This window comes from Humulus lupulus, chromosome 1, assembly GCF_963169125.1.
Source record: "Humulus lupulus chromosome 1, drHumLupu1.1, whole genome shotgun sequence".
NCBI classification, from domain to species: Eukaryota; Viridiplantae; Streptophyta; class Magnoliopsida; order Rosales; family Cannabaceae; genus Humulus; species Humulus lupulus.
The window spans coordinates 3,150,804-3,277,905 of record NC_084793.1 but is presented as its reverse complement, the minus strand read 5'-3'; the positions used below and the strand labels follow the sequence as shown (position 1 = coordinate 3,277,905).

Genomic DNA, 127,102 nt, shown 5'->3' with positions numbered 1-127,102 from the left:
AAAAGAAAACAATTAAATCTAAAAAAGAGAATAGAAAAATGACATTTTTCTTGAAACAAAGAGCCCAATTTGCACTAGGCCCAGGCCCGCTTCTCTCCCATGCAGCTCACAGCGCGCCACTTGGTTGCACGCGCCTGCCACGTCTCCAACCCCTGCCTCCTCCAGCAGCCTGGTGACTCGCAAGCGACCCGTGTGCTGCCCTTCTCCTCTCCCAGCCAGTCGTCCATGTGGCGCTTCTCCATTGGCCACGGCTGGGTCAATGGTCTAGCTGCCATAGTTCTTCCAGCCCAATCTTTTATGCACTTTGGGCCTTGAACCTCCCATTTTGAGCTTTAAAGCTCATTTTTATGGTGTTTTAGAAAAAAGACAAATTGACCCTTCACCAAAATAGTTAGGTTAATATTAATAATAAGATTTAATTTTCAAAATCATATTTTATTGTTAATATCTCAGATTTATTGTGTAAACCTCATTTGTTGTTTAATTTATTTTTAGTCATTTTTCTCCCTCTATAAATAGGGACTCTTTCTTTCACATGGATATGTAATTTTTAGGTAGCAAAACTCTACCAAATTTTAGTTTCATTTCTCATATTGTCTCTCTAGAATTTCATGAGAATGTCTAGCATAATAAACTAATCTTCTTAGGAAGGTTAGGATGATTCTATATGCACTATGACTTTGTTTGATATTTTTTATTCACCATGTGCTTAAAGTTTATATATTTGAGTGATTTATTTTATTTCACCTCTATTTCTTCATATTGTTATATTTATTTATGTTTACTAATAGTATATAGATTTTGTCAAGCACTTTCTATGTATTATCAAATTAGTGAAAATAATATAGATAATATATTTATCATTTTCTCCATCTTATTCATATATATTTAGTTTTGCTAAATCTATTTAGAATTAATCATGTTCTTTCTATATATTTTATAATTAGTAAAAGTAATATTTGTGTTAGGTTTTATGTCCAATCTTTTATTGCATTATTGCCAATGGTATAATGTCATCGATGTGGCATTGCAATGCAAATAGCATTATATAGGCATCGATTCATCATTGATTTTACTATATTTTATAACTTTCTTAAGCTTTTTTTTGCAATTTTGCAAGTTCCAAAGTTAATATAATTGTTTCTTATAACAGTGTTTGGGAACGAAAATGAGAGGAATTGAATTTCAAAGGTGGTTTGAACACTATAATACATGTATCAAATGATGTTGGTTACATAGAATTATTAAAGAAGTTGTATTCAAAGTTTAAAGTGGATAGGTCATTTTTTGACTTAAAGTTGAAAGTGTCATTTACATGCAATGATTTTAGCTTAAATCTCATTCAAATCATGGATGATGAAGGAGTGAGTGTTCTTATTCTTGACAATTCGAAGTCCTTAAAACACCGGATTCCTTTCTGCGTCAATTCGATTGCAAAGAACATTGCTCTTCTTGATCCATCTCCTAGAGCAATGGCGGGCAATAAATAACTTATAACTTAACACAATTTAGTCATATGTAAAAATTTGTCGATCAAACAAATGTGCTATTTTATTTTGATTTTATAAATATAGAGTATATGATTATGTTATCCAAAAAATTGGCATTGATGACGTGGCAAGTGATACCTGGACACGTGGCTGACATCTGGAGGGATCCTGCTAGTGTATCGACCAGAAGGCACATTATGGGCAGCAGGCGCCCCAGTTTTTCCTGCGACCAATCTGGTCGATGGTTCCGCATACAGCATGATGTTCCAATAAAGATCTTTGTAAATCCCAAAATTAACTCACACAATCTTCTGAATATCCGATTATTCAGGAGAGAATATCTGTAACAATATTGTGTAATCCCCTTTGAGCCTATAAATAGAGAAAGATAGCTCAAGGTAGGGACTTTTGGCTTTCGAATTATTTGAGACTAGAGTAATTCTACTAGAAACATTGTATTGTTCTTCAGAGGTTAGTGAAACTCATTGAACCCTAGTTTTTTTATCACTCCTTTGATTTTTACATCAATAACAATCTAAGTGGACGTAGGTCATTACCAGATCCTGGGGCCGAACCACTATAAAATATCGTGTTCTTATCATTTTCGCTATTACATTCTTTTCAACGCATTCATTCACATCAAGCATATTCTGACTCCGTGTCAGTTGACTAAAATCTGGGTCAACATTCTGGTGCTTTCATTGAGAGCTTGATTTGTGAGAAAACCAATGGCGAAAACTGCAAGGAAAACTGGACAGGCGACTGCCGCTGCACCGTCAAACCCACCACCTCCTCCTCCTGCAAGCGTGGCTGAGGATGAGCCACATTTAGACTTTGAGGAGGAAGAAATGGATGATGCGACACTGAAAAGTACTCTGGGGGCGTTGCATGAAGAACTGGCCAATCTGAGGGCCAGTCAAGAAAGTGATGCCGAAATCATGGCACGACAGCAGCAAGAGATTGAACGGCAGTGCGCAGAGCTAAGTGAGAGGCAGGCGGAGATGGACCACCGCCAGAGCGAAGCCATGGCAGCCCTCGAGGCAGCCTTGCAATTGACTAGGAATCAGGCTGCACCTGCCTCGCAGCCTGAACATCCTACAAATGGGCCACCCCAAAGAGGTCCTAATCCTAGCCCGCCTATCCAACCCTCGAGCCCGCAAAGGCCCGAGCAGCCTCAGGTGCCCCATGACGATGTCCCGCTAGACCCTGAGGCACAGCCTCCATCCCAGGCTGGTCGCGACAATCCCCCGCAACAGAGGCAGAATAGGACCGAGCATCAGCCTCGCAGTTCTAGATGCCGTAGGGGCGATGAACCAAACCTACTGAACAGAGGTCGGTACCCTTCTGGTAACAGGAGGAACTCAGAGTTAGGCTCTGCGGTCCGGGGTCCCCCACGGCATGATAATGCACGGGGACACAACGACCAGCGCAGGCCACCCTCTAACGCTCGGGACGTTTCAGCCAGGGATGGAAATCGAGGGAACAGTCGATCCCACCATAGCCAATCGAGGTTCAGAGATGGGCATGGGTATAATGAGGCCGACTCAGGCAAGGGAAACGCTGGTCGGAGGAATGAAGAAAGAGATAGAGGCGGGAGCCAGGTACCTCAAGATGACCAACCCAATAGACGGGATGCTGGGGGGCAGCCCAGGCAAAATAATGTCTTCAACTGGCTCGGAGGTAGCGAGCAGCGTAGAAGAGACAAGGATTTGAGAGACGTACTCAACGATCGCCGCGAGCGGCATGGCGAGAACGTCCCCCCAACAACAGAGGCCACATCGATTCCTGTCGCTGTACAAGCCCAGATAGATGCCCTCAACCAGGCAGTGCAATAGCTGGTCGGGGGAAGGACATCTTATATCGACCATAATAGGAGGAAAGACACTCATTTCGTACAAAGGATAGCTAATGCAGAAACTCTAAGCAAGTTCAAAATGCCTACACTTCCAAACTTTGACGGGTACGGAGACCCAGTATCTCATGTCAATAAGTTTGAGATACAAATGGACATTCAGAAAGTGTCCGAAGACGCTCGGTGCAGGATCTTCCCTGCAACACTTTCTAAGGCCGTGCAGGAGTGGTTTTTTAAGTTCCCTCCTGCAAGCATAGTTTCTTGGGAAATGTTCGTAAGGGAGTTTTACGGACAATTCTATGCAGGTCGTGTGCATCCGACTGAAGCAAACCAGCTTGTTGAAATTCGTCAGCAGGATGGAGAATCATTGAAGGACTACATCCAGCGCTTTATGCGAGCAGCAGCTGGAGCAAAAACGGTGGGGGAAGAAGGCAAAATGATGGCCATAACCGCAGGGGTTAGGCGTCGCTCCCCCCTGTGGAAGAGCCTCTGCAAGGATGGAGTTAGAACTACCCAGGAATTCTTGGACCGGGCTGATCGTTACATCAAGCTCGAAGATGCCATTGCCGACGATGGAAAGCCTTCTGGCAAGGATAAGAAAGCAGCCGAGCTCGCCAAAGCCGCCAATGGGTCTAAACCTAACGGCAACGACAAAGTCAATGGGAACGGCAGCGGCAATGGCAAGAATGGTGGAAAACGGCCGCACAATGAGCCTTCCACCTCCGACAATAAACGAGCTAAGGGTAACCGTTATGAACTGCGGTTCACTAACTACACTGCCATCATTGAGTCTCGAGGAGAGGTTTATCAGGCCACAAGTTCTAGTGTGTCTTATAAAAAACCTGGCCCCATTCGAAAGGATATTTCGAAGAGAGACACTACCAAATTCTGTCGTTATCATAACGACTACGAACATGACACCAACGAATGCAACCAGCCGAAAGACGAAATCGAGTTTCTTATTAGACAAGGACACTTGAGAAGATACGTACGGGCCTCAGGAAATTCCCAACGAGAAGCTCCGGGTAGCAACGAGCAGGCGCCCACGCGCCAACGCTCGCCACCCTTACAGCCTGCCCCCGTGACTGGCACACTCTTAACCATTTGTGGAGGCCCGCACCTCGCGGGAAATAGCGGAAAGGCCAGGGAACGATATGCTCGGACCCTGCGCCACGACCAGGACATCGAGATGATGACTGTTGAGGACCGCGCGCCAAAAAAAGCTCGATCAGAAGAGGGCGAAATAACCTTCTCTGATGGCGATGCCCAACACGTCCGGTTCCCACATTCCGATCTGCTTGTCGTGGATATCCAGATGGCTAACATGATGGTAAAAAGAGTGCTAGTCGATACAGGAAGTTCGGTGAATATCCTGTATAAGTCTTCGCTGGAACGCATGAAGTTGTCCGTTAAGGACCTGGAGCCCTGTAACCAAACGATATACGACTTCTCTGGAGAGGGACTCGCCCCCGCCGGATTGATCAGACTACCAGTGACGACAGGTACAGCGCCAGCTACCAGGACATTACTTGCTACTTTTGTAGTAGTCGATTGTCCTTCGGCGTACAATGCCGTCATTGGAAGGCCTATACTAGTTGATCTACGGGCTGTCGTCTCTATGTGGCACTTAGCCATGAAGTTCCCAACGGACGCAGGGGTATGACGCGTGTTGGGGAACCAGAGAGAAGCCAGGGAGTGCTATAACGCCTCAATCACGAAGGCGAAAAAGGGAGCGCCAAAGTGCACTACCTCAGATAGGTTGCAGATGGTGGTTGATACACAAGCCCAATCCGGTGATGAAGTCACTAAATAGCGTGTTGCCCAAAGTGAGGATAGAGACTTAGATCCTCGCTTTGGGGATTTTGAAGAAAACGTTGGACCCGTCAAGGACCTGGAAGAGGTCCAACTCGACGAAAAAGACCCGACCAGAGTTGTGAAGGTCGGGAAGAACCTAGAGCCAACCACGAAGCACACACTGGTGGAATTTTTGCAGAAGAACCAGGAGAATTTTGCCTGGTCGCACAAAGACATGGCTGGGATAGACCCTGCAGTTATCAGCCATGTCCTGAATATAGACAAGACTTTTCCACCCGTGCAACAAAAGAGAAGGCTGCTCGATAAGGATAGATTGAGAGCCTTAAAGGAAGAAGTTGAGAGATTAAAGGAGAATGGGTTCATCAGGGTGGCATTTTATCCATCGTGGGTCTCCAATCCAGTGTTGGTTCCTAAGCCTAACAACAAATGGCGAACCTGCGTGGATTTCACAGACCTCAATAAAGCCTGCCCAAAGGATTGCTTTCCACTCCCAAGTATCGACCAGATGGTCGATGCTACCACAGGACACGGGATCCTCTCGTTCATGGATGCATATTCGGGCTACAATCAGATTAGCATGCATCCCCCTGACGAGGATCACACCAGCTTTCGGACCGATACGGGCTTATACTGTTACAAAGTGATGCCTTTCGGACTGAAAAACGCAGGTGCGACTTACCAACGGCTAGTCAACCACATGTTTAAGGAGCTTATCGGAGTAAACATGGAGGTATACGTGAACGACATGCTGGTAAAGTTTAAGAAAGCAGAAGGACATGTGAAGGATTTACAAGAGTGCTTCGATGTATTGAACAAATACCAGATGAAGTTAAATCCCCTCAAATGTTCCTTCGGAGTTGGATCAAGGAAGTTTTTGGGGTTCATTGTGAATTCAAGAGGAATCGAGGCCAACCCCGACAAGATAAAAGCCCTGATCGACATGAAATCACCAGAAAGGATCAAAGATGTACAAAGTTTAGCCGGGAAAATCGCAGCCCTAAGTAGATTTATTTCGAAGTCAACAGATAAGTGCGTCCCTTTCTTCAATCTACTTAGGAGCAATAAGAAGTTTGAATGGACAGGAGACTGCGAGCAAGCTTTTCAGGCCTTGAAAGCTCATATGGCACAGCCTCCCATCTTGTCAAAGCCAATTGAAGGAGAAACTTTGTTTATTTACCTGGTGATTACCGAAGTTGCTGCTAGCGCGGTACTAATGCGAGAAGAAGAAGGCGTACAAAAAGCGGTCTACTATGTTAGCAAGAGGTTGATCGGAGCAGAACAGAGATATCCCCCAATCGAGAGGTTAGCATACTGCTTAATCCTGGACTCTAGGAAGCTGCGCCCTTACTTTCAAGCCCATCCTATCACGGTTTTAACTGACCAGCCCCTTCGGCAAGTCCTCCAAAAACCAGAGGCGGCTGGACGATTATTAAAATGGGCAGTCGAACTAGGGCAGCTCGATATAACGTATTCACCGCGAGCAGCAGTAAAAGGACAAGTCCTGGCTGATCTTATTGCGGAGTTCACAGAACTCCCAGACAGCGAGCAGTGCGAATCGCCGAATGCATCTGAGCCTCAAGAGAAAGCTCCTTCGTGGAAGTTATTCACGGATGGGTCATCCAACGAATCCCACGCTGGAGCAGGAGTGATATTGATAACGCCGGAAGGGCATCGATTTCACTACGCCATTAGATTCGACTTTACCGCGTCAAACAATGAAGCCGAATACGAAGCACTCCTCGCTGGGTTGCGAATGGCGAAAGACATGAGCATAAAGGCGCTTGATATTTACAGTGACTCACAACTGGTGGTGAATCAAGTTCTAGGAGAATATCAAGCGCGAGGCTTAAAAATGGTGGCCTACTTGAATAAAACAAAAGACCTGCTAGCCCAATTCACTGAGTACACCCTCCAGCAAATTCCGCGGGATCAGAATTCAAACGCAGACACCTTAGCCAAACTCGCGAGCGCGATAGATGCTGACACTTTGAACATTGTGCCAGTAGAAAGACTGAGTGAGCCAAGCACACAAGCGGTTGAGACCAATATGGAGATTCGAATGGAGGATACATGGATGGCACCTTACTTGGAGTATCTGACAAGCGGTGTGCTACCAACAAATAGAAACAAAGCCAGAACTCTACACAGGCAGGCCGCTAGGTACATACTGGTCGATGGTGTTATGTATCGAAGAGGGTATTCAATGCCACTACTCAGATGCGTTACACCAGAAAAAGCTAAGGAACTCATGAAGGAGATGCATGAAGGCTACTGCAGGGATCACGCTGGGGGGCAGAGTTTGGCAAAGAAAATTCTAAGGCAAGGCTACTTCTGGCCAACCATGAACGAGGATTCGATGGAGTTTGTACGAAAATGCGATAAATGTCAAAGGTTCTCCAAGATTCCACGAGCAGCTCCAAATGAATTGAAATAGATGCAAAGTCCGTGGCCTTTTGCGATGTGGGGGATAGATTTGATTGGGTCCCTACCAACGGGAAAAGGCAGAGTAAAGTACGCAGTCGTGGCAGTCGATTACTTCACTAAATGGGCCGAAGCTGAACCACTCGCCACCATAACGACCAAGAAAGTTCTTGACTTTGTCATCAAGAACATTGTTTGCCGCTATGTGAACCCAATTTGACAGCGACTTATTCACCGACTTCTGTGAAAGGCACGGAGTTATTAAAAGCTTTTCTTCAGTTGCGCATCCCCAAGCAAACGGGCAGGTTGAGGCCGTGAATAAAACCCTTAAGGACACCCTGAAGAAGCGGCTTGAAGACGCTAAAGGAGCATGGCCAGAGCAGCTGCCTGAAGTCCTCTGGTCGTATAGAACGTCTCACCGAACAGCGACAGGTCATACCCCATTTTCCTTAGCTTATGGATATGAGGCTATGTTACCTGTCGAGATAGAACCCCCCTCGCATCGACGCGTAACATATGACCATGACCAGAATAGCCAACTAATGATGGAGTCCCTAGACTCAATTGACGAGATACGGGAAAAGGCCCAGCTCCGAGTTGCTGCGTACCAGCAAAAGGTCGCCCGGTAGTTTAGCTCCAAAGTTAAAGAAAGGAAATTCAACGTTGGTGACTTGGTGCTACGACGAGTTTTCTTAAATACCCGCGACCCCACTGATGGAGTACTCGGACCTAATTGGGAAGGACCTTACCAGATTGAAGAAGTCCTTCATCCGGGCACCTACAAACTTGCACGCCTGAACGGAGATCTCGTTCCACGATATTGGAATGGAGAACACCTGCGCAAGTATTATCAGTGAACAGTCATTTTTAAAGAGGGTTAGCCACGTTGTAATACTAATCGCTCGTATATGTAAGATTCTATTTTAGAATCACTCGTAAAGACATGTTTAGTCCATTTTTAATACGAGATTATAAGGGACTTTGCGCAGCCAGTCATTCTTGCCAACCTTTGTAAATTTATATTTACAAGTATTTGTTCATTACGTGTGTTGTTTTGCTGTATTACAAATATTACTTTTCCACCCGAGCAGAAATGTTCGAACAGGTCATGGTCAAGGCAAGTGACCAAGGACCTAAAGCTCCTCGATCACTTGGGGGGCATATAAGGCACATCGATAGCAAAGCGTACCATGAGGTATGTAAACACATGAACAAGATGAGTGAAAGCATGATAAGGTACTTAGAGTATTTTTCAAATTTTATACTTTGTTAAATCAAGCCAAAGTGTTATGCTAAGTTCGGCCATACAGACAGATGTTATAGTAGATGAAAATATTATAACATTATAAAGCAATCTTTTACACCGCAAGCATCACTGCTTGGATGTAACTGTTCAAATAAAAGGAAAAGTTTGCTGCCCATGCAGCAAATTCAAAAAAGATATTGTCTTTACATCACGACCCGTGGGTCGTGTAATCAAAAGAAAGAAAAAATAAAGATAAAAGCTCAAGAGGCATTAGGAGCAGGAGGGTCTTTATCAGCATTCTGATTGGTCGCATCCTCAACGACTCATTTTTCCTCTGCACCAGCGATGCTTGGGGAAGCAGGGATCCTTGCTCTTGCCTCCTCTTCAGCTAGTTGAGTAGTGCAGCGGGCCAGCTCAGCATTTCTAACATCTTTTGAAAGATAACCGAAGTTGGCGCCCTGATTGTTTTTCCAGAAGTTATAAAAACACCGGAGCGTCGCATTCTTGTACCTTTCCAGATCTTTGGTGTTGGAAAGCTTCAGCTGCTCTACTTGGCTCTCAAGAGTAGTGATAGCCTCGTTCTTGGACTTGAGCTCCTCGCCCAGTCTCTTGCATTCGCGATACTGGACTCGGCTGGCCTCCTGATACTCCTCCCTCTGCTTCCTCATAGCTGCCTTCGAAGCTTCAACCTCCGATAGCTTTGTCACCGCAGCATCCCTCTGCTGAACGACCGCCTCCAACTCCTTCGCATGTCTGGCCTCTGCAGTCGAAAGTTCCTCGGCTGCTTTCACCTGGTACCTCTCAATGGCCTTTGCCTGAACCTGTTCGATGGTGGCTTGGGCGCGGGTATGAGCAGCAGTTGCAGACAGCAAAGCCTGAGGACAGAAGATAAAGTTAGAACCTGTTGCAAAGAATAAAAGACTAAGGCCAAAGAGATAAAAAGCACTTATGCTGGCTATTTCATTTAGGGCCCTGTTCAGAATTTGGTCGACCCCCATGGTCTCTGCCTCAGCCATCACGTCCTTGCAACGGTCGTACTTCACGATGTGTGCAAGGCGGTCCTTGGCCGCTCGCAGAGCGCGGTTCGAGAGTTTAGCCCCGAGGGCTTCGTCCCACTAAGTCTGTTCCTTGGCAGCCGCAGGTTGAGGAGTTGTCGTCGCAGGCGGAGTTTCCTTTTCAGCAGGAGCCGAAGGCTGAGCAGAAGTTTGCCCCGTTGGCACGTCCTTGGAAGGATCTTCTGTTTGACCCTTCTTGACAGGTCCCTAGCTTGTTTCGCCGTTGTGTCTCCTAGACGACTTTCGCCGAACCAGAGGAACTTCTACTTCCTCCTCAGCCTGGTATAAGTAAAAAAAAGTTGGGAGTAGCCATACCTGCATACAAGTAAACACAGGCAAATGATAAGATAAAGGCAGATAAAAACTCTCGATAAAACATAAAAGAGGTCACAAAGTTAATACCCGAGCTACAACTACTGGTCGCTACACTATTGACTCTATTAGTCATACACTCATTATTTGGCATGAAGAAGTCTGGCCCTAGATTTGGAGTATATGTAAAGTTGCCCTCCCCGTCAAACAAGTGACAGAGAATTGGCAAGCTATTTAAAAGCGAAATAACTTTACCGTTCTCATCAGAGGATTCCCCCAAGTCCACAACCGACTCTTTTGCCTTTTGTTTCCCCTTGCCTTGGGGAGCAGAAGGCCTTTCTGTAGAAGGATTGCCCGTGGGCTCCCTGATTGTAACCCCCGTCGGCCTCCTACGTGGAGGGGACGCAGGGGGTTGCTACTCGGGAACCCCCTTGGCAGTGGCATCGGCTACCACGAGTCCTCTTGTTTCATGGCGAGGAGCCAGGAGGCCAGCTAGCCTCAGATTATCATCAGTGACCAGGGACTTGACGCTTTTTTCTGCGTCCGTCATCCTGGCCAGTGCATTGGACCTCAACACCATGTTTGGTGTTGGGGTCGGACGTAACCATGGGCCTGAAAGACAAAACGCACTTTAAGAAAAATGAAGGGAAATTCGTTGATGAAAAGTACGGACTAGTAAAAGCAGCGCTTACCTCCTCGAGCGAAGGCCAAGTTGTTGCTGGTTATGTCCGGAGTAAGGAAGTACTCCTTGCTGTACTGTCCCACGTTGGATATGTGCGTGGTGGCACTCAGGAACGTCCGGTTTGTCTCTTGGTGACAAAGATGGAAGAAGCCCGTCCCATACTGTTGAGGGTTGGACTTGAGGTCAAAGAGATAATTGACCTCATGGGGGGTAGGTTCTGGCCATTTTTTAAGTTTGTACAGGATATAGAGTGCGGCCAGCATTCTATATCCATTTGGAGTAATCTGGAAGGGGGCGACATCGAAATAGTTAGCCACCCCCTGATAAAAAGGATGTAGCGGGAGCACAGCCCCCGCCTCTATGTGGTACCGAGACCAAGCACTATATACACCTCCGGGGAGGTTAGCCCTTTGGTCTGCAGCAGGAATTTTTAGAGTGACCCCTGTGAGAGGATACTTCCTAAGATAGTTAGCAAGCATCCGAGGAGTCAATAGGCTGGTCGGGGAGAAATACCACTCGACATCAGGCAGATTCTGATGGCGAAGGCGGGCTCTAGTTTGGATGTTAGGGTCAGGAGCAGGATTTTCTCGGCCACTGGTCGAAGGAACCCTGGCCTGTGAATCAGGCTGGGCAGGAGGGTTTGGACTATCGTTGGATTCAGGTCTTTTCTTGCCTAGGGATTTAGAGCGTGCCATTTGAGGAGGAGAAGGACGAGGTCTGGAGGAAGATCGTGAAAAAGGAATCTCGTGAATTCGGTCGGCCGGTTGTTCTTCGCCTTCGAGCAGCTGGGCGAGAAGATCGTCGTCGATGGGTCGTTCACCTCCCCACAAATCTGGCATCAAAGTCTGCAAACAGAAGAATGGAGAGGTGAGGATAGAGAATTTTTAAAGGCTTTTTAGAATAGCGCTGGTCGAGTATAAAAGCCAAGCTTTTATACAGCAGCCTAACAAAAAGCTAAATTTTTCCACACGAACAGTTTGAGAAACGGATCAAAAGGGTGAAAGCAAAAAGTTTTTCATAAAAGCTTTTTCAACTCCCCTTAGGGCGGGAAAAACTTATTTTTCGACTGGCCTAAAAATCGAATTTTTACTTCGATTTTACGTCCTAAAAGTACGATCCCAACTATCAAACTAACTCGTAACTTTTTTCACCCACAAGACATCCTATTGACAAACATCTCAACCCAGAAGATAAACTCAACAGTCAACATACAGGAGCAAGCATTACAAAAATACAAAACATAAAGATTCGAAGACTTACCAGAAAGAAGATCGTGGAGAATGATAGAGAGTCTTCGGAAATCGAGGAGCTCTCAGGCTGAACCTTGAGAGTGCAGAAGAACGGTCTCTGGGAGAAGACGAAAGCTCTGGTTTTAGGGTTTTTGGAATGAGTAATGGCGTGCGTAAAAAGAGAAAAGGAAGAACTTCGGAGATGTTATATAAGTTTGTCTGTGGCATTAAAAAGGTGTAATCATCAGTTTCCACTTTTTCGAAGTATGGGGAAGCGAGATAGCCGTCGAATTATTACTGGGGAACCAAAAAGTCATGATTAGACAAGAGTAGGTTGCTTTTTCCAAGAACACACGAAGGGTTCTGACACGTATGGCGGGGTCACCGAAGGGTCGTTCATTCAAAAGTTTATTTATTGCTCGTAATAAATAAACTTGGGGGGCAAATGTTATCCAAAAAACTGGCATTAATGACGTGGCAAGTGATACTTGGACACGTGGCTGACATCTGGAGGGATCCTGCTAGTGTATCGACCAGAAGGCACATTATGGGCAGCAGGCGCCCCAGTTTTTCCTGCGACCAGTTTGGTCGATGGTTCCGCATACAGCATGATGTTCCAATAAAGATCTTTGTAAATCCCGAAATTAACTCACACAATCTCCTGAATATCCGATTATACAGGAGAGAATATCTGTAACAATCTTGTGTAATCCCCTTTGAGCCTATAAATAGAGAAAGATAGCTCAAGGAAGGGACTTTTGACTTTCGAATTATTTGAGACTAAAGTAATTCTACTAGAAACATTGTATTGTTCTTCAGAGGTTAGTGAAATTCATTGAACCCTAGATCTTTGATCACTCATTTGATTTTTACATCAATAACAATCTAAGTGGACGTAGGTCATTACCAGATCCTGGGGCCGAACCACTATAAAATATCGTGTTCTTATCATTTTCGCTATTACATTCTTTTCAACACATTCATTCACATCAAGCATATTTTGACTCCGTGTCAGTTGACTAAAATCTGGGTCAACAAATTAGTATTATCGAGATCAAAAAGTACTAAAGCTATAATGGGTTAATACACAAAAAAACTAAAGGACAATAAATATGATTAATGACGGTTAAAATACTTAATATTTTTAAAAAGTTACACTTTTATGCCTAATTTTTTTTTTTGCGTTAAATATACTAAATGTCTTTAAAATGTTGTACTTTTATACCCAAATTTCTTTTTTGGCAATAAATATACTCAATATTTTTAAAATGTTATGCTTTTATAGCTATTTTTTATTATTTTGATAAATGATAAAAAAGTGAAGAAAAAATATAGAATTTCAATTATTTTTTAAAATTTAAATTATTTTCTCTTTCTTATTATTTCTCAAAATAACTATTTTAAATTAAACATTAATAAATGTTTTATTAAAATTAATAAAAATGGTTTAAAATAATTAAAAACTATATATTTTTATCAATTTAAAATATAAGTTTTTTTTAAAGTAAAGGAAAAATATAAGTTTAATAATTTTGATTGATTTTAATAATCTTAATTTTTTTTATTATTTTGAAAATGTAAATAATTTAAAATTTTAAAAATATCTAAAATCCTATAATTTTCCTTTCACTTTCTTATTATTTCTAAAAATAATTTTAAAAAATAAGTATAAAAGTGCAATATTTTAAAAACATTAGGTATATTTACAACCAAAGAAAATTTGATATAAAAGTATAATATTTTGAAAACATTGATTATATTTAAAATTAAAATAAAATAACTATAAAATTGCAACAATATTGAGTATTTCATTTACTCTTAATTTTTTTTGTGGGGGCAAGCACAAAATTTATGCTATCAAATTATGTGCCAAACATAAGATTAAGACTACCTATCCCATTCCTAGTCGTAATCACTGTCCAAACACCTTTCCTATTGGGCTATTCCCCTCACTTCTCGTCTCGCCTCACTGTCACACACGGAGCCGCAGCCGCCCTCGGTTTTTCACCTTTTTCTCGCCAGAGTCTCCCTCCGCGTCCTAAGTCTCGTAGTCGCTCCTCCTCCTCCTCCTCACGGCGGTGGACTGAAGCTCTCTGCTCCGACGGCAGTTCCCTCTGCTTTTCCAAAACAGCTTTTGGTAATGGTCGACCTCCATCTCAATTTGAATATACTTTTATCTTTTGAGCTTGATGTCATTTATGAACTATGGAGGGCAGTTCTCTGGTTTGGCTTTGGGCTTTTAGTTCCTTAGACTTAAACAGTAAATTACTATGATATAATGATAATGCTCTTTGTTTGTTTTAGATGATTCGTGTGAATCCCTTACGCTTATCAACTTCTTTCTATTGCTTATATTTTCTCTTCTCTTCTCTTCTTCGTCTATGTTTGTTCTTGTATTTTTTTTGTTTTTTGAAGCGGGGGACTTTGGATTGATAGTGGCCTGCATACTGTTCGACGAAATGCTTCACCGAGACTTGTGTAATTGCTTTGTGAATTGTTCATATGACTTGTAGAGTCTGTAAACGTGAGATTTTAAAGTTGCCTGCCTAATGTTTGATGAAATGCGTTTGTCGGAGACTCTTTCTTCCCTAGACTGCTTTGTGAATTGGTTTCTTTCGTGATTACTTGTCTATTTTGAAATTCGAGATGTAGTAGTAGAAAGAATGTTTAAGGTCCTCTGAGAACACTTTGAAATATATATAATCCCACCTTCATCCAATGTGTAGGAAAGTCTCTTTGGAATATATATATATACGGTAGTAACTCTGAAAATATGTACTTTTTCTATTTTCTGTACAATGATAAGTTGTAATTTCTTTTTTTTATTTGACTTATAAAATACTTAACATAATATTTTAGAAAATTTTCAATGATTTAGGGTGCCGAAATTAGAATTCGAATAACTTTTTTCATGCGCGCATAAAAACAAAATAGAGACGCTTACAACAAACTATTTAAATCTTTATTTCAGCACCTTCTTTGTAGATGGTGCCCTATAACTATAGTGTATAGCGCTATATAAAAAAGTTTAGATTTACAACTTATCTAAGTGCCGAAAACAAAATAATTTCCTACCAATAGGTACAAAATAAAGTCCCTACAAAATGTGTTATATAGCTCCTTTGTCAATTGGTAGGTTGAATCATCCTGTTTAATTAAACAAAGCAAACGTTTTGACTGTATGATTCTTCATTTATTAATTATGATCTTGCCAGTTTTTTCCTGCAGTTATTTTTACATGTTACCATTTACAATTTTTTTTTTTGTTCTAGGCTGAATAACCAATTTAGCTGTTCTATTGTATTAGGAAATAAGGCACTTAGTTGGGCATGGTTTGATATTACTCAGCTGATGATTTACTGGCTACATTGGGACACTAATTTCTTTTGGGACATTACAGATTTGAAGCAAAATGGATGATAGTCTCTATGATGAGTTTGGAAACTATATAGGACCTGAGATTGAATCTGACCAAGAGAGTGATGGGGATGGTGATGAAGATCTTCCGGATAGGCCTGGGGAAGATGCAGCAGTGTCAGATGGTGAAGATGCAGCTGCTGCTTCCAATGGGTGGTTAACTGCCTCCAATGATATTGATATGGATAATCAAATTGTCCTTGCTGAGGACAAGAAGTACTATCCTACAGCAGAAGAGGTTTATGGTGAAGATGTTGAGACATTGGTTATGGATGAGGACGACCAACCCCTTGAACAACCAATTATCAAACCTGTTAGGAATATCAAATTTGAAGTTGGGGTGAAGGATTCTTCAACTTATGTGTCAACGCAATTCCTTGTTGGTCTAATGTCGAACCCCACTCTTGTACGGAATGTAGCACTTGTGGGGCATTTGCAGCATGGGAAGACTGTCTTCATGGATATGTTGATCGAGCAAACTCACCATATGTCGACATTTGATTCACATAGTGAGAAACATACAAGATACACGGATACAAGAATTGATGAGCAAGAGAGAAGGATATCAATCAAAGCAGTTCCAATGACTCTTGTTCTTGAGGATAGCAATTCCAAATCGTACCTCTGCAATATCATGGATACTCCTGGTCACGTGAATTTCTCTGATGAAATGACTGCTGCCTTGAGGCTTGCCGATAGTGCTGTCTTGATTGTGGATGCTGCAGAAGGAGTCATGGTAAGTCACTCTGTTTCTCTTCTTTGTTCTCATACAAAAATATTAAAAGTTAAAAAAATGATATTCTTTTACAATCCAATTGTTGTATTCTTTCTGTCTCTCTACTCTTCTATTTGTTTTATCTAAATTTAAATTTGACTCAAGTGATCAACATGAGATGTTCATATGTTAAAGGCCCACACAATAGCTTTGTGAAGGGAAACCAGAATTTTAATTTCGCAGTGAACTTTTGAACCTATTTGAGGAGTTGGTAATTATTGTGCTTTAACCACTAAATGTTTTGGGGAAGAAAAAGCCACTGTAATAGTCTTTTCCATTGTAGAAACAATGAAAACATCATAATTTTTTCAAATTTTGTTCCTAACATTTCTTTATGCACAGGTAAATACAGAGAGGGCTATACGTCATGCAATCCAAGATCGCCTGCCTATTGTAGTTGTAATTAACAAGGTGAAATTTTTATTTATTTAATGTTTGGGCTTCTTATACTCGTATTTTTAGCATATTGAGTTGTGGTTGATCTTATGTAAGAAGTTGCGTACATACACAGTACCCTTGCATTGTTGTTCTTTTTTGTTATTTGGGAGAGGATTGCTTGTACTTCTCCCGATATTCATAAACTTTTTAATTCAAGGTTGACAGGTTGATTACAGAACTTAAACTGCCACCAAGGGATGCTTATTTTAAGTTAAGGCATACTCTAGAAGTAATCAATAATCTCATATCTTCTGCGTCGTCCACCGCTGGTGATGTCCAAATCATTGATCCAACTGCTGGAAATGTTTGCTTTGCAAGTGCTACTGCTGGATGGTCATTCACTCTACAATCGTTTGCTAAATTATATGTGAAACTCCATGGAATCCCTTTTGATGCTGATAAGTTTGCTTCTCGCCTTTGGGGTGATTTTTACTATCATCCAGATTCAAGGGCTTTCAAGAGAAAACCTCCAAGTGGGGGAGAAAGATCTTTTGTCCAGTTTGTGCTCGAACCCCTTTACAAGATATACAGCCAAGTGATTGGAGAACATAAAAAGAGTGTTGAGGCAACTCTTGCCGAGCTTGGTGTCACTCTTAGCAATGCAGCTTACAAATTAAATGTTAGACCTTTGCTGAGGCTGGCATGTAGCTCGGTTTTTGGTTCAGCCTCAGGCTTCACTGACATGCTGGTTCGCCATACTCCTTCACCTAGGGAGGCTGCAACTAGAAAGGTTGATCATGTATACACTGGACCTAAAGATTCTTTAATCTACAAGGCTATGACAGAGTGTGATCCTCTTGGTCCATTAATGGTAAATGTGACAAAACTATATCCCAAGTCCGACTGTAGTGTATTTGATGCTTTTGGTAGGGTTTATAGTGGCACAGTTCAGACTGGACAGACTGTTCGTGTATTAGGTGAAGGCTATTCACCAGATGACGAAGAAGACATGACAGTTAAAGAGGTGACAAAATTATGGGTTTATCAAGCTCGAGATAGGATACCTATAGCTGAGGCTCCTCCTGGTTCTTGGGTTCTCATTGAAGGAGTGGATGCTTCAATCATGAAAACTGCCACTCTCTGTAGTGAGTATTATGATGAAGATGTTTACATCTTTCGACCTTTGCAATTCAATACCCTTCCGGTAGTGAAAACGGCAACTGAGCCATTGAACCCTAGTGAATTGCCAAAGATGGTTGAGGGTCTAAGAAAAATCAGCAAGAGCTATCCTCTTGCCATTACTAAAGTTGAGGAATCTGGAGAGCACACAATTTTGGGTACAGGTGAACTGTACTTGGATTCTATTATGAAGGATCTAAGAGAACTCTATTCAGAAGTTGAAGTCAAGGTATATATTTTCTCATGCCTTTGTCACAATTTTTTTGTGTGCTATAAAACTTATAATTTTACTTGCTCTGAGTGACTTTTCTTTTTTTATTTTCTAAGGGTTTCTGTTCATTATGCTTTCTCACTTATGGTCACTTACTAAACGTGTAGGTGGCAGATCCTGTTGTATCATTCTGTGAAACAGTGGTGGAATCTTCGTCTATGAAATGTTTTGCTGAAACACCCAACAAAAAGAATAAAATAACCATGGTAGGGAAATAATCTGATCTCTATTTCACTTAAGCACTACTGAGAATCATTTAATTTATTTTATACAATCTTTAAGTTACTCTTGTATGATTTTAGATTGCAGAGCCACTGGAGAGGGGACTCGCAGAGGACATAGAGAACAGTGTTGTAAGCCTTGATTGGCCTCGGAAGGATATTGGTAACTTTTTTCAAACAAGATACGAATGGGATGTGCTTGCTGCACGGTCCATCTGGGCATTTGGTCCTGATAAGCAGGTAAGAAATAAATCTCTGATAAAAAAACACATGCTTGCATGTACTATGGACGAAATCTAAATTGTATTTATTACATTGAGTTTTGTCATCCCCAAGTCTTGTCTCACACCTTGCTTTAAAATGCCACACATTTAGGGGCCTAATATCCTGTTGGACGACACACTTTCAACTGAAGTCGACAAGGGTTTGCTAAATGCGGTCAAGGATTCCATTGTCCAAGGGTAAACAAAAATAGTATCTTAGCCTTTTTTTTTGTTTCCTGTTCCCATTTTTGTGGATCTTATTCCTTGCCTACCAACTACAATTTTATGATGTTCTGGACAGATTTCAGTGGGGTGCTCGAGAAGGACCTCTCTGTGATGAGCCTATTAGAAATGTAAAGTTCAAGATTGTTGATGCAAAAATTGCCCCTGAGCCATTGCATCGGGGATCTGGTCAGGTCATTCCCACAGCTAGACGTGTTGCTTATTCATCGTTTCTTATGGCGACCCCACGACTTATGGAACCTGTATATTATGTGGAGGTAAATGGTTGCTGTGTTGCTGTCACTTTTTTTTTTTAAAGAAATTGTAGTTTTCTATTTTGTTGGCTGATTTGGTATTCATGAAAACAATAATTGTGAAGTATTAGTTTGAAATTCTACAATTTTAAAATACTGTTTTGAAACTAAAATGGAATGTTTTTGAAAAAATTATTAGTTAGTTGTTTACAGCTAGATGAATTAGAGAAAATAACAAAATGTTATTTTCAATTGTTACGGGGGATTTAGTGTGTTTTTTCGTTGGAGATTTTAGCATTTATCAACACAACCAATCAAGTAATTTAATGTTTTCCAAATGTTAAATGTTTTTTTTAAATTTGTAAAGTTATTTTCAAATCCTAAATCAATCAACCATTATAATTCCAACTAAGATGAAAGTCAAAACCAATATGACAGTCAATGTGAGATTTGTCATGAATATCCTAACACATGAAACTTAGTACTCATTCTTTGTTTTGTAATTAACTTATGTTGCATTGTTTCAGATTCAAACACCAATTGACTGTGTCTCTGCAATTTACACGGTTTTATCTCGAAGACGTGGACATGTTACATCTGATGTTCCTCAACCAGGGACCCCATCTTATATTGTCAAGGTTGGTTACCAAGTTTTGTCATAGAGTTACAACTAGTAATTTCATGCTCCTACTTCAGGTATTAGCATGAGGGTGGAAGCTGTTTATTGACGTTTGTTTCAGCAATAACCAAATAATTGTCTAAATACACTGAAATTGAAAATTTAGGGTTCTGTAGTAGCTCCAAGTTTTTTGTATAGTATGTGTTGACCTTTTTTCACGCCGAAAGACTTCATCGTGGTCCTGTGAGAGTTATGATTAATGAGTTCTGTTGATTTTTCCCCCGTATTCTTATATTCTTCTGGATTTCAGGCATTTTTACCTGTGATAGAATCGTTTGGTTTTGAGACGGACTTGAGATATCATACCCAAGGACAAGCATTCTCTCTATCGGCTTTTGATCACTGGGCTATAGTTCCTGGGGATCCCCTTGACAAGAGTATTGTCCTGCGGCCACTTGAACCTGCTCCTATCCAGCACCTTGCTCGTGAGTTTATGGTGAAGACAAGGCGTCGAAAGGTATAATCATACTTCCCTCACCACTTTTCTCTTCCTTTTCATGGAGCCATGATTTTCCTGTTCTTTGGGCTTTAAATTTAGGGGGACAGCTTACCCGAGAGGGGTTTTTCTCAAACAGTCAGGTCTCTGGTTTGCTCCCATAATGCCTGAAGTTTGAGTCTCTTTAGGATGATACCTATATAGATAGTTTTCAGTTACTCAATTATTATATTTCGAAAAAATAAAAATATAAAGAAATTTAGGGGACAGATTTCTGTATGCATTTTGACATTAAACTAAGACTTTTGAAAAATTTATCCAAGAAAATGCTGTTACATATCGAGGAGGGGTAGCTCAGATGAAATGTCTTACTTTCAAGTCTCTTTTAGGTACTGGGCAATTGTTATAGTTTGTTAGTTCCCAAATATTGTAAGGTTTGGCTGTGAGCCCAGTTTCAAAGGAAAAAAAACACGCCGTTAAGTCTACAATTTATAGAACTTTATCTTACATGTCAGTTGATAGCAATTTGTTTTACCTTCTAAAAACCATCCTGGGTTGGTCTACACTTCCTCATTTGTAATGGGGGCTTATGCCCATAACTTTCAGCAGTCCAAAAGGAAAACGTTTTGCGAAATTCTTGATAAATTAGTGAAAATGAGGAATGATGTCCAAAATCTAACAGACTGCATGTTGTGATTCAAAAAAAAAAAAATCTATTAGGGAATGAGCGAGGACGTGAGCATCAACAAATTCTTCGACGAGGCGATGATGGTGGAACTGGCCCAGCAGGCAGCTGATCTACACCTTCAAATGATATGATAAGTTAATATTTTTGGAGTTTCCTTTGCTTATAGCTGAGTAGCTGAGGATGGAGGAGGTTGGAGACAAAATTGACCTCACTATAAATTCTAGTGTTGAGATTGTAGTTTTGACATCTTTGCTATTTGCTCTCTTTTTGATTTCGAGTCATTACCCTTTGTCATATGCTATTTTTGTAAGTTGTAACCCAAAGAAAATTTGCTTTAAAAATCTGTAGCTCCTAGTTTTGTAGCTTTTTGTATTCCATTCCCATTATATCATATGATGTTTGAAATTATCTTTATCAATATTTATGACTACCACTACTGAGAACAATGATATTGTTGATATTTCAATTACACATAAATATGGAATATAGGTCAAATTTTACAAAATAGTTTTATACAAAATTGAAAATTTCTCCCCTCAAACAAGTGTTAGAGGGTTTTACCATTTATCCGTCCCATGTTTGTAAAATTTACATTTAAATAATTCATTAGGCCCTTAGTTATGATCTTATATATACTTAAGCAATAATACATAATAAAAAATATATTCATTTAATAAATCCTAAAAAAATTAGCCAGACATGGCTTTTATTTTTTGTTTTAATAATGTATGTCAACTTCATAAGTACTTATAAATTTAACACAAACAAACACAATAGTTAACATGTATTATTTCATCCTTGTACTATCATAACACAAATTTTCTAGATTCTACTAATTATCAAATTTAATTTCCACTAAATTTAACATAATTTAATTATAATTTTATATATAAATGTGTTGGTATAATAATAAATAAAATTGAAATTCTTGGTCACCTTTCAAATTAATTTTCAAGATAGTCACCACCAAAAACCTCATTAAAAATTGATTTAAAATATATAAATTTCTCTATTTTACCATGGAAATCAATAGGAATTTTAAGTAATTAATTTTTTAAAATACTTAAAAAATCTCATGAATATATATATATACTAAGTGAAAGCAACGTACACGTTTGCTTAATTTTAAAGTTATAAACATTCTCTATCACTTTAATAAAAACTAGTTCACTATTTTAAATATATATATAATATAATGAATTATAGTTCTATAGTATATGTATATTTATATCAATAATATCTACATATATGACATCTAAACACAACGTTGACATATATATTTACATGACTATATCATTTATATATTAAAATACAATAATATTTAAAAGAAAATTAATAATAGAAATAAAATAAGAATAGAAAAAGTCATAGTGTAGACAGTAGTATATATGCATCAACTATTTTTAGTTTATAATATATCTCGCAATGTCATTTGGTGAATTTGATGAAGCAAAAGAGCGTCAATCACTTGATAAAAAAAGAAACTATAACACAAATTTATAAGATAAAAAAAATGATATATATGCTTTTATTATGTTTGAATAAATATGATTTGATTATTTAAATTATCATAAAATATCTTAAAAATATCCTATTTAATTAATTAATTAATTTTTGTTTAAGTTTATGTTTGTTCTAGTTTTTGAATTTGGCAGCGACAACAAAATATTATATATTATATGTTTAATATAATATTAAGCTTAATTGAATTTTATTTAATTTAACATGCGTATGGTTTTATTATTTTTAAATAATTATTATTGTAAAATATATAAAAAATATCATATTTATTATTATGAATGTGAGAAAGCCGGTAGTTTGGTAAGTTTTATATATATATGAGAATTTTCTTATAGGGGTTTTACTTTAAGCCCTATCGGTAGGGCTCTCAGTGTTTCTCGACCCTTGAATAGTTTTCGGGGCGATTTTTTTTTATGACCGTGTATATTGTAACTATTTAGAGCATCCTGTAGATTTTCAGAAAATTCCGAATAGTTTACAGTACCGAAAACTTGGTTCAAACATGTTGATTTCCACTCACATAAAAAAAATTAGTCACGCGTGCAACAACATGTTTGAACCAAGTTTTCAGTACCGTAAACTATTCGGAAATTTCTAAAAATCGCGTTGATGCTCTAAATAGCTATAATATACACGGTCATAAAAAAATTTCGCGCTGAAAACTGTTTAAAAGTCTAGAACACTGAGAGCCCTACCGGTAGGGCTTAAAGTGAAGCATCTGTAGGAAAATTCCCCAATATATAAATTAATAAAATAAATGTAGTTAATTCAATTCAATTGTAAATTGTGTATTTAGTAAGTTTCGAAAATAAAGCTTTTCAAAAAAAAAAAAAAAAAGAGAAGAGTTTCGAAAATAAACATAGGATAAATGAGTTGTATGATTTTAATGAGTCGAGGCTAATTAAGACTAAAATATTATTGACATGAGTTACGAATACTACTAGGTTGACCATAATTTTTTTAATAAGAAAAGAACAAAAGTCAAAAGGGAAATGTGATAATATAATCATTAATTAGCTAAAAAGATATTAGAGTAACCTTGGCATAGCATAATGCAAAAGACAAGAAATTAAAAGTACTTATTATTTGGCTATCCATAAACAAGATAATTAGGCTATCCTACAAAGTGCACCATGAGTTTTTTTTTTTTTTTTTGTGAAAAAAAAAATACAAAAGCCAAATAACAAAAGGGAAATGATAATATAATCATTAATCAACTAAAAAGATGTTAAAAGTAGTCTTGGCATAGCATAATGCAAAAGAAAAGAAATTAAATACACTTATTATCCATAAATAAACAAGATAATTAGCTAAGGTTAATTACTTTTGAAGATGAAGAATTGCTCCACTGAAAGCAATAAGCTTTGAAAACTCTTCAACAATGGTAAACACGAATGGAGGGTCAACCACAACCACAAAAGCATGAAGAGAAGGAGGACGCTTCCTCGATCGAGCACCGTCGGTAACCATAGCAACAACGGTGGCTGCAAGAACTTTTGTTCCTTTCTCATTCACTTCTATACAAGATTTATGAACCATCAAACTAATATAAACATTGTCATCATTAACTATGACATTGTCATAATCAACCATGTTTGACAAATCTCCATCCATATTACTAAAGGGTAGTGTTAGTCCTCTTTCTTCAAGTAACTTCTTAGCATCAACATCATATGAGAATTTTAGCTTGGGAATTGACATGCGAGAAGGTTTCACTACCCTCATATGAGGATTAACACACTCGAGTGATAACAACTTTGTATTCGAATTGAACTTTTCCACCATATCTTGTAATCCACATTTCTCATAAGGAAGAAACATGTACATAGAAAATTGTTTATCACGAGTGTTGTCACCTCTTTGGTATCCAAGATTGAGAACTTTGAAATCATCATTGGATGCATAAGAGTGGTAAACATGGTAACATTTGGTTCAACTCACACTTAACTTATGCCACATGTTCTTGCACGTGTTATAATGTTTAGCCTATTAAGTTAGTTTATTACCGTTGTTTCTTGGTTATCTTTATTTTTCTATTCTTCGCTTTGTTGTAGGGGTGAGAGACTAATGAGATTATTGTAACACAAAGTGAGAGAGTGAGAAAATGAGTGAATAGAATTGTATTCTTCTATGTTGTACAAAGCTGTGTTTGAGGGACTTAGTTCAAGTTACATCGATCTATGTTGTAACTTCAGACTTCAAGATTGATAGTGCAAGAACTGAATTCAATTCCAAGGAATTCGGGAAAGAGGATTAGACTCTTCATTGGAGAGTTGAATCTCTATATTTTTGGTGTTGTTTTAATTATTGTTTGATTTCGTTTAAGTGTATTTATTCTTGTGAGTTCTGCATTGTTGCTTGTGTGCAAGAAGTTGAGATTGGTGTTGGTAGGAAAACCAACATTGATATCAGAGCTAGGTTAGAGCTTGGATCAATTTCAAAGAAAGTGACATCAAGAACAAGATTCAAATAAGAAAGGAGATCAAAATTTGAAGAAGCACCTTGTCAAAGATTCAAAAGATGACTACTGTCAAAGTTGATATCGAAATTAGTGGCAAGAACGACTTCTGTGTATGGGAGAAAAGATGAAAGCACATCTAAGAAATCTTGGCTTGGATGATGCTCTATCGGAGAATTCAGAGAAACCAAAATGAACTGAGCAAAAGGATTGGGACAACACACTCAAGAAAGCTCAGAACACCATAATTTTGTGCCTACAAGATGAGGTTCTAAGGAATGTTGTTAAAGAAACTTTTGCATCTGCAATGCAGACTAGACTCGAGCAAATGTTCATGACCAAAATCCTCCCTAGTCGTGTATATCTTAAACAGAAGTTCAATGGCTTTAAGATGGATGATGGCAAGTCTTTAGATGACAATTTAAATGAGTTTTACATACTGGTTTTTGATCTTAGCAGCTTAGAAGTGAAGATCGAAGAAGAGGACAAGGCTATCTACTTGTTGAATTCACTACCTCCTCAGTATGATCAATTCAAAGACAATCATTTACTCGAAGGACACTTCAAGATGGTGGCGATTTTTCGCTCACCAATCTTGAATCACCTTATCACACGTGGCCCATTTTTTTTCTTCAGCTCGCTTATCTTTTTGGATCTCAAGTGCCTTTTCGCACCTCGCTTATTTTTTTTGGATCTCAAGTGTCTTTTCGCACTATGCGGATCTCGTGCGGATTATTGACTCACTCTTTTGGATCGGTGTGGATCGAATGCCCGCTAGGAAATTGGTTCTTGATACAATGACAAGAATCATGAGGTACCATCTAAAAACCAATTGGTGATTAGTGGAGTTACATATATTTTTATTAATGATTCAATATTCTTACACTTATTTTATGTGAGACAAAATAATCTAATATAGAGTGTTCACATCGACATGCGTTTTGGAAGTTGACATGGTTGTTTGGTTTGTGGTTTTATACATTTTTTTTTTTAATTTATGCATTTGCTATGCGGAAAACACACTCAAAAGAGCCGTTGTTTGGCATACTTTTCCTTTTCACTTTTTTCTTTTTTGGAAATCAAACGTTTCTTTTGGGTACTATAATTCCCTATATTAGTATTATTAGTACAAGTTCGACGTTTGTGTAAAGAATCTAAACAAGGCCAACCACAAACAACTTTGCAGATAAATGGTTTGGACCTATTCCGGTGATTTATGCGAAATTACCGTATATTGGATCTTTTTCGATGCTAAAAACTATGACTTGGTTTATCTCTATTAACAAACATAAGAAGAAGAAAAAACAATAAGCCCCACCTTTTCTGTACCATTTCATTTCATTGACACAACTAATAATAATAATATCAAATCTCAAACAACATAACAATATTGTTCATTTTTGTGCTTAACACGTTGCACTTCACAAAACCCTTCAAAACAACCTCGTTACCACTATAGCAGTGCTACTTTTATAACCTCGTCATTTCTTTCCAATTTCAAAAAGATATTTATTGATGATAACTTCTAATCAATGAAAGAGTGGAAAGGTCTAATGCTTCCACGATTAGAATCACAATAAACATATTAGAAAAAATACTAATCATAAAGTTGAAAAAAAGTGTAAGTAGCCAAATCTATGAAAGCAATATATTAATTAAGCTGAACCACCACTCCCAACGGCTAATTTCACTTTATACAAAGGACCCATTTCTCTCTTTTCCTTCCCTTCCAGGAAGCCAATGTTATAATAGTGTTATTATAACACTGAAAAGAAAGGGACCCATTTTTGTGTGTGTGTGGTCTGTTCTCTCAGTCTCAGATCTCACCTTCTCTTTCTTTCTTTCTCTCTCTTTTGTTCTTTTCTTTATTATCTTTTCACAAAGGGAAAAAAGAGAGAAAACAAGAAGCGAATATAAAAAAAGTGATATTCCCATCACTTGGTTCTATTGAAAAAGTCCTCCAAACCCTCGATTACAACCCATATTAATATTATTCATTGGTAAGTGCTCTACTTCAACTCCCTCCTTAATTAGTATCAATTTCTGCTCTGAGCCCATTAATTGCAGTGTTGAAAAGTTTTGATCTTTGCATTTGTTTTCAGGGTTTGAGCTCGGTTGCTCAGAACTTCGAGCTCGAGCTGCCATGGAAGTCGCTCTTGTTCCTTTGTTCATACTCTGTTTCTTAGCTTCATCTTCCTGTAAGTTTGCTATGTACTCAGTCAATCCTCGAAATCGTTTTGGGTTTTATTAAAGTTCAAATTTTTATTATTATTTTCCTTGATGAACAGGTGCAGAGATCTCAGGCAAAGTAGGTGTCAACTATGGTCAACTGGGGAACAATCTACCATCTCCATCTCGATCAGTCGAGCTAATCAAATCCCTGAAAGCGAAACGAGTCAAAATCTACGATGCCAACCCAGAAATCCTCACGGCGCTTAAGAACACTGGTCTGCAAGTGTCGATAATGGTGCCAAACGAAATGGTCAAAAACATGTCCACCAACCAAACACTCGCCGATCAATGGGTTCACGCCAACCTCGTCCCTCACTACCCAGAAACTCTGATCCGTTATCTCATGGTCGGAAACGAAATGCTCAGCGGTTCTGATAACTCAACCTGGTTCAGTATCGTCCCAGCCATGCGAAAAATCAAGAAAGCCCTTAAAACCCACGGAGCCCACAAAGTCAAGGTGGGCACAACTCTCGCCATGGATGTTCTCCAATCTTCGTTTCCACCCTCGAACGGAACTTTCAGGTCTGATATTTCGAGTTCGGTGATGAAACCCATGTTACAGTTCTTGAACCGAACCAAGTCCTTCCTCTTCCTCGATGTGTACCCGTACTTTCCTTGGTCTTCTGAACCCAACAACATTAACCTAGACTACGCTCTGTTCGAGTCCAGGAATATCACCTACACCGACCCAAAATCTGGATTGACCTACACCAACCTCTTTGACCAGATGGTTGACTCGGTCATCTTCGCCATGAAACGAGTCGGGTACCCGGATGTTCGGATATGGATCGCCGAGACTGGTTGGCCCAATGGCGGCGATATAGACCAGATTGGAGCTAACATTTACAACGCCGCCACTTACAACCGAAACGTGGTGAAGAAGTTCACGGCCAACCCGCCGGTCGGAACTCCCGCGCGACCCGGTTCGGTGCTGCCGTCGTTCATATTCGCATTGTACAATGAGAACCAGAAAGGTGGTCCGGGTACGGAGCGGCATTTCGGGTTGTTACACCCGCATGGAAAGCCTGTGTATGAGATCGACCTGAGCGGAGAGACACCTTTGTCGGACTACGAGCCGTTGCCGGCGCCGGAAAACAACACGCCGTATAAAGGGAAGATTTGGTGCGTGGTGGCGAAGGGAGCCAATAAGACGGCTTTGGGATCAGCGTTATCGTACGCTTGCTCGCAGGGGAATAAAACTTGTGACCCGATCCAACCCCGCGGGTATTGCCGTCACCCGAACTCGTTGATACGACACGCAAGCTTTGCGTTTAGCTCTTATTGGGCTCAGTTCAAAAAGAGCGGAGGGAGCTGTTACTTTAATGGGCTCGCTACTCAAACTGCCAAAGATCCAAGTAAGCCCAATTTCTGGCCCATTTAGAAAAATAAATTAAAAATTAATGGTTACACATAAATTAATTATTGTATATAATTTTTCTAATTTAATTTTATATTTGTTATTTTCAGGTTATGGATACTGCAAGTTCCCTAGTGTGACACTATGAGAAATATAGAACTTAGAATTTTGATTGGGTCATTCACTTCATCAATTATATTTTTTTTATTATTAACTCTTTATTTTTATTTACATTAAGGTAATTTATTATTAGCAAAGAAAACCCCATTTTGGGGTGATTTATTTTATTTTATTTTATATTTAAAGTTTTTACTATGGTTGTTGTGTTGATAAATTTGATGATCACTAAACAAAATCTCTCTAGTCAATGCCTTATGATTTTTTGTGTGTGTACGAATGGTGCTTGCAACGGCTATAATATTGTGGTTATTGGTGTACTTTGGTGGGCTCAACTTGTTGGATGCTTTGAGAAATATGCCAACTTTTTTTCATTTCTCTTTTATTTTATTCAAGTCAATATTAACTTTCTAATTTCTAGAACCCTACTCTATTATGAAATCAATGCACTGGCCCCCACTCCCTATTCTTAGCAACTCATTGGTGATATTTTGTATTAAAAGAAAAATAGATATAAAATGGGTAGTCATAAGGGTACTTAACTTATGAAAAGGATAAGTACTGAACCATATATTTTATTGAAATACATCTAATAATGTTTATTTAGTATCTTATTTAAATAACTTATTTTGGTCAATATAACCATACTGTTATAAGTTAAGTTATATATAATTAAGTAATTAAAAGTATATATATATAAAATGGGTAGTCACAAGATAAGGACTAGGGATGGCAAAAAAACTCGGTGGATCAAGGCGGGTCGAAGCCCCGACCTAATGGAGCGACCTATGATCTGGAAATAAGAGGGGCAAAACTGGGTCGGGTTGAGATCCAACCCGACCCGCTAACAATTGAAGCGGGCTGGATCACAACCCGACCCGGTTGTTGTTTTTTTTTATAATAAAGATTTTTTAAAAAAAAACTAACTACTACAACTATTTATGGTGATCTACAATCCAAATATGTATATATATATATATATAAGTAATATATTTAAGAATAATAGATAAGAAAATTGATGTTTTGCTTTGAAGTATATGAAATTTTATTTTATTTTCGTATGTAAGACAATATATAAAAAAAATTAGGCAATTCATTTATGTTTAGTATGATAGATTTTCTTGTCATTTGTTTTTATATTGTAACATTTTAAAGAAAAAATAGTATTTCTTTTATTAAAGAAAAAAAAAAAACCTTACCGGGTCGGGGCGGATCTTTAATGGGACGACCCATTTACATCCCTAATAAGGACACTCTATAACTTTCAAGCTTATAAAAATGAAATGAAAATGATAAGTACTGCTTGATATGTTTTGTCGAAATACATACTTGATACTTTATGTTTTCAATAATACTCGTCTGTTATCCTCTAATTTGAAATCGTACAAATTTAGTACCATAAACTCAATTTTGAATGAATTTTTTTTATCAATATAACCAAACTGCTATAAGTTATAAGTAATTAAATTTGAATTTGAAATTTATATAATTGAAGACAGTTTGGTCATATTGATAAAATTTTATTGATGAAAATTGAGTTCAATGTACCAAATATGTATGAATTCAAATTACATGGTACTAGATAAGCATTATTGAAAGAGTAATGATATGTGTACCTAAAATATACACCAAAACATTATAAATAATGATATGACAGTTTAGGCTAACCAATCACATTTATTAAAATTGAGACTTACTATTTCAAAAAACTATACGTAATATTTGGATGCATATTTTTTTTTCACGTCTCATTACTCTTATTGAAAATATAGAATAGCAATTATGTATTTCAATTAGGGTTGTCAATTCGTGTTATTGTGTCAACCCATTTATAACCGTGTTCGTGTCGTGTTACCTGTTTAATGAAAATCGTTATTCTAATTGGTATGTCAAAAATTAATTAATTAATATAATGATTAATTTGGTTGAATTTTATGAAATAGTTCTCACAAAAAAGCTAAATTAGCTCGTGAAGTTTATGCTTGTCATTTTATTTATATGAAAATGTACAAATATTTATTTTATATATTTTATTAAATTTTGTAGTTAATCGTGTCAATTTGTGTTGATTCGTGTCAATTAATTGTACCGTGTTCATGTCGTGTTATCCTATCGTGATCTGTTTTGCCAGCCCTAATTTCAATAAAACACGTAATTACAAAATAAGTATTTACCTTAATTAAAGAGTTTATACTTTTTTGGACCCTGTGTTTTGACAAATTACTTTTTGGATCCTATGTTTTGTTAAATGATTAAAATAGAACTCTAAACTTAATTTTGATAAAAAAAATGAATGTAACAACACTGTTTTTAAGCAGAATGATTTTATTTTTGTTCCGAACGGTTAGTATTATAAATTATTTGTGATTTTAGTTGAGAAAATATTGATCAAAATCAAATTTATAGTTAAAAGTAATTTGTGAAAACACATAATCTAAACAGAAAATAAGATAAAACTCATATAAAAAAAAAGTATAAATAATTAATTAAATGAATCAATAAATGGCATTGTCTTGTGTTGCCTTTTGCTCATTTAAAGGATTTTATAATAAATGTGATAGGGAGGAAGGGCCAACTGGCATCATTAAGGAAAGAAAAAGAAAGTGGTAACCAGCTAAGCTAAGCTAAGCTATCACGTAGGTACGTACGTAAGGTGGCTATGTCATCTTCTTATCACAAACAAAGTGAAAGTATGGAAATGACACTATTGCCCCCTCGAGGCAACAACTCTCTCTAACCAAGCATGGCAGTTTCACCATTTTCATTTATTCACTAAATTATACTCATATTTATATTAAGCAGGTACACTTAGTTAGTGACCACAAATATTATAGGGAAATTACTTATTTGGTAGCTTTTATTTTTATAAAATATTATTTTATTACTTTTTGTTTTTAATAATTTTTATTAGGTACCTTATATTTTGAAAATATAGATATTTAGTATTCTAATTGATAAAATTTTGTCAATATGACCAAATTATCAGTAGTTATATATAATTTGTAGCTCATATAATTGATAGTAATTTGATTAAATTGGTAAAAATTTATTAATTAAATTTGAGTTTATGGTACCAAATATGTACAATTTTAAAATACAGGGTACCAAATATGTATGATTTTAGAATACAAGGTACCAAATATGTACGATTTCAAAATACAGGATACCAAATGAGCATTATTTTTAAATACAGGGTACCAAAATAATACTTTGTAAAAATATAGAGTACCAAATAATTACATACCCAATATTATTTTATAAATATAAATGTTGCCACTAATTATATTTTATCAAATTTCAAAAAAAAAATAATCAATACAATCCTCCAAAATTATACATAAAAAAATGTAAATGTAAGTATGGTGCAATTTTTAACTCATTGTCGGCCTGCAAAAGTTGTCGACAAAAAAAAACAAATGCTACATCAACTTGTGCTTGCATTTCAATAGGGATGTTTTACTTTTTACTATAAAAATATAAGGAAATTCGTTTCACTTTAAGTTTTTTTTGGTAGGATTTTTTAGTATTTTTGATTCATAAATAGTTTTCGGCACGATTATTTTTATGATTGTGTATGTTGTACTTATTTAGAGCATCCTACAAATTTTTAGAAAATTCTAAACAATTTACAGTATCGAAAACTAGGTTCAAACTTGTTGTTGCACGCGTGACTTTTTTTTTATGCGTGTGGAAAGCAACATGTTTGAACTTAGTTTTCGGTACTGTAAACAATTCGAAATTTTCTGAAAATTTACAGGATGCTCTAAATAAATATAATATATACGGTCATAAAAAAAATCACACTGAAAACTGTTCACGGGTCGAAAACACTGATAACCTCACTAATAGAACTTAAAAGTGAAGCTCCTATAAAAGAATTCTCCTCAAAATATCTATTTTGTATAGTAATAATAAAATGAGACATGTTATTAGATCCAATATCGCTTCATACGGTAAGTTCTATTTTATACGATTTGATATTAAATTGCAATAAGTGATGTTAGGCACAATGGTACTCCCTTTAACATTATTCTAATAAGATACAATAGTTTATTTTGGTAGATTCATGATCAAGAATGGAGTGTCAACTTTAATATTTGGTTCATGGCCCCACGTAAATTTTTGTTTTCTATCAATGTATTTTTGATAAAAATTTTTTATTATAAATATAAGTATAATTTTATATTGGCCCTTCTAAAATATATAAAAAAAAAAAAAATTTATATATTTTGTATATGGTAGGTAATTATTTGGTACTTTGTGTTTTTGCAAAGTATCATTTTGATACCATTTGTTTTTAATAATACTCATATAATACTCTGTTTTTTAAAATCGTTTCATATTTGGTACCCTAAACTCAAATTTAATTAACAAAATTTTACTAATTTAATCAAACGGCTGTCAAATGAGTAAATTTCCTTTTGTATATATATATATATGTATTAGTATAATTTTTATTGAATTTTTTTAGCCACTTCTATATATATAATTTTAGTATAATTTGACCACTTCTATATATAATTTTTTTGAAAATAATATGTAATTTATTCCCATTACACACTTCAAAATAATGTGGTCCCTAAAAATAGTAATAGCTAAAACTAATTATAACTGTTAAGTTGGATCAGATTAGTTTTGGCATCTCGAACGTATGCAAACTTCGTATTATTAATAATATTATTTTCACTAAAAAAATGCATTGTGTCCTTTGGTAGTCTTAATTAATTATGTAATGTCCCCTTCAAAAAATAATTATTTAATGAAAATCATTATATTTTTAAATACTCTTTGCTCAAATAATTAGCAAAATTAATAATAAAGAAAAGAAGAAAAAGTCATAATAATAATAATAATCATAAGTCTGTCTTTTTCGACGTATTAAGAGACTCTGATCAACGTTGAAGTTCTATCACAATATTAAAAAAATAATGAAGATAAGAAGATATAATCACTCATATTTTAATTCAATTAAATAAATACAAACATTAAATTACACCCAAAATTATCCCAAAAGGTTACAAGTCATACTTTACATTTTTTTCTCTCATTACAAGTGGTCTAATCTTTTTGTACCACTAATTTTACTATATAACAACTAATTAATAAAAATATTATTGAGTAATAATAATAGTAGAGAAACATTTAATAATCATCCATAGCACGGAATATTATTATTGTTATTTTATTTTTATGAAAAAAATTGTATAATAAGAAAAATAGAAGAGGGGCTTGAGTGAAACATTGAATTCATCAAGGGTGATCGCGGCATCTTGCATTTTTCAAACAACTACGTTGATATGGATTTGCAGACTCACCATGCCCAACAATCCGAAAACGAGCATGGCAACCAGGGTGAGGTCCGCCGGGTTTCTTGCATGGGTCGTCGACCCGACCCCCAAATCCAACCCGAGATGCCTCAGCCTGGTTGGACGTTACAACTAGTACTATCACCATCACCACCACGAGACTCAAACACATGAGCCTAATCGACAATGCCTTCATTTTCATAATAATTTTTTTTCTTTTTGCAAGAAAGATTATGATTTGATTGGATTAGATCAGAGAAAGTCTTTTATAAAAGAAGAAATTTAATTTAATTATGAAAAAAAATTGATTTATTAGGAATGGATTAAAGTAGGATCACATATTTACTTGTGGTACTAAATTAATTTGACTTTAATCTTAGTTGTATATGAACGGTCAATGTGCCTAATTGAGCTATAAGCCATAATTAGAACAGTTAATTTGTGGTTTGGTTCTCACTTTCAAGATTAATCACGGTATCAATATTAATGATCACTTTTGATTTTATATAAAGTAAATAAAACTCTTTTAATTAATTTTTAGTATTATTTTTATGTTAATTACTTAATTTTCATAATAAACGAAAATTAAAATCCAAACGTTAGCTAGAAAAGATGAATAAGTAGGTTTTTTTTAGGGAAAACATAAATAATTATAAGCGTACTTAATGGATCAAAATCAGAATATAAAGTAGTGATCCGATAAATTAAATTAATTTAAAGGAGAAAATAAATCAAACATTTCAAAATAAAATAGAAAAACCTATTAAGATGCCATCCATTTTCCAAAAATAGAAATTGACTCCATAAATGCATAATATATATATAGGGAACGACTACAACGTATTCCATTTTTTTGCAATACCGGTACATCATTTTTCTATTTCGGCACCTGAATAGTTATAATCTCAATTTTTTTTTATACGATGATGTACATTATAACTATCTAGAACATCCTATAAATTTTCAAGAAATTCTAAATGAATTATGGTACTGAAACAGAGTCTAAACTGTCTGTTGCACGCGTGCCTATTTTTTTGTGTACGCGTGTAAAATTTGACAGTTTGAATTTTGTTTTCGGCTTCGTAAACTATTCAGAATTTTTTGAAAATTTGCAGGATATTCTAAATACCTACAATGTATACCGTCATATAAATTTTTTTGGGATTATATCTATTCAGGTACCGAAAATAGAAAATGATGCACCAGTGGTAAAAAAAAAGATGCGTTGTAGTCGTTCCCTATATATATATTTATATAAACTTAATTGAAAAAATCACACTAATGAAAATCCAAATAAGAAAAATTAAGAAAAAATAAGAAGATGAAGGACAGTGGTGTGTTTGGTGGTGGTTGTAAGCCACGTGGCGGCAGAGGTAGGAGCAGTGGATTCATGCAAAAAAAAAAAATAATAATGAAAATGTTGTTATATAAATATAATTTTCTCATTACCATTTATTCTGTCAACAACATGTAAGATGATTTATTTTGTATATTTTTTTTAATACAAATAAAGAAGTTATGCTTGTTTATTAAAGAAAACAAAAATTATAATATATATTTTGTAACGACCCAAATTCGCTAATAAGGCTTAATGGCCTTGATTAGTGTGCCAGGAGGGCAGGTTGGGGTTTATGTGTGATTTTATGAATTAAATGCGTGATTATGATTTAAAGCATGTTATTTGGCTATTTGTTTAACTGAGATGTATGACTATGTTTACTAGTATGCATGTAGGCCCGGATCGTGTTAGAAGGGCATAATTGTAATTGTGGCCATGATTGGCATAACGGTATTGGTATGTGATAATTGTATTCTGTGAATTGTACCACGTGAGTGTGGTTTTATTATTGTGATGCACGTGCCGAGACGGTCCTAGAGAGCTAGTTAACTTCAGAGTCACAACGGGATTTCTATACCCGGCTCGGGAGGAGCCTAGGGGTACCTCGGGAATTTTAAGGTTAAATTGAGATTTAGCGGGTAATGGTTATTGGAGATTTAGTAACCTGGGTAACCATTAGTTACTGCTGAGAGTAACAAGTTCTAGGTAGAAAATGGTAGAAATGAAATAGAAGTAAAAGGACTTAAGTGCCCTTGAGGTTTAGTTGGGAAATGATAGGCAAGGAGGGGTAAAATGGTCATTTGGCTGGGAAATTAGATAAATGGCAGCTGGTTTTATGGGGTACACGGTTTGGGGCTTAACCATTTTGGTCTTGAAAGAGTTTGAAGAGAAGAGAAAAGAGAGGGAAAAGCTAGGGCATGAGGAAGAAGAAGAAGAAGAAGAGAAGGAGAAGTTGGAGACCTAGGAGATGAAGGAAGCTTAGGGATGGATTCCCCATATGAGGTAAGGAATTTTATACTCATTTAAGGCTTGATTATGTTATGGGTTAAGAATTTGAGCATGGGTTGAGTTTGATGTTTGAGTTTTTATTTTTCTGAAATTGAAATCAAGGATGTGGATTTTGGGGATTTGATTGGGTGTTTAGATGTCTTTGGTAATGTTATGGGTTGTTGGATGGTTTATTTGGAGTCTTGAGTTGGTTTTGGGGCTTGGGTGTGAGTTTGGGTTGATTTGGGAGTGTTTTGGCTTGAGGAAATGCAGGGGAAAAACCCAGTTTTTCTGGGTTCGCGAAGGAGCGCCGCGGCCCTGTTCTTGGGCGCCGCGGCGCGAGGCTGTTTGCAGCCAAGGAGCTCCCTGACTTCGCTGGGCGCCGCGGCCCTTGCGGGTAGCGCCGCGGCGCTACGCCTTTTTCAGGATGGGAAAATTTGCATTTTTCAGCTTTTGCTCCGGGGGTTCGGGGGATGTTTCCGATGAACTGTTTTAGGAATTTGGGAGTCCCGAGAGTGTGGGATTGGTCCCGGGAAGTGGTTTTGGGTTGGTTAGTAATGAGGGATGTTTCTTGTGTGTTGTGACTAGGTTCTTTGAGAGGCTCGTGCTAGAGGACCGTGCTCGCGGCTTTGGTGCATCAGGAGGCTCGGAATGCAGGTAAGAAAACTATAACACCCGAGGTTAGGGCATGGCCCCAGATTGTATTATGTGCAAATGTTTAACCTTAAATGAATCATGATGTGTGTGAATGATTATTTCGAATGTACTATATGTGTGATTATGATGAAATGAGCGGCAAGGGCCGAGTACGGCGTAGGCCGGGGCGGCCGTGGGCCGAGTACGGCGTAGGCCGGGGCGGCCGTGGGCCGAGTACGGCGTAGGGCGGGGCGGCCGTGGGCCGAGTACGGCGTAGGGCGGGGCGGCCGTGGGCCGAAAGTAACACCTAGCACATGGGATGCTATATTCAGGGTGGGACCCAAGGGATACATGAGTTATCCTCACGGTGAGAACCGATACCCCAGGGCTTTCGTAAGGGTCCTGGGGCGGCATGGCCGTGTTTGCTTAGTCTAATGGTTGACTTGTTTATTTGTGGATTATCTGTTATGATAAACTGTATACATTGCATATGTTATGTTCTGCATGAGTTTTCTTGCTGGGCTTCGGCTCACGGGTGCTCTGTGTTGCAGGTAAGGGCAATGACTGAGTCAACCAACCATGAGTACGGAGAGCGTGAAGCGACGCGTACATGTTTGGCCTGCCCGACTGCTTTGGTTGGGGGTTTATTCGTAAATGGCTGTAATAATCTATGATTTCTCAAACTGTAACCTTATTTCAAGATGTGATTAGTTTTCAAACCTTATTTTGGGATCCCAAATGTTTAATAATAGAAGTTTTAATGAAACGACGCATTTTCTAAGATTACAGCCTTAACTTTTAATTAGTCACACTTTTGTTTCAAAACCTTGGTTAGCGAGTTCTTTGCACAATGTTTTGTCTTAAAAACTCACTCAGTAACGGCTCTAAGGAAGTAGGGCGTTACATATTTTTTGAGAAAAATTATATAAAATATGTTTCGCAATAGAAAGTCAAGTTAATTGCATTTAGCTTGAAAAACAAAAACTTGGATATTTTATTTTAGAAGAATTGAAAAGAGCATCTCCAATCACATTAGTTCTCTATATTAGCTAAAGTTGACAAATTAATTTAATAATTTTTACAAAATTAGATTACCATCTTCACACTTGCTAATAAAAAAATAATTATGCATGCACTATTTGTGCTCTATTTTTGGCATTATAAATCATTAATTTTTTTAAAAAAAAAAAATTGTAGAAGGTTAACTACGACAACAATAAATATTAGCTTAAAAGAAATTAGGGTTAAGACACCCACATGTATGAAAAATTGTGTGATGTACCAATACAGCATTTTATTTTATCAATTATAATTTTTTTTCTATTAAAATACATGCAAATATAGATACAACAAGTGGTTACCAAGAAGGTGTTCATACACAAAAAAGACTTCATGTCCAAGCTTATCAATGAAGGTTAATCTCGAGCACTGGTGATTAGTTATTAGATAATGTTTGGAAAACATTTAGGGCGTATTTATAAAACCACCCTGTAATTATAATTGAGTGTAATTAAGAGTAATTACTCGATTTGATGTGTTTGTCTGACTATGTAATTATGCAATAACTATGTAATTGAAAGTAATTGAGGGGTTCCAATTACACTCTCCAATTATCATAGAATTTCATGAGAATTGAATATAATTACACAAAAGTATTAATTTTAAATAATATTATTGCATGATATTATTTTTTTGTATAATTACTAATTTTTACTAAATATGACAATAGAAATTCATAAGTAACTTAATATCCAAACACATTTTATATTTTAAAAATATAGAGTAATTAGTAGAATATGTAATTAATACTTAATAATTACCTAGCTTAATAATTACACAGCGTCTTCCAAACATGTCTTAAGTAAAAAAAATCTCGAAAAAAAGTAGGAAATGCTATTAGTCAAAACCTACAAATAGTACGAGTGAACAATAAATGTGAAGAATATCTTTGTTTTGTAAAAAATCATATGAGAGTTGTTCTTTTTTGTTTTTTTTGAAATTTATCATATAAGGGCCCGTTTGGACCATTGGACTAGATTAAGTGATGGGACAAATTTGTCCAATTCCACGTTCGCACAATTTCTAAGGTAATGTTGGATTGGACAATTATGTCCCACACTTTTACTTAGTCCCTTATATAAGAGACTATATTAACCCATATTTCTAAGGTAATTTGTGACTATATTAGCCACACCATAAAATTGTTTTTTTTATAACTAGAAAAATTTAATCTTAAAAATAATAATTTTTGTTTAAAAAAATTAATAATAATAAATTTTGTCTGCCATCAAATTATATTGAAATATTTTTTTAAAAAAATTCTTATCTATTATAATTGTTTTTTTATAACATTTAAATTTAAAATGTGAAAATTAAATTATATACACCATTAATATTTTTCTTAAATATTATTTGATTTTAAGAATTATTATTTTTATTGAAAATTATATAATTTATTAAATATTTTATACTATTTATTTTAATAAAATTATAAATTTATTAAAAAAATTATTTTATTTTTATTTAGTCCTGCTTTGCACCAAACAAAGTATAGTACTAAGATATTTTAGTCCAATCTAACTAATAATCCAATCCAACCTTCCAAACGAGCTCTAAGAGTTTTAAATTACAAAAAAAAAAAAAAAGAGTTATCTTTAGTTATCAAATTCAAATACGGCATTTCCCCAAACCAACCAAAAAACAAGAAAATAATAATAAAAAAACAAATATTAATATTAAAATAATAATAATTGGACATAGTGATGCTTTGGTGGAAGACCCACAAAGGAAAGGAGCCACCCAATCCCGTCAATTCGTGCTAATCCATATCTGGTAGGCGTGGATACCCTGTTATCGTGTGCTAACTACACCGTACCATTCTCTTTGCCAGCTCATCAATTTAAGCCTTATCCAATTAAACATTAAATTAAAATAAATCTCCACCGTCGATAGTGCTGACTTTATCAAGTCAACAACCGATTGCACAGTTATTATTGTAGTCCGCGATGTACGTTAACTCATTCCATTCAATTACTAAAGAACAAGGAGAAGAGACACCTTAAAAATCTAAACCCTATCCAATTAAGGCTAGTGTGTATCATGTAATGTAACATATAAAAGGCTCTTTCTTCCCAAAAACACTGTCATATCTCCTCTTCTTCATTTCCCAATCATAATTCTGCTTTTTCAGATTTTTCTTTGAGGACTTTTCACAAACATTTGATGGACGCTTGTCTCTCGCACCACAAAATCCCCAATTTCTCCATCTCTCCGAAGCCCTCGATTGGCCATTCTTTGTTACGACAGTCCACTCTCAATTTCCGTACCTCTGGTTTCAGAATCAGACCCTTGACGGTCATCGCCAGCGCTGGCCCGAGCCACTGCCAGTTCAGCAACCTGAACTCGCCCCTGGAGCCGCGGACCCCGGCAGGGAAGGATCTCATCGGCGTTTTGCAGAATCATCCGCAGCTGTTTCACCTTGCCGTTGCCGATGAACTCAAGCAGTTGTCTGATGATCGAGATCACGCTCTCAATCGGATGGTCCTCACCGCAGGATCCCCTGACGCCTGCCTTCACAGGTGAGAAAACACTTTGAATCTCTTAAATATGTGATTTTTCAATTTTAATTTTCGTTAATATTTGTGATGTGAAACTCAAGTTTAGTGTTTGGAATTCATATGTGACTACTGTGATTTTGATTGAATTTGGGCATGATGTTGAGATTTTTTTTTCTTTTTCTTTTTTGTGGTACGATTCTGACTCATACTCATATGACTATGATTCAATGAACCTTTAAAAGCTTTAACTATTTCTAAGTAGTGCAATAGAATGCATTGAGTCTGACCCCTCACTTTTATTTGAATATTTTACAACCCAAAAAGATATTAATATTTCATATTTATTCATATAATACACGTTAGAAGAATAATATATTAGTAAAATTGAATCCCAAAATTCAAAGTTGGCTTTTGGGATCTTCAAATGCCACTCTACAATACAAGAGAATGATGTGAACTTTGCAGCCTTGGATGGCTTTGATTTTTACCTCCCAAGTTCGTATAAATGTTGTGTAGGTGTAGCGATGGAAATCAATTGAACATTTATTACATGATTCAAGTTTGTTGTTTTTTGTCCAGTATTCTAGATGAAAATGACTTGTGTACTTAATCTACAAAAAATATTATTTTTCGGAGTAGTAGAATATCTAAATTTAAGATTCAGAGGACGCGGTAGGAAAAAGTATAACTTTTGGGAATAAAGAGGGTAAAAGTATTTTACTTGGGGCCAAAGATAGACTTTTACAGTTTTCAACCATGTTCATGCTCAGCTTCTTATGAATATTTTCGTTAAAAATTACAAATCTACCTTTGTGATGCTGCTGAATTACTGGAGTTTTCTTTACTTCGGTTTGACTTTTGCCTAGAGTGATTATTATCCTCTCTTTAATGATGAGGGACTTTTTTAATGACTCCCTTGATTTTTGAGATTCTTCTTTGGCGAGTTAAGAGAATCGAATTGCATTCTTACCAACAACCAAGTAGAGAATATCAGGTGGTCACTCCAGATGCATATCCTTTTTACCTATAAGGCCCGTTGACTAGTCAAAATGGCCAGTCTGGGCCAGCTCACCCCTTCCGAAAAGTAGTCCTATAGGACTGTGGTCACCCATCCCTGCACAGTTTATGCCCCTTGTCCTGCAGGGTCGGGCCCATATGTTGCTAGGATGGCTTTCTAAAACAAGCGTTTCCTTTTTATTAATAACACCCAATTCATTATGACTAATATAAATTCTTTTGACGTTATTGGCTCAGTCTTGACTCCATCATTGATCAGCTCCGTCTGTGTACAATGCATGGTCCGGGGCACCTGATATCTCTATGTACCGTATTTACAGATGCATGTTATATTGAAAGAAGATAAGATTTTGATCTATATGATACTATGGTTTTCATTCTACATGTCCTTATAGTTTGACGAGTGCATAACATAATGGTGATCTTCAGCAGGGTTTAACGCTTAAGCCATGCTGACTAACGTTTTTGTGGACAGTCAATCCCTGACAAGGATATTGTCCAGGAATGTGAAGTGTTGCGTAGTGATGCTTTAGCATCTTAAGCAGGTTTGAGGCAGATGAATCAATGATGGAATTACTTGGTGGGCTGAGTAATTGTGTGTTTTAACTTACAATGTAGACATGTAATTCTTATTCTAACAGTACTTATAAATTTCAGGAGGATCGCTCAAATGAAGGAGAAGGAATGCCAGTTTGCAGTTGAGGATATCATGTATCTGTTAGTCTTCTACAAATTTTCTGAGATCAAAGTTCCTTTGGTTCCAAAACTTTCCCAATGCATATACAATGGAAGACTGGAGATAAGGCCTTCAAAAGACTGGGAGCTTGAATCAATCTACAGCTTTGATGTTTTGCAGATTATAAGGGATCATGTTGCTGCAGTCATTGGATTGAGAGCAAACTCTAGTGTCACAGACAACTGGGCAATCACAACAATTGCTAGATCTGCACTTCGCCGAAAATATGTGTCCTCCATCTTATATGGCTACTTCTTGAAGTCTGCTCTATTGAGGCTCCAATTAGAGCAATGTGTGGCTTTAGACAGCCAAGATCTTCCCCCAAGGCAGAGGGCCTCTATTCAGCACCATGGAATAAAAAGTCTTCTGTTTTATCGCATCAGCAGCATGAGATCCGAGTCACAGAGTCTAGGGTTAACCAGTCAGGAGAAGCAGCCTGTTGATGATTTGAAGTGTTACGTGATGGGTTTCGATCCTGAGACATTACAGAGATGTGCAAAATTGAAGTCTAAGGAGGCCACAAATTTGATTGAAAATCACAGTCGTGCTCTTTTTGGGGATGAGAAAACTGGCTCACTCGAGGCTGACGAGGTTATCTTGACCTCATTTTCGAGCCTGAAGAGGCTGGTGTTAGAGGCTGTTGCTTTTGGATCGTTTCTTTGGGACACAGAGGAATGCATCAACACTGTCTATAAGCTAAACGAGAACTGACTGGTGGAAAGAAGAGCCTTTTTTGTACAAAACCCGAGCCATGACCGTGAGATGCTTTGAGGAGCTCACTTGTGTAAATAGAACGATCCTCGCCATGCTTGGACTCTGCGTTGAAGGAGAGCTTTCGCAGATTTACCCTTGTACAGAGTATTTTAGTATATAGTTTTTAAAGCATAATGTGCCCAAGACTAAGAGTAAGAGGCACCAGCTCAGTGTGTGGTTCTAAACTCATTATCCTGCCAATGTGAATTCTATTCTCTTCACCACTTTGCTTGTATGGCTAATTACAAAGGGTTCTTAGTAGGAGCTGGTGATGTGTTTAATTAAGATCCTTGACTGAGGGTTGGCTTAAGCTTTTTTCCCTAATCAATAAGAGAAATCAGATCTGTGTTTTTGGTGCATTGGCTAGGTTTTTGTTTTTTTGTTTGTTTGTTTGGGAAAGTACTAAACTTTATTGTCTAAATGCATAAATAAACTTATGATTAATGAATGGTTTAAAACAAAATAATAGAGACAGGGGTATGTAACCATTCGGTACTCATTGTTTTTGCAAAGTATTATTTTGGTATATTATATTTACAAATAATGCTTATTTGGTAACTTGTATTTTGAAATCGTATATATTTAGTACCCTAAACTCATATTTAATTAATAAAATTTTATTAATTTATTCAAATTACTCTCAATTGTACGAGGTACAAATTATATATAACTACTGACAGTTTGGTCATATTGACAAAATTTTATCAATTATGATACAAAATATTTATGTTTTCAAAATACGAGGTATCATATGAGTATTATTGAAAATAGAGAGTACCAAAACGATACTTTACAAAAATAAAGAATACCAAATAAGTAAATTTCCTAAAAATAAAAAAATACAGAAAAATGCTTTTTTTTTTTTTTTTAAAGAAGAAAAAAAATCACAAAATCTGTTATGTTAATAGACAAATTGCTTGTTTTGCAATCTAAAGTACCCTTTCGTACAAGTTTATTGTTGGTTTCCCTTGCAAGATTGGGATTTACAAGACGCGTAGTCAATAATTCCTGATTAAGACAGGTTAAGTTCCAGTCCCCAAATAGGGGTCTAATTCTACACTCCAAAAGTAAAATACACTGACCAACAAACTTCTTAAAAATGCAATAATCTAGCAAATCCCAAAAAGACCCAAGACTTGGAAATTTGGTAATCAGATCCTGATTACTTTAACTCAGCTTTTGGTTACATGTGTATTTTCATGGTAAGTTCGAGATAGACATAAAATAATATCAATATACAAAATTATAGTGTACAGACCAGAGAGTAGACTACTAGACTAGACTTTGTAAGTATTTCTTTTTCCATAATTTTTAAATATTATATTCCACAGAAATGTTTGTATAGGAAAAACAATATTAAGGGTCTTCCAATTGTTTTAAATTTAAGTGCTTGGCCGGTTACAAGTCAAGACCTCCACCAAATGTAGTCCATTTAAAAATAAATTAAATATAAATTTTTGTTGCAATTAGTCTTATTAAAAAGACCACCATTGTAGATGGTAAATCATAGTGTGAGTTTCTATGAAGATGAAGCATACGACAACTACTCCTTTTATAATAATACTATACACACAAACTATTTAAATACACAGTTTCAACGGTTTCATTACGTAATCCCCCCAAAAAAAAACAAATAAAAGACCAACGACTTTGAGGCCCTCAAATCAATCCCTTCAAAAGTTTGTACACTCATTCACATATATTCTTATATATATATATATACTATTCACATCTTATTATTTGCCGTTCTTGCCAAGTTTTCTTCATCCGATCCTTGAAAATCCAAAAAAAAAAAAAAAAGAAAGAAAAAAATGGCTGTTTTACTTCTCAAAACCATCTTCTTTTTGGTGAGCACTGTCTCATATTTTGTAACACGTATTTTATTTACCACCATAGCTTATGTTCTGGTGTTCGTGATCCAGACACTGAAAGTGCCAGGTGAAAACGCCAAAGGGTTGTTGGAACAAGTGGCAGAGAGTCTCAAGGGGTTCATTCAGTACTTCGTGGAGCTGGGTTGGGAAGCAATTACGACAGGAATTTCTATGTCGTTTGATCTTGCTAAAGAAGGTGTTATTGGGTCAGCTTCAGGTGCTGTCTCCAGTGTTATGGGGCTCATGGACCAAACCAGAAGCTCCTTGGAAGGGTTGGTCAAAGATGTGCCTGAATTGGTCCAAGTTTTCTCTGAGATGGCTTCTACTATTGTCTCAGATTTGTGGAGCAATTACTTGGATGCTTTAGGATATGTTAAGGAGCAGTTTGCTTCTTGAGATTTAATTCTTCTTCTTCTTTTTCTAACGGGTTTTTTTTTTCTGATTTTTCTACTTTATATATATATATATATATTTATGGCATCAAAGAGATTTTTGTATATGATTTTGTTATAATTATGCATGTTTCACTGTTAACTTATCTCCACTATGAATTGAATAGTTTTTTATTATGCATGGTGTTGAGTTTTTATGATTTAATTGGCTATTGCACTAAAGTCTACAAAGGAGAAAATATTGGTATGTTAGTATATCGTATTCAATTTTATGATTTAAAAGAAAAATGTTCAACTCACAAATATACATAAGTATGGTTGTTTATTTTTTAAAAGATTATTAGAAACATAAGCGCATTTTGTTATTAACACCATATTAATAACTAACAGATTTTTAGAAATGATAATCTCTTGAATCTTATAATGCACAACAAAATACTAATGTAAATTTCTAAACTAAAAGATTACTATTTTAATTTTGACAGTAATATGAAAACTGTTGACTTTTCTTACCCAATAGGCTTCTAATATTGTGTTGTCGTTACAATAAACAAAATTAAAGAAATGTTGGATAATTTATATAAACAAATCACCAAATTGCATCTATCAAAACATTAGAGCTTTTTTAAAAAAGAAAGTCAACTGCATGGTATTTAGCTATATTTATGTGATATAATTTTTCATAAATTGTTTGGATGTTAAAAGTTTGTGTCACAATCTTTATTCTAAATTGGTATTCATGATTCAAAACTTTTCTTTAAAATTAAAAAGATTTTTAACAAATATTGCACTACTAAAAGGGCATTATATTTGCACCCAAAATTTGATTAAAACACCTTATTTTTATTAAAAATTAATATATAATATATAATATATATTTTTATCAACTTATGGTCACATTTTTCTATTTTTTTCTTTTTTATATTCTAAAAAATACATAATAAAAATAATATATATTTAATATTTAAATTAAAACAAAAAAAATATAACAACTTGTTAAAGAAAGAATTTTTTTTTATACAATATTCAAACAAAATTATGAAAACAAGATAAAATAAAATTATTGAAATTAACCAAAAAAAAGTCAAAAAATAAATATATTGAGAAAAATTGTTAAAATTAATTTTAAAAATGATTTTTTTTAATTAATGGTTATTTATATATAATTGTAGGGTGCAAATATAATGCAATGGTTTTTTTTTTCTTCGTCATATTCAAATCTAAGGAGAAAAACTGGAACACCCTATATGTAAGTATTTATTGTGTTGGAGACTTGGAGAACACGAAGATGACGTTAAGGAAGATGGAATATTCATAGAAGACTTTTATTTTAAAAATAAAAACAATAAAATACTTACCTATAATTAACTATACAATTATATAAATATATTTATATATATAAAGGACCTTGTTTCCTCCTAAAACAATCACAGCTTCTTAAGTGGACTCAGTCCTCCTTAGCCTAGCTATACTCAAAACTCAATTAGTATTTAATTAATCTTCATGATTTGATTTACCTTAATTATTGTTGTGGTCTACAGACTACTCATCTCTAAATTAATAAATGTAATTATAAATAATTAATATAGGAATATCTTGGACCATGCCATGGTTATCAATACCATTTACCAGACCACAACTCTTTCTTAGTTTCTCTTGCTCTTATGGCATCTTTGGCAGGGAAGCTTATGCATGCGCTTCACTATGATCACTGTGGCACAGCTTCTGCTACTGCTTTAAAGGTTTTTTTTCTCTTTTTTCAATAGAGATTGGTGAAAAATGCCCTCTTCTTTTAGATCAATTTTGAATTTTTTTTTCGTAAAATAGTCTCTATCTAAAATTTCGACCCGAACATTTGCCAAAAAATTATCAAAACTAACCAGATTACAAAATAAATCTAAAAAATAGGCCATTTTGCCGAGTACCCTTTTCAATATTGGTTTCTAAAAGGATATAATTTTGGTAATATATTGGTTTCAGGATGTTGAGGTTGTGGTGCCTATTCCAAAGAAGAATGAGGTTTTGGTTAAAGTGGAAGCATTGGCTCTGAATCCAGTTGATTGGAAAATTCAGACAGGCATGTTGCGCCCCATTTTCCCTCGCAAATTCCCCCACATTCCTGGTATATATATCTCTTTCTTTCTTTATACATAATTCAATATTTGTATATATATTTATGTATATATTATTATTATCACAGGTACTGATGTGGCTGGAGAAATAGTAGAGGTTGGACATGGTGTCACTAAATTCAAAGCTGGTGACAAAGTTGTAGCTACTCTAAGCCATGCTGTGAGTTAACCTTTTCTTTTGATATATAAAACATAGATGAAATTGATAATTTTTCATCAACAAGTGTCATCATTGGACATTGTGTGATATGATGAGATTGTGTTATGACAGAATGGAGGTGGACTAGCTGAATTTGTTGTGGCTGGCGAGAGCTGGACAGTTGCTCGGCCATCTCAAGTTTCGGCAGCCGAAGCTGCAAGCTTGCCTATTTCTGGCCTCACGGCGCACCAGGCACTCACTCAAATTGCTGGGATTGACCTTGATGGAACTGGCCAGGCGCAGAGGAACGTTTTGGTCACTGCAGCCTCCGGTGGTGTCGGCCACTATGCTGTCCAATTGGCAAAGCTTGGGCACACACATGTCACAGCCACTTGTGGTGCCCGGAACATCGAGTTTGTGAAGAGCTTAGGTGCTGATGAGGTTCTTGACTACAAGACCCCTGAAGGGTCAGCTCTGAAAAGCCCTTCGGGTCGAAAATATGATGCTGTGATCAACTGTGTGACGGGTATTCCTTGGTCCACTTTTGAGCCTAATCTTAGTAGGAATGGGATTGTTATTGATATCACTCCAGGGCCAGCTTCCTTGTGGACTTTTTCTCTCAAGAAACTTACCTTCTCTTCGAAGCGGTTAGTGCCAATTATATTCGTGAATACAAAGAGTGAGAATTTAGAATATCTTGTGAATTTGGTGAAGGAAGGAAAACTCAAGACAGTGATTGACTCGAAGTATCCACTGAGCAAGGCTGAAGATGCTTGGGCCAAGAGTATTGATGGCCATGCTACTGGGAAAATCATTGTGGAGCCTTAGGTAGTAGTGGACTCAGATTATTTATCTTAGCATTGTAACTGTTATGTATTTGAATGGCTTTTGAATGTGAGGACCATGGTTGTCCTGCTTGGTAGTAAGTATTTATAGTAATAATAAGGTATAGAAGATTTTAAGAGCTTGGTGGTGGGGGCTCATTTTCTTAAGGCACTTCTTCAAATTTCTGATATTTTATTGCTGAAAAAATATTTTCAATAAGAAATTCTGTGTTACCAAACAGATGGAAATGGAAGGGAAAATTGAAATTTTTAGACTAGTAGACCATTGGAACTTTGTAGGGGAGCCAAATATTTGGAGAAGTATTATTGTGCAACTTAAGGTGTGTGGCACCATAAGTAATGTACGAAGCTAAGTTGAAATAGATGTGTGCTTCTCTGGCAGCACTAAAGAATTCCTTGCCCAAAGCAGAAAATAGAGAAGCTATGGTTTGAACAAAATGGTCAAATTGCATGGCAAAAAGCAAAAAAACCCTTCACCTCTTCTCCTTTGTTTTTCAAGTCGATATGTTCTACCAAACAATGCTCCAATACTCCTCATGCTGAGGGGAATCAAATTAAATGTTGATGCTGCAATTGAAAAAAAGGAACAAAGCTTTGTTCTTATAAATACTAGTTAGAATTCCATTTACAGGGGTGATTAAGAGAGTGCAGTTTTGATAAAATCGATTATATAAGAAGAGTAATTAAGCTGATGTTGGACCACCTATTAATTGTTGTATGTTTAGTTACTTTGCCATTAGGCTAGCTGATGTGACAAACCCTTAATCTGATTGGTCACTAAGTAAGATTAGTCAAAAAGGTTGTTAGTAGAATTGAACCTATAAATAGCTAGCTAGATCACTGTTTAGGCAAGATTACTCGGGGAGTTTTGCCAAGTTTCTCGAATACTTGGGTTTGTAACTATTCTTTGGCTCTCATCAATAAGATTTCTTATTCATAGTTCTTTCAAGAACTGAAAATTTAACGGGTCACTATAAAATTTGAGTTAATATGATGTATATATATCCCTTTCGCCTTTTCCACCTAAATGTACTCACTAATATTGGTTCAAATTTATTTTTTGTAACAGTACTGCGCATACCTTTTCTGATTTTTCATATCAACTAAAATTTCATCTAGCTAAGATTAACACATTAATTTTCAGCCTCAAAGAAAGACTTTTCTTTTAAAGTGTTTGTATAAAATTGAAAAGAAAACTTTTCTTGCTTGTGACAAGTTAAAGAATAGTCTTGGCTGAAATCTGTAATGAGAAACTTCAAATATTTTGAAAAAGACTATTCTTCTTGTCATGTGTCGACCAACACAGGTTTTGGTACTTTTCTCGAAACTCTAGTTAGAGAGAGTTTCCATATAAATAAACTAATCGAAGCAGAGATTTCTCTCACATCAGTTTTGGCTAGGAATGGCATCCTTGACAAAAAAGCTTATGCATGCACTTCAGTATGATAGATATGGCGGAGGAGCTGCTGCTTTAAAGGTATTATTTTTCTTTTTCTTATTTAATGTATATTTATTATATCAAGTGAGATTAAGTTGGATATTAGTTTAGTTATATTTGGTTCAAAATTATAGGATATAACATGATGAGAATTGATTTGCAGCATGTTGAAGTTGCAGTGCCCACTCCAAATAAGAATGAGGTTTTGGTTAAATCGGAAGCTATAACTCTTAATCCATTTGATATGAGAATTCAGAAAGGAGTCGCTCGGCCTATTTTTTTGCCTCGCAAATTTCCTCACATTCCTGGTATTTATTTCTCTTTCTTTATCAAAGTTTGATTTGTTACTTATTTTTTGCATTGGGAAATTTCATGCTCTATGCATCAGAATATATGACAACATACCCAAGTAAACGTTAGAACATGACCAAGTCAAAGTTAATATTTAGTTGGGCTTTGGGGATCACAGGAACTGATGTGGCTGGAGAAATAGTAGAGATTGGACATGGTGTCACTAAGTTCAAAGCCGGTGACAAAGTTGTAGCCACTGTACCATACACTGTGAGATATCCTCTTATGCTTTCTGTGTATTTTATTTGGTATTTTACAAGTAGTTATGTGACGCTGTGTTATATATCAGATTGGAGGTGCACTAGCTGAATTTGTTGTAGTTAATGAGAGCTTGACAGTAGCTCGACCACCTCAAGTGTCAGCTGCCGAGGCTGCAGGGTTGCCTATTGCTGGCCTAACAGCGCACGCAGCTCTCACTCAAGCTGCTGGGATCAAGCTCGATGATCACGGCACCGGGAATAAGCAACCAATAAACATTCTGATCACTGCAGCCTCCGGTGGCGTAGGTCACTATGCTGTTCAACTGGCAAAGCTTAGAGAAAACACACATGTTACAGCTACTTGTGGTGCTCGTAACATTGAGTTTGTGAGGAGCTTAGGTGCTGATGAGGTTCTTGACTACGCCACCCCAGAAGGGTCAGCTCTGAAAAGCCCATCTGGTCGAAAATACGATGCTGTGATTCACTGCGCCACCGGCATTCCTTGGTCAACTTTCGAGCCTAATCTGAATAAGAACGGGAAGGTTATCAACCTTACTCCTGGGCCAGCTGCGTTTTTTACTTTTGCTCTGAAGAAACTGACCTTCTCTTCGAAGCAATTGGTGCCATTTTTTTTGACTGCCAAGGGTGAGAACCTGGAGTATCTTGTTGAGTTGGTGAAGGAAGGGAAACTCAAGACAGTGATTGACTCAAAACACCCGCTGAGCAAGGCTGACGATGGTTGGGCCAAGAGTATTGATGGTCACGCTACTGGGAAAATCATTGTGGAGCCGTAGGCAGTGGACGCAGATTATTTATCTTAGCATTGCAACTGATATGTATTAGAATTAGAATGGCTTTTGAGTGTGAGGACCATGGTTGTCCTGATTTGTATTTATAGTAATTACAGAGCTTGGTATTTTTTTCATGTAAATTTGTGCTATATTTACACAGCTATTCTTCATGTATTTATTATCATTTTTAATAAGAAATTCTATTTTACCAAGCAGATGGAAATTGAAGAGAAAATTAAAATTTGATAGACTGCAATTGGAACTTTAAGAGGAACCAAATATTTGGAAAGTGTTATTGTTGAACTTATGGTGTGTGGTTCCATAAGTAATTAATGTATGAAGCTATTTCAGGAATAAGTTGAAGTAAATGTGTGCTTCTCTGGCAGGACTAAAGACTTGTTGCTCAAAGTAGAAAAAATAGAATTTTGTTATATTTGCAACATAATTATGAGCATAACAACTATTAATAACTCATCTATCATCTTAACTTGAGCCTCATTTGAACTTGAAACATACCAATCTAGTATATAGGAGAGGTACCAACTTTTTAACCATGGAGATGATGATTGACTCTTGCTCCTGAAGAAAATCCGCCAAGAGAAGAAAGAAAACAAAAAAATGGTGCAAGGAGTGACTATGGACACTACTCTTCTCATTCTCTCTAATAGGCATGGCAAGATGGGAAGGTGAGGCGGGGCGGGGTGGGCCCCAACCCGACGGAACATCTTTGCCCTGGTAAAAACGGGGCCCCGCCCCGCCTCAAAACTTTTTTTTTTCTATACTCTAACCCAATTCTCTTATGCTACTTATATATTGTTTACCGAGTTTTTCGGCAACTAGAATTATGTAAGATAAGAGAGCTTAAGAAGAAAGGATTTAGAATTTGCAAGCACGATTTTTATGTGGTTGGGGCGTTAATGAGCCTTAGTCCACGAGTCAGTTGTATTAGAGCTTAGAGAGCTTTTGACAATGGTGTTTTCTACAAGTTTGAGCAGAGTAATTGCTTACGAGAGAAAATTTCGATCCGTCTCTCCAGTGCACCATTGTTCATATTTATAGGCAAATGAGTGCACTGGGCTTGGGCTGGACTAATCTAGGCCCAATAAAGGTATAAATAGTATTTGCTCTCTAATGGAGGCTTAATACAAAAGATTGTAATATATAAAGTACATTAACCAAGGCCCATTGGGCCAGCCCAAGCGTAACCACACTTTAAGACTCCTGACCGAATGTTGCTCCAGTCTGGGTGTCGTGGGCCTCGAGGGAGATCCGGGGGACAGGATCTGTCAGAGCAGTGGCAGCACTGTTTCCTAGGAACAATGTACGTTCCATGCGTAACTTCTTGTTCATAGTTGAGGAGACCAACTTCCGTGTCTCTCGGGGACCTGTCAGTGTCAGGGAAGATCAAACTCTCCTTATCTGGACGTCTGGTCCGGGTTCATTTACTAGTGTCCCGATTCATTCTCGACAAGGTCTGTTCCCAGACTAGTGAACCTGCCACCTATTGGCATCCCAGAGGATATGGGTAGGTCGGGACAGGGATGTCGGGCCCGGGTTCATTTACTAGTGTCTCGGTTTACTGACGATTGGGCTATCAGGACTTTCTTCTTCCCTGTTCATTGGGCTCAGGATGGGCCTGGATCTTTTTGAGGGAGCCCATGTACCCATCGTGTCATACCATGTGTCCCGGGGGAAAACAGGGATAACATTTACCCCCCAAGTCTTCATTCGTGTGTGCATGGTGGAGACTTGCCTTACTCTCCTGGACCAAATCCAAATATCCCGGGTATGGATCTGGGTATCCGGGACCACGTTAGATCTGGACCAATTTTTAGGTGTTGGGTTCCGAACTGTTGAACCATATGGATCCGGCCTACGACTGAGCTTTGAGCCTTACACACTACTGGGTTTTGAACCCCCCAGACCATTCATGTCCAGAATGGAACTAGGCTCTGTGCCTTGCGTCCCATTTGGGTTTGAACCTCCTGGACCATTTTGTGTCCAGAATGGGACTGGGCTTTGAGCCTTGCGTCCCATTTGGTTTTGAACCTCCTGGACCATTTTGTGTCCGGGATGGGACTGGGCTTTGAGCCTTGCGTCCCATTTGGTTTTGAACCTCCCGGACCATTTTTGTGTCCGGGATGGGACTGGGCTTTGGAGCCTTGCGTCTCATTTGGGTTTGAACCTCAAGGACCATGTATGTCCGGGATGGGACTGGGCTTTGAGCCTTGCGTCCCATTTGGTTTTGAACCTCTCGGACCATTTTTGTGTCCGGGATGGGACCGGACTTTGTGCCTTGCGTCCCATTTGGTTTTGAACCTCTCGGACCATGTATGTCTGGGATGGGACTGGGCTTTGAGCCTTGCGTCCCATTTGGTTTTGAACCTCCCGGACCATTTTTGTGTCCGGGATGGGACTGGGCTTTGGAGCCTTGCGTCCCATTTGGTTTTGAACCTCCCGGACCATTTTTGTGTCCGGGATGGGACTGGGTTTTGTGCTTTGTGTCCCATTTGGTTTTGAACCTCCCGGACCATGTATGTCCGGGATGGGACTGGGCTTTGAGCCTTGCGTCCCATTTGGGTTTGAACCTCACGGACCATGTATGTTCGGGATGGGACTGGGCTTTGAGCCTTGCGTCCCATTTGCTTTTGAACCTCCCGGACCATTTTTATGTCCGGGATGGGACTGGGCTTTGTGCCTCACGGACCATGTATGTCCGGGATGGGACTGGGCTTTGAGCCTTGCGTCCCATTTGGTTTTGAACCTCCCGAACCATTTTTGTGTCCAGGATGGGACTGGGCATTGTGCCTTTGCGTCCCATTTGATTTTGAACCTCCCGGACCATTTTTGTGTCCGGGATGGGACTGGGCTTTAAGCCTTGCGTCCCATTTGGTTTTGAACCTCCCGGACCATTTTTGTGTCTGGGATGGGACTGAGCTTTGTGCCTTGCGTCCCATTTGGTTTTGAACCTCCCGGACCATTTTTGTCCGGCATGGGACGAGGCTTTGTGCCTTGCGTCCCATTTGAGTTTGAACCTCCCGGACCATGTATGTCCGGGATGGGACTAGGCTTTGAGCCTTGCGTCCCATTTGGTTTTGAACCTCCCGGACTATTTTTGTGTCCGGGATGGGACTGGGCTTTGAGCCTTGCGTCCCATTTGGTTTTGAACCTCCCGGACCATTTTTGTGTCCGGGATGGGACTGGGCTTTGTGCCTTGCGTCCCATTTCCGAAGTTCTGGGAATCGTCGGGCAGATGGCCCTAATAAAGGTGCATCCTCAAGTTGGTCTTGAAGGAAATGGTTGATTGGGCAATGGCGCTTCACCGCCTCGTTGTTGCTGGTGAGCAGAATCAAATACAGCATGCCTGGTGTTCACCATTGTTGCAGATGTTCAAGATCAACTCAAGCTTTCTTCAGCTCTCAATGAAAGCATCAAAATGTTTATCGAGTTTTTCGGCAACTAGAATTATGAAAGATAAGAGAGCTTAAGAAGAAAGGATTTAGAATTTGCAAGCACGATTTTTACGTGGTTGGGGCGTTAATGAGCCTTAGTCCATGAGTCAGTTGTATTAGAGCTTAGAGAGTTTTTGACAATGGTGTTTTCTACAAGTTTGAGCAGAGTAATTGCTTACAAGAGAAAATTTCGATCCCTCTCCCCAGTGCACCATTGTTCATATTTATAAGCAAATGAGTGCACTGGGCTTGGGCCGGACTAATCCAGGCCAATAAAGGTATAAATAGTATTTGCTCTCTAATGGAGGCTTAATACAAAATATTGTAATATATAAAGTACATTAACCAAGGCCCATTGGGCTAGCCCAAGCGTAACCACACTTTAAGACTCCCGACAGAATGCTGCTCCAGTCTGGGTGTCGTGGGCCTCGAGGGAGATCCGGGGGACAGGATCTGTCAGAGTAGTGACAGCACTGTTTTCTAGGAACAGTGTACGTTCCATGCGTAACTTCTTGTTCATAGTTGAGGAGACCAACTTCCGTGTCTCTCGGGGACCTGTCAGTGTCAGGGAAGATCAAACTCTCCTTATCTGGACGTCTGGTCCGAGTTCATTTACTAGTGTCCCAGTTCATTCTTGACAAGGTATGTTCCCAGACTAGTGAACCTGCCACCTATTGGCATCCCGGAGGATATGGGTAGGTCGGGACAGGGATGTCGGGTCCGGGTTCATTTACTAGTGTCCCGGTTCACTGACGATTGGGCTATCATGACTTTCTTCTTCCCTGTTCATTGGGCTCAGGACGGGCCTAGATCTTTTTGAGGGAGCCCATGTACCCATCGTGTCATACCATGTGTCCCGGGGGAAAACATGGATAACATATACATAGTACGTAAAATTGACATTTTATATGTAGTTTAGAATATCATTAATTCTATATAGACTAGTGTTATCCCCATTTCCTGCATGAGCTTTGGGCCTTCGCCTTGGCCCGCTGTCAGAGGGCCAGCTCAGCAAGTGGGCCCAGCCCAAGGTCTCTTGGTATGAAGAGGACGGGTATGGACCAGGGACTCAAGATTGGGCCCATTGGAGGGGTCCGGGATGTCCCTCCGGGTTCGTCCTCAGCCAGGATGGTCCGGGCGATGCCCAGAGCGCTCGGATCATCACGGCCTACGCGTCCCTGTCCCGGACCTTGGTACGGTCCGGGCCTATGGTAAATGGAGCGGGCCAACGGTAAATGGACCTGGATCTCCTCATCCCCAGTCGAAGGGCCGAGCGTCCAGGACCCTGAAGCCGCCTCATTCCGCGTGGGCGTTGTCCCCACTTTTCGCCTGCAGAAAAGGTCACCTCGAGATTGCACACTGACGTGTCAGAACGGCGCAGCCAAGTACTCTGACTGGTCTTGTCTCCTGGATCATCCTCGTGACTCGGAGTGATCAGAACCAAAGCGCCGTTTTGTCGGGCGAGACGTAGTTCTAAGGTCAACCCATTGGGCCTTAGTTGGTTTGAATTTCGTGTATTTTGTATCTCTTTGCATTGGGCCTCCACTGGAGAGGCCGCTTGTATCCGTATCCTCGATGGGCCTGGGTCTGATCCGGCCCAGATCCGGTATTCCCATCAGCTTATAAATATAAGCTACAGAGCTTTGTAGACTCTCTCTGGAATAGACAGGAAAAGGACAAGAAATCTGTCAAGAGACTAAGAGAAAACTCCATTGTAAAAGCTTCTTCAAGCTCTAATAATATAGACTCGTGGATTAAGGCTAGTTAACGCTCCAACCACGTAAAAAATCCCGTGTCAATCTTCTACTTTCATTATTATTACCATTAAATCCCACTTATTGAGACAGTCGCCAAAAATCTCGGTTAACAACTAGAAAGAATTATAAATATTGAAAAATATGTTTTATATAATTCATCATTATTTTTGTATTTATTTTGTAAATTTTAAAATATAAAAAAACAAAATATAATATAATATTTGATTACAATAAAAAATAATATTTAGATTTAGGGAAAATTCTAAAATTATAATTTAATATTTCTAAAAAAAAATTAAATGGGGCAAATGTAGCGGGGCGATTCGTCCCGCTCCAAGAAACTAATCGGGGCGGGACAGGGCAAAGTATTTGTAGGGCGGGGCGAAAGCGGGGCGTGACAGACCCGCCCCATTTACATGCCTACCCTCTAAACACCCATGTATCTTCATCTACCCACAATGAAAACATTTTATGAGTCAAATTGGGTCTAGAAACACAATGTACGAGAATTAGTTCTCTTTGCCTAATAGGCTGACAATGACATTTTAGAGCGTATCCACTAGTCAATACAACTAATTTATCTTTATTTATAATTGACCAAATAATAATTAAAAAAAATAGGAGTCGAAGAGATTATTGACAATAAACAACAAAGTGAGATTATATTACATAGGAGGAAAACAATTCAGAATATTAATGATAACACAAATTTATTTATTGTCTGAAAAAGAAAAGTTTCACACAAAGATTTGAATAAGTGGTGTGAATGGAAAAAAGTTTAGGATTATTTGTAGGGTTTATACTTTTTTTTGGACTTGTGTTTTTTTTTATTACCTGTTTCGATCCTATGTTTTGATAAATTATTTTTTTGACTTTATATTTTGTAAAATAGTTAAAATAGAACCCTAAATCCGATTTTGGTCAATATTTTCTCAACTAAAATCACAAATAATTTACCAAACTAACAATTCAGAACAAAAATAAAATCATTCTGCTTAAAAACTGTATTGTTATATTCAATTTTTTCTTCATCAAAATTGAGTTTAGGGTTCTATTTTAACCATTTTACAAAACATAAGGTCCAAACAAATAATGGAAAAAACACATAGTACATAAATGTATAAACTCTTATTTTAATTTTAGAAAATAACTACGCAGGGTATTTTCGTCATTTAATTTTATTTGGAAAAATCTAGTCTGTACCCAAATCCAAGCGTGTTACCAATACCAATAACAATATCAGATCCTGCTCTGCACATTTGTCTCTGAGCATCGAATCAGTTTTGCGTATTATCAAATGGCATCTTCGGCAGCCAAGCTCATGCAAGCTCTTCAGTATGATAGCTATGGCGGTGGAGCTGCTGCTTTGAAGGTTTGCCATCTTTTTCTTCTTCTTCTAATTGTTACATATGATTTTAGATTGCAATTGTGTGATATGGTGGATTTGGTTGGTTTGGTTTCAGCATGTTGAGGTTCCGGTGCCTTCTCCCAAGAAGAATGAGATTTTGGTTAAAATGGAAGCATTGGCTCTAAATCCATTGGATTTGAAAATTCAGAAAGGCATGATACGCCCCATTTACCCTCGCAAATTCCCCCATATTCCTGGTATTCCTTTCTTTCTTTCTTTTTTCTACTAATCAATCTGAAAGAAAGGGTCTTGAGTTGGATGAGGGTCATGAGATTTAGTAGTGAAACAGGTACTGATGTGGCTGGAGAAGTAGTAGAGATTGGACATGGTGTCACTAAGTTCAAAGCCGGTGACAAAGTTGTAGCTACTGTACCATACACTGTGAGATATCCTCTTATGTTTTATTTGGTATTTTACAAGTGGTTGTGTGCGATGTGTTGTTATGTGACGCTGTGTTATATATCAGATTGGAGGTGCACTAGCTGAATTTGTTGTAGTTAATGAGAGCTTGACAGTAGCTCGGCCACCTCAAGTGTCAGCTGCCGAGGCTGCAGGGTTGCCTATTGCTGGCCTAACAGCGCACGCAGCTCTCACTCAAGCTGCTGGGATCAAGCTCGATGATCACGGCACCGGGAATAAGCAACCAATAAACATTCTGATCACTGCAGCCTCCGGTGGCGTAGGTCACTATGCTGTTCAACTGGCAAAGCTTAGAGAAAACACACATGTTACAGCTACTTGTGGTGCTCGTAACATTGAGTTCGTGAGGAGCTTAGGTGCTGATGAGGTTCTTGACTACGCCACCCCAGAAGGGTCAGCTCTGAAAAGCCCATCTGGTCGAAAATATGATGCTGTGATTCACTGCACCACCGGCATTCCTTGGTCAACTTTCGAGCCTAATCTGAATAAGAACGGGAAGGTTATCAACCTTACTCCTGGGCCAGCTGCGTTTTTTACTTTTGCTCTGAAGAAACTGACCTTCTCTTCCAAGCAATTGGTGCCATTTTTTTTGACTCCCAAGGGTGAGAACCTGGAGTATCTTGTTGAGTTGGTGAAGGAAAGGAAACTCAAGACAGTGATTGACTCAAAGCACCCGCTGAGCAAGGCTGAAGATGGTTGGGCCAAGAGTATTGATGGTCACGCTACTGGGAAAATCATTGTGGAGCCGTAGGCAGTGGACGCAGATTATTTATCTTAGCATTGCAACTGATATGTATTAGAATTAGAATGGCTTTTGAGTGTGAGGACCATGGTTGTCCTGATTTGTATTTATAGTAATTACAGAGCTTGGTATTTTTTTCATGTAAATTTGTGCTATATTTACACAGCTATTCTTCATGTATTTATTATTATTTTTAATAAGAAATTCTATTTTACCAAACAGATGGAAATTGAAGAGAAAATTCAAATTTGATAGACTATAATTTGAACTTTGAAGAGGAACCAAATATTTGGAAAGTGTTATTGTTCAACTTATGGTGTGGGTTCCATAAGTAATGTATGAAGCTATTTCAGGAATAAGTTGAAATAGATGTGTGCTTCTCTAGCAGCACTAAACTAATGACTTGTTGGTCATAGTAGAAAAAAGAGAATTTTGTTAGATTTGCAACATAATTATGAGCATAACAACTATTAATAACTCATCTATCATCTTAACTTGAGCCTCATTTGAACTTGAAACATACCAATCTAGTATATAGGAGAGCTACCAATTTTTTAACCATGGAGATAATGATTGACTCTTGCTCCTCAAGAAAATCCGACAAGAGAAGAAAGAAAACAAAAAAATGGTGCAATGACTATGTACACTACTCTTCTCATTCTCTCTAATAGGCATGACAAAATGGGACGGTGAGGCGGGACGGGGCGGGGCCCCGACACAACGGGGCATTTTTGCTCTGGTAAAAACATGACAGAATTCACCCTACCTACCTTGAAAACTTTTTTTTTTCTATACTCTATCACAATTCTCTCATGTACTATATTTTATACATGGTTTAGAATATCATTAATTCTATATAGACTAAAAAGAATTATAAATATTAAAAAATATGTTTTATATAATTATCTTTATTTTTGTATTTATTTTCTAAATTTTAAAATAAAAAATATATATAATATAATATTTGATGGTGTAGTTGTACTAAGGGTAAAATATAAAGATTACAATAAAAAAATAATATTTGAGCATAGAAAAAATTCTAAAATTTTAATTTAATGTTTCTAAAAAAAAAGATAAATAAGATAAATGGGATGGGGCAGACCCGCCCCGATTAAGCCGGGACGGGGCTACTTGCTCCGCTCCAAGAAACTAATCGAGACATAACAAAGTATATGCACGACAAAACGGAACGTGACAGAGCTGCCCCATTTACATGCCTACCCTCTAAACACCCATGTATCATCATCTAACCACAATGAAAACATTTTACGAGTCAAATTAGGTCTTGGCCAATAGGCTCACAATGACATTTTAGAGCGTATACAAGACAACTAATTTATCTTTATTTATAATTGACCAAATAATAATTTTAAAAAATAGAAGTCCAAGAGATTATTGACAACAAACAACACAGTGTGATTATATTACATAGGAGGAATGGTGGAACAATTCAGAATATTAATGATAACACAAATTTATTGTCTGAAAAAGAAAAGTTTCACATAATTTTTTTATTAATTGGTGTGAATGGAAAAAAGTTTAGGCAAGAAGAACGTTTTCTCTATTCCCGTCCACGTTCTTCAATCTAATTATTTTAATTTTAGACAATAACTACGCGGGGTATTTTCGTCATTTAATTTTATTTCGAAAAATCTAGTCAGTACCGAAATCCAAGCGTGGTTACCAATATCTATACCAATACCAATACCAATATCAGATCCTGCTCTGCACATTTCTCTCTGCTCTGAGCCTCTGAGCATCGAATCAGTTTTGGGTATTATCAAATGGCATCTTCGGCAGCCAAGCTCATGCAAGCTCTTCAGTATGATAGCTATGGCGGTGGAGCTGCTGCTTTGAAGGTATGCCATCTTTTTCTTCTTCTTCTTCTTCTTCTTCTTCTAATTGTTAGGTATGATTTTAGATTGTAATTGTGTGATATGGTGGATTTGGTTGGTTTGGTTTCAGCATGTTGAGGTTCCAGTGCCTTCTCCCAAGAAGAATGAGATTTTGGTTAAAATGGAAGCATTGGCTCTAAATCCAGTGGATTGGAAAATTCAGAAAGGGATGATACGCCCCATTTTCCCTCGCAAATTCCCCCACATTCCTGGTATGCCTTTCTTTCTACTAATCAATCTGAAAGAAAGGGTTTTGAGTTGGATGAGGGTAATGAGATTTGGTAGTGAAACAGGTACTGATGTGGCTGGAGAAGTAGTAGAAGTTGGACAAGGAGTCAACAAATTCAAACCTGGTGACAAAGTCTTAACATTTCTTAGCCATACAGTCAGTCACCTCTCTCATATATATAATTTTTTTAATTAGTTCCTTCTTTTACTGTTTTCTTTTTGCCTATTTAAATTTTCCCACTTACAATTATTTTATTCTCTGAAGCATGATGATTCTGATAATTTAATATTAATTGTAGATAAGAAATGAATTTCTGCTTAGAGGTAATGTGGTTTTAAGTCAAATTGATGATATTTGCACCTACTTTATGTGTGATATGTGATGTTGTGTGATGACAGAATGGAGGTGGGCTTGCTGAGTATGTTGTAGGTGTTGAGAACTTGACAGTGTCTCGGCCACCTGAAGTTTCAGCAGCTGAAGCTGCAGGCTTGCTTGTTGCTGGCCTCACAGCTCACCAGGCCCTCACTCAATCAGCCGGGATCAAGCTTGACGGGACCGGTGACCAGAAGAACATTCTGGTCACTGCAGCCTCTGGTGGCGTAGGTCAGTATGCAGTTCAATTGGCAAAGCTTGGGAACACACATGTTACAGCCACTTGTGGTGCCCGCAACTTTGACTTTGTGAAGAGCTTAGGTGCTGATGAGGTTCTTGACTACAAGACCCCAGAAGGGTCAGCTCTGAAAAGCCCCTCCGGTAGGAAATATGATGCGGTGGTCCACTGTTCGACTGGAATTCCTTGGTCAACTTTTGAGCCTAATCTGAGTAAGAACGGGAAGGTTATCGATATTACTCCTGGACCAGCAGCTTTGTTGACTTTTGCTCTCAAAAAAGTTACCTTCTCTTCAAAGCAATTAGTGCCGCTTCTCATGAGTGCCAAGACTGAGAATATGGAATATCTGCTGAATTTGGTGAAGGAAGGAAAGCTCAAGACAGTGATTGACTCGAAGCATCCACTGAGCAAGGCTGAAGATGCTTGGGCCAAGAGTATTGATAGCCACGCTACTGGGAAGATCATTGTGGAGCCTTAGGTAGAGGTCTTCATACCCAACCACTGTCACCATTATGTATTTGAATGTCTTTTGTGTGTGAGGACCGTACTAATACTATGTACAGTGAAATAAGGCACAGAACATATTATTTATGAAGTATTTTACAGAGTGCATTTCTTAATACAGTTTTTCAAGTTTCTGATATATAAACATTCAATAAGAATATCTCTGTAACCAATCAGAGACAAATGTGTAGAGTTGTTATCTTAAGGTTATTTTAGTCTATTAGTTTTTTATGTTATTTTATTTTGCCTTGTAAGGTTTGGCTGATTATTTTAGCTCCTTCCTTTCTCTTTTCATCTCTTTGACTTTTTCTTTCTGATTATTGTGTAATCTTTGCATAATTATCAAAATGCATGCAAAAGAGAAATGAGGTAGTTTATACCATTTGAACTTTGCAGGGAGAAAACCTTATATTTCGAGAAATGTTTTGTTTTGGCTGAACAAAAAAGTGTCAGACTTAACAGTACGAGGTCAAGTGTTAGCCAAGGGGGGTTATTATCGTAATTTTAATGAGCGACATATGATGCATCTTTGTCCACGTAATGCACGAACGGTTTCATAAAATCTCAAGAGGGTATGTCAAGCTCTGCCACATGGCATCTTTTACTCTTTAAGAGGTCTTCTCTCTAATCTTCTATGGCCTCTAGACTGGTAGATATGGCGGAGAAGCTTATGCAAGCTGTTCAATACAATAGTTATGGCGGAGGACCTTCTAGCTTAAAGGTCATATGCCCTTCACTTTTCGTTTTTGCTTTTTTTTTTTTATGGTCAAGTTTCTTTCTTTCTGTTGTTACGTTAAAATCCCATGTAGTTTCTGGTTTTTTTAGTAAGATTTTGTTTTGTTTTTTTTCCTTGATTTTCTCTCGTGATAAAACGACATGGTAGAGGAACTGAACTTCTAACAACTAGGCTTGATGTTTTACAACAGGAGTTCTAAAACTACTACATTAACCAATGTTTTGTCTTTTGAATTAACTCGGCTAATTATATCAGACCAGCATGGTCTTAACACTCCTCTCTTTCTTATATTGCTTCATATAGTAATGAGCAAGTGGCTATTTGCTCTGTATTAACTGATTATGCATACATTGTACTAGTGTAGCATGTTGAAGTTCCAATTCCTAATCCAAACAAAGATGAGATATTGATGAAAGTTGAAGCAGCAAGTATTAACCCATTTGATTGGAAAGTACAAAAAGGCATGCTCAGGCCTTTTTTGCCTCGCAAGTTCCCCTATACACCTTGTAAGTTCTCTCATACAAAGTTACTTCTATAAATATATATATATATATGTGTGTGTGTGTGTGTGTGGGTGTGTTATTAACATTGGTGAACGTTAGTAAATATGGCAAATTCCTTCTGGGACAGGTAATGATGTCGCAGGAGAAGTTGTTGATGTTGGAGCAGGTGTTAAAAATTTCAAAGCTGGTGACAAAGTTGTAGCTATGCTTAACCCTCTTGTAAGTTTTCCCTGTTTACTAAATTGTTTGTTTTTGTTCACTTCAGCTCTAGAATATTAGAATTCTACCACCTTGCTTGTGGCCATAAGTAAAAGCAATAGGCTTCTTAATAAAAGTTTACGCTGCTATGGTAAAGATCCAATCTTTTTCTGAAACTACTCAAGTTTGGAATATGAATGAGGGCTCTTGTTCTCTGCTTGGATTATGATACAAAATGCAGACGGGAGGTGGACTGGCTCAGTTTGCTGCAGCCAAGGAAAGCTTGACGGTCGCTAGGCCACGAGAAGTGTCAGCAGCTGATGCTGCAAGTTTGCCTGTAGCCGGTCTAACAGCTCTCCAGGCCCTCTCTCAGTCTGCTGGGGTCAAGCTCGATGGAAGTGGCCAACCGGTGAACATTTTGGTCACTGCTGCCTCAGGTGGTGTCGGTCATTATGCAGTTCAACTGGCTAAGCTCGGAAACACACACGTGACAGCTACATGTGGTGCTCGAAATGTCAAGCTCGTGAAGAGCTTAGGTGCCGACGAGGTTCTTGATTACAAGACTCCAGGAGGGGAAGCTCTGATTAGCCCCTCGGGTCGGAAATATGATGCAGTAATCCACTGTGCAACAGGCATTCCATGGTCAACTTTCGAGCCTAATTTGAGCACCAATGGCAAGGTAATAGATATCACACCTAGCCTTGGTTCCATGGCAACTTTTGCTCTGAAAAAGCTTACCTTTTCAAAGAAGCAATTGGTACCATTATTTTTGAACCCCAAGGGCGAGAACTTGAATTATCTTGTTAAGTTAGTCACAGAAAAGAAGCTCAAGACAGTGATCGACTCAAAATATCCCCTGAGCAAGGCTGAAGATGCTTGGGCTAAGAGTATCGATGGCCATGCGACGGGGAAGATTATTGTGGAGCATAAGTGACCTTTCCTTGTGTTTGGACCAGCTCAAATTTAAGTGCTTAAAAGAAGAGAATGTAAATACAACAGAACAATATACTGCTTGTCTGGTTTTATATTTTACACTCTTGAATAATCGATTCGGTAAAACCATTTGTTTTTTCTTGGTTTCCAAATACCCATTAGCTATAATGGCCGGGTTCTAATTTGGGTAATCATAATCATTAAAATTGAATACCAAAATTTAGTTCAAAATTAAACAAATGACTATGTTGAATCGGCCAGTTCAGGATATATTTATTTGGTTAAACAAATGTATGGAAGATCTTCTAAACAATTCCAACTTTGGATTTTTCATAAAATTATGAAACAAATCAAAGTTTACCAATTTAATTGTACGTAAAAGCAATTTATTTAAATACTGCATAATATATAATTAATAAAAATGATAATGATAATACTTATTAAGAGTCAGAAGAAAGAACCGAGTTGAGCCAAACAAACTAAAAAAAAAAATGCAGAGCATCATCAGCAGCACTTCACTCATCAACTCCCGCCTCCCAATTCCGACGCCCAAACAGTCCAAAACCTCCTTCGCCACCGCCAGCCGAACACGACGTCGTTTAGCCATTCGAATGTCCCTGAACGAGACTCCCAAACCCCCAGACCTCCCTTCTTCTCTCGTCTCCTCCGTCACCAACCTCCTCTGGGGGCCATCCCTCCCACCGGGTCTCCTCATCTCCACCGTCCGTACAGCCTGGCACTCCACGTGGCGCCTCATGATGTCCCAGCTCGCTCCCCCCGATCCATCCGGCGGTTACTCCCGACCCGCCTCCAGATTCCGGGCCGACAAACTAACCCGCCAAAACCCAACAACCCTCCATCTCTACGTGGGCCTCCCTTGCCCCTGGGCCCACCGCACCCTCATAGTCCGGGTCCTCAAGGGCCTCGAGGACGCCGTGCCCGTCTCGGTTGCAGCTCCCGGAACAGACGGTTCGTGGGAATTCAAGGATATCCAAGGTAGGGACGAGGATACCCTTATCCCGACTAAGGATAAGGCCAGTGGGTGTAGAACGTTAAAAGAAGTATATGGACTCAGAAGAGGAGGGTACAGTGGGCGGTGTACGGTTCCAATGCTATGGGATACGGCGGCGAAAGAGGTTGTTTGCAACGAGAGCTACGATATCATCCGATTGCTCAATTCGGAGTTCAACGGGTTGGCCCGAAACCCGGATTTGGATCTTTATCCGCCGTATTTGAAGGAGGAGATTGAGAAATGGAATGGAGTTATCTACCCGAATGTGAATAATGGGGTTTACAGGTATTTGAGTGTGAAGCTATAAATGTGTTTTTTCTTTCGTTTCTTTTAAGGATTAACTTGGTTTGAGCTTACGTTGTACAGATGTGGATTTGCTCAGAGTCAAGAGGCGTACGATGAAGCAGTGAAGGGGTTGTTTAGTACGTTGGACATGTTAGATAATCATCTAAGTAGTTCGAGATACTTATGTGGAGATAAGCTTACTCTTGCTGATGTTTGCTTGTTCACTACTTTGATTCGATTTGACCTTGTTTACAATGGTTTGTTTAAGTGCACAAAAAAGAAGCTGGTCGAGTACCCAAATCTACATGGCTATATGTGTGAGCTTTATCAGGTAAGTAATAATAACACTACTCTTATTATAATCATTGTATGTATGTTACTATAGTTTGTACTGTGAGAAAAACTAAGGCAAAGTTGTTTGATTTGATTGTACTGGAACAGTTTCCGAAGGTTGCTGAAACTTGTAATTTTGGGGCGATTATGGATGGTTACTATGGAACACTTTTTCCACTGAATCCAGGTAGCATTAGACCTGTTATCCCTTTGGGTTGTGAGCATGAAGTTCTCTGTAGACCTCATAACAGGGAATCATTATCCTTTGCAAATGAAAGTAGTGAGATCTTTGTATCATAATATACTTCCAACAAGTTATGACATAATCTTCTTTTTGTTTTTTGGTAGAGAAAATTCTTGTATATGTACTTGAATAATTGTAATGATCATGCACAGCATAGACATTGGTCACTGTACGTTCCAAATCCCTATACAATGTAATGTAGCAAAAATGCCCATTTTAATCTCTAATTCTATGCCAAATAACATTCTCCATCTATCCTAGACTCTTTATTTTTTCTACTTTCCCACACTCTTGACAAACAAACATAGAATTAGAGTCTAGAGTGTTTTTATAAAAATACCACTCCAAATTTTAGATATATGATTTCAAATTTAACAACAATATCAAATTTTGTTTGAAAAATTCAATGTTAAATGAAAAAAAAATTCAATTTCCTCCTAGATAATCATTTAAACTAATGAAGATAATGAAATGAAAACAAGAAGCCATTTAAGCATGTTATGCAAATATCTGTTTTGCTCCATTAAAACCCATAATGCTCAATTGTTTCTTATATTAGTGTCATGACATTGAACTCGAACCCTTTATGTTAATTAGTATTTAATGTTCAACAACACAACACGAAAACGTAATTATTTTATTATTACAAAAGTAATTATACCAAGACTTAAATATAATATTTTATCACAACACACTCTAAACACTTACACATTTTGTTTTGAAGCACTCACTTAATAATTTCTCTCACACTCTTTTTAGACACACTTATATAACACTTACTTAGACTCACACTTTTGGGACACTCACTTTGCTACTAACTTGGACACACATTACATTTGTATTTATAGGCTACAAACGAAACATCTAAATCTTTCTAGAATATTCTAACTTTATAATTTATTTAACTACTTTCTACATTTTTCTAAATGATTCTAGAACTCTCTATATATTGTCTAATTAGTTTCAAGTTTCTTCAAGAACTTTCTAGAATGTTCTATGTTATTCTTAGTATATTATAGAACATTCTAGAACTCTAGAACATTCTTGATACATGTTATCCCAGTTTCCTGCCAAGGGCTCGGTGTAACGTCCCTAAGGTAGGGTACGTCTGCCACATACTCGTAATTCTAGGGTTTACGAGTATGTAAGGCACTTGACCAAAAGAATTAAATAAAATGATACGAAGAAATACAGAAAAATTAAAAACTTTTATATAAACTTATTAGTAGAAATTATTACACGTATGAATACTTTAAATTTAAGGCAGCCATATGAAAACTCTAAACCATTATTGCATTGCTACTGAGTCCGTGCTCCACAAGTTGCTCAACAGCTAAAGCCACACCTGGAAAAATGTTGGAAAATAACATAATGAGCTAACGCTCAGTAAGCAAATCTCATGCATACACATACACATGAATGTCGTGAGTTTGTAGTGCACATATACTAATATGCTGACTTATATACTTATGAATTTCATTTATTGCTCATGCACTTTCAAACTTTACTTTTATGCTCTTTCTTTTAGTTTCACATTTTTATGGGCCCAATATCACTTGTGCACACTGTTTGATTCAGCCAATGCCTGCAGGGCTTGTTACACATATCATATAGAATCCCATGGGTTCTCCTCCGGCTAGCCATCATCTCAGCTAGGCTCATCATAACACTCATTTCATCGTTGCCATAGCTGCCATACTTATTACACATATGGAGGAGAAAGACGGAAACATGGCAAACATATCTGAATGGTCAACTCTGACCTAGCCCACACTAGTGGGCAGCCACTATAAGTCTTATAGACTTCCGTCTTCTTTACTGAACTTACTTGATTGCTTCATCAAAACAGTGGCACCCGTTTTAAACATCTTATTATCACTTTGCTTAAGCCTTGTGTCATTAAAATGTTTAACTTTACATAATACTTTTCAAGACATTTCATAACTTTTCTTATATTCATATGCATGGTCTTATATCACATAATAATGTATCACATAACTGTACATGCCATGCATACATGCTGATGCTGAAATGCCAATGTTCGTGTTCATGACTCATGTTGATGGTATTCAATCAAGGCATTGTATCACATCTCATATAACTCAAAACATCTTTAGTCATAATACATGAAGCTTTGGGTTGGTGGCGTTGTTATACCTTAACGTAGAGCTATGGCTCAGGTCTAAGGTTTCCAGCCTAAAAACTTAAACGCTTCATATATCATAACATATAACAAATCATGAACATAGAGTAATCCACATATCCATCAACATAAGAACACATACTTGCACATAATTCATATCATTCTTAACCAAATAAGACATCTTTCACATATCACAGAATTCATCAATTACATATCACACAACACCCTTATGGTGTTCATATAACCATTCTTCACATACTTATCATATGCATCATCATCATACCATACTTAACTCATCAGATGTACACAATCAATGTAGTCATGCATCTTACACTTAAGCACAAAAGGTGAGATTTACTTACCTTAGGTCCTTAGCTTATTTTAAAATTCCTCACCAAGAGTCAATCAATCAAATCCATACAAATCCTATTCAAGGCACATCATTTATTAAATTCTATCAAAATCATAAATATACACTATTGATAGTGTATATTAATAATACCAGAAACTATATAAATGATAATAATAAATTATTATCAACGTAATGCAAATAACTCTTCATATAAAACCATGCTTTAAACCTTGCTCATAAGATAATGTACCCTTATGATAATAATAATAATAATCCCAACAAAAATAATAATTATCGTCTATAATTAAACTTATTTCGATATTAATAACAAAATACTTCAATAGCAATACGTATATGGATGTATATATTCAAATAGTCATTTTATAAAAGAAATCATATTTTTAACATAAAGTTGTAATAATCAATATAATGATAATAATATAAATATAAATATTTATATTATTATTAATTAGTCATAATATCAATTCCAGTGATATAATAAATATACTTTCTCCAAACTTCATTGGTCTTACAAATATCAATAACTGTAAGAAACTAATATTTGATATTATTTTAGTATTCAAATATTAATATACAATAATAATAGTTAGATAATAGGTTTACTATAAATCATACTTTTCATATATATATATATATATATGAATCTGTATTCTTGATTTACTTAACAAAATAATAACAATAATAATTAAAATTACTTAATCATAATAATTTCCATATTAATATAAAATCAATTAAATATGTATTTTTATACTTTATTTAATATCTAATATTTTCTAGAAAATTAGACAGCACAACGGCTATAAAGTGGACAATTCCAAAATCAAAACCTGTATCAAAATATATATAATCCCAGACAGCCAGTAAATTACAGAAAATATTCCATATATCAATAATATATAATTATATACTATAAATACACATAATAACAATTACTCTAATCAATCACAATTAAATCACAATATATAGGTTAAAGAAATTATACCAAAATGATCGGGTTCCACAATAAGTCAAACGATGATTTTCTGAGACTCAAAACGTACTTCGGAACCTCGAACACTAAGTTTCGATCGTCGGTCTACGGTGGATCGCGGTGGCTCGTGGTGGGCCCACCACCCAACTATGGTAGATGTAGGAACAAGTTATTGGGTTTTGAAGCCCACAACACGAGGAGCACGATGGTGGTGACGGATCGGCAAACGGATGCCCGAGGTGGCCGAATCGCAACTTTGAAGTCGCGGGGTGGCCGAACTTAAATCGAGTGGTTGAGGCGTTTAATCGGCGAGTGAGCTCTAGATTCCCGCGTGGGTCGATAGTTCGGAGGCCTCTGAATCCAACGGTCCGGCGCGTGGCTAAAAATGGTGGCCGGAAAGTACTCCTGCGTCGTCGGCAACAGTAATACGCAGAGGAGAGAGAGAGAGAGAGAGAGAGAGAGAGAGAGGTTTTCTGAAGAGAGAGAGAGAGACTCGGGTAAAAAAAGAAAGGCTGAAGCCTTTTCTTTTCTTTTCTTTTTTTTTTTTTTTTTTAAATTATTTTTAAAATTACACTTGGACCCAAAATATTAAAATTCTTTTCAAATAAGCCCTTTAGCAAAACTTTCTTAATTTTATAAAAATCCTCAATTAAAATTATATGACATTTGGGTCCAATACTTGACTACTCAAGTTTCTCTCTCTTTAATCTCATTAAAAACATAAAATCATATTTTAAACACTATTTTTCCATTACTATTTCTTAAATTTGTAAACTTGTACATTTTATGTATTAAAACTCTGATTTATTATAAATAAATGTATTATGAAAATGTTGGATATTACACTCGGGACTGCATTCCAGGCCCACTAACTGCCCAATTGAGGTTGGGCCCGATTGGCAAGGAGCAGGATGGATATCGACAGCCCAATTCTGGGCGAGGCCCGGAAGGCATCCGGGAAGTATTGTCCGGGACGGTCTTCTGGGAGACAGTTCAACTGGCTGGGAGTAACAGTCAGGATCGGTGCGAACGGTCCCGAAGCCTGGTAAATGATCCGGGCTCCTGGTGGATGATCCGGGCTTATGGTAAACGGAGAGGGACAGAGGTAAACGGGCCCGGATCGAGTCCCCAAGGTCGGTAGGATAAAGCATCCATGACCCTGGCTCCACTCTATGAAGCGTAGGAGTTGTCCCCACGTTTCACCTACGGAAAATGCCACCTCGGGATTGTACGCCGCTGGTTCAAACCTGTGCCACCACTGCTCTGACCGATCTTGTCCTCTGAATCTGTCTCGTAATTCGAGATGCCCAGACCAAAAGTTCCAATTTGTCGAATGATAGTTACGGTTTGGGCTGGCCCAATGGGCTCAAGTTAGCATTTTTCTTTGATGTTTTAATTCTTCTATATTGAGCTTCTGATAGGGAAGCCAACAGTATTTATACATTTATTGGGCCCGGGTCAGCTCGGCCCACGCCTAGTGCTCCTGTGAACCTATAAATATATGTAACAGAGCACTGGAGAAAGGACTTTGGGCAAGGTGCATACTGTTACTCTGTTAAAACTGAGAGAAAACTCTATTGCTGTAAACTCTCTAAGCTCCAATACAACTGTCTCGTGGACTAAGGCTCGTTAACGCCCCAATCATATAAAAATCTTGTTTATAACATCTAAACCCTTTCTCTTAATATCTCTTATTTTTTATTATTATAGCTTTCGAAAATCTCGGTAAATAATACAGTAATAACTTTTAACATTTAATAGTTAAAGAAAAATTAACCAAAGTCTATCAAGCATAGTACCACAGATATCAATATTTTTTTCCCTTGACAAATTAGTCTTGGAAATTAATGAGTGGGTAGGTTGTGAATGGTTTTGTTTTTGCAAGTTCATAAAGTTTGCTAAAATCTTTTGAGCTGTTGTTCATAAAAAAGTAAACAAGCCATATCTTGTTTTTTAAGAATTAGACTTTGGTAGCCAAATTCCCATTAGCTGTATTTTTGTACATATGCTGTACCAACCAACTAAAAAAAATATAATACTTGTAGTATTGTTGCTTCTTGGCATATTTCAGATTCAGCTTCTGAATTTTTTACCAATTTTTATTTATTTATCTATTTAAATTTATTGGTATTTGGATGATTACGAAGATGGTTGGCTTGGCTTGGCTTGCATATTAAAATAATAAATTAAACTCAAGTAAGGATGAGCCGGGATGGGGAAGATGGAAACTCTATTAATCTATATTTTGCAAAACAAATTTTATAGGGTATATACTCATTTGGTACTTTATATTTTTGCAAAGTATCATTTTGGTACCCTCTGTTTTTAATAATGCTTATATAGTACCCTATATTTTAAAATCGCACATATTTGGTACCCTAAACTCAGATTTAATATATAAAATTTTGTCAATATGATCAAACTGTCATCAGTTATATGTAATTATGTAATTAAATTTAAATTTGTAATTTACATAATTAACAACAATTTGATTAAATTGACAAAATTTTATCTATCAAATCTGAGTTTAGGGTACCAAATATGTACGATTTTAAAATACAGGGTACCATATGAGCATTATTGAAAACAGAGGGTACCAAAATGATACTTTCCAAAAACATAAGGTATCAAATGAGTATATTCCCAATTTTATACATCAACACAGATAAGAAAATAGATTAGATTTATTTCAATTATTGCATATATTTGACATATGATATGTAAATATAAAGTAAAAGTAATAGTAGTTTATATAAAAGAAATAACATAAATTTATTTTAAAGTAAAAAATAAAACAAAAATTAATACTAAAACAATCAATGTGAAAATTATATTATATTGAAAAAAACATGTCAGTCTAAAAATTTAAGTACAAGACTTAGAACAAACATCACAATCCAACACAAGAAATCAAAATAATCAATAATAATAATAATAATCAAAGAGATGAAAATTTACACAAAACAAATCAATGAGACCAACTTGTGAAACACTAAGATCCACATCTAAGCCATTGAATTCCAAATCTTAAATCTACAACAATACCAAATCATCCAAAATATTCATGGGAAAAAAATCTATCAGGACGGTTTGTTTTGAGTAGTTGAGACTTAAAATAAAAATAATATTAAATTTTTGTACAAAAATATTTACTTTATTTTTATAGTATATTTGAAATTCACATAAATTATTAACTTTACATTTTAAAATTTAAACTAAAAGGTATTTAAATTTTCATTCTCACATTTACTTTTTCCCATAACAATAACAAACACCGTCAAAATATTTTACAAATTATTCAATCCATTTTTACTAACACCAAAACAATGGATGATATAAACTAGGGGTGAGCATCTAAACCGACAAACCGCGGTGACCAACCGCACCGCACCATACTACACCGCAAACCGCGGTGTTAAAAGTGTAATGGTTCGATATGGTTTGTATTTGAGCTAAACCGTGCGGTGCGGTGCGTGGTTTGGAGGTGTGAAATTTTGGTTTGCACCGCACCGCACCGCATACTTATAAATATATTAAAAATAAATAAATTTTACATATATACCATTTTTTATAGTTACCCAATATGGGAGACTTGTATATTTTTTTTGTGTTTCACTGAACTTAATTGATAACTTGTGATGTTGTTTAGAACTTACTAAGGATTTGTTATGAACTAAGAATTTAGTATTTTTTTAAAAATTTAAATTTTGTTAGGACATTTTTTAACACAAATCGTGGAAAACCGCCCAAACCACACCGTAAAAAATGGTTTGGTTTGGTTGGTTTGGTGCAACCAAATCACACCGCATGGTGTGTTCTAATTACTAAACCGTACTTGTGGCGTGGTGTATTAAAAAATGTTCAAACTGCCCAAACCACACCGTGCTCACCCCTAATATAAACCCGAATTTCTCAAGTCGATGACCACCGCCTCCGAAGCCACACACAAATCCATGCTCGTGGCCACACCACACACAATCGCCAAAGCTACCCTTGTCTGACCGAGCCCAACCCAAGAGCCTAATTGTGTCCACCTTGCCCAAGTTAGAACTAAATGCAATCCACATCATATGCATTTTTGACCTTATCTTTAATATATTTGTTTCCAACGCGAGACTATTAATAATATTACTTACAAAAAAAAATAAAAATAAATCATTTATCTCAAAAGTATGAGATAATTAATCTCGTACTCAAAATTGGTATATCCTACTTTTACTCAAATATTATACATAATGACGTGTCGCTGTTTTTTAAAACAGTGAGTCCCAATTTTAATAAATGTGATTGACTAGACCAAATTGTCACATCACTGTATGTAATGTTTTGGTATATATTTTAAGTGCACATATCATTACTTTTTCAATAATAATGGATCGTACTGTAACTACATTCTATTTCAATAGAACATTGTTACATGGCAACATACTGTAGAACATCACCTTACATTAATCGGTGGAATTATGTGAGACCCTATATTAAATGACACATATAACGTGCCCTTTAGCAAAACAATACTCATTTCAATACTAGTAGACCCTACATATATATTTTAATTCTTTGTTAAATTAAATTAAATGAATAGTAATCTAAAATATTAATATTCAAATAATTTTATACTTAAAAACTAATATAATATATCATACTTAAATTAGTATTGTTGTCTGTGTTTTCTTTATACGACAGCGTGGTCTCGATGGATGATGTCGTTTAGTCATCTTCGGGACTTGAAGGCCCGATACACTGGAGAGTAGGTTTATTATGACCGAAGAACATACTCGAGGGTTCGTTTACATAATCTTTTCCCGAGTATCACTAACAATAAGTAATCTTACAAGTAGCTACCTTGGTCGAGTAAAGCTCTTCAGAATGTGATGAGTCCATCAAGCACCAAGGACTTCCCTCCACTGAAGGGAAACTCTCCTGCCAGGTGTTTGTTAGAGAGGCATTTGAGACCACAGACACGTACTTGACACTTTTGGTGGCCACAAAGATCGTAGTGTCGGTTCCGTACAGATGACAAGGTGGATGTCCCACGATGTCGCCTAAGCGTGAGAATACATGCAGCTACCCCTTTAACAATATTAGAAATCACATTTTTCCATAAGGCCGTGGGCTTGATAACCAACTAGTGGGCATGTAGAATGATAAATGGGGCCCAAAAGCCTATCTTATGGGAAAAGAACCTTGATTTATGTGTAATCTGGTCTCATTAAGGGAATTTCATTGTAATCAATTATCATTAATGAGTTTAATCCTCTCAACTGCCTATAAATAGAGCTAGAGTATCCCTTGTAAAATGATATTAATTTTTAGTACATGCAAAATCGAAACCTAAATCTATAGAGAACTTGAGTTTTGCAAGTTTTTATTTCTCAATACAATTGACTTGTGAACTATGACTAATTAATAACTTAAATTACATAAATATCTTGTGTTTGATTTTTTTTAAGCTTTATTGGTTTATTTGTAATTGACAAAAAAATCATCAAGTATTAAATTTATCTCAATCCTATAATGAAGAGTTACTATCTCAATACATGAGTAGTTTCAACGAAAAAAAATATTGAATACTTAACTAATAAAAAAATATTGGGTAATTTTGGTGCCAATTTTGCTTATAAAAACTTGAAGATCAAATTCCAACTTTAATTAAAAAAATTGATTCAAAAAGAAAAGAAAAATGAATAGAATGTGTGTAAAGTTGACAAAGTTTGCACCCAATATAAAATACTTTTTAGAAAAATTAATAATAAATAAGCTCATTCCACGGAAGAAATGTACCACCACATAATTAATATTGAAATTTTACGAATTCAAAGTGGGTATTTCTGTCAATAAAAAATAAAGCGTGTTATGTTGACTGGGGCAAAGAAGTAATTTCATTAAATTAATATTAAATAAGTATGGGACCACTTTCCTTTCTCTTCCCCACCACAGCCAAGTATTTTGTTTTTGTTTTTAATTTGATTTTTAAATTAAAATAATTGAGAAGATAAAATCATTACCAACAATATTTTAAAATTATTGTATATTTTTTTGTAGCAATATTTTAAAATTTAAATAGTTTCAGTATTTTCCCTTAAAAAATTTAATTAATATTTTAATTTAATACTATTTCTTTGGTTTCTTCTTCTGCGGAATCCCTCTCTCTCACCCTTTCTCATGGCTTCAATAGCAATCCAAATCTTTCTCCTTTCTCTCTCTAAAAACTTTCTCTAGAATTTCCTCTCTCTTCAGAAAAAATTTCTCTGAGAAAATTTCGTATACTTGTTTACATTGCTCTCTATTTTCTCCTTCTGGATGTGGATTTAATCAATTTAGAATCATTGGTGAGTTCAGCTTCAATTTAAAATCTTTAAAGATTTTGAATATAATCTTTAATTGCTCTAAGATTCTAGGTTACATTGTTGCTTTCTTTTAGCTGTAATCTATAATGCATTTCAAATTAATATATCTGTCTGTTTGGTTTGCCTGAAAAGAAAAAGGAAAAAAAGAGAAAAAAAAAGATATTTTTTTTTGGATTTTTTTTTCTTCTTTCTCATATTGGTGCTTTATCAGCCATGTATGTAGTTGAAATGGGCGTGTTTTGAGTGAAGATATTTGTTGAGTATTAAGCAATAAGAAATGGAAAATGGTTTTTTTTTTTTAGAAAAGATTTTTCTGTTTTCTTTTCGGATTTTCAGTTAAAAGTCTTCCTTTTTTTTTTCTTAGCTTTAACTATGTCGGGTCGAATTCTCTCTTCTGATTTAGTTTATTTCTTAAAAGTTTATGATTTTAATTAATGAACTAGGTGTTAAGCGATTATTTAGGCCATCTCTGTAGTTTTTTTTTTCTTATTCATTCTTCCAATTTTGCCAAATAAAACATGTATTGGTAATAAATTTCTTGGTTCTATGTGTGTGTATACCTATGATATTATAGGATGGAGAAAAACTTGCCTTACTAGTTTATTGAGAAGACTTATAAGAGAAAATGGAAAAGAGTTCTATAGTATTTGCCTCAGGCTTTCGTGGTTTTTTTTTTTGCCATATCTGATTTTTTTTTTTTTTTTATTACCTACTGCAGCTCAAGCCTCCCAATTATTTTTATGAGGGTTTTATGCAAGTATATGTGAAGAAAATGAAACCAAAATTCATGCCCATGAAGTTTCATGCTTGATCACTGGAATTTAAGTGGAGGGCTACAAAATGCTGATAAATCTCTCCCTGATATTCAATTGCTCCTACAACGAAAAGTCCAATTTTAACGACATCAAATGCTGTGTGCTAGATTGTAGCGCTAAGCCTTGTCTACAAGCTAATGGTCAATACTGTGTTGACAGCTTAGACACCTCTAACTGGAGATTGTTTAAATTCAACTGAAAGATTGTTGGTTATAATAATTTGCAATTTTAATAATGGAAAGGTAAGTCCCTGTCCAATGCCTAGAATTAGTTTTTTGATTTTAGTTTCTTAAAAACCTTTATATATGTATATGTTTATATTTTCAGATATACAATTTTGGAAGAGCTTGGAGATGGCACTTGTGGCACTGTATATAAGGCCATTGATTCTAGGACACATGAGATTGTAAGCTGCATCATAATTTCCTTGTATTATAAATTTAGATTCATTTTTTCGTTCTCAGTTGGAAGTTTAAATTGATTTTGCCAAGTTCTTTCTTGATCATGAACATTCTTTATAATCCGGTGATTCCAGGTTGCTGTTAAGAAGATGAAGAGAAAGTTCTATTTTTGGGAAGAATACTGGAGATTACGAGAAATAAAGGTATGTTCCATGGAAATTTATATTTTGTTGTTGCACGCTACATGTAATCCTCAAAGCATTTAAGTCTCATAAATTGATACTTTCTCTATGATGTGTGCATGTATCATCATGTATGCATCTACTTTATAAATTTGCGGCCTTCTTGTCTTGATTGCTACAAATGAAAGTACCTTCTACAGGTCCTTCGTAGACTGAGTCATCCCAATATCATAAAATTGAACGAGGTTGTCAGGGAAAACGATGAGGTGTTCCTCATTTTTGAGTACATGGTGAGGAAGCATTTCCTCTGAATTATACCTTTGATTCATCTACTAGTTTTTTTTGTTTACATATGTCTGTTTCGTGGTATTTTTTTCACTTCTAATGGTGAGTTTTCCTCCTATGTTTCCATATAATAAGAAAGAAACAACTTTTTTATCCTGAAGCATCTCATTATGATTGTTGACTTTTTACCCCTCCTTGAAGGGAAATATTCAAATAAGATTCCTGTTCTAGTTAGTTCAACAAATTATTAAAAGGTTGAAATTGAATATCTTTTAATCATGGGTTAGTGGTGAATAGAACTATGATTACTTTCTTGCACTAGACACATCCTCACTTATTCTTTACACAACAGCATAATACAATTAAATGGTGGTAATAGAAAATTATATAGCTTCTTTAATCTCTTTCATATAAATCGACAACTCTTCTAGTATGAGCTATGAATAACAGTTAATTGAATTTTATTATTTATTATATTATCTGCTTGATTTCCCAGAGATTGAATCTCTACCAAATGATGAGAGATCGGCAAAGGCCTTTTTCTGAAGATGAGATCCGTAGCTTCATGGCTCAAGTACTTCATGGACTTGATCACATACATAAAAATGGATATTTTCATAGAGATCTGAAACCTGGTAAAATCTACAGTGTAATTGTCAGTTAATCCATCCTTGTGTGTCTGTGACGTTTTCATTGAGTTGATATTAATTGAAGAAGTTACTAACTATATATTCTCTCGTGTTTGTGAAAAGAGAATTTGCTGGTGACAAATGATGTTCTTAAAATTGCTGATTTTGGGCTGGCTAGAGAAGTGTCATCGATGCCCCCTTATACTGAATATGTTTCCACACGATGGTAAGTCATTTTTAACTGATGCTTGTGCAACTGCACATCACTTATTTGTTGTACTTATTTAAACTCAAGATTTCAAATGCTTATCTTATGTATTTTTTTAAGCTTTTCTTTTACATTTAAGGTGTTAGTGTATGTATGCACCTTGGTTTCTACTGGGTCACTGCACAGTGAGCTGATAATTTTTGACTAATTATAATCGGTTGTACTAGGTACCGTGCACCAGAAGTCTTGCTGCAGTCGAAGACATACACTCCTGCAGTTGGTAAGTGTTAAACTTCAGTTGAATTACACTAAGAGCCATGTACTTTGGTGTTGTACATTTGTTGGAGATTAAGAAAGGTATAAATTATGTATGAGCCTAGTATTTCTTGCTTGTGATTAACAAATTAAAATATATCCAGACATGTGGGCAGTCGGTGCAATCCTAGCTGAGCTATTCACTTTTTCTCCCATTTTCCCTGGTGAAAGGTGATATTATCATCCAAAGTTTGTAAAGAACTATTCATGTTCACTTATTAGTAGTCAATGTTCACATATACATACCTACATGATTTCTCATTTGATGTGCTGAGAACATGGCAAAATTTCTACCATGTTTGGTGATTGTGTAGAATTGCTGTCTAGCAGTTTTTGATAATTCTTCATACACCGTCTAATTTCAAATTATTAGTCAGTGTCATCTCATAGAACGAATTTCTACTTGGCAGTGAAATAGATCAATTGTTCAAGATATGCTGTGTTCTTGGTACACCAGACATTGCTTCTTTTCCTGAAGGGACAAATACATCTCGATTATTTGGAATTATGAACTATGAGAAGGTAAACTATCATAATATTATTTAGGTTTTGGATTCGTTATGTGCTCCTAACTTTATTTTTTTATTTTTTGTTTGATTAGATATCACCAGCAAACCTTTCTGATGTCATTCCAAATGCAAGCCCGGAAGCCATTGATTTAATATTGGTGGGTTGTCATTATGCAATGCCTTTCTGTTACTACTTGTACCAACATTTTTATATGTACCTTTTGTAACTTTGTAATATTTCTTGCTTTTCTTTGGATGATGGTCTGCAGCAACTATGCTCATGGGACCCATCAAGGAGGCCAGCTGCAGATGAGTCATTACAGCATCCGTTTTTCAAGGTATTATGCGTTTCCTACCCTTGTTACTCCTTATTTATAAAATTAGAATAACTTACATTTGTTTGCTTGATAGGTGACTTGGGTTCCTCGTTTACTACGTGATCCACTTGAGCTAAAGCTGAGTAACATGGGTAAGGGCTTTTTGACACTTGATTCTAGCCCAATATTGAAATTCATCTTATTCATCTGGATGTATCATATTGTTCTCCCCCCTTTGACCGACAGGGGCACAGCCAAATCTTGAGCTGAAATTATCGGACTTTGGTTCTGAACCCGAGGACTGCTTTCTTGGCTTGACGTTGGCTGTGAAACCCAGTGTTTCAAACTTGGGTAAATAGAGTTTTTTCTTTGGTGTTTTTTTTGGTTTAGTGATATGATCCTTGTACTTATTTTAAAGATGACATCGAAACAAGGTGAAATGAACATAATCCTTTTTTCTTTTTTTCCCTCAGATGTGGTTCATGATGTATCGCAGGGTGACAAGGTTAGGAGGCTTTATTCAATGTTGTTATGACATACATGTATGCATAGTTTTAGATCATAAAATGTAATAGACTTGTTAACTCTGTTATGCAGAATGCACTATTTTGCTCTGATTTGGAAGATCGTGGGGAACAGTCAGGTAATCGCTGGGTTTCTTTCTCTGTACCTTTCTTAAGAATGTCCTCTGCATTCATAAGCTCCAACTACCCTCTGCAATTTTTCACTCTGATGCTGGGAGAATTTGCATTTGTTTGGACTTTATTTAATAATAAACTACAATAGAATTTGAATGGAAATTAAATAGATAGATCTAGAAAGGGTAGGCAGCTTGTGAATAAAATTTCATTTTACATCACGGTTGAACAAGTTCATTAGATTTTCATCATTAGAAACATTTCTTCAATCGCGATTGATTTGTTCTTTTAACTTTATGTTCCAGTTTTTTGGTCACTGATTTCACCCGAGAGAAACGGAATTCGAGCCCCAGTAGAAACATCCTTTTCTCTATCTTTCAGGTAGGTGGTAGTTTATCTTCGATTCAGCAGTAGTTTTTCTTCCTACTCATCCATGTGATTGAAATAGAAGTGTTTTATAATTTTTCTCATCCATTTAACAGTTCAGTTCAACACTCCACAATCATGGGCTCGCAGTCCGGTGGGTTCTCCATTCCAGCTTTGCAGCCTAACATCTTGGACGGCCCCTTTTTGGGCATGTCCTCTACCTTCCCTCGAAGGTCATTGCCTTTGAGTGATTGATTGACTTAATCTTCTAATGTCCATCTGATAACCGGGGCTGTTTTTTTGTTTTGTTTTGTTTTTTCTCCTCTGTACAGCCTTAGGCTTTAGCTCAGTTATCTCATGTATAAGGAAATTATAAGTTCTAATTTTGTTGGGGGGAAAAGGCATATACCACAACCCTTTTTAAGTTATCTTATTGAAATTCACTTCACCCTTGAATTTCAAGGTACTATTACTATTATGCTTATACAAGCTGTGTTTTTTCTCTAGTGCTCTCTCTCCCCCCTTGGGGATGGTGAAGTGTAATATAGGTTCATTTGTGCTTTTTGTAAGATGTACATTTCAAATGGAACAAGGGCAGCAACCTCATATGGTAAAGTGCAAGTTATATTTTTCTGGTCTCTCATATATGTATTATATATGATAAATATAATAGTGTATACTTTCATAACTCAACTTTGTATACTTATATGGTATTCTTTTAAAAATGGTTTATAGCTTTTTGGAATCTGTGTTTTGTTTCATTATTTGTTTGGATTTTGTATTTTAACAAATTATTTCTTGGATCCTGTTATTTGTAAAATGGTTAAATAGATTCGTAAACCCAAGTTTGATGAAAAAAAAGTTAAATGTAACAGTTCTTAGGTAAAATTATTTTATTTTTGTTTTAAATTATTAGTTTAGTGAATTATTTATAATTTTAGTTTGGAAAATTTTGAATAAAATTGAGTTTAGAGTTCTATTTGAATCATTTATAAAATACAGGGTTCATAAAGTTATTTGTTAAAATATAGTCTAAATAAGTAATTTCTAAATGAATAATGGAACTAATCTATGGTTAGATTATTTAAGGAAAGTTTTCACTATTACTAATTCACATCAAATGTCAAACGATCTATATAGTTAGTTGCTTTTGTGGGCTACATTTTTTGATACTTGGATTGCTTTGAAATTAATTCATTAATGCTATGCTTTTCATTTTTCAAACTACAATAATGGTACCATACCAATTAAGGAAAGAAGAAAAAGAAGAGAAAAGGATTTTTGGTTACTAGAGTGATGTGTCACTATATATTCTCATGTAATTTAAGTCACACCCAATACATAGTACTGAACTTTGTGTTATTACAAATAAATGAAAGTGTTATGTCTATAATTGTACCTATGATTACTCGGTTACTTTTTTTTTGTTTACCTAAATTGCTTTGCTTGTACAATAAAGGGATTATTCCACATTAAGGCCATCTCCAACCACAACATTATATTTGGCGTTGCACCATCACCAAATATGATAAAATTTCATCATCTTATTTTTCCCTATTCCAACCACAACACCAAAAGTTACACAAAAAAATATATTCTTCATTATTATATTATTATTCTTTTACATAATTGAATATTTTTTATTATTATATTATTTTACTAAAACCATCACAATTATTAAATAATATATATATAAGATTATTAAAAAAAAAAAAATTGCCGTAGCTACAGTACCCTAGCATATATGCTGGGGTACTGTAGCAATTCAGCATATATGCAGTGATCTTTGCCGTGGGCTGGAGGAGTAAAAAACAGCAAATATGATCTTTGCTGTGGTATATGGCGTTGGTTGGAGATGACCTAAGTGGGCAAGGTTCAACTATTTTATTTTTACGGCCATTTAATGGAATGAGCAACTCAAAATAATTTATAATCCGAACCAAATATTTTGGGTGTAGATTATTTTCTTTTATGAATATTTAAATATTAGAAGATAAAATGTATCATTTTATTAAACGACATCAAAGCTTGAACAAATTTTCCCTGCAAACAATGAAATATAGCACAGTAACAATGCCATGAATACACAGCAGGCACTACATACAAATTAAAATAATTTTTTTTGACTTGGGCATTGAAAGTTTTTTTTGACATATACCTAAAGAGTTTTTACTCTTTTTTAATCAAGAACTCATTAAATTGGCAAATTAATACAAAGTTATACCTTTCCATAAATAGATCACAACAATTATATAAATGAACATTAAAGTGGAATTTTTGGATTCAACGCGCAGTATTTGGATAGATTTACATTTTATTTATTTAACCGTATAAAGACCATGTAGAGCTCTTTTATAACACTCGTCAATGACTTTATTTGCTAGTTGATGTTAAAATCAAGAATTACTAATAAATATTGTGGTTTTTACTACAAACATTCTTTAAGTTTTTAATTGTTTGTCAATCTAATTTACGATTTTTTTTTTTTTTTTGAAAAATTGACAGTAATTCCTTATTGATTACAAATTCTTAATAATTATTGTACAGAAAAAAATTTGACTTAAAAATTAAAATTAAAAGTTGAATTACTATTATTTTTAAAACTCATAAACAACTTCTCCTCAAATAAGTTGTCCCATAGTTAAAAACTGAATATTTATACCAAAAAAGTTTAAATATTGCATGTTTAAAAAAAATTAAGAGAATTGCCAATCAATATTAGTGGTGCTATTTGGTATATTATTATTAGTGTAATTTAAAATTAATAGACACACATTTTAATTTAATAAAAATTATGAAATATAAATTTTGATAACTTATACAAGGTGCTTGGTACGAGATAAAATAAATGTAAAAATATTAATCTAAATTATTTTTTATGTTTTGTTCAACGGTTCAAATTTAAAAGGATAAAGTTAATAATTTATGTAATTTCACATGTATTTTAAAAATAAAATAAATTATTTTGACACAAATATTTAATATTTCATTCATTTTAATTCCATCTACATTTTCCAAAATAACTTAATAACAATACACTTTATTTAAACCAACTTAGTTTTAGAGAAATGATAATTGGCACCCCAAGAATGTGAGATTTGCAATCTAACATCGGCTTAGTTTTATTTAAGTTGTGATGAAAGTAGGGCTTACATTGAATTGAAACCCACTTGTTTTATTACGTACAAGTAGTAGGCGTAGTAGCCATGGCCATGGCCTTCATCTCCATCGCCATATCTGATATGAACTTATCTTGAATGTTCTTCTCCAACAAAAAACTACGCCATTTTTGATGATTCACTCTCACTGTCTTCCCAGGTTCCTCCTCAACCTCCACCATTATCTTCTTCAGCGCTTCATAGATATCCTCCTTCGCAAAATGCCCATCTTCGTCTCTCCTTTTCACCTCCACACCAGCTTTCAGGTCCAACCCAATGAGCTTCGAGTTCATGAACTGGTCCCCTTTGAATGGCAGCAAAGCCAACTGACAGTCGTTGACCCAGGCCTCAATAATGGAGCTAAACCCAGAGTGACAAAGGTAGCATCCAACGCTTGCATGGGCCAGGATCTGCTGCTGCTGCACCCACCCAGAGTACACTACGCCTCTGTCTTTCACTCTTTCCTTGAACCCTTCGGGCAGAGCTCGTTCCAGTTCGGTTGCGGCGTCGACGTTGGCCGGGAAGTTCAGGACCAAGAAAAATGGTAATTTTGTTAGTTCCAACCCGAGAGTTAGCTCTCTGATTTCATCATCGTTGAGAAACGTTTCGCTCCCGAATGAGCAAAAAACGACAGTCTTTGGCTGGAAACGACTGAGCCAAGTTGCCCATTTTTCGTCGAGCTCGCCGGATGTTGGCTCCGGGACGAGGGGACCAGTCAGCATGACAGGTTTTCTGAACTGGGATTTCATGAAAGCTAGATATGGACCTTCGATTTCTTCGCAGGTCTTCATTATGATGGCGGAGCAACCAGTTAGGCCAGAGATGACTCTGTCGAAAACGCTTGGGCCTCCGTCGAAGCTCCGAAACAGGAACAAGAAGTCTCTGGCTTCGAAGGTTTTCAGGCGAATTTCAGAGGTTTGAGGGAAACCCATTGGAGGTTTCTTCAGGTCATTGACGGTGAGGTCTCCTTCGACGCCGGAAAGTCTGGCCGGGACGGTGTTGTAAGCACCGGAAACAGCAGAGAAGACAGAGAAAAACAAAGTCTTGATGCCCAATTCTGAAGCGAGAGAGGGAAGCCAGTACTGAGCGAAATCAAAGACGATGAAATGGGGTTTGAGATCTGAAAGAAGGGACTTGATCTGGGGTTGCATTAGATCAACAGCTTCGATGAGGCTTCCGGCTTCGGAGGGTGGGAGATCTGAAGTTCCAGCAGTTGAATCAGTGAGACTACCGTTGGTGGATGGGATTTGGAGGGGAATGATTTGGGTGGTGGGAGAGGGAATGAGTAAGGATTTGATTCTGGAAACGTAGCCGGGAATGGAGAAGAAAGAGATTCGAACTCCATGAGAGGAGGAGAGCTTGTTGGAGAGCTGAACAAATGGACTGATATGCCCAAATGCGAAGAATGGAAACATTACTACGTGAAGCTCATCATTGGTACTACTCAACTCTTTCCCCATGTTTAATGATCTCTTTCGAGTATATCTATTGCCAAAGTAAAAGAGTATATATATATATGTACTTAATCATATATTTCTATATGTACTTAATCATATATATATATATAGCTACACTACAGAAGATCTGAAGAGCTGAGGAGGAGAGTAGGTTTACATTAGTGAAGCCTTAACAACCACGTGCGCGACTGGCAAGCTCTACGGCAGGCGTATGCCACCCTTGTGTTATTTCGAACTCCCATAACCACCACTTGTCTTTTCAGTGAATGGCCGTAATATTTATTAAATTATTAAAATGTGTAGTACCAATATTAAATTGCATTATATTTATATGTAAACTCATGTTAGGCACTTCTCGTGTCATTTAATAATATTCTTCTTTTTTCTTTTTATTATCGAGGAGGGAGGATAAGACCCTCTCTACACATAATCACGAGAGCTCCAACCCTGATTTGGAATGTCTACGCCAAAACCCTACAAACAGGTCGCCCTACCTACAATTAGGTGCGTCACTAGAGCCCATCCGAGTACTAGTAGTAGAGTTGAACATTGGTCGGTTTAAGCGATTTTTTTATATTATTAAATTCAAATTTCAATTTTTGGTCTGGATGGGTGCGATTCAAAAACCGACCGACCAAACTAATTAAAAAAAATAATTATTTTAGAGCGCGGTTTGGTCGGTTTAACGGACTAAACTGAAGTTCATTTTTTTTTAAAAAAAATTCCATAATTTTTGAGAAAATTTTAGTTTAAAAAAATTTAGATTGTTGGAATCCATTTTTGTAATTTTTTTAAAACACAAATACATATAACATAGTTACATTTACAAATTTAAAAGTTTGAAAATATAATTAAAAGTCCATAAACATAACATAACCTACATACATTTATAATTTCAGTTGGTTTCGGTTCAAACCGGTCGATGCACACAGATTTTTCAAACTGACCGAAAAATGACAGTTTACGTCGTTAACAGATTTTGGTTTAATTAGTTTTAGTTTTTTCGGTGTTTAAAAAATCATTATACTTGATTTTTTTTAATTTTTTGAATTTTATACTAAGCCCTACCTAGTAACAGTATGGCCCTTGGGTGCACCTCAAACCCAAGCAAACCGACAGGGAGTAACCACATTGCTAACCACCACTAGTTAGTGTACGTAATAAATGAATAGAAATCGATGCTACCTTTCACGTGTGACTCACCATTCCATTTCAAGTTTGTTAATTGCTTTCCGATTCGAGATTTTAAGACATGTGAATATAAAAAAGTTATGTCATACAATCTAATAACTATTTAAATATGTTATTTTATTAAAATTTGTTTATTATTTACTTGTAATAATATATCGTAGCTGTCAAAATGCTACAAATTAATAGCCATATAATGTTAAAAAATATTTGCGTGTATATTATGTATTTTGGGGAAATAAGTTTTGATATTTTTTTTTTTTTTTTTCTTCAGAATTGGGTATTGGATCATCATCCCGAGTCTTTATCTTTGGATAATCCCCTAACTCAAGCTTTAGATAATTTTTTTTAAAAATATTTTGTGATTGATTAATGGTTAAATTATGTTTTTAATTGTGTAATTGGTTATTTTAGATAGTATTGAATTTTATTTTTCATTTTAGGAATTTGTATTGTTAATTTAATTATATTTATGATTTTTCAATTTTGTTTTATGTTAATTTAATTTAAAGTTAAATAAAATTAAATAAATGAATAATTAAACAAATTAAAATATGATATTTTTGAGATATTTTACAATGATAATTATTTAAAAATAATAAAATTATATATTTTATAACTTAAATAAAATTTAATTAAACTTAAACTTAATATTATATTAAACATATAATATATATAATCTTTTGTTGTCACTGTCAAATTTAAAAACTAGAACAAATATAAACTTAAACAAAAAAAATTAATTAAAGGGGTATTTGCGGCATAAATACTCAATGTTTTACAGTTGTTACAGTTAAATGCCGAATATTTAACCTGTAGTAGTAGACAATACCCTGGCCTTTAGGTCGACCTTTTTTTAGGAGTACGAGACCAACCTTAGGTCGTGGCCCTCCCTTCTGGAGGGTATAGTAGCTCCGGGGCTTACGTGGTATGTAGAGGAGTCCAGTCCTGAGGCGAATCCGGACCCAGAGCCCCCTCTCATTCGTGAAGTTATAATCTTAGACTCCCCCGTAGAAGCTCCGCGGCGAGAGGTCGTGACAATAGATTCCTCCTCTAGCTCGGAGGGTAGGACCTTTTTCAATACATTCTTTAGATTTTTTGCGATCAAATATTTTTACATGCATACTGATGCTTCGTTGTCTTTGTTTCAGGCGAGGAGATGTCACAGCCCGGGGACAACGTTCTGCGATCCATGTTCCAAGGGGGAAATCCTTCCTTCAGGTTGTCTGGACCCTTAGTGAAGAGGCTCCGACTGACCAAGAAAACTCCCCCCCTCGGGACCAGCTCCAAGTCTCATGCCAAGGGGAAGGGCCAGGGTCCTTCCGCCACAGAGAAGGTGCCTCCAGCCCCTCCTGCCACAGAGAAGATGGCTCCACCTCCCCCGCGAACTCCTGTCTCTACCCGGGAACCAGAGGTACCAACCGGAACCTTGCCAGCTCCGGCTCCCACCGTCCACGTCCTGATTAACACTCAGGCCTTGGAGAAAATCCCCGAGGCCTTTCGGGGGACGATTTACGAAATCGCGACCTATATGGTGGATCATTGCTACAACGCCACCTCGAGGGACTTGCGGGAGATTGAGACGAGGACCCCCGAGAATGTTTTGGAGTCTTCATTGGGGATGACCCACGCGGTAAGTTTGCTTTACCAATGGTTCTCTTTGCTTCTTCTAAAGCACTTGCCTTATTATCTTTCTATCTTACAGGCGGCTTTGGCTCTCCATCGAAGCATATCTCGGTCCAGGGCCAGGATTGACGAGATCAGGGGCGAGCACCAGGCTGCCCTCGCGTCTGCTCAACAACAAGAGTAGGATGCCAAAGCCGCCCTAGCGGCTGCCAGGGAAAACGAGAAGGTTGCGCAGGCCGCCTTGGTTGCTGCGCAGGGCGACCTGGAGGCATCCCGGGCCAAGTTGCTAGAGGCCGAGGCTACCAAGGTCGCCTTGGATGCCGCGAAGGTCGAACTTGAAGAGGCCAAGGCCGCCCTTGTGGCGGAGAGGGCATCTTCCAGCTCCTCCATGGAGGCCATGTTGTATCATTGCTGGGCCTTCAACCAGGATGGTGACTTTTTCTTCCTGGGGCCGGAGGTGTGGGAGTCCTTCCTAGAGAAGTTCAAGGTTCACCTTCAACAAGAGGCACCTTCTGAGACTAGGGAGACTTCCGCTGCTACCGAGCAGGACGCCGAAAGGGTGACTTCGTCGGAGCGGCCTAGTGGGGCTTAGGACTTCTGCTCCTTTTTCTCTTATTATAATTTTTTTTTATAATTTTATATCACAAGGTTTTTATCCTTGAGACAATTTGTTTCCTCGGATTTAATTTAATCTATTTATATATATTTTTGTGGTTTAACTTTATTGTTACTCCTCTTTAATGCATTTGGTGAGAACTTAGTTTCTGTTGGTGTTATGATTGACATCTCATGCTTTTTAGGAACAAACATCTATTAATCAATTTGAACCAACTTCTAAGTTTTAGGACTTGGTTGTATCTAGGACATTTGTAATGCCCCGGATTCCCTATGATGGTTAATGGCAAGATTAGTAGGCCGGGAGGGCCATAATTGTTTAATTACGCCATTAAATGTGTTTATGCATGTTTATGAGAATTATATTATAATATAATGTTAATTGTATGCATGTCGGTGATATATGTTGAGACCACATTATGATGTAGGTTTGTTCGAGCTATTCGACATGAGACGATTGTAGAATATTGATTAGCGGTTTAGTCACAACAGGTTTAAGTGTCGGGACTTGGGTTGAGTCTCGGGGTGATTTTGATGGTTAGAGCGTTACCGGGAGATAAAGGGTAACGAGATGTGAATTATTGGTGTTTATGATTATTGGGAATAGCGGGAATTGGAGAGCGTTAATTACGATTAACGAGATAGGAGGGAAGTACCAAATATGCCCCTGGGAGCCTTTAGAAAGTATTAATTGACCTAGGGGTAAAATGGACATTTAACCCCTATGATAGATATAACTCTTGATGGCTGAAGAAAGTAGTGGAAAAAAACAGAGTATGCAAAGAGTTCTCCCGTACCTTCTTCTCTTCACCTTTCTTTGTGGTTTTTGAACCAATTTTGAGGATTAAAGCTTGAGGAGCAAGCCTTGAGAGTTTGGGAGTGTGTTCCACCATTGAAGAGCATCCTAGGCCAAGCTTTAGGTAAGATTCTAACCATGGTTTTCTCTGGTTTGCCCTGTTCTGGTTTTATTTTGCAGCTGAGATTTCTAGGGTGAATTCATGGTTTTGTTGGGAGTTTTGGCTAGGGTTCCCATGCTTGTTATGTTTGGGGTGTGTTGGGATGGTTTTTGGGTTCATTTGGCATCAAGAATAGGATTTGGAAGCTTGGAAATCGAGTTAGAATCGAAGGAGTTAAAGAAGGTCGGTTCAGGGGAGTTTGGGCCTGGAGGTAGCGCTACAGCGCCCACCCTAGGGCGCTATAGTGCTCCTCAGGAGGCTTTCTGGCACTTGGGCGGTTCTGAGTATAGCGCTGTGGCGCTAGGGGTTGAGCGCTGTAGCGCTACCCTGTTCCTTCCAAACCCCGTTTTGAGTGTTTTTAAGGGTTTTTGACTTGGGGTTTCAATCCTTAAGGCCCGGGATCGAATCTACTCACCGTGTGGGCATGCTTCGAGGTCCCGAGGGTGGTGCTTAGGTTAAGACCCTATTATTGTGGATTCTCATTAATGGAGGTTATAACTGGTTGTGATTAGGTAACCGCTAAGGAACTAAAAGATCGATCGTTCTCAGGGGTCGTCTTTATCATACTTCTCGCTCGAACTTGAGGTAAGAAAACAGTGTATGAATACAGTTGCACCCTGTACAGGTATATGACATGCATGGTTTGATATTGAAGCATGTTGGTTGATATATGTGACGTGGAGTGCATATTAAATGCTAATGAACGCTGATTACCTGTTTATGGCACTGACTAGTCAGGGACCGACTCTAAAGTCGATGATCACGCATTGAATGGCTCTATAGCATTAATGCGGGACCGACCCTAAGGTCGAAGAACTTATAAGCGCTTGCCTGGTCTACGAACAGATAACTACAGCCAAGGTACATGACCCCGGTGACTGTTTGTCACATGGCTAAGGGACGTTGTCCATAGCTTCGACTCTAGAGTCGTGAGGAAGGTTATGTTGGTGACTATTCACCTTGCACCTGTCCTGATCAAACTTATGAAAGAATCATTTATCAGTTAAGCCCTGGTGACCCTATCGTCACATGGCTAGAGGGAGCGATACTTATTATTGTGACTTTTGGCTATTGTCACCTATTTACTGGACTGATAGTCCTGAATGGTTATTATGATCGCTGTTGATATTATAACATGTTTTATTGTGTTTTCTTGCTGGGCCTTGGCTCATGGGTGCTACGTGGTGCAGGTAAAGGGAAGGAAAAGCTTAACCAACCTTGAGTGGAGAGCTTGGGCGATGTGGTGTACATACAGGGCCGCTTGACCGCCATGGTCAAGGAGTTCTCAGAGGGACTAGGGGTTTACCCTATTTTTGCCGCTTAGGCCGGCGGGGATTGTAAATCTGAAACTGTAGCGACTCTTTTGTATTACGAACTACTTGTAAACATTTTGAAAGGCTCATGAGCAGTTTATTTACTTAATGAAAAGTACCCTTTCCTTTTTACTGGTTTTCACCTTAACTTGATAGTAACACTTAGATCACGTTTTTAACCAAAGGACTCGGGTAGCGGGTCAAATTTCCGGTTCACCGTAACTGTTTTGGGGTAACCAGGGCGTTACAACATTGATTTTAAAAACTTAGTTCGCGTTAATCATTTATTGATATCTCGCGCCTTTTAAGAAAAACATCGATCAATCAATTTGAATCAACTTCTAAGTTTTAGAACCTGGTTATATCCAGGACATTGATTTTAAAAACTTAGTTCGCGTTATTCCTTTATTGATATCTCGCGCTTTTTAAGAAAAACATCGATTAATCAATTTGAATCAACTTATAAGTTTTAGGACCTGGTTGTATCCATGATATATGCCCCCCAAGTAATCAGGAAAGGGTCTTTCGTGGTTACTTGATGTTACATCCACAAACATATACGACAATGCGAAAAGATTATCTCTTATTACTTAATAAACAAAGGTGGCTTTTCTAACTAAGCCTCACAAAGATATTACTGATAATACTTCTTTAGGTGTATAGCGTTCCAAGTCCGTGGGACTGCTTCTCCATTAAGCCGAGCTAGCTTGAAGGTTCCTTCTTTCACGACCTCTGTTATTTGATAGGGCCCTTCCTAGTTTGGTCCCAACACTCCGTCCTTGGGATCCTTACTGGCTAGGAAGACTCTTCTGAGTACCAGGTCGCCAACGCTAAAGACAAGTTTCTTGACCTTTGAGTTGAAATAACGAGTGATCTTTTGTTGATAATGTGCGAGCTGCAGCTGTGAAGCTTCTCGTTTTTTGTCAATTAGGTCAAGGGATGCGTAGAGCAATTCGTCGTTCCGGTCTTGCTCAAATGTTTGGACTCTATGCAAGGCTACCTTTACTTCCACAGGAAGGACTGCCTCACTCCTGAAAGCCGGGGAGAAAGGAGTATGCCCCGTCGAAGTTTGGTGCGAGGTCCGGTATGCCCACAGTACCTGGGGGAGCTGTTCGGGCCAAACTCCCTTGGCTTCATCCAGTCTCTTCTTAAGGCTTGCTTTTAGCGTCTTGTTGACAGCTTCGACCTGCCCATTGGCCTGGGGATAGGCCACAGAGGAGAAGCTTTTAACAATGTCGTGCCTCTCGCAGAATTCGGTGAAGAGATCGCTATCGAACTGCGTTCCATTATCCGACACGATCTTCTTTGGCAGCCCGAATCGACAAACAATATTCTTGACCACAAAGTCGAGGACTCTCTTTGAAGTGATCATCGATAGGGGCTCTGCTTCTGCCCACTTTGTGAAATAGTCGATGGCCACCACCACGTAGCGTACTCCTCCCTTTCCAGTAGGGAGGGCACCAACCAGGTCAATCCCCCAGACCGCGAACGACCATGGGGACGAGATCATCTTCAGCTCGACCGGAGGAGCCCGGACAACTGTGGCAAATCGCTGGCACTTGTTACATTTTTGGACGTAGGAGATCGAGTCCTTTGACAGAGTAGGCCAATAATACCCTTGCCTTAATATCTTCAGGGCCAGGTTTTTCCCCCCAGCGTGATCTCCGCAAAAGCCTTTGTGCACCTCCTACAAAATGGTCTTCGCCTCGCTTGGCAGAACGCACCGTAGGAGAGGTAAAGAGAGGCCACACCGGTATAATATCCCATTTATCACTGTATACCTTGGAGCTTGGTAAAGTACCCTCCTTGCGTCATTTCGCCCCTCGGGTAACTTTCCTGCTGTGAGATACTCAAGGATGGGAGTCATCCAAGTCGGTCTGGCGTCAGTCATCTCGACTTCCGCCCCGATTTCCTCTATGCTTGGTCTTTCCAAGAACTCTACCAGCACCAGCCCCAAAGTCTCCGCCTCCCCAGAGGTAGCAAGCTTTGCCAGGGCGTCCGCGTTGGCATTCTGCTCGATTGAGCCGCACTCAAATGCGGATAGCTCTTTCTTTACCCTGCCCAGGTAAGTAGCCATCTTGGTTCCCCGTGCTTGGTATTCTCCCAACACTTGGTTTACCACGAGCTGGGAATCGCTGTAACACTGGACGGAGCTGGCCCTCAGCTCCTGGGCCACCCTTAGCCCAACCAATAAAGCTTCGTATTTGGCCTCATTGTTGGACGCTTTGAATCTGAATCGTAACGCCGAGTGGAATCGATGTCCCTCTGGGGATATCAATATGATTCTAGCCCCAGAGCCGTTCTCGTTAGACGAGCCATCTACAAAGACCTTCCATGAGGCTTGAGTTGACTCTTCTACCGGATCTTCTCGGAATCCTGTGCATTCTGCCATAAAATCAGCCAGGGCCTGGCTTTTTATAGCAGTTCGCGGTATGTACAGTATCTCAAATTGGCTGAGCTCGATAGCCCACTTCAACAGACTCCCTGATGCTTCTGGTTTCTGCAAAACCTGCCTTAAAGGCAGATCGGTTATGACATGTATTGAGTGGGACTGGAAATACGGCCTGAGCTTTCGAGAGGCCGTAATAAGGCAGAAAGCCATCTTTTCCATCAACGGATACCGGGATTCAGCTCCGAGAAGCCTCTTGCTGATGTAATAGACTGACTTTTGAGATCGGTCTTCTTCTCGGACTAATACGGCTCTAGCCGCATCTTCCGTGATAGCTAGGTAAAGGAAAAGAGGTTCTGCCGTTGGTTTGGATAACACGGGCGGCTCGGCTAAATGTGCTTTCAGGTCGAGGAAGGCACGTTCGCATTCCTCGGTCCACTCGAATTTTTTATTTCCTCGGAGCAGGTTGTAGAATGGCAAACACTTATCGGTAGATTTATAAATAAACCGATTAAGGGGCGCCACCCTTCCAATAGATTTCTAGCCCTCAGAACATATATCATAGGTATACGTCCATGCACAGTGCCAAAAAATACAAAAGGATCATCACCTTCAAGCTCAAAGGTTATCATCTTCCTTCTGCAATCTATGGTTGCCCTATACTTCACTAACCAATCCATACCCAAAATCATGTCAAAGTCAGTCATATCCAACTCTATCAAATCAAGTCGTCTCTCGGAACCTTGTGGGGTTAGGAGTAAAGCATCCCGAGGTTGGCGTATCTATTCTTTGCCCTGTACTATCATTGACAAAGATCTGACCAATCTCCAGGATACTACTAGCTCCCCAGTGGGTAATAAGGTTCCAAATCCCACAGCATAATAATCACATGGTCTACACAGTATCAATAATTATACTAGCAACAAAAGAATGTGTAGCACCAGAATCAATTAAAACAATATAAGAGGTTCCAACACTAAAAAGCTGACCTGTAACAACTGTGGGTGAAGTCTCAGCATCTGCCTGAGTCAATGCGAACACTCGGGTTAGGGACGAGCTGTCCACCTTCCTGGGTTCTTCCTTCCTTGCTTTTGGGCAGTCTTTCTTGAAATGTCCCACTACCCCACATAAGAAGCAAGCTTTTGCCCTCACTACCCCATATGACGTCTCTTGCACCTAGGGCACTCAGGATAAGTCCTCCAGGCCTCACTGCCGCCCTGGCGGCCCATTGAAATACCACGTGGCTGCCTGTCAGGGCCTGGAGCTGGGAAGGCATCAGGAACCTTCCTCTTCTGATCACTGGAGCCTCTGCCCCTACCTGAACCCATAAATGGAGGTCCTGTCCTCCTAAACTCTCGTCTGGCTGCATTGTCCCGCCAAGTCTTATTCTCTGCGCGCTCAGTTGTGAGCGGCTTCTCAAAAAAATTATTATGATAATAATATATAATCCTAATTTTTTACTAATTATATTAATATGAATTCAAATATTATTATAATATTTAATACAAGACTAAATATTTAATTCTTTTATTAATATACATTTAAATATTATAAAATATCATTATAATAATATAAAATACATAATTTTAATTTTTATTAAAAAAATTATCATTTATGTTTAAAAAGGTCATCATACTATGTATATATTTATTAAAAAATCATAAATAATATTTTGGTTTAATTTTTCATTTCTGATGGACCCAAAACAGGTATGTTTAAAAATTTATATATCGCAAGCGCACGAATCGTCCATATAGAATAGTGATCGTAAGCAAGGATGTCGAACCCAAAGGAGTTGTCTAAAATCGAAAATGAAACTATTTTAAATCAAAAGTAATAAATTCTAACCTAGTTCCAAAGATTGATAAGTTTTAATATTATGAACATAAAATAAAAGATTGAAAAATAAAGCTATTTAAGATAATGAAAATAAACCAATAATGAGTTGAAAATAAGTGTTAAAAGAAAAGATTATTAAGATACTAGAATCTACAAAATGTAAGTTTAATAATATTTATTAGTATATTGATTCCCAAGTGTTAGTGATAGTTAAAATAATTTAAACTATCCTTTTTAAAAAAGATTTATAATTTTAAACACAAATTTCTTATAAAAAGATAGGATTTTTCTTCACTTTTCAAAATTATAATTTCAAAGCATTTAGTGTAAATCAATCTAATGAAATAACAAATAAATCAATGAACATTATTTATAAGGCAAAACATAATATTTTTGTTCTAAGCATGGATGTGTACAATTTAATGACACATCTTACACAAAGAATATTATGTTTATGCACTAATGAAGTACAAAGTGTAAATATGTTCTAACAATCTAAAATACAAGATATTTAAGATGAAAGAAATATATGAAGAAGAAAAATCCATAGACTTTGTTGCATTACAAGGGAAATCAACATACAACATAAATATTACTTAGTTACAAGTTGCTTCATCATGATCTTAATAATCTTATGAAAAAGATTAGAAGCACATAACTAGAGTAGAAATACAAACTAAAAATTACAAACATAAATAGGAAAATTTGGAGGAGAAACCCCCAAAATTTCCTCTAAAAATACATAGAAAATAACCAAAAAGAAGAAGAAGAAGAAGAGAATAGAGAGGTTTTGAAATGTGTAGAATTTGGTATAGTAACCTCCCTTAAAAATGGACACCAAACTCCCTTATTTATAGCCAAAAAGTGGTATTAAAATAATCAATTCAAATTAATTAAATTGATTAAATTAATTGAATTAATTATAATATGGCAAATAGGGATAAATTATAAGGTGTAATAATTATGTTTTGGGGTAAAAAGTGTAGAAAGTGGAGTAAAAATGTGGTATTTTTGGAGAAAATGAGACAAGGGAACATTGATATTTATGGGCTCAATGCAAAATAAAGAGGTTTGGGGCTGCTTTATGGCAGGTGGGTGCTGGGGCGTGTTGGAGGCATGCGGCTGGGACTTGGGCCGAATGCTGGGCACTGGCATTTGTTGGTCATGCTGGGAAGCTTCATTGATGTTGAGGTGTGATATGCTGAACGTGGTCATGAGGCAATTGGCTGCATGTGATGGTGGAGAGGATTGTTGGGAATGAGAAATTGGGCTTGGGCCCAATTGAAGATAAATGCCAACTTTTTCTTATCTTTTATTTCTTTTCAAAACTACCATTTTTCTTGCTTTCAAGAGCTAAAAAATCACATCATTCCTATAAAATAAATATAAATTAAGTCATGATAAAATATTTTCACTTATAAAATAAATCATATTAATTCATTGAAAATATTAATTAAAACTCAATTTAATTTAACATTTAGTTTCAATAAAACACATTTTTTTACCACAAATTAAACTACAATATATTACAACAAAATAACTATAAAAACACACAAAAATATATAAAATTAAAAGAAGACTAATAAATTCAAAATTACTTAAAAACTTAATAAATCAATTAAAAACTCAAGAATTAAGCAACAATTAGCACATAAAAAGTGGTAAAATAACTCTATTTTGTAGAGTTATCAATTTCATATATTTATAGAATTCTTATATATATTGTTTATTTATATGATAATTATACAAATTTAATAATAATAATTAATAAATTCTAAAAATAAAATTAAGCAAATATTATTTGTATCTAGTATATATATATATAAATATAAAATCATAAATAACAATATTTTGGTTTAATCTTTCATTTAATATGATTATGTCATCCTTTTATATATAATATTGTTTAGTTTTTTGAAATATATATGACAATGATAGCAATTTAATAATTATAATTAATAGTCTATAAATAAAATTAAAAAATTAAGCAAATGTGTATTGTAACTTGTTTGTATTAATAATGTTAAATATGTGTGCTTATTAAAATATATGTTTGTTTTTTTTTTGTTTGTAAAAGTTGAATTTTTTTTGTACCTTATGTATATTTTTGTGTTTTTTAAACATAATTAACCGATAGGGAGTTTTAAAAAATAAACTTGATTTTGATAATTTAATAAGGGATCTAAATTTAAAAAAATTATTATTTTTTTAAAATAAGTTAAAAAAAAAAAAATCAAGGATGCTCATATTAATGTTTTTAAATCTGTAAACTAATTATTATATTCTAAATCAATTAACCCTTCAAAACACATATATTTAGTTTTTTAAATTCAGAACATAAAATTTCAAATTAATATTTCCAATATAAATACAATTGATTCCGAAATTTACTATCTCTTCCACGTAGCATCGATCGTTCTCTCTTTTTCCAGCAATAGAGATCACCCACAAGGCCAAGTGAAAGAAAATCCCTCTCAACTCTCTACTTTTCGCCTCAGAATTTTGATTTTTGTGTTATTCAAGGTATCAACTTTTGTATATATAATATAATATATATATATATATATATATAGTGAGCTGTTTGTGAAAATTGAACATGGGTCTGGTTTTGAATGAGCCAGGGATAGTTTAAGCATGAAGGTTGGGAGTTATGAAATGGATGAATCAGAATCAGATGAAGAAGATGAGATGTGTTTTGAGTATGACAAATTCTGTTATGAAGGTTTATCTTTTTCGGATTTTCGAACTAGTCGTATGATGAGAGTAAATACTGATGAAGAAATAACGAAGAGCTACGAAGAATTGGGGAATCGCACTCAGGGATTGGAAGAAGCAAAGAGAAAAATCTCGAGGTATTAATTTTACAAGTTTCTTTACTGAAACTCTGTTTTTGATGATCAAAAACTATTATGTGATGATCTATTATTGTAAATGGTTTCTAATTTAAGCACCGAACATCTGTCTACTTAAATCTTGATGACTTTTTAGTTAGGATATTTAGAGATCAATTGTTCCTATAGCTGGTGATATTTTGAAACTTTAACAGTTACACGCCTGGATCATGGATTGAAAAGGTTGATAGCATGAAATTAAGTGACTATGATGTGCCTCGAACCACATCTCTCATGTTGGTTGGTCCAAAGGGATCTGGAAAAACTAGCCTTATCAATAGAATTTCAAAGGTGTTTGAAGATGACAAGTTTGCACCCGAAAGAGCCCAAGTATCATGTATATGTTATTATATTAGCTTCATTGAACTTCAATTATGATATATTTTAATTTTTATTACGACCCATTATTATTTTACTTTGAATTTTTGGGAGTACCAGATAAGGATACTGTTGAAGAACCAAATCATTCTTATGTTGGAGATGGAACTCTCTTCCTTCACAAGTATATGATTCCAAGAGAATCATCGTCTTTTTGTTTATACGACACTCGTAGTTTATCTGATTATTCACATGAAAACATTATAACGCTAGAGCATTGGATGACTAAGGGTGTTCGTCATGGGGAGCTTGTTATGAGGTCAATTGTTAGTCCTTATAGTTCTCTTTTTTTCTTCTCTGAGTTATAGATTTTGTCTATTTTCACTTACTTGGCTTTGAAAGTTGCTTAACAGGGAATCAGATAGCCAAAATTTGAGAACCAGAATGAAGCTTAAAGCTTTCAAGAAAGGCTGCATGTCCAGTGAGAAGAACAAGGTTAATTTTGTTATATTTGTTGTTAATGGGCATTCGGTTCTGAAAGCAATGCGTTCCAAAGGTGAAGATACACATTATGTCAAACTGATTGCATCTGCATTCAATTGCCCATTTGTGTCATTCAGAGGTATTAAGGTTTGCTTGAGTTTTTACTCTTATTATGGTTCTTTTTGGACTTTCTTATCTGGATTGGCTTTCCTTCAATGCCTGAATCAAATTGGTATCCCAATTTCCATTCTTTTAAAAGATGACAGACCACTTCTTGTTGTCACTCATGGTGATCTGCTTGGAATCTTTGAACGTGTTTATATTCGCTTGTATTTGGGAAAGATACTAGGTATTTCACCTACAAAACAAATATTTGATATCCCAGCAGCAGGTGATCCTTTTATTGATTATCTTTCCCTACTGTTCATTATGGTTTCAACTATATTGAAATTCTATAATAGAATCATAACCAATCCTCATGTGCCAACACCACAGATACACCTGATCCGGAAACTGATGTGCTGATAGTGGACATGTTACGCTCGGCGCTTGAGCAGGCTGACAAAAATCTTCCTCCAAAGACGTTTATGAACAAGGTATTTTATGAATAATTTTACATGCACAAAATGCCATTGCAGTGTCATGGTGTTTACTGTGTGGTGGTATGAAACTATATACTTAAACAATGTCACTCCATCTTGGGAGAAGTTAACTCTGATATTTGTTTCTGAACATCATTCTTTGATGTAATTACTATGCCAAATCACATGCAGGTTCTTTCTCCATTTCAATCATCAACCATGCGCTTGCTAATGGTGGTACTTGTTGTAATTGCTATCCTTTTCGCAATGGTGTTTCGTGGGCATATTCTTCAGATCTTTGGGCTTCGACCAAATTTTCATGAAGTTTGGCCGAAACAGGACATACAATGGCATAAGATTCGACACTTGTGGCTAGATGATCTTCATTAGAAAAGTCTATATATCTGTATATAAATATGGGATCTAGATGTATATATCTAGAACAATTAGTCAGCATCTTACTTTTTTTTTTCTAGTAATATGTTTGTGCCCCCTCAGTCTTGACATTGTCTTCAAATGTCATTAAATGGCAAAATTAGTCTTCTTTTAACTCTTTCGCTCTCACACTTTTATTTATTGTCATTTATTACATAAACTGATAAAATTGTTTCATTTTTAACTTTAAATTTGACTTATTTTAACTTCTATAATTATAGGTAAAAGATGAGGGTCATATTCGTATGGAGAGAATTAGTTAGAATGTAAAAGAAAACTAATGAGAGACAAAAGCATAATAATTGACTAATTGTTCATACATCTAATTTATTTGTTCAAATTTTGAGAATGGTTTCCTTGTTATATAACATATATCTCTTAGCTTCCATATCGTCATGGACTACATTTTATCCAAGTTAAAAGACAGATCAAGACTAAAGTAAAGAGGTTCTCACGCACCAAAAAAGCTCACTCAAATACGATTCCAAGAAAGGTATAGCAGAGGTGAAGAAACACAAAACCACGAAAAGTGAATAAAAAAATGTAACACGTCTAATACATTGATCCATCAGGGAATTTTCTTTTTATATTATTACACTGTAAATTGGTGTGAAATAATATATGTTCGACAAAGAAACTTTGGTAGTAGTCTCCGAAGCAAATACATTTTCCTCCGGATATTTATGCTGCAAGGCAAAAACTTATCAATAACAACAAAAAATTAGATTTCAGGAATGAAGATGAACCAAAATTTCAGATCCTCATCGTTCCAAATGGAGCACCGAATGGTCTCCATCTTTTCTTCAGAAAGTTCTGCACAAGACCAAGAATTATATGAAAAAGTAGACTGTCAAGACAATCATCGTCCTTCATCAACGGTAGCATTAGGTATGCCCTGCAAAAACAGAGCCCTTGCAGCAGAGTCGGTGGAGTATCGACCCAGCACAGCAATTGTAGCTGTACTACTTCCAAACTTCTCTATCCCTCTAGATATCATACAAGTGTGGTTAGCCTCCACAACCACAATCACATCGCCTCCTAAAAACGACGATACTGTCTCCGCTATCTGTCGAGTGAGTCTTTCTTGTACTTGCAGCTTGAAGCCATAAAAATGAACTACTGACTGTATAAGGGATTTCCCAACGGGATTGAGACCTTCGGAGCACATGTATCCGACATGCACAACACCGTGAAAGGGAAGCAAGTGATGCTCACACTGAGACCAGAATGGCAAGTTCAGTTCGGACTGCATTTGTCTTTCCTCCTCACAGCTGACTTCTCCATTAGGATTTGGGCTATCTGTCTTCCCGAAAACCAAGCTATTCAGCTCCATGTCCAAGTTAGTGTTCTGAAAGTTCATTAACCATTTCACAAAACGGGCAGGAGTTCCTATAAGTTCCTTCCTTGAAGGATCTTCACCTAGCGACCTAAGAATTGAAGCTACAGCGGTGACCATTGGTTGACTGTCTGGTTCTAACTTGGAGGTAGCAGAATGGGATGGGCACCAAGATTCAACACTTGAGCGCCTAATGGAAGATTCATCAACACTTATTCCTCTGAATTTGAGAAGACTGAAAAAATCACCCCAAGCATTTGCATTTTCGTCTTCAAAATCTCCTGACCCTGAGCAAACCGGTAACTCCACCCACCCTTTGTGGTTTGAGTCAAGAAAGACCGATTCTAGATTTGGGAAATGAATGTGTAAACACTGGAGCATAACAGCCACACCTGCTGGCTTGATGCTACGATGCAGAGCCAAACAGACTTCATCTGCCAGACGCTTCGGGTCTTGAAGACGTTTTGCAAAAACATCAGCAACTCTAGAAAGCTTGCTTAGCCCAACAACCCGTCTACCAGATGGGACATAGCCCACATGACACTTGACCTGGAATGGAAGCAAGCATGACTCACAATATGAAAAGAGATCAAGATCTCGAACAACCACAAGCCCACCAACACCTCCTGCTTGACCAACTGCATTGTCCACACCAACTTCAGGAAATAAAGCACCTTGCACGATATCTTTAGTCTTAAGTCTGTAACCTTGACAAGGAGAAAATATATGATTACTCAGTATGTAATACAGTATATCAAGAGCTCCATATTCTGGTCAGACATGAGAAGATTTCAAACCAATCATGAATTCTTCTAACAAAAATATATTCACTTACAAGCTCACTCACCCAACCACACGATCATATTTGTAATTGATTCATTCGTTAAATGAATTGTTTTAGTCACTTGGAAAAGCTTCTTCCACATACTGATTTAAGGCACAACTAACCAAACTAATCTACCTACGCAAAGAAGCCCGTTTGGATACTGGTCTGGGCATCGACGGAAAAAAGACAAGGCCCTTTGAAATAAGAATCTCAACGTAGTTGTTTCAGTTCAGGGCCAACAGACAATTTTTTAACAAATAAGATAAAATATTACCATGTTATAAAATCTTTGATGAACAAGTACAAAAGCTTAAGGATCACCTTATACTATGCAAGTTCTCTCGATAGAAATGGTAAATGAAGATAACTAGTAATAACCTGTCGAAATAGAAAAAAACTACGAAGAAAATGAAAAGGAAACATATAAAGGAATCGACTGTAAGCAAAAATCACCATATCAGTATCAGAATCAGCATATATTTGAGAAAAAAGACTAAGTTAAAGATTATTAACAAACAAATTACCTTTGGTTCCCTCCCGAAGAGCCTTGGCGACCCGAAGCGGGGTCTTTCGGAGACCTTCTCTGTTAACATCTTCCCCAAGACCCTGCAGCAGAACTTTCACGGCATCTTCAATAGCCATCGCCTCCGGCTCTCCCTCAAAACCCATCTCGCAGCAACTCAATGGAACTCCTTTTTCAAGCTCCTCATGGAAATGTCCCTCATCCAAAGCACCCATTGAAAGAATACCAAAAACAACAAAGAACGACGAACCAAACCCAGAAATGGATCAAGCGAATCTCAAGATTCCCACTCGAAGGGCAAGGGCAAAAGACAATGGTCATAACCCAGAAGAGATTCGATTCGAATACTCAACACGAAACGAGTTAAACAATAGCAGATCCAATATCAAAATGAGAACAAAAAAAAAAAAAGACAAATTTAGCGGGAAGAGAAGTAAGAACCGGAAGTATCAAAGATTGACCAAATTGAAATCGAGCCAAAATAATTACGAAAATGATACTAAAAATAATAATTTGAATGGTCAGCAAAAAGGGTAAGAAAAGAGAGGCTATAGGTTATGCGAGAAAATGAACCAAGGGTTGGAGCTGATAGAAATTTATATATCATATGAGATCTGTCATGGGAAACCAGGACCCACGACCAGAAAAGCCACAAGGTATCGAGTGGCCACGACCACAATATATATCTGTATATATATATTTATATATTTATATATATATAGAGAGAGAGAGAGAGAGAGAGATCAATCAAGGCAGTGGTGGTAGGGGTGGTGCGGGTGGGGATGGAGACCTGAGCTGGGAGGGATTGGAATGGGATGATATGACTCTGACCGACTGTTCAACCAGTGTTGGGTAAGATGGTGGGAACTTTTTGGGGTTGGGGAGTGAATAGGAATAGAATAGAATAGGATAGAGATAGTTTAGTACCACCAACTCTACCCACTACCAATGTCCTTTGACCTGGATTAAGTAAGTACTTTGTAAATTTACCAGCAACACGTTTTAAAGATTCGATTCTTCCTTTCGATTAGTGATAAAATAATCACGAGTTTAATAGAAATGTGTGTAATGATAAACAAATGGGGATAAGTTGATAGTTGCCCATTTTTTGTATTAATTAACCATAACTATCCATAAAACATATTTAGTTAGTTTTTACCCATCTTTGTGATGTGATTTCTTAAACTACCCTTATAGATAAGAGCTGTTGCTGATGTCTATGCCAAAGCTGACAAAGGGTAAACTGGGTAGTTTGATTATAAAAATAGGTACAAATTTAAATATTTTAAAATTTGGGTAAAAACTGAATTTCCATTCTAATAATGAGTTTAGGGTATAATTTTCACTAAAACAAATGTCTAGTTTAATGGAAGTATGTGTATGGAGAAAAAAATAATATTATGAATAAAAGTATTTTTAATAAATTAAATACTTATAAAAATTAATTTGATTAAAATTAAATAGGTATTACATTTTTTTTTTGGTTAAAAATCTTATTTTTCTTTATAAAGTAGGTTTTATTTAATAAAATATATCATTTAGAACTTATTTAAGCAAAAATATAAAAATTGGGATCTAATTGCTAAAACAAATTTAGAAACCTGAGTAATTCAAATAGTAAAACTTAGAAACCAAGTACTGTTTTAAAACTATGGAATCAACCTCCATAATAATTAGTGTAAATGATCATAGATTTGAAACAAACAAATGTTTATAATGATTAGTGTATATGATCAGAGATTTGAAACAAACAAATGTTTGATTAAGAATTAATTGACAAATTTTGTTAAGATCTAAAACATAAATATATATATAAAAATGGTTTTATTTGACAAAAAGAAACGGCATCTAGTTTTTCCGAATATTCACAAAAACAGCATATATTTTTTCCTCCATGTGTTTTTTATATATAAATATTAATATTATCTACATTAAATCAATCAAAATATTATTTTTCTTTGCGAGGTGAGATATAGATGCTTATATAATTATACATTTAATTTATGACGTGGAAAACAATTTGTCAAAAAAAAAAAAATTATGATGTGGAATAAACAAAATTGACGTCGAACACGAGCCCAGAGCAGAGCCCAGGTTCAGCTAGCCGCGTCCATGGATCCCAAATGCGAAATCAAACCATGCCCTAATCCCCACCACCACCATCACCACCACCATCTCCACAATAATCATCACCATTGTCAATCATTCTTTTTCCCCCATCATCATCATCATCATCATCATCATCATCATCATCATCATCACCACCACCACCACCACCACCACTGCCACCGTCGTGTAATCCCAAATTTTGCATCTTTACCCCAAACCCTAGAACCTTTTGGTTCCCCTGCTTTCCCCAATAATCATACATTGGAAGCTTCTGAAAATGGAGGACCCGTCGATTCTGCTCCTCGGTAAGAACTCTCCATAGGTTTAGTATTGTTGCATTCTCGAATTGTAGGAATATGAACTCACTTGAGATTGAGTTATTACCATTTTGGATTATGAACAGGGTATTACAGGAGCAAGAGGATTATGGGTTAGAAGAGGAAGAGGAAGAGGAAGAGGATGATGAGCCTATTTTTGTGCTAACTGATGAGTGGAGGGACTTCTTTGCAAAATCAGAAGCTAAGAGAAAACTGGGTAACCTTCTTCTTAACACCACTTTCCATTGTTTTGGCTTTTCTTAAATAGTTTGATGTACTAAAGTTTTGCTCTGTTGTTGGTGGTGTTTGTGACAGAGAAGAAACAAGCTAAGAAGGGGAAAAAGTGAGGAATGATATCTTATCCAAGTTGAAAGAAGAAGAAGAGTTCTTTTGGGAGTTTTTTTGAATAATTTTCCAGGAGCTCATTCTAGATTCTCCCTGTATCCTAATTTTTTTTTTACTTTGTTAAGATCACTGCCATATTCCTTTGAATTTGCAAAATTGACCCCCATGATGGGATTTCTAAGATATGTAACAATCTTTCATTGAGAAATCATTGTGGTTCAATTTTCATACTAACATCAAAATTACTAAATAGGACAACCAGCAACTGAAATAAGGTTTAATTAAATACAACATATTAAATATATTATAGTGACACTTGATAAAATTATTAGGGGAAATGTTGCAATACTGACTCCCCCAATAACCAGTGACTGTCACAATGTGGAGGTACATTTGATTTGAAGCTAAATGATTTGGGACTAATAGGCTTGCTCTAATAGGAATAAGCCTAGAGAAAGAGCAGATTTACACAATATAGCTTGGCTTGGCTTATACTTATCATTTTTCTTCATGATCACGATTTTACTTCGTATCCAATAATGACTCAGAAAGCGACCTTGGTGGTTGCAAATAACACAAGTACTTTACTTCTTGGCAAGAGGCAGTAGTGGCCAGCATCTATGGTTTCGAAGCAAGTTTGGCTAGGGATGCACCAACCCTCCTCTCCTCAGCAATAGTTTTGTAGTTTTCATAGAAATCTAATATCTCCATAGATATATTTTTCACCTGCAAAATCATACACATAATTACTTTCAAGGTTAACAAGATTGCATATGCAATTAGCATAATGATGGGTTCTGATGAAGTAACTGATGTTGTTCCATGGTTTCCTTCTTTTTTTTTTGGCACGATAAAGACTTCATTAAAATATGTATAAAAAAAACATTAGAGAAATAAACTTGGTCTAACCACATTCATATCCACGCGAAGCTCTTCAAACCATGAAGTTGTATCCTTGTCTCTGTACACACTAGCAATATATATGCAAGCTAAAGCAATAAGATGTGGGGGATGAACGAGTATAAGGTCCATCTTGTATGTGTCATTGACAAGTCCCCTGCTCTTATTAAAAAGTAAAGACCCATATTAAGTTTCTGCTGTATAAACACAAGAATAAGATGATAATAGAAAATTCAACTCCTCTAAAACACACAATTTAAAAGAAAACAAATCAGTAGATTGGATTTTACCAAGTTAACTGAGTCATGTTTATATCATTCAGTCCTGCATCTTGAAGAAGCCTGCCAATGAAAAGGTTAAATCCCTCGTTAGATTTTATGCCTTGTAGAGAATGTAAGATCTGGTCTAGTCTATAACAACATATGGTCTTGAAAATTCATAAATTAAAGATTAATGGACAATCTGTTCCCACTTGAAACTTGTGGGACCACAATTGCAATTTAAGTTTAAAACAAAAATTGTGCACGAGTAAAGTGAAAAATGTATGTATATCTGTGTCCATCTTAGTTGGGTTAACAATGAACATATTATATATTTGATAAACAACAATGAAAAATAATTGAGATTTTGATATAACTGATATCTACAGAAAAAATTATTGCAAGTTAAAATAAAGACATTTTATGGTCTACAGCAAAAAATCATTGAAGGAAACGAAAGACATTTTAACTATGCCACTGTTTGATCAAAATAAAGTTGAAAGAACATGCTAATGCAAGTCATCTAAGTTAAATAAGACACCATACTTACTGAGACAATGAACGATAAGGATGAAATACAACCAGATAGTAGTTAATAGCTTCTAAAATCTTCATTTCCATTTCAAGTATATCCTTGATTTCATATCTGTACTTTTCATCTGAGGCTATAAGATTAAAGAGGTATTTTCAGCACTTCAGAGTTTAAACTGAATGTCAACAATAACTATACGAAAAAATTAAATCACATGATCAGTAACAAGAGTTTACATTGCTTTTTGATGTAAAATACAAGAAGTCGGGCCTGCACTATACTTTCTTCTACTTTTGACGCGAGGTACAAACAGGTTGGAGCTACAAGACGTGGATCATATTCAATCATACTCTTTCTGAAATCAAAAAACAGAAGTATCTGGAGTTAGATGTGATACATTTCCAAGTGTTAGATTTACTAAGCTTCTTATGGCTATTGTACATTTGGGGGATCCGATCAAATAACTAACTATGTCATATTATGTATTTCAGGCTCATCTTTGTAATAGTAGTAGGGATAACTTAGTAATCTAAGCATGGAAAGTGAAAAGTTTATGTAGAAAACTCCTTCCTATCATATTATTCTTCTGCAATCAAAGAAAAATCAACAAAGATTCATAACACAAAGCATTTTTTCATCCAAAGTACCTGATATACACACGTCTCATATATGTAACAGCAGTAGCTACAATCCTGGAAAAATTAAAGACAGTAAATTTGGAAGTCAGATAAATTGGTGAAAGAAAAAATGAAATTTTTAACAACACCAATAAAGTTAAGGTGAAGAAAAGACTTCAAATTATCCTGCTTTGAGGAAGCTCTATAGAATAATAAAAGTCCTAACGCATTAGATATGATTGTTGCACTTTGATTTAACCAAGCCTGTATAAACATACTAATGTCCATAGCTCAAACTTGCAACTTTAAAGTGGTGTTTTTTTTAATAAAAACCATTAACATGGTTATTTTGTCAGATTATGAAGCAAAAAAACTACAAATCACAGATTTAATTCCAAACCTCTGTCTCACTTTCACTTGCGTAGCCAATCTCCATATATCTGGAAAAGAAAAAAATTTTAAGATAACAAAACAAAATTAAGTCTACCAACTAAAACTGTATGTCTATTCTTATAAAGTTGAGGGTTTAAATTTGAAGATTTCCTTCATGCGGGGTAGTTACGAAGCTTGAATTTTTAACACTTTCCCATTAGTTAGAAACTTTCACATGATCAGGGCAATAAATAAACATTGCCATGTGATTCTAGGTTAAACTAGAGAAATAGAACAGTGTCTTTACTCAAAGAACAAAGAAAATTTACAATAAACTTAAAATTCAGCACCATATATTGTAATTAAGAAGAAAAAACCCCCAAAGTTAAAAAAAGAAAAAGCTCAACATAAACTGCAAAAAAGTTGTAAGAAAAAATTAGTGAATGTTTCATACAATTGGCCATTTCCATTTTGATGAGCTTCAAGTCTTCAACAGTGATGCCTTTCTCCTTGTCCAGTGGGTGCACCACATCCACCTCTTCCTGATCCAAAAGCTGTTTACTGCATGAATTTGAAATTTATTTTTAAGGAAATATAATATATACATACATACATAAATATATATATATGTTTATGTGGAGAGTTGAGTCATTGGAAGCATACAAATGAGAGGAGGTCCAGAAATTCGCAGCCATGTCTGAGTGAGAAATATGAGAAAGGCGTCGAGATACTCCTGTGGAGATTATTTCTTGCAGATTCAATCTTCGATGGTAGCGAAGGAGACGAAGGAAGAGGGGTCAGCTCAGTTGAGCAAATTGTGGATTAAAGCTTTGCATAATCCAATCTCTATTTCTTTCTTTCTCGAATATTCAAGATTTGTTGGTTCGTCACTTGGTCCAATAAAAATATTGGGCTGCCCAGCCCAACTCAGCCCCAACAGAATTCGTCTGCAAGTTTTTTATATATTATTTAAGGAGTATCGTAAAATCGACAATTCTCTTAAAAACGACAATTATCTTAAAAACGACAATATTCTGTAAAACGATAACAGTATTTTTTTTTTTTATATATATATAAACGAAATTTCCCTTTAAAAAATACAGTATTATGGGAAACGACAACTTCTTATAAAAACGACAAAGTTTCATAAAACGACAATGTAATGAAAACGACAAAAATTGTAAAAACGACTATATTATTTAAAAACGACAAAATTCTCATAAACGACAATTTTGATTAAAAATGAGATTCAACTATTTCCTTAGAAGAACGTCATTAAAATAAAACTGTATGCGTTTGGTAATGAAGATTTTTCTTAAAACATTACTTGCTAAAAAAAAAAGTATTTGAAATGGTTATATTACTATGTATATATATAAATATACAAATGAGAGGAGAGGAGGTCGATATATTTGTTTCTTGCATATTCAAGCTTAGCCAAAGAAGAAGAAGACGCTGCTATGTCTGCCTGGTTTACTTTGTTTGTTGGTCCAATAATATCAACTCTTGTTTGAGAAATTTTCATATATTTATTATACCATTTTTTCGGACTTAATTAGATTTACACATGGGTCGGTAACGATTCAGATTTGTAAAGTATCATTTTAGTATATTATATTTACAATAATACTTATTTTGTACTCTATAATTTGAAATCGTACATATTTGGTATCTTATATTTTAAAATGTGACATATTTTGTACTATAAACTCAAATTTAATTAATAATTTTTTTCAATTTAATCAAACTTGTTTTAATTGTATGAGTTCCAAATTCAAATTTAATTACTTAATTACATATAATTGATAGGAGTTTGCTCATATTAATAAAATTTTATTTATTAAATCTAAGTATAGAGTACCAAATATTTAGCATTTCTCTAATATTAAATATATTTATATACGATATCTTATACATTCAAAATACTCATGATAAAATAAATCAAATGATATAAATAAATTTATATATTTTCAAATTATATAGAGATATACATTGCAGCGATACATTTATGTCATTTTCGTTTATTAATGTTTATACATTGAATTTGACATGGTTTTATCAATTATTATTTACCCATGACATGTCATGGGAAATATATCAAACGAGTGGAAGACGAATGTAATACATTCCAGCGAAATAAGTGAAATCACAAATTTACCAAAGGGGTACCACTTTCAGAAAAATTCGATTTCTATATTATGAAATCGAGAAATATTTTGAAAATGAAGACTAAGGAAAATACGAGGGTAATGGACACAAAAGTTGTAGCTAGGGATGTACATTTTTCCCATGAGAATGGGGCCCCGTGGGGAGGCGGGGAGGGGGATAACTTTCAACCCTTGAATGTTAAATGGGGCGGGGACGAGGACAGCACTCCCTGCCCCGATGGGGCCGCGTTTAATTTTTTATATATTTCTGTAACATTTTATATGTATTTTATATATTTTTTAGGTGTTTTTGTAGTATAGTAATAAATTTTATAATATTTTAAATTTTATTTAGGATAGTGTTTAATATTTTAAATAATAAATATTATGCAATATTTTTATTTACATATAATTTACGATTTTTATTTTAAAATTTATTTTTTAAATAAATGGATTCCTCGCCCCAATAGGGGATTCCCCACCCTGTCCCCGACGAGGAATAAGCGGGGATAGGGCGGGGACGGGGATTAGAAATATAAATGGGGACGGGGGCGGGGGGAACCACTCCCCGCCAATTCCTCGGCCCGTGTGCATCACTAGTTATAGTCTTATGTCTTAGGCTTCTATGTATACAATTTTGTACAATTTTGAGGTGTGTAGAGGGAGATACGACACAAATACAGAGAGATGTCCGAATTGTAGGGAAAAATATGCGAAAGTATCCATTGAAATGTGGAAAATTTTCAAATGTAGACTTAAGGCCCCGTTTCAACTCAAATAGAATCATTTACCCACGAGAAGTCATGCGGAAAAATATCGAATGAGTAGAACACGAGTGTCATACATTACGTCGAAATTAATGAAATCTCGAATTTACCAAAGGGGTACCCCTTTCACAAAAATTCGAATGATATATTATGAATTCGAACAATATTTTGAAAATGAAGACTAAGGAAACTACGAGGGTAATGAGAACGAAAGTAGTAGACCAATATCTTAGGCTTCTATGTATAAAATTTCATGCAATTTCGAGGTGTGTAGAGGGACATACGACCAAAATACTGAGAGATTTCTGAATATAAGGGAAAAACTTGCGAAAATCACCATTAAAAAGTGGAAAATTTTCAAATGTGGACTTAAAGCTCCGTTTCAACTCAAATAGAATCATTTACCCACGAGAAGTCATGGGGAAAATATCGAACTAGTAGAACACGAGTGTAATACATTACACCGAAAATTAGTGAAATCTCAAATTTACCAAAGGGGTATTCTTTCAGAAAAATTCAATTTCTATTTTATGAATTCGAGCAATATTTTGACAATGAAGACGAAGAAAAATGCAATGGTAATGGGCATGAAAGTTGTAGACCTATGTCTTAGGCTTCTATGTATACAATTTATTGCAATTTCAAGGTGTGTAGAGGGAGATATGACCAAAATAATGAGAGATTCTGAATATTAGGGAAAAGCTTGCAAAAATTTCCATTGAAATGTGGAAATTTTTTAAATGGGGACTTAAGGCTCCGTTTCAACTCAAATAGAAGCATTTACCCAAGAGATTTCATGGGGAAATTTTTTGAATGAGTAGAACACGAGTGTAATACATTACGACATAATTAGTGAACTCTCACAATTACGAAAGGGGTGTCCCTTTCAGAAAAACTTAATTTTTATATAATGAATTCGAGCAATATTTTGAAAATTAAGATGAAGGAAACTACGAGGGTTATGGGCACGAAAGTTGAAGCCCTATGTCTTAGGGTTGTATGTATAAAATTTTGTGGAATTTCGAGGTGTGTAGAGGGAGATACGACCAAAATAATGAGAGATTCTACATATTAGGAAAAAGCTTGTGAAAATTGCCATTGAAATGTGGAATTTTTTTAAATGGGGGCTTAAGGCTCTATTTCAACTTAAATAGAAGCATTTACCCATGAGATTTCATGGGAAAAAATTTCGAACGAGTAGAATACGAGTGTAATATATTTCGGCGAAATTAGTGAACTCTCACATTTTCCAAAGGGGTACCCCTTTGAGAAAATTTTGACTTCTACATTATGAATTCGAGCAATATTTTTAAAATGAAGATGAAGGAAGCTACGAGGGTTGTGGGCACGAAAGTTGTAGCCCTATGCCTTAGGGTTCTATGTATAATATTTCGTACAATTTCAAGGTGTGAAGAGAGAGATACCACCAGAATATTGAGAGATGTCTAAATATTAGGAAAAAAACTTGTACATTATGGCGAAGTACATTACGAGAGATGTATATTATGACAAAGTTAGTGAAATCTCACATTTACCAAAGGGGTATCCCTTTATGAAAAGTTCGATTTCTATATTATGAATTTGAGTAGTATTTTGTAAATGAAGACTAAGGAAACTACGAGGGTAATGGGCACAAAAGTTGTAGCCCTATGTCACAACCTTCTATTTATAAAATTTCGTGTAATTTCGAGGTGTGTAGACGGAGATACGAATAAATACTGAGAATTGTCTGAATATTAGGGAAAAACTTGTGAAAATTGCAATTGAATAGTGGAAATTACCAAATGTGAACTTAAGGCTCCATTTCAACTCAAATAGAAGTTTTAAGCCATGAGATGTCGTGGGATTTTTTTTGAATGAGTAGAGCACGAGTGTAATACTTTACAGTGAAATTATTGAACTCTCACATTTACCAAAGGGGTACCCCATTTAGAAAATTTTGATTTCTATATGATGAATTCGAGCAATATTTTGAAAATGAAGACAAAGGAAACTACAAGGGTTATGGGCACAAAAGTTGTAGCCCTATGTCTTAGTGATCTATGTATAAAATTTCATGCAATTTCGAGATATGTAGAAGGAGATACAACTAAAAGATATGTTTGAATATTAGGGAAATGCTTGCGAAAATTGCCATTGAATTGTGGAAAATTGTCAAATGGTGGCTTAAGGATTTGTTTCAACTCAAATAGAAGCATTTACCCATGAGATTTAATGGAGAAATTTTTTGAACGAGTAGAACACAAGTGTAATACGATACGACGAAATTAGTGAAATCTGCAATTTAACAAAGGGGTACTCTTTCAGAAAAAATTGATTTCTATATTATGAATTCTAGCAATATTTTGAAAATGAAGACGAAGGAAACTACGAGGGTTATGGGCACAAAAGTTGTAGCCTTATGTTTTGGGGTTATATGGATAAAATTTCGTGAAATTTCGAGGTGTGTAGAGGGAGATACAACCAAAATACTGAGAATTGTCTAAATATTAGGGAAAAACTTGCAAAAATTACCATTGAATAGTGGAAACTTGCCAAATGTGGACTTAGATCTCCATTTCAACTCAAATAGAAGTATTAGGCTTGAGATGTCATGGGGAAAAATTTTGAACGAGTAAAACAAGTGTGTAATACATTACAGCGAAATTAGTGACCTCTCACATTTACCAAAAGGGTACCCCTTTCAGAAAAATTCAATTTCTATATTATAAATTCGAGCAATATTTTGAAAATGAATTATGGGCATGGAAGTTGGAGCTCTATGTCTTAGAATTCTATGTATAAAATTTCGTGGAATTTCGAGGTGTGTAGCGGGAGATATGTCTAAAATACTAAGAATAGTCTTAATATTAGGGAAAAACTTGCAAAAATTGCCATTGAAATGTGGAAAAGTTTCAAATGGGGACTTAAGGCTCCGTTTCAACTCAAATAGAAGCAGTTACCCATGAGATTTCACAGGGAAAAAATTCGAACGAGTAGAACACGAGTGTAATACATTACAGTGAAATTAGTGAAATCTATAATTCACCAAAGGGGTACTTCTTTTTAAGAAAAATTAGAATTCTATAATACGAATTCGAAAAGTATTTTGAAAATGGAGACTAAGGAAACTACAAGGGTAATTGGCACAAAAGTTGTAGCCCTATGTCATAGGCTTCTATTTATAAAATTTTGTGCAATGTCGAGGTGTGTAGAGGGAGATATGACCAAAATACTGAGAATGGCCTGAATGTTCGGGAAAAACTTGCAAAAATTTCCATTGAATAGTATAAAATTGCCAAATGTGTACTTAAAGCTCTGTTTCAACTAAAAAAGAAGTATTTAGCCATGAGATGTCATGGGGAAAATTTTTGAATGAGTAAAACACGAGTGTAATACATTACGTCGAAATTAGCGAAATCTCACATTTACCAAAAGGGTACCCCTTTAAGAGAAATTCGATTTTTATATTATGAATACGAGCAATATTTTGACATTGAAGACTAAGGAAACTAGGAGGATAATGGGCATGAAAGTTTTAGCCCTATTTCTTAGGCTTCTATGTATACAATTTCGTGCGATTTTGAGGTGTGTAGAGGGAGATACATCCAAAATACTGAGAGATGTCTGAATATTAGGGAAAAACTTACAAAAATTGCCATTGAAAAGTGGAAAATGTTCAAATAGGGACTTAAGGATCCATTTCAACTCAAATAGAAGCATTTAGCCATGATATGTCTTGGGGTAATTTTTTAAACGAGTAGAACACGAATGTAATACATTTCGGCAAAATTAGTGAACTCTCACATTTACCAAAGGGGTACCCCTTTTAGAAAATTTTGATTTCTACATTATGAATTCGAGCAATATTTTGAAAATGAAGATGAAGGAAACTACGAGGGTTATGGGCACGAAAGTTGAAGCCCTAACGCCTTAGGGTTCTATGAATAATATTTCGTGTAATTTTGAGGTGCGAAGAGGGAGATACAACCAAAAGATTGAGAGATGTCTGAATATTAGGAAAAAGCTTGCGAAAATTGCCATTGCAAAGTGGAAAATTTTCAAATGGGGACTTAAGGCCTCATTTCGACTCAAATATAAGCATTTACCCATGAGGTTTCATGGAGAAAGTTTAGAACAAGTAGAACACGAGTGTAATACATTACAGTAAAATTAGTGAAATCTCACATTTACAAAAGGGGTACCCCTTTTAGAAAAATTCCTTTTCTTTATTATGAATTTGTGCAATATTTTAAAATTGAAGACGAATGAAACTATGATGATTATGGGCATGAAAGTTGTAGCCTTATGTCTTAGGCTACTATGTACCGAATTTCGTGATATTTCGAGGTGTGTTGAGGGAGATACGACAAGCATACTAAGAATTGTCTAAATCTTTGGGAAAAACTTGCGAAAATTGCCATTGAAAAGTGGAAAATTGTCAAATGTGGATTTAAGCTCCATTTCAACTCAAATAGAAGCATTTAGCCATGATATGTCATGGGGAAAATTTTCGAACGAGTAGAACACGAGTTTAATACATTACGAGGAAATTAGTGAAATCTCACATATACCAAAGGGGTATCCCTTTCAGAAAAAATTGATTTCTATATTATGAATTCACGCAATATTTTGATATAATGAAGACAAAGGAAACTACAAGGGTTATGAGCACAAAAATTGTATGTCTTAGGCTTCTATGTATAAAATTACGTGCAATTTTGAGGTGTGTAGAGGGAGATACGACCAAAATACTAAGAATTATCAATATTAGGAATAAACTTGCAAAAATTGCCTTTGAAAAGTGGAAAATTGTCCAATGTAGAATCAAGGGGCCATTCCAACTTTTGTGGAATTTAGCGTCCCACATGGGAAAAATTTCGAATGATCTTTGAACTTGTTTTTAGGTTGAAAAGAGTAATGAAAGTGTGTTAATTGTAAATTTATTCAACTTTTACCTTTATGTTTTAAGTAGTGAGTCCATTTAAAAGTCTGTGAGTTGTTGTTAGTAATTATAAATATTTATGTAAATTTGTGTGTTTTTGTCATTCAGGAAAGGAACCTTCAAAGCACTAAGGGAAATTAAAGGAATCAAAAGACAAAGGGGACAGAAAGGGAGCATTGCTGCTCGGATGCTGTAGGCCAGACTCGTAGTAATTCTGGGAAAAGAAGGATGACGTGGACAAAAGCCAGCTGCACTTAAGTAATTACCTCAGCGCCTATGTGGCACCCATTTTAATGAATGAAGTCAACTGGCTGAGGTGGCAAGAAGAAATGGACCAAAGATGGAAATGGGCTTTCTAATTAGGGTAAGGGAAAGTACCCTAAGAAGAGACACAGCCGAAATAGAAGGAGAGGACCATTTTTTATCATCTGACCAGAAAATTCAGAAGGAGAGTACAGAGAAAAATAGTGAAAAACAGAGAGATATACACAGAAGAGGAAAGAAGCTCACGGCTAGGAAGAGGACTTAGCACAAGACTTGCTACTATCTCTTTCTTCTACACTCCTCATTTTGTAGTGTATACACTTATTTGTCTAATCTGTGAACTGTGTTACAATGGATGAATTAATTTTACCTGGGTTTGTAACCTTGATTTTAGACATGAACTAATCACCTTGAGATTTGGGTGGCTATGAATCCTATGTGATGAAGTATTAATGCAATGCATGAGTTTAGTAATTTGCCTTTGTTCATTCAAGTGAAATTAATGTTTAATGATTGTTGATTACTGGCCATAACTAACAATTAAACTAGCTAGATTTGATTTTGGAAAGAATCTATCTAGTGGAATCAACTTGAATGATGCAAGAAAAATGCCATGTTTAGGTAGTTCTTAGTAGTGAAATAGGAATATTTTGCTACCTTGTATAACCTGAGATTTGGTGATTAAATGCGTGTTTTACAACCTGATTTAATATAGGAATGTGTTGAATTAAGTTGTGGAATTATATCAGTGGGTTTTGGAAAAAGCTTACTGGCGTATTGTGAAATCTGTTAACTCTATGCATAATTGCTGAACGATTGCTATAACAATTGGGCAGATTAACATAGGGGGAAATAGCCATCCAGATCTACTTATTCACATATATTTTGCCTGAATTAAATTCTTCTGAAATCTTAGCTATATTTTAATTAGAATCAATTGCAACCATTTAATTTCAGATCCATATTATATTCATTCTCATATTTCCTTTTTCTTTTACTTTTAAATTGCTATTAAGTTGGTTTTGCATTTGCTTAATTTGAAATCCCTGTGGAGACGATACTCACTTACTACTATATTACTCGTTGCCGACTGTGTATACTTGCACATTTTAATTGCTTAAATTTACGCAACAAGGTTCCTAAGATGGGAATCTTTACGGAGATTCGAAAGTTGCAAGTCATATATATCAAACTTGAGATGATTAGCCATGGCCGCAATCAAGCTTGATTTTCCAGTACCAGGAGGGCTGTAGAGCAAGTAGCCGCGCTTCCAAGCCTTGCCCACTTTCTTATAAAATTGTTTTTGATCCAGGAACCTATCTAAATCATGGATGAGTTCCTCCTTGAGTCCCTCATCCATGGCCAGCGTGACGAATGTGGATGGATGGTCGAAGTTGATGGAACTCCATGGATTCCCATCTAAGTAATGGTAGTCACCTAATTTAGAGAAAAGCTGCACTACTTTTCTTTCTTCGTTGATGGCTTTAGCTTTATCTATTATGTAGGGGAGATAACCTTTCACCACTTTCTCCATAAACTTCTTTTTGAAACTCAGCTTGAACGATCGATTCTCAATTGGTCTGGCTAGTGCACTTGCCGACCCATCTCTTCGATTATTATTCGTAGTTCTCGTTGTGATGATGAACTCCCACATAACCACCATTCCCTCAAACACGTCGCTGATCTTTTCGCCATTTTCCATGCTAATATATATGATGTTTTCATTATTCTTTATTAAGTTGGTATTCTGAAAAACCTTAAGGTTTTGACACGAGGAGGGTGTGATTTTTGTGCTCAAGAAAGTCTCCGACGCCATGAATATTTCATTATGCAAAAAATCATTGAACTCATCGATGGTTAGGATCATCTCTGTCGACTGAGTATAAAACACTACTCTCTCCAACAGCTGTAATATTTTGTCCATCGGTATAATAGGCTCAATTATACGGCGTATCTCATTGAAAATTGTTTGAATTATCACTGCTGTCGCAGTAATACTCGTCAACGCAGACCATATGGCTCCGGTTGAGGGAATCATTATCATCCCCATCTACTTAATTATTTTTTCCTTCCAACTTATTAAAGGTATTTATAGGTGTCACATATTTAATAAAACCCTAGTTAATTTCATCCTCATTTGAGTCTAATTCGACTTCGATATCAGATGATGTCACTCCATAGATTTTTTTTAATTTGAATTTGAATTTAACCGAAACAATTTTTTATATATCTATAAAATTATGTATTATATATTATTATTAAAATAATATTTTATAATATTTAAATTTATAAAACATCTAATTTTATATTAAATATTATTATAATAATATTGGTCATATTAATATAATTAGAAAGAAATTAAGATTCTAAACATAGGGCAACAAATTTTGTGCCCATGACCCTCGCATATTCCTTAGTATTCACTTTCAAAACATTGCTCGAATTTGCAATATAGAAATCGAAGATTTCTGAAAGGGGTACCCCTTTGGTGAATTGGAGATTTCACTAATTTCTCCGAAATGTTTTACCCTCATGTTCAACTCGTTCGATATTTTTCCCCAAGAGATCTCATGGGTAAATGAATCTATTGGAGTTGAAACAGAGCCTTAAGTCAACATTTGAATTTTTTTTTCCCTTTTTGATGGCAATTTTCGCAAGTTTTTGCCATATATTCGTACATCTATCAGTATTTTGACCGTATTACCCTCTACACACCTCATATTTGCATGAAATTTGATACAAAGAAGCCTAAGACATAGGGCTATAACTTTTGTGCCCATGACCCTCGCATATTCCTTAGTATTCACTTTCAAAACATTTCTCGAATTTGAAATATAGAAATCGAGGATTTCTGAAAGGGGTACCCCTTTGGTGAATTGGAGATTTCACTAATTTCTCTGAAATGTTTTACCCTCGTGTTCAACTCGTTCGATATTTTTCCCCAAGAGATCTCATGGGTAAATGAATCTATTGGACTTGAAACGGAGCCTTAAGTCAACATTTGAAATTTTTTTCCCTTTTTGATGGCAATTTTCGCAAGTTTTTGCCATATATTCGTACATCTCTAAATATGTTGACTGTATCACCCTCTACACACCTCAATTTGCACGAAATTTTATACATAGAAGCCTAAGACACAGGGCCACAAATTTTGTGCCCATGAGCATCGCATATTCCTTAGTATTCACTTTCAAAACATTGCTCGAATTCGTATTAGAGAAATCGAAGATTTCTAAAAGGGGTACCCCTTTGGTGAATTGGAGATTTGACTAATTTCTCTGAAATGTTTTACCCTCGTGTTCAACTCGTACGATATATTTCCCCAAGAGATCTCATGGGTAAATGAATCTATTGGACTTGAAACGGAGCCTTAAGTCAACATTTGAAAAAAAAAATTCCCCTTTTTAATGGCAATTTTCGCAAGTTTTTTCCATATATTCATACATCTCTCAGTATTTTGACGGTATCACCCTCTACACACCTCAGATTTGCACGAAATTTTATACAAATAAGCCTAAGACATAGGGCTACAACTTTTGTGCCCATGACTCTCGAAAATTCCTTTGTATTCACTATCAAAAAATTTATCGAATTTGAAATATAGAAATCGAGGATTTCTGAAAAGGGTACCCCTTTGGTGAATTGGAGATTTCACTAATTTCTCCGAAATGTTTTACCCTCATGTTCATCTCATACGATATTTTTCCCCAAGAGATATCATGGGTAAATGAATCTATTGGAGTTGAAACGGAGTCTTAAGTCAACATTTGAAAAAAATTTCCCCTTTTAGATGGCAATTTTTGCAAGTTTTTGCCTTATATTCGTACATCTCTTAGTATTTTGATCGTATCACCCACAACACACCTCAGATTTGCATGAAATATTATACAAAGAAGCCTAAGTTATAGGGCTACATCTTTTGTGCCCATGGTCCTCGCATATTCCTTAGTATTCACTTTCAAAACATTTCTCGTATTCATATTAGATAAATCGAAGATTTCTGAAAGGGGTACCCCTCTGGTGAATTGGAGATTTCACTAATTTCTCCGAAATGTATTAACCTCATGTTCAACTCGTTCGATATTTTTCTCCAAGAGAAATCATGGGTAAATGAATCTATTGGACTTGAAACGGAGCCATAAGTCAACATCTGAAAAAAAAAATTCTCCTTTTTGATGGCAATTTTCGCAAGTTTTTGCCTTATATTCGTACATCTCTCAGTATTTTGATCGTATCACCCTCTACACACCTCGGATTTGCACGTAATTTTATACATAGAACTCTAAGACATAGGGCTACAACTTTTGTGCCCATGACCCTCGCAAATTCTTTAGTATTCACTATCAAAACATTGCTCGAATCCATATTAGAGAAATCGAAGATTTCTGAAAGGGGTACCCCTTTGGTGAATTGGAGATTTCAATAATTTCTCCGAAATGTATTACCCCCATGTTCAACTCGTTAGATATTTTTCCCGAAGAGATCTCATGGGTAAATGCATCTATTGGAGTAGAAACAGAGCCTTAAGTCAATATTTGAAAAAATTTTGCCCTTTTCGATGGCCATTTTCGCAATTTTTTGCCTTATATTCGTACATCTCTCAGTATTTTGACCGTATCACCCTCTACACAATTCAGATTTGCTCGAAATTTTATATATAGAAGCCTAAGACATAGGGCTACAACTTTTGCGCCCATGACCCTCGCATATTCCTTAGTATTCACTTTCAACATATTGCTCGAAATAATATTAGAGAAATCGAGGATTTCTGAAAGGGGTACCCCTTTTGTGAATTGGAGATTTCCCTAATTTCTCCGAAATGTATTACACTCATGTTCAACTCGTTCAATATTTATCCCCAAGAGATATCATGGGTAAATGCATATATTTAAGTTGAAACGGAGCCTTTACTCAACATTTGAAAAAAAATTCCCCTTCTCGATGGCAATTTTCGCAAGTTTTTGCCTTATATTCTTACATCTCACCGTATTTTGACCGTATAACCCTCTACACAACTCGGATTTGCACGAAATTTTATATAAAGAATACTAAGACACAAGGCTACAACTTTTGTGCCCATGACCCTCGCATAATTATTAGTATTCACTTTCAACATATTGCTCGAATTCATATTAGAGAAATCGAGGATTTCTGAAAGGGGTACCACTTTGGTGAATTGGAGAATTCTCTAATATTTTCGAAATGTATTACACTCGTGTTCAAATCATTCAATATATATCCCCAAGCGATCTCATTGGTAAATGCATCTATTGGAGTTGAAACGGGGTCTTAAGTCAACAGATGAAAAAAATTTCCCCTTTTCGAGGGCCATTTTCGTATGTTTTTGCCTTATATTCGTACATCTCTCAATATTTTGACCGTATCACCCTCTACACACCTAACATTTGTACGAAATATTATATATAGAAGCCTAAGACATAGGGCTATAACTTTTGTGCCCATGACCCTCGCATATTCCTTAGTATTCACTTTCAACATATTGCTCAAATTCATATTAGAGAAATCGAGGATTTCTGAAAGGGGTACCCCTTTGGTGAATTGGAGATTTCACTAATTTCTCCAAAATGTATTACACCCATGTTCAACTTGTTCGATATTTTTCCCCAAGAGATATCATGGGTAAATTCATCTATTGGAGTTGAAACGGAGCCTTAAGTCAACATTTGAAAAAAATTTCCCCTTTTCGATGGCCATTTTTGCAAGTTTTTGCCTTATATTCGTACATATATCAGTATTTTGACCGTATCACCCTATACACACATCGAATTTGTGCGAAATTTTATATAAAGAATCCTAAGACATAGGGATACAACATTTGAAATGGACCCTTTAGTAAACATTTAAAAAAAAACTCCCCTTTTTGAGGGCAATTTTCGCAAGTTTTTTCCTTATATTAGTACATCTCTCTGTATTTTGACTGTATCACCCTCTACACACCTCGGATTTGCACGTAATTTTATACATAGAACTCTAAGACATAGGGCTACAACTTTTGTGCCCATGACCCTCTCAAATTATTTAGTATTCACTATCAAAATATTGCTCGAATCAATATTAGAGAAATCGAAGATTTCTGAAAGGGGTACCCCTTTGGTGAATTGGAGATTTCACTAATTTCTCCGAAATGTATTAACCTCGTGTTCAACTCGTTCGATATTTTTCCCCAAGAGATCTCATGGGTAAATGAATATATTGGAGTCAAAACGGAGCCTTCAGTCAACATTTAAAAAAAAATTCCCATTTTTGATGGCAATTTTCGCAAGTTTTTTCCTTATATTAGTACATCTATCAGTATTTTGACTGTATCACCCTCTACACACCTCGGATTTGCACGAAATTTTACACATAGAACCCTAAGACATAGGGCTACAACTTTTGTGCCCATGACCCTTGCAAATTCTTTAGTATTCACTATCAAAACATTGCTCGAATCCATATTAGAGAAATCGAAGATTTCTGAAAGGGGTACCCCTTTGGTGAATTGGTGATTTCACTAATTTCTCCGAAATGTATTAACCTCATGTTCAACTCGTTTGATATTTTTCCCCAAGAGATCTCATGGGTAAATGAATATATTGGAGTCGAAACGGAGCCTTAAGTCTACATTTAAAAAAAAATTCCCTTTTTTGATGGCAATTTTCGGAAGTTTTTTCCTTATATTAGTACATCTATCAGTATTTTGACTGTATCACCCTCTACACACCTCGGATTTGCACGAAATTTTACACATAGAACCCTAAGACATAGGGCTACAACTTTTGTGCCCATGATCCTCTCAAATTATTTAGTATTCACAATCAAAACATTGCTCGAATCCATATTAGAGAAATCGAAGATTTCTGAAAGGGGTACCCCTTTGGTGAATTGGAGATTTCACGAATTTCTCCGAAATGTATTGCCCTCGTGTTCAACTCGTTCGATATTTTTCCCCGAGAGATCTCATGGGTAAATGAATATATTGGAGTCAAAACGGAGCCTTAAGTCAACATTTCAAAAAAAATTCCCCTTTTCGATGGCAATTTTCGCAAGTTTTTTCCTTATATTAGTACATCTCTCAGTATTTTGACTGTGTCACCCTCTACACACCTCGGATTATCACGTAATTTTACACATAGAACCTTAAGACATAGGGTTACAACTTCTGTGCCCATGACCCTCGCAAATTCTTTAGTATTCACTATCAAAACATTGCTCGAATCCATATTAGAGAAATCGAAGATTTCTGAAAGGGGTACCCCTTTGGTGAATTGGTGATTTCACTAATTTCTCCGAAATTTTTAACCTCGTGTTCAATTCGTTCGATATTTTTCCCCAAGAGATCTCATGGGTAAATGAATATATTGGAGTCGAAACGGAGCCTTAAGTCTACATTTAAAAAAAAATTCCTTTTTTTGATGGCAATTTTCGCAAGTTTTTTCCTTATATTAGTACATCTCTCAGTATTATGCCTGTATCACCGTCTACACACCTCGAATTTGCACAAAATTTTTCACATAGAACCCTAAGACATAGGGCTACTACTTTTGTGCCCATGACCCTCGCATATTCTTTAGTATTCACTATCAAAACATTGCTCGAATCCATATTAGAGAAATCGAAGATTTCTGAAAGGGGTACCCCTTTGGTGAATTGGAGATTTCACTAATTTCTCCGAAATGTATTAACCTCGTGTTCAACTCGTTCGATATTTTTCCCCAAGAGGTCTCATGGGTAAATGAATATATTGGAGTCGAAACGGAGCCTTAAGTCTACATTTAAAAAAAAATTCCCCTTTTTGATGGCAATTTTGGGAAGTTTTTTCCTTATATTAGTACATCTCTCAGTATTTTGACTGTATCACCCTCTACACACCTCAGATTTGCACGTAATTTTACACATAGAACCCTAAGACATAGGGCTACAACTTTTGTGCCCATGACCTGCGCAAATTCTTTAGTATTCACTATCAAAACATTGCTCGAATCCATATTAGTGAAATCGAAGATTTCTGAAAGGGGTACCCCTTTGGTGAATTGGTGATTTCACTAATTTCTCCGAAATGTATTAACCTCGTGTTCAACTTGTTCGATATATTTCCCCAAGATATCTCATGGGTAAATGAATATATTGGAGTCGAAACAGAGCCTTAAGTCTACATTTAAAAAAAAATTCCCTTTTTTGATGGCAATTTTCGTAAGTTTTTTCCTTATATTAGTACATCAAATAGTATTTTGACAGTATCACCCTCTACACACCTCGGATTTGCACAAAATTTTACACATAGAACCCTAAGACATAGGGCTAATACTTTTGTGCCCATGACCCTCTTAAATTCTTTAGTATTCATAATCAAAACATCGCTCGAATCCATATTAGAGAAATCGAAGATTTCTGAAATGGGTACCCCTTTGGTGAATTGGAGATTTCACTAATTTCTCCGAAATGTATTAACCTCGTGTTCAACTCGTTCGATATTATTCCCCAAGAGATCTCATGGGTAAATGAATATATTTGAGTCGAAACGGAGCCTTAAGTCTACATTTAAAAAAAAATTCCCCTTTTTGAAGGTTATTTTCGCAAGTTTTTTCCTTATATTAGTACATCTCTCAGTATTTTGACTGTATCACCGTCTACATACCTCGAATTTTCACGAAATTTTTCACATAGAACCCTAAGACATAGGGCTACAACTTTTGTGCCCATGACCCTCTCAAATTAATTAGTATTCACAATCAAAACATTGCTCGAATCCATATTAGAGAAATCGAAGATTTCTGAAAGGGGTACCCCTTTGGTGAATTGGAGATTTCACTAATGTCTCCGAAATGTATTAACCTCGTGTTCAACTCGTTCGATATTTTTCCCCAAGAGATCTCATGGGTAAATGAATATATTGGAGTCGAAACGGAGACTTAAGTCTACATTTAAAAAAAAATTCCCTTTTTTGATGGCAATTTTCACAAGTTTTTTCCTTATATTAGTACATCTATCAGTATTTTGACAGTATCACCCCCTACACACCTCGGATTTGCACGAAATTTTACATATAGAACCCTAAGACATAGGGCTACAACTTTTGTGCCCATGATCCTCTCAAATTATTTTGGATTCACTATCAAAAGATTGCTCGAATCAATATTAGAGAAATCGAAGATTTCTGAAAGGGGTACCCCTTTGGTGAATTGGAGATTTCACTAATTTCTCCGAAATGTATTAACCTCGTGTTAAACTCATTCGATATTTTTCCCCAAGAGATATCATGGGTAAATGAATATATTGGAGTCAAAACGGAGCCTTAAGTCTACATTTCAAAAAAAATTCCCTTTTTTGATGGCAATTTTCGGAAGTTTTTTCGTTATATTAGTACATCTATCAGTATTTTGACAGTATCACCCCCTACACACCTCGGATTTGCACGAAATTTTACACATAGAACCCTAAGACATAGGGCTACAACTTTTCTGCTCATGACCCTCTCAAATTCTTTAGGATTCACTATCAAAAAATTGCTCGAATCAATATTAGAGAAATCGAAGATTTCTGAAAGGGGTACCCCATTGGTGAATTGGAGATTTCACTAATTTCTCCGAAATGTATTAACCTCGTGTTCAACTCATTCGATATTTTTCCCCAAGAGATCTCATGGGTAAATGAATATATTGGAGTCAAAACGGAGCCTTAAGTCAACATTTAAAAAAAAATTCCCCTTTTTGAAGGCAATTTTCGCAAGTTTTTTCCTTGTCTTAGTACATCTCTCAGTATTTTGACTGTATCACCGTCTACACACCTCGGAATTGTACGAAATTTTTCACATAGAACCCTAAGACATAGGGCTACAACTGTTGTGCCCATGACCCTCGAATATTCTTTAGAATTCACTATCAAAACATTGCTCGAATCCATATTAGAGAAATCGAAGATTTCTGAAAGGGGTACCCCTTTGGTGAATTGGAGATTTCACTAATTTCGCCGAAATTTATTAACCTCTTGTTCAACTCGTTCGATATTTTTCCCCAAGAGATCTCATGGGTAAATGAATATATTGGAGTCGAAACGGAGGCTTAAGTCTACATTTCAAAAAAAATTCCCTTTTTTGATGGCAATTTTCGGAAGTTTTGTCGTTATATTAGTAGATCTATCAGTATTTTGACAGTATCACCCCCTACTCACCTCGGATTTGCACGAAATTTTACACATAGAACCCTAAGACATAGGGCTACAACTTTTCTCCTCATGACCCTCTCAAATTCTTTAGGATTCACTATCAAAACATTGCTCGAATCAATATTAGAGAAATCGAAGATTTCTGAAAGGGGTACCCCATTGGTGAATTGGAGATTTCACTAATTTCTCCGAAATGTATTAACCTCGTGTTCAACTCGTTCGATATTTTTCCCCAAGAGATCTCATGGGTAAATGAATATATTGGAGTCGAAACGGAGCCTTAAGTCAACATTTCAAAAAAAATTCCCCTTTTTGATTGCAATTTTCGCAAGTTTTTTCCTTATATTAGTACATCTCTTAGAATTTTGACTGTATCACCCTCTACACACCTCGGATATGCACGTAATTTTACACATAGAACCCTAAGACATTGGGCTACAACTTTTGTGCCCATGAACCTCACAAATTCTTTAGTATTCACTATCAAAACATTGCTCGAATCCATATTAGAGAAATCGAAGATTTCTGAAAGGGGTACCCCTTTGGTGAATTGGAGATTTCACTAATTTCTCCGAAATGTATTAACCTCGTGTTCAACTCATTCGATATTTTTCCCCAACAGATCTCA

The 127,102-nt window shown here is 36.3% G+C and overlaps 17 protein-coding genes and 2 long non-coding RNA genes across 23 annotated transcripts; 13 read left to right on the top strand and 6 right to left on the bottom strand.

Moving 5' to 3' along the window:
* The first annotated feature begins 14,017 nt into the window (after nt 1-14,017).
* Nucleotides 14,018-21,331, top strand: LOC133782428 (110 kDa U5 small nuclear ribonucleoprotein component CLO-like). 2 transcript variants are annotated; one of them, XM_062221734.1, is made up of 11 exons: nt 14,018-14,239; nt 15,503-16,255; nt 16,637-16,705; nt 16,890-18,080; nt 18,230-18,328; nt 18,425-18,583; nt 18,719-18,804; nt 18,908-19,106; nt 19,610-19,720; nt 20,012-20,218; nt 20,918-21,331. In XM_062221734.1, exons 2-11 carry the CDS (start codon nt 15,515-15,517, stop codon nt 21,014-21,016), a joined length of 2,961 nt encoding a protein of 986 aa, XP_062077718.1. In that variant the 5' UTR covers nt 14,018-14,239; nt 15,503-15,514; the 3' UTR covers nt 21,017-21,331. The 2 variants fall into 2 exon arrangements, with proteins under 2 accessions (XP_062077718.1, XP_062077726.1); XM_062221742.1 differs by lacking the exon at nt 14,018-14,239 and having other exon boundaries at nt 15,484-16,255.
* Nucleotides 21,332-23,726: 2,395 nt separating this feature from the next.
* On the bottom strand, nt 23,727-24,191 carry LOC133812977 (serpin-Z10-like). The gene has a single exon (XM_062246829.1). It carries the CDS (start codon nt 24,189-24,191, stop codon nt 23,727-23,729), a length of 465 nt encoding a protein of 154 aa, XP_062102813.1.
* A 2,419-nt stretch (nt 24,192-26,610) lies between these two features.
* Nucleotides 26,611-28,890, top strand: LOC133782421 (probable glucan endo-1,3-beta-glucosidase A6). 2 transcript variants are annotated; one of them, XM_062221724.1, is made up of 4 exons: nt 26,611-26,864; nt 26,967-27,062; nt 27,153-28,451; nt 28,564-28,890. In XM_062221724.1, the coding sequence occupies exons 2-4, from the start codon at nt 27,008-27,010 to the stop codon at nt 28,599-28,601; spliced, it is 1,392 nt and encodes a 463-aa protein (XP_062077708.1). In that variant the 5' UTR covers nt 26,611-26,864; nt 26,967-27,007; the 3' UTR covers nt 28,602-28,890. The 2 variants fall into 2 exon arrangements, with proteins under 2 accessions (XP_062077708.1, XP_062077712.1); XM_062221728.1 differs by lacking the exon at nt 26,611-26,864 and having other exon boundaries at nt 26,882-27,062.
* Nucleotides 28,891-36,078: 7,188 nt separating this feature from the next.
* On the top strand, nt 36,079-37,599 carry LOC133787169 (uncharacterized). Its single transcript, XR_009872700.1, has 3 exons — nt 36,079-36,217; nt 36,791-36,859; nt 37,390-37,599. It is a non-coding gene; the product is annotated as an uncharacterized LOC133787169 (long non-coding RNA).
* Nucleotides 37,600-39,962: 2,363 nt separating this feature from the next.
* LOC133782411 (UV-B-induced protein At3g17800, chloroplastic) lies at nt 39,963-43,260 on the top strand. Its single transcript, XM_062221713.1, has 2 exons — nt 39,963-40,416; nt 42,070-43,260. Exons 1-2 carry the CDS (start codon nt 40,061-40,063, stop codon nt 42,857-42,859), a joined length of 1,146 nt encoding a protein of 381 aa, XP_062077697.1. The 5' UTR covers nt 39,963-40,060; the 3' UTR covers nt 42,860-43,260.
* A 3,168-nt stretch (nt 43,261-46,428) lies between these two features.
* On the top strand, nt 46,429-48,421 carry LOC133782401 (chloroplast envelope quinone oxidoreductase homolog). Its single transcript, XM_062221706.1, has 4 exons — nt 46,429-46,906; nt 47,145-47,286; nt 47,365-47,456; nt 47,568-48,421. Exons 1-4 carry the CDS (start codon nt 46,829-46,831, stop codon nt 48,261-48,263), a joined length of 1,008 nt encoding a protein of 335 aa, XP_062077690.1. The 5' UTR covers nt 46,429-46,828; the 3' UTR covers nt 48,264-48,421.
* Nucleotides 48,422-49,477: 1,056 nt separating this feature from the next.
* On the top strand, nt 49,478-51,234 carry LOC133782396 (chloroplast envelope quinone oxidoreductase homolog). Its single transcript, XM_062221695.1, has 4 exons — nt 49,478-49,757; nt 49,882-50,026; nt 50,188-50,279; nt 50,359-51,234. The coding sequence occupies exons 1-4, from the start codon at nt 49,683-49,685 to the stop codon at nt 51,061-51,063; spliced, it is 1,017 nt and encodes a 338-aa protein (XP_062077679.1). The 5' UTR covers nt 49,478-49,682; the 3' UTR covers nt 51,064-51,234.
* A 6,242-nt stretch (nt 51,235-57,476) lies between these two features.
* LOC133782386 (chloroplast envelope quinone oxidoreductase homolog) lies at nt 57,477-59,058 on the top strand. The gene is made up of 4 exons (XM_062221683.1): nt 57,477-57,641; nt 57,733-57,874; nt 57,967-58,058; nt 58,144-59,058. Exons 1-4 carry the CDS (start codon nt 57,567-57,569, stop codon nt 58,846-58,848), a joined length of 1,014 nt encoding a protein of 337 aa, XP_062077667.1. The 5' UTR covers nt 57,477-57,566; the 3' UTR covers nt 58,849-59,058.
* Nucleotides 59,059-60,529: 1,471 nt separating this feature from the next.
* LOC133782376 (chloroplast envelope quinone oxidoreductase homolog) lies at nt 60,530-62,194 on the top strand. Its single transcript, XM_062221666.1, has 4 exons — nt 60,530-60,698; nt 60,805-60,946; nt 61,028-61,119; nt 61,362-62,194. Exons 1-4 carry the CDS (start codon nt 60,624-60,626, stop codon nt 62,049-62,051), a joined length of 999 nt encoding a protein of 332 aa, XP_062077650.1. The 5' UTR covers nt 60,530-60,623; the 3' UTR covers nt 62,052-62,194.
* A 394-nt stretch (nt 62,195-62,588) lies between these two features.
* On the top strand, nt 62,589-64,585 carry LOC133782369 (chloroplast envelope quinone oxidoreductase homolog). Its single transcript, XM_062221655.1, has 4 exons — nt 62,589-62,798; nt 63,178-63,319; nt 63,444-63,535; nt 63,756-64,585. Exons 1-4 carry the CDS (start codon nt 62,712-62,714, stop codon nt 64,446-64,448), a joined length of 1,014 nt encoding a protein of 337 aa, XP_062077639.1. The 5' UTR covers nt 62,589-62,711; the 3' UTR covers nt 64,449-64,585.
* Nucleotides 64,586-64,740: 155 nt separating this feature from the next.
* LOC133782363 (uncharacterized) lies at nt 64,741-66,493 on the top strand. Its single transcript, XM_062221641.1, has 3 exons — nt 64,741-65,744; nt 65,826-66,075; nt 66,186-66,493. Exons 1-3 carry the CDS (start codon nt 64,939-64,941, stop codon nt 66,375-66,377), a joined length of 1,248 nt encoding a protein of 415 aa, XP_062077625.1. The 5' UTR covers nt 64,741-64,938; the 3' UTR covers nt 66,378-66,493.
* Nucleotides 66,494-67,510: 1,017 nt separating this feature from the next.
* On the bottom strand, nt 67,511-70,550 carry LOC133782383 (uncharacterized). Its single transcript, XR_009870479.1, has 2 exons — nt 69,820-70,550; nt 67,511-68,890 (listed from the first exon to the last, which is right to left on the bottom strand). It is a non-coding gene; the product is annotated as an uncharacterized LOC133782383 (long non-coding RNA).
* A 5,374-nt stretch (nt 70,551-75,924) lies between these two features.
* Nucleotides 75,925-81,453, top strand: LOC133782350 (serine/threonine-protein kinase MHK). Of its 2 annotated transcripts, XM_062221622.1 has the most exons (18): nt 75,926-76,139; nt 76,876-77,214; nt 77,300-77,378; nt 77,508-77,576; nt 77,756-77,845; nt 78,337-78,475; nt 78,593-78,695; nt 78,905-78,957; nt 79,097-79,163; nt 79,403-79,514; nt 79,594-79,659; nt 79,771-79,839; nt 79,913-79,970; nt 80,065-80,169; nt 80,292-80,323; nt 80,416-80,461; nt 80,762-80,837; nt 80,939-81,453. In XM_062221622.1, exons 2-18 carry the CDS (start codon nt 77,207-77,209, stop codon nt 81,075-81,077), a joined length of 1,311 nt encoding a protein of 436 aa, XP_062077606.1. In that variant the 5' UTR covers nt 75,926-76,139; nt 76,876-77,206; the 3' UTR covers nt 81,078-81,453. The 2 variants fall into 2 exon arrangements, with proteins under 2 accessions (XP_062077616.1, XP_062077606.1); XM_062221632.1 differs by lacking the exon at nt 77,756-77,845 and having other exon boundaries at nt 75,925-76,139.
* Nucleotides 81,454-83,782: 2,329 nt separating this feature from the next.
* On the bottom strand, nt 83,783-85,516 carry LOC133782342 (anthocyanidin-3-O-glucoside rhamnosyltransferase-like). Its single transcript, XM_062221613.1, has one exon. The coding sequence runs from the start codon at nt 85,438-85,440 to the stop codon at nt 84,001-84,003; it is 1,440 nt and encodes a 479-aa protein (XP_062077597.1). The 5' UTR covers nt 85,441-85,516; the 3' UTR covers nt 83,783-84,000.
* A 12,213-nt stretch (nt 85,517-97,729) lies between these two features.
* LOC133782333 (uncharacterized) lies at nt 97,730-100,186 on the top strand. Its single transcript, XM_062221602.1, has 8 exons — nt 97,730-97,886; nt 97,985-98,215; nt 98,410-98,591; nt 98,693-98,891; nt 98,986-99,194; nt 99,315-99,446; nt 99,551-99,651; nt 99,829-100,186. Exons 2-8 carry the CDS (start codon nt 97,998-98,000, stop codon nt 100,024-100,026), a joined length of 1,239 nt encoding a protein of 412 aa, XP_062077586.1. The 5' UTR covers nt 97,730-97,886; nt 97,985-97,997; the 3' UTR covers nt 100,027-100,186.
* Nucleotides 100,187-100,582: 396 nt separating this feature from the next.
* LOC133782320 (GTP cyclohydrolase 1) lies at nt 100,583-103,557 on the bottom strand. 2 transcript variants are annotated; one of them, XM_062221582.1, is made up of 2 exons: nt 102,758-103,557; nt 100,583-102,114 (listed from the first exon to the last, which is right to left on the bottom strand). In XM_062221582.1, exons 1-2 carry the CDS (start codon nt 102,969-102,971, stop codon nt 100,931-100,933), a joined length of 1,398 nt encoding a protein of 465 aa, XP_062077566.1. In that variant the 5' UTR covers nt 102,972-103,557; the 3' UTR covers nt 100,583-100,930. The 2 variants fall into 2 exon arrangements, with proteins under 2 accessions (XP_062077566.1, XP_062077575.1); XM_062221591.1 differs by lacking the exon at nt 102,758-103,557 and adding an exon at nt 102,369-102,548 and having other exon boundaries at nt 100,583-102,107.
* A 1,176-nt stretch (nt 103,558-104,733) lies between these two features.
* On the top strand, nt 104,734-105,712 carry LOC133782313 (uncharacterized). Its single transcript, XM_062221570.1, has 3 exons — nt 104,734-105,170; nt 105,269-105,399; nt 105,498-105,712. Exons 1-3 carry the CDS (start codon nt 104,869-104,871, stop codon nt 105,527-105,529), a joined length of 465 nt encoding a protein of 154 aa, XP_062077554.1. The 5' UTR covers nt 104,734-104,868; the 3' UTR covers nt 105,530-105,712.
* A 78-nt stretch (nt 105,713-105,790) lies between these two features.
* Nucleotides 105,791-109,076, bottom strand: LOC133782305 (cyclin-C1-1-like). The gene is made up of 9 exons (XM_062221559.1): nt 108,872-109,076; nt 108,663-108,769; nt 108,237-108,276; nt 107,867-107,911; nt 107,456-107,574; nt 107,238-107,352; nt 106,718-106,768; nt 106,437-106,584; nt 105,791-106,253 (listed from the first exon to the last, which is right to left on the bottom strand). Exons 1-9 carry the CDS (start codon nt 108,901-108,903, stop codon nt 106,146-106,148), a joined length of 765 nt encoding a protein of 254 aa, XP_062077543.1. The 5' UTR covers nt 108,904-109,076; the 3' UTR covers nt 105,791-106,145.
* An 8,357-nt stretch (nt 109,077-117,433) lies between these two features.
* Nucleotides 117,434-118,360, bottom strand: LOC133812975 (AAA-ATPase At5g17760-like). Its single transcript, XM_062246828.1, has one exon. It carries the CDS (start codon nt 118,358-118,360, stop codon nt 117,434-117,436), a length of 927 nt encoding a protein of 308 aa, XP_062102812.1.
* Nucleotides 118,361-127,102: the final 8,742 nt, after the last annotated feature.

Bases quoted from the DNA above. Each gene is read 5' to 3' on its own strand.
- LOC133782428 (XM_062221734.1), top strand. From the start codon at position 15,515: ATGGATGATAGTCTCTATGATGAGTTTGGAAACTATATAGGACCTGAG. The intron at 18,805-18,907 runs GTAAACAAAAAT...TGTTCTGGACAG, and splicing joins AAGGATTCCATTGTCCAAGG to ATTTCAGTGGGGTGCTCGAG. The intron at 20,219-20,917 runs GTATAATCATAC...AAAATCTATTAG, and splicing joins TGAAGACAAGGCGTCGAAAG to GGAATGAGCGAGGACGTGAG.
- LOC133812977 (XM_062246829.1), bottom strand. From the start codon at position 24,191: ATGGTGGAAAAGTTCAATTCGAATACAAAGTTGTTATCACTCGAGTGT.
- LOC133782421 (XM_062221724.1), top strand. From the start codon at position 27,008: ATGGAAGTCGCTCTTGTTCCTTTGTTCATACTCTGTTTCTTAGCTTCA. The intron at 27,063-27,152 runs GTAAGTTTGCTA...CTTGATGAACAG, and splicing joins TTTCTTAGCTTCATCTTCCT to GTGCAGAGATCTCAGGCAAA. The intron at 28,452-28,563 runs GTAAGCCCAATT...TGTTATTTTCAG, and splicing joins TCAAACTGCCAAAGATCCAA to GTTATGGATACTGCAAGTTC.
- LOC133782411 (XM_062221713.1), top strand. From the start codon at position 40,061: ATGGACGCTTGTCTCTCGCACCACAAAATCCCCAATTTCTCCATCTCT. The intron at 40,417-42,069 runs GTGAGAAAACAC...TATAAATTTCAG, and splicing joins CCTGACGCCTGCCTTCACAG to GAGGATCGCTCAAATGAAGG.
- LOC133782401 (XM_062221706.1), top strand. From the start codon at position 46,829: ATGGCATCTTTGGCAGGGAAGCTTATGCATGCGCTTCACTATGATCAC. The intron at 46,907-47,144 runs GTTTTTTTTCTC...TATTGGTTTCAG, and splicing joins CTTCTGCTACTGCTTTAAAG to GATGTTGAGGTTGTGGTGCC. The intron at 47,287-47,364 runs GTATATATATCT...TTATTATCACAG, and splicing joins CAAATTCCCCCACATTCCTG to GTACTGATGTGGCTGGAGAA.
- LOC133782396 (XM_062221695.1), top strand. From the start codon at position 49,683: ATGGCATCCTTGACAAAAAAGCTTATGCATGCACTTCAGTATGATAGA. The intron at 49,758-49,881 runs GTATTATTTTTC...ATTGATTTGCAG, and splicing joins GAGGAGCTGCTGCTTTAAAG to CATGTTGAAGTTGCAGTGCC. The intron at 50,280-50,358 runs GTGAGATATCCT...GTTATATATCAG, and splicing joins TAGCCACTGTACCATACACT to ATTGGAGGTGCACTAGCTGA.
- LOC133782386 (XM_062221683.1), top strand. From the start codon at position 57,567: ATGGCATCTTCGGCAGCCAAGCTCATGCAAGCTCTTCAGTATGATAGC. The intron at 57,642-57,732 runs GTTTGCCATCTT...GTTTGGTTTCAG, and splicing joins GTGGAGCTGCTGCTTTGAAG to CATGTTGAGGTTCCGGTGCC. The intron at 58,059-58,143 runs GTGAGATATCCT...GTTATATATCAG, and splicing joins TAGCTACTGTACCATACACT to ATTGGAGGTGCACTAGCTGA.
- LOC133782376 (XM_062221666.1), top strand. From the start codon at position 60,624: ATGGCATCTTCGGCAGCCAAGCTCATGCAAGCTCTTCAGTATGATAGC. The intron at 60,699-60,804 runs GTATGCCATCTT...GTTTGGTTTCAG, and splicing joins GTGGAGCTGCTGCTTTGAAG to CATGTTGAGGTTCCAGTGCC. The intron at 60,947-61,027 runs GTATGCCTTTCT...GTAGTGAAACAG, and splicing joins CAAATTCCCCCACATTCCTG to GTACTGATGTGGCTGGAGAA.
- LOC133782369 (XM_062221655.1), top strand. From the start codon at position 62,712: ATGGCCTCTAGACTGGTAGATATGGCGGAGAAGCTTATGCAAGCTGTT. The intron at 62,799-63,177 runs GTCATATGCCCT...GTACTAGTGTAG, and splicing joins GAGGACCTTCTAGCTTAAAG to CATGTTGAAGTTCCAATTCC. The intron at 63,320-63,443 runs GTAAGTTCTCTC...CTTCTGGGACAG, and splicing joins CAAGTTCCCCTATACACCTT to GTAATGATGTCGCAGGAGAA.
- LOC133782363 (XM_062221641.1), top strand. From the start codon at position 64,939: ATGCAGAGCATCATCAGCAGCACTTCACTCATCAACTCCCGCCTCCCA. The intron at 65,745-65,825 runs GTATTTGAGTGT...TACGTTGTACAG, and splicing joins GTGAATAATGGGGTTTACAG to ATGTGGATTTGCTCAGAGTC. The intron at 66,076-66,185 runs GTAAGTAATAAT...GTACTGGAACAG, and splicing joins ATATGTGTGAGCTTTATCAG to TTTCCGAAGGTTGCTGAAAC.
- LOC133782350 (XM_062221622.1), top strand. The intron at 79,164-79,402 runs GTGATATTATCA...TCTACTTGGCAG, and splicing joins CCCATTTTCCCTGGTGAAAG to TGAAATAGATCAATTGTTCA. The intron at 80,838-80,938 runs GTAGGTGGTAGT...TCCATTTAACAG, and splicing joins TCCTTTTCTCTATCTTTCAG to TTCAGTTCAACACTCCACAA.
- LOC133782342 (XM_062221613.1), bottom strand. From the start codon at position 85,440: ATGGGGAAAGAGTTGAGTAGTACCAATGATGAGCTTCACGTAGTAATG.
- LOC133782333 (XM_062221602.1), top strand. From the start codon at position 97,998: ATGAAGGTTGGGAGTTATGAAATGGATGAATCAGAATCAGATGAAGAA. The intron at 98,592-98,692 runs GTATATGTTATT...TGGGAGTACCAG, and splicing joins CGAAAGAGCCCAAGTATCAT to ATAAGGATACTGTTGAAGAA. The intron at 99,652-99,828 runs GTATTTTATGAA...AATCACATGCAG, and splicing joins CAAAGACGTTTATGAACAAG to GTTCTTTCTCCATTTCAATC.
- LOC133782320 (XM_062221582.1), bottom strand. From the start codon at position 102,971: ATGGGTGCTTTGGATGAGGGACATTTCCATGAGGAGCTTGAAAAAGGA. The intron at 102,115-102,757 runs GTAATTTGTTTG...CTCCTTGTCAAG, and splicing joins TCTTCGGGAGGGAACCAAAG to GTTACAGACTTAAGACTAAA.
- LOC133782313 (XM_062221570.1), top strand. From the start codon at position 104,869: ATGGATCCCAAATGCGAAATCAAACCATGCCCTAATCCCCACCACCAC. The intron at 105,171-105,268 runs GTAAGAACTCTC...GATTATGAACAG, and splicing joins CCCGTCGATTCTGCTCCTCG to GGTATTACAGGAGCAAGAGG. The intron at 105,400-105,497 runs GTAACCTTCTTC...TGTTTGTGACAG, and splicing joins AGAAGCTAAGAGAAAACTGG to AGAAGAAACAAGCTAAGAAG.
- LOC133782305 (XM_062221559.1), bottom strand. From the start codon at position 108,903: ATGGCTGCGAATTTCTGGACCTCCTCTCATTT. The intron at 106,585-106,717 runs GTAAAATCCAAT...TAATAAGAGCAG, and splicing joins AACATGACTCAGTTAACTTG to GGGACTTGTCAATGACACAT. The intron at 106,254-106,436 runs GTTAGACCAAGT...ATGATTTTGCAG, and splicing joins TTCGCGTGGATATGAATGTG to GTGAAAAATATATCTATGGA.
- LOC133812975 (XM_062246828.1), bottom strand. From the start codon at position 118,360: ATGGGGATGATAATGATTCCCTCAACCGGAGCCATATGGTCTGCGTTG.